Raw genomic sequence first — 144,179 nt, 5'->3', positions numbered from 1 at the left:
CTACAGATGGAATTTCCTCACACTGGTAGAGAAGACTAGAACCATTTAACCACAACTCTCGAAATTCTTTCTTTGTAATAAGATTTGGCCTTGTGCCAACATCAGCTGGGTTCATATCGGTAGGGCAAAAACGCCAATCCTGGGCTCCAGACAACAATAAAATATGCTCAACTCGACGCGTAATAAACTTATTCAAACGTAAATCAGGGTTTTTAACCCACTGCAACACAGTACGAGAATCACACCAAAAATACTTAAGGCAGTCTGGCATCTTCAATGCCTCGTAGGCCTGCTTCACGAGTCTGGCTGTATTCAAAGCGGCAACAAGCTCTTTCCTAGCTATCGGCCAAGAAAACTGATTTTTTACAACAATGGTAGATTTACCCAGAACGAAAGACACACTCGGAACTCCGTTAACCAGTCTACGTAAGTAAACAACAGAAGAGAAAGCTTGATTCGAAGCATCACTAAACCCATGCAATTGATATGAAACAATATCATCCGGACTGCACGCACCAGAGTTTGCAAAATACCATCTCGGTAACGAAAAATCCTTAAGCAGGTCCAAAGAGCGAAGCCACGACTCCCACTCTTTAACAAAGCTATCAGGGACCTCGGTGTCCCAATCAAACTTGTCTATCGCCAATTGCTGAAGTATAAGGCGTGCTTTTAGAAAAAATGGCGCTCCAAAGCCTAGCGGATCAAAATTTTGTCCAAGCTGACTGAGCATACTTCGGCGCGTGTGTTTAGCTAAGGGCTTTAAGGAACATGCGATACGCATCTCGTCAGACTCGGTTTGCCACACACAACCCAATGTCTTCGCTGATGGCAAAGTCATATTTTCAGTCTGAAAGTCAATGTCACGAATCAAAGGTGAAAGCATCTCATTATCCAAATTTGACAAGACAATCATAGCCTCCTTGTTAGCACTCCACTTACCAAGTTTAAACCCACGGCTATCAAACAAAGCAATTGATTCATGAGTGATTTGCTGAGCTTCCTCTAAGCTATCAGCCGAAAATATAAAATCATCCATGTACATATTATTTGCAATATTGCAGAGAGTCAATTCACCAGCACTGCTGGGATTCTGCTCGATCATTTTCTTTATAGCCAAGCAAGCGATATACGGGCTACTCTTTATTCCCCAAGGGTGTACACAAAAACGAAATGGTACCATCCTACCATTTTCAAGGTCATCATCTTCAAACCACAATATACGAAACAAATCCCTTTGCGACTCAGGTAACTTTATTTGAAAGAAGCATTTAGTCACATCAGCCATGAGACCAAATCTACCAAGCCGAAATCTAGCCAAGACATCTACCAGAGGGTTTAACAAGTCAGGACCCGAAAACATTACATCATTAACACAAGTTCCTCGGAATTCAGACTTGCCATCGTAAACAATGCGCTTTTTTAATTGTGACGTAACAAAGTACGGTAAATACCATTCAAATCCCTTGACATTTCCTGCTTCACCAGTACGCTCAATATAGCCATTTGATTTAAGATCTTTCATGGTGTCAGTAAGGAAATCACGAAGTTCAGGTTGTTTTAAAGCTTTCTTTCTTAAAGCAGCAGCTCTATCTGACGCCAACACAAAATTGTTAGGTAGATCAATATCTTCCTTCAACGGAACAGGTATCTCAAATCGACCATCTTTCAACTCAATATTCGGTTCGACAAGTTCTCTAGCCAAAATATCATTGCGAGACAATTCACAGGTTTCATTTTGCAAAGTCAAATCCTGAATGACTTTATTCAGGTCTGCTATTTCCATATCACGAGACTCAATTTTACGCTGAAAGCCAGAGATGACATCCGACTCTGAAGACGTCTGCACTCTGCACACTTTAGCAACGCTTTCATCTAAGGGTGACTTACCACCACAAGCCAACCAACCGAGAGGAGTGAGTAAAGCATGCGGTTCACTACGATTTTCACCAACACGTTCTTCTTTTGCCCACATCAAATAAGCGTTGTCGTTGCCAATCAGTACATCTACAGTACTACAATCATTCAAATGAAACATATTCACGTCATGAAAATGACGGAAACCATTTAAATCTTGTTTATGCGGTAAAGTTTTAACATCATCAGCCCAAGCTGGGTTAACCACCGAAGTTATATCACAAAACAGTTCATCTGTCTCTAACGACTGGATGTTGAGTTTGACAAGGTCAGCACAAGTAGCTTTCTGACCAGCCAGGGTATCCATTTTAAACGACGCTTTATCGTACGGTTTAAGGTCAAGTTTACACACCAAGTCACTCGAAACAAACGTCAACTGCGAACCAGGATCATGCTGACAATACACCAACTTCGATTTGCCAGTCATTGGATTCAAAACACGAGCAGCAGTAACGCGGTTAAAGGCTGCTTTAACATTTCCAATCTTAACATTACGCACCGGAACTCTGGCACGAGCATCATCTTTCCCAACAGAATCCAGAGAATCACGTGACGTCACATAAAAATCATGCAGAAGAAAATAGTGTTTCCTATCGTTGTTAGGCCCACACTTACGACAGTTATTTGCATGAACGCAATCCCTAACCATATGCTGGCGCAAACAATTCAAGCATTTGCCAGCTTTCACAATGACATCTCTCCGATCTTTAGGTGTCAAGCGCAAAAATTCTTTACAATTAGACAAAAAATGATATTCAACTTGACCACGTGACGAACAACAAATGCACGCCGGTAGGTTTTTACGTCTGGCTTCACCACCGCGCGGTGCGCCAACAACAGTCGAGTACTGCGAACTCCCTGACATCACATCATCATGGGGTTTTACGGACGTCTGCCTAACCGGACATGAAGGCAATTTTCCTTTGCCAAACTTTTTAAATTGCTGCGACTCACCAGAATCGCCCATTAGCATAATGCTAAAATCAGTCGACTTACGCGTTTCCTCCCGTACTACAAATTCAAACAAGCTCTGAAAAGTAGGCTCATCTGTGCCACCATACTGATCACCTAAAAAGTCAAGATAACGCTGCTTAGCGTCAAACGGGAGTCGCTTAGCCAAATCCAAAACAAAACGTCCTTCCAATTTATCACGCTGACCATAAGCTTGCGCGTAAAGCAAACACTGCGATAATTCATCTTTAAACTCTTTCAGATCACTGGAAGAGGTCGAAGTCAATTTGCTACCATAGCGATACTTTCTAATTTCTGGTTCTGCGAAAAGACCTCCACGAACCCCAAAACGCTGGGACAAGCGAGCTAACGACATTTCTATCCTGTCTTCCTCTGACAAGCCAGGGGTGTCAGAAACCAAATTAGCAATCGTTTGCGCAGCTGTTCTAACACAAGCTGCTTGTAACAAAGTCAAACAAGTCCCCTTAAAGGGCGAAGCTGCCATTAAGGCCGTAACACGATTTTTAAAGAAGATAAATGGCATATTATTACCATCGTAACCAATCAAGGCCGCCTTATCGAAAAACGTCCTACTATTTTGGTATTCAAAAAAGCAATCCTGCTGTTGAGAACTCGATTTAGCGGGAGAAGACAAGCTATATCCCTTAAGGGGCTGAGTGGGCTCAATCACATGCACAGCCCGATCAGACGCGATACGCCTCTCACAACCACCCAAATTACGTGTAGCTGGGCGATCAAAACCTAGCGGCGCAGAGAACTGTGAAGGGGGCAAAGCATTACTACTAATGGTGGCCCCGTGACCTGTACGCTCTGGGGGAGAAGTTCGGTTGTAATTCGCAGACCTTGGCTCTACAGCATTCGGAAGACCCTTAGCCACGGCCCCAAGACCTCCTGAAACAGCTGGAAAACGTGTGGATTGCCCTGGTCCACTCACAGGTTGAACGGGCGTTTGGAAAAGGTTATGTAAATTAAACTGCGATTGATGTTCATTTCTGGAATGCCTAGAAGAGCTCTTCCTAGAGCTACGCCGGGAGCCCGCCTCTGATCGATATTCAGCTAAAACTACCTCTTTACGTTGTTCAGCCCTCAACTGAGCGTCTTTGAGTGCGAACTCAGCAGCTCTAGCTTCGGCTCTCGCGGCGGCCTCAGCTGCTCTCGCTTCGGCCTCAGCTCTCGCGGCAGCCTCAGCTCGAATGGCCTCAGCCGCTCTCGCTTCGGCCTCAGCTCTCGCGGCAGCCTCAGCAGCTCTCACGGCAGCCTCAGCTCGTATGGCCTCAGCTCTCGCGATGGCCTCAGCAGCTCTTGCTTCGGCCTCAGCTTGGATCTGGAGCTCCTCTCGTCTTAGCTGTAGGTTAATTTGTGCAACTATCCGAGACGAACTCTTAGACATCCTAGTGCTTACATTTGAGGCGCTATCCTCAGGATGTATGTCAGCATCCAACATATCTGAGAACTCACTTTCTTTTTGTTCAAAGTTATTTTTTAACGAGTTAAATTCGGGATCTACCCTATCACGAAGTTCTGCCAAGATTGCAGAGTTAAAGATTGTAGTCAAAAGAGCATGGAAATGCCGTAATTCCTCTTCTAAAGTAGATAAGTTAGATCGAAAAATTAACAGTTCCTGCTTATCACTCAAAGAACCTAGGGCTACAGAAAGTTCCCCAATTTGAGTCAAAATATCCCGTCTAAGATGCCGGGCCTCTCGAACTGACTTAGCCTCATCGTTAATGGGTCCCTCCCCAGAATGGCCTGCCCGACCGCAAAGAACATCATCAGGCTTAAACTCAGTCGAGTCTACGGCGGTCGAGTCCTTGTCGCCACCGAGTGTAGACATATTAAATGTTGGGGCTAAATTTACAATTAAAAAAAATTAAGTTACACAAACACACAAAATTATTAGGCTACAGTAGTTATAAAAAACTTAACTGCAAAGACCGTAAAAATACAAAAAAGAATTTAAATGCACGATACCGTAGCTGTACGAGTATGAAGTCCTAAAGTCCACAAACTTGCTTGGATTCTTCCACTTGAATCTACAAGCACAGATGGATTGTCTTTTAATCTTCTTTCTTGCCAATGATTGTCAAAGTTATTTTTCTTCTGTACCAAACTGAGAAGAAATGTCTTTACTTTTCTTTGCTTCTGTAAGAGTGTAGACTACCAACCAACAAATCTTCTTTTATTATTTCTTGTACTTCTAATTAGTTCTTCTGCACTAGCTGACAACAAACACGTCGTTTATTTTTATGCCTTCAAGTGCTTCTTGGCCTACCAGCTGACAAGAACTCGTCTTTTATTTTTTATTTTTTGCTTTAATTTCTTCTTGACCTACCAACTGACAAGAACTCGTCTTTTATTTTTATTTTTTGCTTTAATTTCTTCTTGACCTACCAACTGACAAGAACTCGTCTTTTATTTTTTATGGTCACAGCGGTAAACCATAATCTCTTCGTGGGAAAATTTTAACATAAAGTTCCCGAATCCGTTCGTCTGTATATAATGACCGAAGAAACACACACTTGAACTTCTTTTCAAACAGTGTATTTCTGTAAAATTAGCCCGCGGCTATCGAAATGACTGGTGCAACGCCTTACACCTCAAAACTGTCACTACGATACAGATTACTTGGATAAAAGACGGAGAATTTGTCCAGCTAGCAAGCACCAAATAAACCAGTTAAATGTGCGACCGACTTCCAACAAACAACTTCGAGAATGAATCAGAAAAATTTGTGATAACTCAAAGGCACGAGAGCAGTTCGTGACGCAATATTTCATGTCCAAACAGGTCTCAAACTGAAACAGGTTTAAACCGGTCTGACACGAGTCTTACGGACGATGGTGCAATTTTGGCTCATGTTTTAGGAATTTCCATGACGTAATATTCAGTAGACCCGAACGGTTTCTACATGACGTTTGACCAGGCGAACAACCGTCTGTAACACAAGCCTAGTAGATGTTTAACTGAAAAAAATTGTTCAACCGGCATATGAAAATTGGCTGGCATACCCCTGAAAAAAGATCCCACTCTTAGAACCTGGGCTCTGACGTGTGGCAAGAAAATAGATAGTAGGCTATTTGAACTAAATTTCCGTGTTTATCTTTAAAAGTTTAAAAAGTAGGAATATCACGCCTTCTCACCGATTCAACGGCGGTAAGCCACATGGTGCTCAGAACAATCAGGATTCCAGGTATGGCAAGACTTCTATACATCATAGGCATGATCACAAATGCAACTGTAAAAAACGGATTGACACTAAGTAGTGGGCTAAATGTTGCGTTCTACATTACTTAATGGAGCTTCGGTAGAGAGTTTGTCTTGTTGAATCATAGGCATACGAAGCCGAGTAACGTGATCAAGTTTAACATCTTCAAGTTTATTACATATAGAAACACAAAACTACGCAACAAATTAAGTATCGAACGTTTTCGACATCACAAGATGTCCTCTTCAGGAATAATATACATATAACTTAACTACATCTGAACAAAATACAATGGTTAACTAAATCTATAAACAGGAAAAGACAAAAACTGCACAGTACTTCTAACTAGCTCAAACTCAACGATAGGCTTCACGAGAATCAAAGGTAACTGCATCAAAAGGTGTTAAACAGATCACATGATATGGTAGAAAGGCAAGGTGCGAAAAAACTAATTTTAAAATACAGAGAGCAATTCTGTACAGAAAAGCGCAATTGAAGATCACATTTTCTCATGTACAGAATGCCAAAATAACGTTTCTATCAAGCAATTTGAGATCATGTCCAGAGGCAGGTCTGAGTATCAAACTAAGATCTTGGAAGCCTTGTACATGAAACGTCACAATCCACTTTTGAACAGACAATTGTATGCTTGCGGCTCGTCTTTCTTGCTCTCTGTATTTTAAAATTAGTTTTTTCGCACCTTGCCTTTCTACCATATCATGTGATCTGTTTAACACCTTTTGATGCAGTTACCTTTGATTCTCGTGGTCGTGGAGCCTATCGTTGAGTTTGAGCTAGTCAGAAGTAGGCCTACTGTGCAGTTTTTGTCTTTTCCTGTTTATAGATTTAGTTAACCATTGTATTTTATTCAGATGTAGTTAAGTTATATGTATATTATTCCTGAAGAGGACATCTTGTGATGTCGAAAACGTTCGATACTTAATTTGTTGCGTAGTTTTGTGTTTTTATATGTAATAAACTTGAAGATGTTAAACTTGATCACGTTACTCGGCTTTTTTTTTTTTTTTTTTTATTATTACACAACAATAACAACACAGATAACAAACACAAAGATATTGTACTCATCAGCACATCAGCAAGATGCATGCAAGTTCTAGCTCACAAACTATCTATGTCATGTGGTTCCATTTCAATTGGTGTTTTTTCAAATTCTTAGACTTTACGGCGATCACTCGCTCTGATTGCTGAGTTTCTTTTACCGTTTGAATAAACTGGGAAATTGTCGGGTTAGCTTCGGCATATTTGCATCGATAAACAACATATCGTGCGCATAAAAGTAAACAATTCAACAAATTAGAATTCACAGTTCCAAACAGAATCAACTGGTCATTAGCCATAACAGGGTATCTCAGTTTTGCAGATATCCAAGAAAAGACATCTTCCCAATAATTCTTTACAACATGACATTTACAAAACAAATGAAAGGTATTCTCCGTAGCAATTTTGCAAAATGTACAGAGGTTGCTCTCCTTCAGACCAAACGCAAACAACGCGACATTGGTCACAATTGCTCTGAGGTTCAACTTTATTTGGAACGTTACTCGGCTTCGTATGCCTATGGTTCAACAATACTTAATAGCGCCACCACACGGATTTCTTAAAACTATTAGAGTTGAGAGCAACGCGTATCAGCAATCGTTACTATAGGCAGGTTTTTTTTTAAGGTTTGGTTTGGGTGACCGCTAAGTAGTTTTAAGAAACCGCAAGTGTTTCATTTAAATACCAAAAAATAACCATAACTACATACAATCAACGCAACATAAAATGAATTATTCGACAAGGCACAGCTTAAATGATTGTGACAGCGACCAAACAGCCTGCCCAACACGACCGCCAAACAAGTTTGCTGCACAATCAAACAACGTGTGCTTGTTGGTAGGCACTTTAACAAGCAGATTTCTAATAATCCACGCGCGTATCCAATCCAACCACGAACCAATGAGATGCTACGTTATCTGCTATTGTGACCATTCCAGCATTCAGCCAGAGAATTAATAATTACTTTGAACTTTGTTTGGTAATTACAGAAGAAAAAAGAGCTATAGCAGAGGTGGGAATCAAACCCACGTCATTGTAATGACTACTACCGCCCTAACCCAATGCGCCAAGCCAACCGATGGCAAAGCGATGATTTAATTTAGCTAGAATTTGCGTTTTTCCTTTATTCTTCCTAAACGCAATCTTGATGACGTCATGAAAAGCGTAGCTTCTGATTGGTTCGTGCTGGATTGGATATCTGCATGTTAAAGTGCCTACCGTGCTTGTTGGCTTCGGTAGCCACTTTAACAAGTCGAAATTCTGCCACTGCGAATGAATACATTGCAAACGCCAACCTATCAGAACATGTTATAAGAGGCTTCCGTCCAATTGTGACCCTTCTTGCACTCATCCAGAGAGTTAATGCTTGTTTTGAACTTTATTTGATAATTACAGAAGAAAAAGAGCAATAGCAGTGGTTGGAATCGAACCCGCGTCAATGAAATGGCTACTTTTTAGCCCTAACCCTAACCCCTAAGCCAACCAGCTGACAAATAATCCATCTCTTAATTTGCTTTCTATGATCTTCTTTTCGCCATTTTTTACGTCACTTAAACCGTAGCTTATGATTGGTTGGCGGTTTCATTCTAATCAAGTTTAGTGGCAGAATTTCGACTTGTTAAAGTGTCTACCGTTGGCTTCTGCTTGTCATGTTTCCACACGTAAAAACTGATCATTATGCGCCATAAATTAGAAATAAACATTGACGAGTATCGAAGGTGCACTTCTTTTGTGAATAACTCTTTGATTCAGCTGTTAGCTGTACCTCCACTTATTATTTTTTCCGGACATGAACTATTGATCGTAGGCTATCTTCGTATTATCGACAAGACATAGCGAGAAACAACCATTACTTTTCTACTGTAGTTGCAAGTCCAAATTTTGGGAAACCGCTGGAGAAATTTGGGGGACCGTTTCGGTCCCCCAAAACACCTTAAAAAAAAACACTGACTATAGGTATGGCGCAGCCGTGCGAATAAGGCGCTCGCTTTCCAATCATGCAATCCTGGTTTGACTCGCGGCTTATGCTGTTGAAAAACACCGCTCATCTCTACCCAGGGTAAGTATGGCACTCACCTTCACCTTTACCAGGTAAAAACTTCGATTTTTTTTTTTTTTTCGTTACTATTGGTAAAGCTAGTACAAAGTTTTTGCATTTACTTACTGTAGCCAAAGGTGCACATGCATTCAGAATGATCATATTCCTTCGGTAGATAAGAGCAGTCTCGGGCAGTCGTGTTGATTACAATAACTGCGCAGGAAAAATAATAATAAAATGATAACTAAGCCTAGTAGATGTGATTGATAACCAAGCCTACTTATTTGCCGTGTATATGGATGATCTATCGACTGTGTTAAGCAAAACCAAGGCAGGCTGTTACATAGGTAATACACTTGTCAATCATCTCATGTTTGCTGATGATATTTGTTGTATCTCTCCAAGTGTTCATGGTCTGCAGAGTATCTTGAATGTGTGTGAAGATTATGCGCTTTCTAACGATGTCACTTTTAACTGCAAAAAGTCATTTGCTATGTACTTCCAAACCAATCACTTAAAGTTAAATTTGAATCCAATTGTACGGCTCAATGGAAGTGAGATCAAATTCGTAGACAGTGTCAAATATTTAGGTGTTTTTCTTGACACGGCAATGTGTGACGACAAGGATATAAATCGACAAGTGCGATCAATCTACTGTTCTGCCAACAAATTAAAATCAAAATTTTACAAGTGCTCCAGTGATATTAAAAATGTTCTATTCCGTTCATATTGTACTCCAATGTATGCATGTCATCTGTGGGAAGATTATCATCAACGTGACATTAATCGCCTGCGTGTTGCCTTCAATAATGCATTTAGAATTATACACAATTTGCCTAAACATTATAGCATACGTGAACATCAAGTCTTGTGCAACATCGTAACATTTGATGCATTACTTCGGAAATATGTTTTTTCTTTTGTTGGAAGATGCAAAGTATCGTCTAACTCTATTAGTCCAGTCAAAATAGGGTTTGACCCACCACTAATTGCAAATGTTTCGACCATACATTTTCTGAAAGCTTACATCATACAGAATAACATACTAAAAATCTGCCACGAAAAATTTAGTGGAACCCACGTTTTAGGGGTAAAAACAAAATGGCCGCCATGTGTCCTAAAAATCTTCATTTTTCCATATTTTTTTACCTAATTCATATAATTTAGGTCTGTAAAAGAGCTCTTTCTATATTTCTGGTACAGGAATCCAAAAACAGACATTGGAAAGTTGCAATATGAGACAAAAACGTGTCTTTTTAGAATTTATAACAATTTAAAAATAAAATGGCCTCCACAAGTCCTACAAGTTACTGTCTGGCCGAATGAAGTCGTTCAGCCACATCACACTCAAAGGCACTCCACAAGTTATGGAACATTTCATGGAATGGGCATTATTTCTATGATGACACCGGCAGCAAAGCACTCATTAGTTATACCAATAGTCAAAGTGACAGCAGATGACATTATTAACGTTGGCAGAATTTCTATTAAGTACTTCCACCAAGACAAAGAGAATTTACATCAAATGCAGTATGGAAACTTGAATGATCCTGGTGTAGAAGAACCATACGCAATGGCACATCTATTATGGGAATCGTCTTTGGTTCTTAAGGTACCATATCCTCAATGGTCTGGCTTCATGCAACTTATCCACCAAGGAGAACATCAAGGCAAAACTTCCGTCTTGTTTCTGCCCATGATTGCCATGGACTCCAGTGATCTCTCATGCATCTATTCTACCCTGAAATTCATTTCGTCTCATGCAACCAGATACAAAGTGTGTCCTGTCATCACACTTAATCAACCATTGTGGCTAAAGGCATTTAGCATGGTTGAAAGTCAGCCAGAACTTCAACCATCTGTGATAAGACTCGGAGGATTTCACACTATGATGAGGTACGTAGGCAGCATTGGACATTTGATGAACGGAACTGGACTTCAACAACTCTTGGAAATAGTTTATGCATCTAATTCAGTGGTCCACATGCTGTCCGGAAAAGCAGTGAGTCGCGCAGTCAGAGGACATCTTTTGGTGGATGCAGCCCTTAATGCACTGTTAACCTCGTCAGCATTAGATATCAACTTGTCTCATATTCCTGAATCCGATGGGTGCTTTTCAAATGACCACGAACAGGACAACCACTTGATTCTTCAGTTGAGACATCTAATGAAACGACTACTATTAGGCGCGGTGTCTTCATCAGATTTAGATCAGAATGAAGTGCTTCAGTGCTTAGAACAGAAAGTACAGCAAACTAAAGACACCCTAAAAGAATTTAGAACAGCACGACTTTGGCTACAATACATTTCGATGGTCACAATCCTCTGCAGATTCATTAAAGCAGAGCGACTAGGCTTATGGCCATTGCATCTGCAGTCCATGTATGAAATGCTTCCGTACTTGGCAGCATCAGGTCACAATCACTATGTGAAAAGTATTTACTTGTACCTAGCCAAGATGTCCAAACTTCAGAGTGAGATGCCTCTTGTCCACAAGCACTTCATGGAAAGACATCATGTTGTTCGTCGCACAGACAGATGCTGGGCTGGTCTCTGGACTGACCCGACAATCGAACAATGTCTAATGAGGAGCCTGAAGTCAAGGGGTGCACTTACAAGGGGGCGTGGATTGACAGAGACACAACGACTCATCTGGGTTCTATCTGCACCAGCATGCGCCCAAGTAAATGAAACCATGCAAGAGTTCACAGAGGTGAAAGTTCTCACCAGTGAGCAACACAAAGAGAGTACCCCAGCAAGGATGAGCAGAGATATGAAAGATCTTCAAGATCTAATTCAGTATTTGACAGTGAGAAATCCATTTTGAAAGGATGGCCCACCAAGCCTGAGAAGCATAGTGACAGGCATTGCAGCTCATGACAGTGTCAACTGAGACTCAGCATGGGATGTAGGACAGGTATGAAAATCCTTGCACTAATGCCTGGAGTAAAGGTGACTGAGCATTCCTTCTGAAAGAAACACCAAGCCATCACCATGGGTGCAAAAGAATCGGTCAAAGTCAAGAACAGGGAAGTGAGTGTTGATCCCATCCTCCTATTTCAACGTTTAGTCTGTGCTGGCACAACAACGAATCAGCTACCAGAGGTATTCCAGTATGAACTTTGTCAATTTCCATCAGCTTTGTTTGAATCAAAGTCCATCATTAGACCAGCCAACAAGGCCTCCTTGGCTGACTTCTTGTGGTCTTCATCAATTGAGTCTGCTCCAAAACCATCTAAGCCCTTAGTCCAGCATGTACTAGATGGAGGTGCCCTGCTCCATAAACTTCCTTGGACAAAAGAAGCTGCATGGGATGAAATCATGCAGATGTACACTGATTATGTGATGTCCAAAAATGGAGCTTGTATTGTTGTGTTTGATGGTTACACAGATTCGCCTTCCACAAAAGATGGTGCTCACTTCCGAAGAACTGTTGGTAGGATTGGGGCTGAAGTAATCTTCGATCCAACCATGAAGCTCCAAACCAAAAAGGAAGACTTTCTTGCTAACCATAAAAATAAACAGCGACTAATCCATATGATAGGGGACAGACTCGAAAGAGCAGGATGTGTTGTTCACCATGCCAGAGGAGATGCAGATGTCCTGATAGTAGAAACCGCGATGTCATCTGCACAGCAACAAGACACTGTAGTTTTAGCAAGTGATACTGACATTCTGATTTTGCTCATACATTACAAGAAGAGTAATACCACACACAACATTTGGTTGCAAACAGCATCTAAAAAGGGCACTAAAAAACCATCAAAGTGCTGGAATATTTCAGTCACCAGAAAACTTCTTGGAGACACTGTGTCAAATAATCTTCTCTTTGCTCATGCACTGTTGGGATGTGATACCACTTCAAGGGTATTTGGAATAGGCAAACAGAAAGCTGTTACAAAACTAAGAACTGATGAAAACTTCAGAACAGCTGCAGCAACTTTCATGTCATTCTCTGCAAATGCAAATGATGTTGTAAAAGCAGGGAAGTCGGCTCTAATTGCCATGTACAATGAAAGGCAAGATGACAATCTTGACGATCTAAGATATCAAATTTTCTGTGGAAAGACAGCAAGAAGTACGACTGCAGTAGACCCATGTTTTCTTCCTCCAACGTCATCAGCAGCGAGGTTTCACAGTCTCAGGGTATATCATCAAGTGCATGTGTGGCTGGGTCATAAGACAGATGTGCCACCGGAAGAGTGGGGTTGGCGCTTTAGTGAAGGCAGTCTGGTGCCTGTGATGACAGACAAACCTCCAGCTCCATCTCAGTTCCTGGAAATGATTGTCTGCAACTGCAAGACCAGCTGTTCTACACTTCGATGCACATGCCAAAAATCTGGTTTAGAATGTACAGTTGCATGTGGTGAATGTCATGGGTCATGTTGAAATTCGTCATTAGGCCTAATGGAAGACATTGACTCTGATGATGATGCCTTGGTTTGAACTATTAATTGTTTGATAAAATTAGGTCTTTTACAGAACTAAATTGTGCAAATTAGGTTAAACGATAAGGAAAAACGAAGATTTTTGAGACTTATGGCGGCCATTTTATTTTTAAATTTTGTTATAAAATTTTACTAAGACAAATTTTTATCTCATTTTTCAACTTTCCAGTGTCTGCTTATAAATTCCTTGTACCAGAAATATAGAACGAACTCTTTTACAGAACTAAATTACATGAATTAGGGGAAAAGATAGGCCTACGTTAAAATGAAGATTTTTGGGACACATGGCGGCCATTTTGTTTTTACCCCCAAAAAAGGGTGTTCCACTAAATTTTTCGCAGCACATTTTCAGTATGTTATTCTGTATGATGTAAGCTTTCAGAAAATGTGTGGGTCAAAACATTTGCAATTAGTGGTGGGTCAAGCCCTATTTTGAGCCGGGTTGAATGGACTATATAGTTGCCTCCCTGATGAGGTCTGATTGCCATCGTATATCAAATTACCGTCTTCATTATAATAATTCAATGTATGCTGTTATCTAGTTTTGATGGCTGTCATGTAATCTGATTGTTTTTATCGTTCTGAATACTTTCAGTTCTTCTAAATTGTAACACTACCGTACTATTGTCTGTAAACTTGTAACAATAGATAGCCTATTTAGTGAGATTTTGTGCATTTGCAGTTTGTGTATTATGTCGTTGTTTTGGATATGGACAGCTTTGTCTGATGCGAATAAATATTATTATAATGATGTGAATGATGTTGGAAAACACTATAATTTTATAGCATTGAGAAATGATACGTGAAATAGAAACGTTTATGCAAACAAATTTCTTTGTGGTAAAACATTTTGAAAGGGAACGTGTGGTTTAGACGCTTGTTTCAGTGAAAAGACACGCTTTTAATAATAACTCTACAATTCTATATAAAAGTGCAATAGTGGATGGAATTGCTTACCAACTTTGGCTTCACAAAGGCAGTTGCTTAGCGTCAGATCATTATTGCCTAAATCGTTTTTGCAAAGGTCCAACAGTGGTATCGTGATTTTACCTGGAAAGACAACACAAACTCTTACATTGGCAAAACGCAGTTTCTGCTGAAACAAGCCAAATTATGATCGTCATTAAAGTGGTGTCATATCTGAATAGAGCATGTTTGAAACTAACAGAAGTCTTAAACGAATTCAAGCATTATTTCCAAGCATTTTTTTTTTCTGTTTTAATTTTTTGTTTTTAAGAAAAGTTTCTAGTAAGCTGCTTTCATCACAAAACAAATTGAATATACCCAACCCAACTTAACACCCATCACTGCAATCATACTAAAACGTACATACCTTCATTTACGCTTTTGTTATGCAAGTCAGAAATCTGCAACTAAGCAATAACTCAATTAATATGCCTGAGTTGAATCAGTTAGCTTAAATAGGCTATGAGCCTAATAGTCTTATATAGTAAATGGTCAAGTAAAAACTCCAAAATTTCTTTGCATTTGAAAGATAACTAGAAAAATTCAAAATTATACCGGTAGTCAGAATTCCTACAAGAATAAGCTGTTGATTTAAAATTTTAAACTAAATATTACATTGCAATCCTCAGCAAGTAGCCTGGAAGTTTAGATAATAATGGGGTGACAATGATGCCACAAATTGCAGTAGTTTAGGCTACATTAACACTATTTTGCATGCACAGGTAATCTTGTAATAAGGTCTTGCAAGAAACCAAGTGTTGTTAAAAAAATAACTGAGAAAACGGCCTTAATAATAATAAGAAAAAAAATATAGAGAAAAGATTTCTATTTTGTTTATTTTGTTTCACAATACGCAAAGGTAACAAATCAAACAACCCCAATTTAATTTTGAAATTTATTCTTTTCTATAATGGTTTTCTCTCTGAAAGACGCTTAAAGAGATTGAGACTTAGCCTACCGTAAAGTTCTCTGGTCCTTGCATGTTTTTCAGTGATGTACTGCAATAAAAGTTATAACAAAAATTTAAAAAAAAATCGTGGCAACGTTTAGCATTTTCGTACCACTTCAATTGTAGTTTTGTGAAGGATCGACTTTGGCTCCAGCCAAGGCAAAGCTCTTTCGACTCTATATCCCAGTAGCGGATCCAGGGGGTCGATTGAGTTTATCTCACCTTCCACAGTCCTGATATCTATCATTGAGTTAAACTTGCTCATAAAATACTTTGTCGTTGACACCTTCTTCGAATCATAATAATTTTTCAGATAACTACTTAATCAATACAATCTTCAGATGGGAAACCTTTCAACATATTTCAGATTTTCCAAATACTGCTGCACATTTTCCAATATATATTATAAAAAAGGTGCCATTTGAAAGCCTTCGTTCAGCTGTTAAATTGTGTTTTCTTTTTTGGTCATCTGCAGTATTGCGTTGGTAGTCTGTTGCACAGAAAAACTAAGATGGCGTTTACACATTGTGGCTGTATCTGGCCACGTTAATACTGTGTCTTTCATTGCCAAGGATATCAAGCTCGTTGGGTGTTGTGGGCAATGTTTAGAGTTAGACACTTTCAATTTACTCAGCCAGACAATTCTTCAAATAAAGATCGATATCTTCATTTAGTGTTCATTACCAGATGCTTTATTCAATGCGCCACAAGACAGGTCATGACGGGCCGGATTTGGCTCGAATACGCCAATTTGACATCCCTGATTCTTTACACACACGCAAAAGCTTACTTTTTCATCTCCGTCACGTACGATTCGACATGCTCCTTTGCCCGAGCCAGTGCGAACACCATCATGCCAACGTAGAGGGAATTAATCAGCTAAACATAATCAAAATGTTAAAAATGACATTGAACTAATGTATAGTAATCGTATCAGTCTAAAGAAGCCAAATTTGAATGTCTTGCAGTAAAGATTAAATTTTCTTTGATAGTTGACTATAGCCTACTTATATTTCAATGCTTTTACAGACTAGTATGTCTACAGATATTAAAAAAATATTTTCAACGATTTCATTGCAAAAAATTTACATCGCGAACGCTAAGTCATAACAGAATAAGCCTAATCATAATAAAATTATAATAAATAGGCGCTGATACCGTGAGGGTAACACCGATACTCTGAATATTGTTAAAATGTGACTATAATTAGGCGTTTTACCTGCAAAACATTTTACATTGTAGTAAATCACTCAACTTACAAAATTAAACCACCCGACAATTGAAGCCCCAGTTCTGATGGTTAAACAGCAACAGAAAGATCTCTGTTCGGGGCATCTGATCCACGCTGGTTTTGGAGGGCTACCAAAAACTTGTCTGATTCCTTTTGAAAGCGGTGACATTTTGTATAATTAAATTGGTAGTTTTAGATAAACAAGCATTTTACAAAAATAAATTGACAAAGCTACCTTTGTGTGAAAGCTTAAGTTTAGCTGCAATACTAGTAGCCTAAGAATAATTCCAGCCACCTAAACAAAGTATTTTCTCCAAAATGTTGCTTTCCAATACTGACAGAGCGGATACCAACTTTGTTTACAGAAGATGTTTCGATAATAACTATAACTAAAATAAATAAACGCTTGTGTTTTATAATGGAAAGAATGTAAGTTTTCAATCTTTCCGTTTCAGCAAGAAAACGATCTTAACTCAGCAGTAGCTGAAGCCTAATTGTGGGTAGGCCTAAATGTTCATAATCTTTTTTCAATGAGAAATTAATGACATTTTTGTCAGTAACCTATACAAAACAATTAACACATCAATATGACTGTAAAAAAGGACATAATAGGCTACAGTGCATATTTTGTACAACTTTTAACTGATGCAATATTACGGCTATTTGCTTAGCAACGTTGCTCAAATATATAGTCATACTTTTTTGCCCAAACTTTCCTACGTTTTTGCAACAGGAAGGCAACCGCTCTCTTAGTTTGTTCGTCTATGTTTGAAGGAGTGGTGGTGCTGAAATTGAGACATTTTGTAGAAACATCGAATGGCGGGTAATACTGCTTCAATCTAGAGTAGACATTAATCAGACTTATTCCTGTTTTCTGGGACTTGGCTCCCTGAGCCCCCACAAAAAAGCAATTTTTCCTACGCGAAGTTGTGGTGAGCTTGTTTTTCGGCTGACATGTAGCTTCGAGCTGCACTTTTAGCCTTTTGTTGATTTAGTAATTTAATTACAAACTTAATTTGTTGAAACTGAATGTTTTTCATTTTCACGCTTACCACATGGGCTACATCAGTTTTGCATTTATCTAAATGTTGACGAACTGACTGGCGATGCAATAGAAGACTAGACTAGTGCTGTTAGCAGGGCCGTTGAGAGAATATTTTGGGCTCAGTACCATTGAAGTGCTCTGGACCAAAATCAAGGCACTTTTTAAAAAAACTGAGTATAGGCCCCATCCAAAGAATACCCGGTGGTTTCTCACGTTTCCGGGCCTCTTGGAGAGATTCCGGGCCCCTAAAATTATCTCGGGCCCAAGTCCAAAAGTACCCTTTGGATTCCCCTGTCAACCCTGCTGGCTGTTAGCTTAAAGCTTCATAGGCTAATTATTTAAAAAAGCTAAAATCCATTCAATCCATAGACTTTTTATGATAAAAGGTAGGCTATAGCTTTTTAATTTGCAAGGGTCTAAGCTACTTTACTGCTTTACACAATAATTTGCTCACAACGTATAGCATCATAATTAAAAATACCTGTGCTGACACTTCTCAGCTAAAGCTAAACCAATTCAAATTGTTTTTAACATGTTTCTTCATTTCTGAAATTTCTTTCGTGAATTTAAACGCCGCAGGCATTTCAACCAGAAATTACCAAGAGAGGTTACTAGAAGCTACTGCTATCATTAGGTTGTTTATTTGAATTTTATGTAAGCTCTCAGGATGTTAGCCTTGTTGTTTGGTGCATGTCTCGCACTGGTGGATTTAGGGGGCACTTGGTCACCCCTTTAAAAACAAAACAAGCACGAATTTGTTCCGCTTTTTCAAAATTCCTCGGCTTGCTTCGTTCGCTCAGTCACACTTCATTGACCTAACCAGCAGACAGCGCTTTAGAATTAGATCTTTGCATGCACGTCATAAGCTTAAACCATTAAGACTACGGTTTTACCACCTTTCCCTTTTGTTGGTTAGCCTATGTTACTGCATTTATCTTCACAGCATCATTTCTTCTGCATTCCTACAAAAAAAAATAAGTTGAATTGAATCGCGTGTTTCAGCAGTAGGGGTAGAGCTGTTTGAAACAAACTTTTTCAAGTCGAAACGAAACAAATCCTTCTAAAAGATTTTTACTCCGAAACGAAATCAAGATAAATAATTTTAGGTCGAAACGAAGCGAAATATTTCGTAATTACGAAACAAAACGAAATATTTCACAACTAGCAGGCCATTGCTTTATTAGAAGTCAACAGAAAATTTTAAACATTCTTTTTTGCAAACAAAAGTGTAGCAAAGAAAAGAGGTCGACAGCCAACGTCCTTTCTCCGCCAAACAGAATAAAACACTGTTTACAGAAACGGAAGCAACCAAATTTGGCAAAAACCCGGGATGTTTGAAACGACTCTGTTAATGATGTCTGGGTAAGCAGGTATCAGGTTTTGGTAAGTTTTTTTAAATTAAACGAAACTTCTACTCAATACAAAAACAATGCAGTAGCCTATACAAACAAGAAAAATAATGGGCACAAGCAGTGGCGTAGCCAAGGGGAGGGTTTTGGGGGTTACAACCCCCCCTTTTGGCACGCATGTGACGTCATGATATTGAGAATGATGCTTTCAGTCTCTATGTCTCTAAAACAAAGTTTGCCTCATTTTAAACGAAACTGCATTAAAAAAGCAAGTTTTTCCAATACCAAACATTCAAATAACTCAGCCAAGAATTATCAACAAGAAAACATAGAAACTTAGCTTTATTTCCGAAAAATGCCCAAGAAAACATGATCTTATCCTTTTGCCATGCCACCGGACAGCACCATTTTACAGGAATATTTATACCCACAATGTTGTTGAAAATGCTCTCAGAATGCACCAAATTCAAAGTAATTTTTCAAAAATTTCTGGCAGAGGCCCCCCAGACCCCCCGCCGCTGGGTGTCGCCTTTGGCGAAAACGCCGTCGGGCTTCGCCCGCCGGCAACTGCAACCCCCCCCCCCTTTCACAATTCCTGGCTACGCTACTGGGCACAAGACAACGGAGGTTATAAAAACGTGCGAAGAAGGCACGTGCCCAATGGAGTTCCTGATCGTTGCTCTGAGAAAGAGCAGGTCACAAAGCCTTGATGTGTTCAAACTTCAACGATGCTCGTTACCAGCAGCAGACCACAAACGCTCGCTTGTGGTGGAAGTGGCTGGTATAGCCATTAAAATCTGTGCCAATTTAGTCACCATTGGAAAGTAGGCTAAGTTTGATAAACTTTTCACCGTTGCAATGGACACTAATTGTTTGTTGCTAGCCTATTCATTCACGTTTCCAAAAGCGTTGCAATTTGATTTCGAAATCGCCTGCTGGCACTTTTTCTGAACAAGTCTTTTCATTTCTTTTCTCTTCTAAAATCCCCAATATTCGTCCGATAGATGTCTTTCCGGTTTGTGATGCAGTTCTAAAAGTGTACTGTATTTTAGACACGTTGGTGAACCTCTTTATCAAACAAAATCAGCTTGAATCATTGTGGATCGACAACAGTGACAGCTTGATAGAAATTTTTTGTGCTTATATTTCATTTGGCATATCGGTAAAAGTGTAATTTTGACTGCAATTTGGCCTAACTCCAAATTCAATAGCATCTTCATGAAACGACCGACTTTTAAGAACTTCCTTAATCCCTTGCTCTGCTTTCTGTAGGCCTATTGTTGGCGGTTGGCGCCCTTGCAGATAATGTTGGGTATAGTTGGCCTGTCCCTAATTTGGCCACTCATACTCTTTGTCAACTGTTCGATTAGCTTGAGAATTCCCACACACTGCTTTGCAATTGCCCATCCTGCACTACTTCGTGTGAGCAACTGGACATGTCCTCACCTTCAGCCCTCATTAAAATAATTGCTCGTCTTAGTTGTTGTAGACACGCTTCTTGATGCAAATACGAATTCCAACGGGTCGAAACGTGTTGAGTGACATTCAATGGCTCCATTCTGGTTTCACAATTCAAAATGTTTCTTCCCAATGACCTTAAAGTTCTTCCAAATTTTGCTAACTTGGGGATAACATTCCTTATTTAGCAACGCTAATGGAAAATGTCGCATTATCATTAGGGCGATTTTTTTGTAACCTAAAAACTCAAACATGTGACTTTAATTTTGCGAAAAAGTAACCAAAAAGTAACTTTATTCAACAAAAACAAGAAAGTGAAAGAAATAGCAGCAATTCAACGTAAAAATGTATCTAAATTAGATTCAATTTGCGCCCAAATTAAAATTACACATTGAAAATGTTTTTCTGGCGCGAACATGTAGAAAACGATAAAGTGAATAGCAATAGCCTATACAAATTTTGCACCAACAAAAAAAACAGATGACAAAACCGAAAGGTTTAAAATATGCAAACACTATTTTAAAAATGTACAGCCACCAAACCTAGAAAAGAGAAATAAAACATAGTAACTTTAGCGGGTTTAACATACTTTATTTTACACAAAATATAACATAATTAAATAAAATGAACTCAAACGTTTTCGACACGTACGTGTGTCCTCATCAGGAATTAAATCTGCAATACATAAAATAAAAAATCGTAAGATAAATTTGACTATGCACTGTAAGTGCAACGACACTCTGGACTGAAAGCACAAACTGAACAAATGATACGAGAATGATTGCGAGTAAATTATGGGGTGGGAAACAGATCACGTGAGGTGTAGACTACAGGCATTGGACAAAACAATTAGAACACACACAAAAGGAACGATGAGCCACAGGCGAATAACTGCCGGTTGAGAGATGGATTGTTACGTTTGATTCTTAAGGCTTCCATGATCTTGGTCTGAAAATCAGATCTGCCTTGAGAGATGATTTTAAATTGGTCGATCGAGACATTGTCAGTGCACGTATCATTTGTTCAGTTTGTGCTTTCAGTCCAGAGTGTCGTTACAGTTACAGTGCATAGTCAAATTTATCTTACGATTTTTTATTTTATGTATTGCAGATTTAATTCCTGATGAGGACACACGTACGTGTCGAAAACGTTTGAGTTCATTTTATTTAATTATGTTATATTTTGTGTAAAATAAAGTATGTTAAACCTGCTAAAGTTACTATGTTTTATTTCTCTATGGTTCAACAAAGCAAACTCTCTACCAAAGCTTTATCAAACCTAGAAAAAAAAAAGAAAAAAAAAACTTTTATTTTGTCGGTTGTAATTTGTAAAAATAGGCCTACAATCAACACTTGCAAGCAGGCGCGAATCTAAGAGTTTTTTCGGGGGGGGCAGAAAATTTGAAAATCAATTAAAAAGAAAGAAAAAGCTAAACAGATATGAACAATGATACTACGACATATACGATATGCTAGAAAATAGACATTAAAACAACCATTTTGATTAATTGTGATGCCGAGGGACTAACATCAGCTGTTTAGAAGCATATCAAACCATTTGATGCGGAAACATACAATTTTTCACAAAATTTCGGGGGGGGGCCGGGCCCCCTGGGCCCCCCCATAAATCCGCGCCTGCTTACAAGTGTAACAAGGGCAATTTAAATTTTACAATATAACCTACAAAAGAAATTCAAAAAGTGACAAGTTTCCTGAAGTTTTTACCTTGAGTTTCGAATTCCAAAACTTAGTTGTGATATCCAGGGGTGGTGATATCATAAAAGACTCAGCAAGGTAAAAATTACAGGAAATGGCCTCAGCAGTGTGACAGTGACTGCAGAGGTTCTATTTTTTTTAAATGTTTATGGGCCTAATCTTGGCACCAAATAGATTTATTTTGAATTTGGAAATAAAATAATGTGTAGCCTATAAAACTTGTTTGTGTGGAGCAGGCCTGGATTAAGGTCAAATGGGGCCCCTGTGCTAATGAATTTTATGGGGGCCCTTACCAGCTTACGTGGAACGTAATGAAAGTAAGCTGGTTTTGCTTGCAGAGGAAACCGAGCCTTGCTTAGGTAAGTTAGATAGCTTTGAAATAGCACGTGATCGATGATTAAATAAGCATGTGCAAATTAAGTCAACAATGTTTACGTTATAATGGATGCAAAATCACACACATTAAATCAACGAAACCGTGCAAAGGAAAACATTGTAGCAAGGGACCACTGTTAGTACTGCACACTACACTGCAAATTGCAATAAAAGGTTATTTTGAATTTCTATTCTAAACTGCTCTTCCATTCACTACTAACTACCAATAGGATTTAGAAAACTAACATGAAATTCAGTCGAACGACTTTTTTCTGGCTTTCTTTGCTGCAAAGTCTGTAAGGATAGCATCAAAATTGAGAAGTAGCAGTTTATCATACTCTATGCTGAGAAAGCTCAGATTAGCCAACCGCTCTTGTTTCATTGTAGACCGAAGTACGTATTTGATTCTTTTCAGCTTAGAGAATGATCTTTCTCCAGAAGAGTTAGTGACCATCATACAAAGAAACAATCTAAGAATTGTTTCTACCTTAGGGAAAGCAGCTTCAACTTTGTCATTCTTTATTATCTGCAGGGGCGGATCCAGAGGGGGGCGATTGGGGCGATCGCCCCCCCTAAAACCCAAGAAAGTAGCTTTATTCTTCATTTATATGTATACGATTTGGAAAACAACATATCGAAAGCAATGCTGAATAAGTCTTTCGCCATGTTCAAAGATTAGGTTAGGCTAGGGTAGGCCATAATAATAACATAGTATAAGGCTATTATTTCGTCGCAGGGTCTAATTACCGAACGAAATTACTAAAATTTAAAAAGTTTCTAAACTTTTTGCCGGCACTGTAGTGTAGAGCATAGCGATAAATCCCTTAGCCTAGATAAGTTGGTTGACAGAGCAGGTTATTGGCAACTTTGACGGTCAGACGTGGAACTAAAACCATTGAAATTCTACCTTGAAATTGCATCTAGAAACAGCAAAGCTCAATTTTTTTCAATGAGACTTTAGCATCTTGACACCTAACATCATTGCTACCACGAAATTGCTCAAGTACCGACCCGATAGCATTGACAAAAGTCATTTACAATGTCTACAACGGCTTGTTACGTCATATGTATAGTGTGGAATCTGCTCTATATTCAGAGATCCAACTATGGAAGGAGAAGTGGGAAAATAAAACTGTTCCGGCGACTGCTGCAGTCTTACCGATGACTGCGGAAGAAGCTTTACAACCGTGTAATGAAAATGTGTACACAATCGTAGACTCTCTTTTAAAAATACTATTAACCTTGCCAGTCAGCGTAGCATCAGCCGAAAGAAGCTTTTCATCTTTTCGGTCGTTGAAAACCTGGCTGAGGAACAACATCGGCGAGGAAAGACTGAATGGATTGGCCGTACTATACCCAGGCCCGGATTTAGGGGGGGGGGCAGAGGGGGCAGTTGCCCCGGGCCCCCGACTTTTGAAGGGCCCTCTATGTGGAAAAAATGTGATTTTGTGTTATTTTATTCCTTTTGACCTTTAAAGTTTCTGCAAAATGCTGTGCAGTACTGGACTGATGCTACTGTAGACGTAGAGGTGGTTTTTACACGCCGTAGGCGCAAAACATTTTTTTGCCCGGGGGGCCCCCCGATCTAAAAGTGCCCCGGGCCCTCCATCAGCTAAATCCGGCCCTGACTATACCAGCATCGGGACATTTTAATTGACACAGGCTCCGTGATAAATCGATTTGCAAACAGTAGAAACCGTAAACTTGACTTAGTGTTGTAGTCAAAGGTACGACACCTGTTAGTAGGCTATTACCCGTACCGGCAAGGTAGCTTTTTATTTTCGTTTTATTTGTGAAGTCCACAGAAATAGTTGTTTCTGTTATTGTTAGTTTCTTTTTTTGTCTGGTGCAGCGACAGTGCATGACACGTTTTAAGGAGGACTATATCTTTTGGTCGTCATTTAACTATGTTTAACTGCCATTCTATTGTACAAATTTGTAGCGTTTCGCTGGTCCAAAATAAAAATTTACAATCGATACCTAGCCAATAGTGGCGATTCTACGGGGTGGAGCATGACCCAGTGTTTTGACCTGGCTCCCACTTTTGTTACTCATTATGTTGAGTGTATGCATAACCTTTCCTCATTGTTCTTTATAACAATTCAAAACTTGTCAGAGGAATAAAATTTCAAAGTTATAGCCCACATTAAGTCTATAACAACCTCAATGTCTGTAGCCTATCAATATTTTGCTGTGATATTGGGAAGACAGAATTACCTGTTATCTTTCCGTGATCAATTTTCAATTTGCTGTGAAACAATCAAGGTGAAACCTTCAGTCTCAGCTATAAATGCGGCTAAATTGTTCAGGCTTCAACTTGACATGGCAAGGGCATAGGCCTATCAGCTCTTCATCCCTCCCTTTTGTTAAACAACAGCATTGTTGAAGATTTTTTAAGTTATAGAATTTCAATTTGTTTGTTTGTTTTTCATATCTTTACCCTGCATTGTGGGAAAGCGGACTTGAGCGCTATGCATCGGTGTACGCCTTCCGACGTGCACCTGACCCACGCTGCAGCCGACGGCAATGACTGTTTTCGGTTGTCTACTCTACTTATGACTTAAATTTGGTACTACCCATTACTCGAAATCGATCACTGGGTAGAGGCAATTATCGTAAAGTTTCTTGCCTAGAGAAACAACAGCAAGGTGGCTGGAGTCGAACATGGAGGCTCTCGACTGCGAGCCAAACGCGCTAACCACTCGGCCACTGCTGCCGACAATTTCTGCCACTGTTGCCGACAATTTCTCATAATTTGTGTTCGAAATGCTCTCAACGCATCAAATTCGATCTAAATTTTCTAGGGGAGACCCCCGTCTTTGTTTGTGCCTGTCTGATCACTTGCCTGAATGTCAATGACATCGCCCCCCCTAACGTGAATACCTGGATCCGCCCCTGATTATCTGGTACATGTTTTCATGACTAAAACTTGCTTTATTTCCATAAGTCTTTCTAAGATACAGGTAGAATTCAAAAGTTCATCAACAAGACAGAGATCAACATCAGTAGGAAATTCTTTCGCTAAATTCATGACACTCTGTAAAATCTGTTCCTTTGATGCATGAAGATCAATTAAAAACGAGAAATTCTTAGCAACTCTTTTGTAAATTATTGTTATTTGTTATTCAAAATTTGTTATTTTATTTATTTCATTTTTAGAAAAAGTGGGGCCCTCTGTCTGCGGGGCCCCTGTGCTTTAGCACACCCTAGCACAATGGTTAATCCAGGCCTGTGTGGAGGTAGCCTATATAAAGCACTTTTAGATTAAAAGAAAAGGCAAGTAGGCTAATTATTAGGGTGTTTCATTTTTTCACCATTTTTGAAATTCAAAATGCCTGGGGTCCCATCTGGTGGTATTTGGGGAAAAAAGTTTACACCCCAAATTTTTTTCAATTATGACGTCATATTGAGGTGGTCCACGAGGTTTGAAATTTTTGGGCCTCAAAATCTCGAAATTTGGGCGTATCTCCGGAACCACACATCATAGATCGACAAAATTAGTATCAAAATGCGCAGAAGGGTCGGTTTCCTATACCTGATGTAGAGAATATTAAGGTCTATCTGCTTGAGAAAAAAAGTTATTTCAAAAAATTTGATTTTCGGTCTATTTTCTCCTGATGAACAGAGATCAGGTGATCAAGATAATAAGTTTTTCTGTATTTTTCCACTCTTGGAAGCTGCTATTGCGTAATAATAGTCCTTGTTCGTTTTGCAAGAGACGAAAGGGTAATAATTGAAGGTAATGCTATTATAATGATGATGATGGCTATTCCTCGTCGAGGATATTATAATGTAACCGTTGAGGAAGAGGTATGTATGCTCACCTGCTTTAGATTTTGATTAAGTGTCATTATGGCATTAAGGCCAAGTATTAGTAAGTCGATGCAAAACTTCAAGGAATCGGAGAAAAATGTGCTTCCCCTTAATTCAGATATAATCATCACTATTTTTACTTGAGGAAGAGAGTACGGTAGCCGAAACTAATCCCAAGTTTTTGAAGAAAATACGGTACTCTATTTCAAAGATTTGAAAGATGAACTGCTGAAAGATGTAGTTGGCATATGGAACAAAACTGGTCTTCCAGTGCTTAGCAAACAGAGAATTGAAGCCAAGTTAAAAGACGTGATAGAGAAGTACAATGCAGCAAGAAAAAAAGAAATGAAACGCAGAGGTAATGAGGTTAATCAAGAATGGTTACAGAACTTGTTCGATATATGTGCATGTAAGTGAAGTGTTCGATCTCCGAAAATCTGGTTGTTTTTCAAAAGAAACTCTCTTGCACCTGTGAACTCGAAAACCGAGTCCAGGAGAAAGAAATCGCTTTCTTGAAAGAGCAGCAAAAAGATTGAAAAATGCTTATCAGTGGCGTAGATGTCAACCATGTAGAAAAGGCTTTAGAACGGGAAAATCATAAAAGGAGGTGGGAAACGAGCAGTGAAGTTGAACAACCGAGCACTTCTGGCATACAATCTGCCAAAGCATCGGCATTACTATGTTCGAAACAAAGAAAAAGAAATGAAGCAGTTAGATGTCTACACAGTAGCGAAAGCGACTCTGATGGGGATATGAATTAGGAAGATGATAGGGAATACGAGCCTCTGAAACCAGCTATTGGGGGAAAAGTGTACAAGAAAGTACATTCTTTTTCAATAAATGATAGAAGTTGTTTACTTGCTGATCGTAGGATGACTTCGGTACGCCAACAGTCAGATCTTATGAGGTCGGTTCTTGGAAAAGATCAAATAGCTGCAGCACCTTCGACAGTATACCGCCAACGACAAAAAACAAGAGAAAAATCTCTGATGGAAAGTGAGAACCTTCTCAACTCAGCTTCTGCCATGCAGTTATGTTATGATGGGCGCGTTGTCGATAAAATAGATCGATACGTTTTCTTGGGTCAACTTGTTGATGATAATGGCATGAAGCACGAAAGTGTGCTTGCTGTTAAATATTTTCCCAAAATTGTGTCGGTCACTGCAGCACTGATTTTTGACACCATCATCCAGGAGGCTTGCAGAGTTCACCTATCCCAAGTATATTCAGTCATGGCTGATACGACTGCTCTCAATACAGGAAAAAAGTCCGGAGTCAATACTCGACTGGTCAATTATTATAATGATGAAGTTGGTCATGATATTCATACCCTTAAATGTATGTCCCACATAAACGAAATATATCTTTCCCACGTCATTTCTTTTGTGGACGGCGCCAAGAAGGGACCCGGAGCAATGCAAGATGGGGCTTTGCTTAACCAGATAGCAAGACTAGACAAGCCCAGTACTGAAACCTTAACACCAACTATTACTACGCAATAACAGCTTCCAAGAGTGGAAAAATACAGAAAAACTTATTATCTTGATCACCTGATCTCTGTTCATCAGGAGAAAATAGACCGAAAATCAGATTTTTTGAAATAACTTTTTTTCTCAAGCAGATAGACCTTAATATTCTCTACATCAGGTATAGGAAACCGACCCTTCTGCGCATTTTGATACTAATTTTGTCGATCTATGATGTGTGGTTCCGGAGATACGCCCAAATTTCGAGATTTTGAGGCCCAAAAATTTCAAACCTCGTGGACCACCTCAATATGACGTCATAATTGAAAAAAAATTGGGGTGTAAACTTTTTTCCCCAAATACCACCAGATGGGACCCCAGGCATTTTGAATTTCAAAAGTGGTGAAAAAATGAAACACCCTACTAATTATGGTACGTAATTTAAAATTGGTAAATTTCAACAATATGTTTACGATAGTAAAACAACAAGGGTGAACTCATGGTAAGATTTCGTCATTAGGTGAGTTGTGGAGATATTATTGAATAGTTGCTACTTCACAGCAACTTGAAACTGACCCTATTTCTTAAAAGTTATTGTTGATGAAATCAACGATTTGTTGTCATTATAATGTAACGTTTTGCTAAAACGGAGAAAATTGAAAGCCATCAATCGTTATTGAACAGAATCACTGGTGAAGGCTGCAGTGGGTTATTGGGTGGAAAACGATTTATTAATTATTTTTGTTTGAAACACGTGAGTTTTTTAAGAAACGCAAATGTTATAGGAAAAAACGTTTTGCACAATGTTGAAAACAGGATATTCATCACGGGTCATTGGTCAATGGTCATGGACCAGGCGGATTCACAAAAAAAAGTAAGCCAACTTCAATAAAAATAGAGATAGGCCTATAACTAAGTTAGATATAATAAAATACAGACATAGCCTACTGCTTCTGTTCAAATAAACATTGTTCTGTACAATCATTTCCAGTTTCAATTTCCAAAGATTTTACAAAATTTAAAAGTGAAATAAATTGTTGGCGATTTGAATGCAATTATTGTTTCACCGAAAAGGTCGTCAAAGTGATAAAAATGCAAAAAATTGTATTTAAACACAAATTAAGCAGAAAGATTATAATGCCAACAATTTATATCAAACATTTAAGCTAAAGAAGTGAAGTATGCTGGTTTTGGTAATGCGAATTTTAATACAAAAATAAAAAAAGGTCTGCCAGCACTGCTTCTAAAAATAGTTAGGCTAATAGTCAAATCAAATTTCTTCCCAGACTACAAAATTTGTCACTTTTAGATTATCATTTACGCCAGTGAGTTCATGGAATCATGACTTCAGTGGAATCATGACTTTCGGAAAAGACTTCTCACTTTTGTTTGGAACAATAAAGATTAACTAATAAAAAAATCAAGCCACTAGTGAGAATCGAACTCACGACCCCTGGTTTACAAGACCAGTGCTCTAACCCCTGAGCTATAGCGGCTCGCGTCGTCGCTATTCTCGAAAATGAGTTTATATAGGCACGCTTTGCAACTTTCATGCTTAGTTTATCTCTTCTCAAGTGGTGATAGTAACTCATGTTTTTGGCTTTAGAAAGTTTAGATATTGCAATAGTAGAGCTGCATTAGAAGACTGCATACATGATATTTTGTACCAATCAAAGCACACAAAGTTATTCATAACAATGTAATCCAAGGTTAAACAAACACTACAATCAATCAAACAAACAATATATTCAATCAATCATTTTATTTTTCGTCATTAACGCGTCCGGGACGAAAAAGATACTAACTAGTAACTACAAAAATCGATATAAACCTACCAGCACGTTAACGAACGGGAAAAGATGGCAAAACCTTGAAAGGTTTAAAACGTGCCTGAATGAAAAATTATTTAGTAGGCTATATATCAGTAGGCTAGTTAGCACGGCCACAAAACCCAAAAAAACAAATAGCAAAAAATAAAACAAAAACAGAGAAGCACACATGTAGTATTGAATGACAGCCTAATGAAAAGTGTTGTGGATTGAATTTGCCAGTTCCAATATTGATGTGGATGAGCACATAGGCGTAGCCAGGGGGGGGCGAACGGGGCCATGGCCCCCCCCAAATTTTCAAAGTTTGGATTCCGAAGTTGAACCCTTTGTTGAAAATATAATATAAGTTGTATAAATTTATATTGTTTTCCAAGATAGGCTATCTGGCTATTAACACCCCCCAGGACTTGTTTTAGACACACAAAAAGACACCAATAAATTTTGCAAATCGTAAATCGCGCAAAGTTTACGCGATTTACGCTTCTTTTAACTAATCTGTGGAAGCAATTTCAGAATCGCTTACTCTGTAGGGTTTTTGTGTAGCTGAGTTTTTTGTGTTCTCTAATTTTAGCCGCAGTTTTTGCCCGTTTGTGTGTAGATAAGAGCTACCTTTAATAAGTTAATAGCTGTTTATCTGCTAATAAGTTTCATACAAATATTACCCTGAAAGTGTTTCCAGAAAGCGTTATAATCCATTATTTAAGTGTAATTTTGCAAAAATTTTCCGGGGGAGCATGCCCCCGGACCCCCTAGAATACGCGTGCCTTCGGCACGCTCTAACCCCCACCAGCTTTATTGCTTCCCTTGATTAACCCACCAGGATGCGCCACTGCACATCAGGTGGTGATGTCTTAAATCAAACATTTTGTCGTTCTCTTCAATTCATCAAATATTTGGCCCCCCCCAAAAATTTTTTCTGGCTACGCCACTGGATGAGCAGTCATAATAATAATAATAGGATGGAGAAAGAAAACCGGACATAAAAGAAACCCATCCTCAGGCAAAAGCCCGTTTCAATGTGGCCCGGGAGAGCAGGTGTTGAGCTCTTTCTATGGTTAGACTGCACATCACATAGTAGCCTAAGACGATTGAGTTTGCTATCCAGTGTAAGTTATTGTTTCTTGTCCTGGTGGGTGATGGAATGGATGAGCTGGTAGCCCAGCAATCCTAGCTAATGTGATGGATGAGATTAGAAGTTATGGAAAGAATATCCTTATACTTAATCTAATGTACCCCTTGAAAAGTCGAAATGTACCCCTATAACCGTATGGTCGTCTCGTTGTCTCCCTGTCGGTATGGGAACTTGTGTAACTTTTGTACTGTGTATATTGCATATTTCAAACATGTACTGTACCTATGTTCCTGTTACTGACAAATAAAACATTGATTGATTGATTGATTGATATAAGCAGGCGCGGATCTAGGAGTTTTTTTTAGGGGGGAGCCAGAAAATTTGAAAATGAATTAAAAAGTAAGAAAAAGATAAAACAGATATGAACAATCAGTGGCGTAGCCAGGAATTTGGGGGGTTTTGAGGCCGGGCGAAGCCGACGGCGTGTTCGCCAAAGGCGACACCCAGCGGCGGGGGGTCTGGGGGGCCTCTCCCATAAATTTTTGAAAAATTACTTTGAATTTGGTGCATTCTGAGAGCATTTTCAACAAAAATATGGGTATAAATATTCCTGCAAAATGGTGCTGTCCGGTGGCATAGCAAAAGGATAAGATCATGTTTTCTTCGGCATTTTTTCGGTAATAGCCTAAACTAATTAAGCTAAGTCTCTATGTTTTCTTGTTGCTAATTCCTGGTGAGATGTTTGAATGTTTGGTATTGGCAAAACTCGCTCTTTTAATGCACTTTTGCTTAAAATTAGGCAAACTTTGTTTTAGAGACACGGAGACTGAAAGCATCATTCTCAATATCATGACGTCACACGCGTGCCAAAGGGGGGGTTGTAAGTCCGCTGTGGGACTACTATCAGCTGTTTAGAAGCATATCAAACCATTTAACAATTTCTCACAAAATTTGGGGGGGGGGGCGAGCCCCTTGGGCCCCCCATAGATCCGCGCCTGCCCCTAGGGGTACATGTACCCCAGTTTGGGAACCCCTGCTATAACCAATTAACCATAGAGCAGTGCTTCCCAACCGGTGGGTCGCGACCCATTGGTGGCTGGTGGGTCGCAAAGCATTTCTAAATGTTACTGAATGTTAAAATTTTCTAAAAAACATACCAACATTACTATGAATCTCACAAGCCGCAGCTTGGTCTTGAACAGTAGCCTACTGCGCCTTCGCCATCGCTACTCTTATCTTCACTTCATTTGTTGACTTTCCATTTTCATGAATTGTGCACCCTTTTTTCTATTAGATCGGGAAATTATTGCATTATCATTAGGCTACGTAACGGTAACAATTATGCCAGGCCCGTAATTGCCGGGGGGGCTTGGGGGGCAATGCCCCCCTCAAGCTCAAAGTAAGAGATACATTATTGTAGACTGAGCTAAAACGTTTACTTTAATTCTTCCCTTTATAAAATCACTCAACAACAATTATTTTGAGTAGCCCTCCCCATAGGCGTAGCCAGGGGGGGGCGAACGGGGCCATGGCCCCCCCCAAATTTTCAAAGTTTGGATTCCGAAGTTGAACCCTTTGTTGAAAATATAATATAATTTGTATAAATTTATATTGTTTTCCAAGATAGGCTATCTGGCTATTAACACCCCCCAGGACTTGTTTTAGACACACAAAAAGACACCAATAAATTTTGCAAATCGTAAATCGCGCAAAGTTTACGCGATTTACGCTTCTTTTAACTAATCTGTGGAAGCAATTTCAGAATCGCTTACTCTGTAGGGTTTTTGTGTAGCTGAGTTTTTTGTGTTCTCTAATTTTAGCCGCAGTTTTTGCCCGTTTGTGTGTAGATAAGAGCTACCTTTAATAAGTTAATAGCTGTTTATCTGCTAATAAGTTTCATACAAATATTACCCTGAAAGTGTTTCCAGAAAGCGCTATAATCCATTATTTAAGTGTAATTTTGCAAAAATTTTCCGGGGGAGCATGCCCCCGGACCCCCCTAGAATACGCGTGCCTTCGGCACACTCTAACGCCCCCGCCAGCTTTATTGCTTCCCTTGATTAACCCACCAGGATGCGCCACTGCACATCAGGTGGTGATGTCTTAAATCAAACATTTTGTCGTTCTCTTCAATTCATCAAATAATTGGCCCCCCCAAAAATTTTTTCTGGCTACGCCACTGGCCCTCCCCTTTTAAACTTAGATATTGAGCATACTAAACTGTCGGACATATTGGCATTTCTAAAAACTAGCCAAACTTCAAGCTCTTCAAATCTGTTGGGAAAAGTCAAAAAACTGGTGAAAATGATTCTGTTAGCACCATCAACTAATGCTTGCAGGCTTGCAGCGAGCGTTCATTTTCAATCAATCAATCATTTATTTTTCGTCATTAACGCGTCCGGGACGAAAAAGATACTAACTACAAAATCGATATAAACCTACCAGCACGTTAACGAACGGGAAAAGGTGGCAAAACCTTGAAAGGTTTAAAACGTGCCTGAATGAAAGATTATGTAGTAGGCTATATCAGTAGTTAGCACGGCCACAAAACCCAAAAAAACAAATAGCAAAAAATAAAACAAAAACAGAGAGAAGCACACATGTACAGCACTTGTGCACAATCCAAGTGTGCGCAGCATTGATTGTACTGAACTCTGTTAAAACGAAGCGCTGTTGAAACCAAACTGAATGCCTCGCCTATCCAGCATCTCGATACGAAAAAAGCAACAGCAAAGCGACAAAGCTACTGAAAAAGGACAAGGTCGTTTGCTGCCATTGCTGTACAAAAAGTTTAACTGTGTACTGTAAATGATTGAACTATTATATTATTGAGACAGTTGCTTGATTCAGAATGTTGGAACAGCGTAAGCTTGTAGGCAATTCTTTCTAAGCTATGATTCGTTGGGTTTATCAGTTAGTATCTATCATATCAAGACAAGGCAGATAAAAGTTTAAGCATAACAGGAAGATAGTGGTTATGTTGTGTGAAGTACAGCAGCACAGAAAATAAGTATAATTTGGATTTGGATAAATAGTGCAGCAGTAGCTTGTAGCCTACAAGTCGATATTGTAACCTACATCGATCAACTGCTGGATAAAATGGTAGTGATCAGTAGCGCACCCAGAAAAAAATTTAGGGGGGGACTAATCAGGCTTCAGAAATGCAGGCCGAGTGATTTGTGACAATAGGTCCATACCCATCCCTTTGATTAATACGGTATTTAAAAGCACTTACAATCCACCGGTTGCCGATACATCAGGATGCGTTCTCTCAATCAGAATAGAAGTTGGCCTAGTGAACCCCATGCTCAGGCGCGGATCTAGGAGTTTTTTTCGTATGAACAATGATACTACGACACAGCTATTTTCATCAATTGTGAATGTTTAAAAAATAAATTTTGCTTGAATAAAAATTGCTAAGCATACAAAGTAAACTTGAAATCTGGTTTAAAACCCTGTATACAGTGTCCATGATCAATTGGATATTTGTATGTTTGCAGGCTTATATGGTAATTGATTGAAATTATAATGAAGACTAAAAACTATAAAACAGCCATTCAAGGTTTCAGATTGTTTCAACTCTTCTTCATCGTGTGTCACACGGCCGTAGCCCAGAGCATCACGCAGGCTCTTGCTCTATCGTTGAACTCGGCCAAATCCTGTGCAGAGCACCTTGCTTTTAGGTCAGGGCATTCGAGTAGATGTTGCATCGTTTGCTCCTGTCCGCATTTGCAGCTTGTGCTCCCCATGGAATACCCCCAGTGTCTCATCAAGGTTTTACACCTGCCAATACCAGTTCTTAAGCGGTTGAGGCATCGCCAATACTTCCACGGTTCACGTTTTCCGGGAGGAAGGCTCTCCATGGGTGTGAGCTCCATATTGGCCAATGTCGGTCCGGCTGCCAGTCTCTCTTGCCATAGTTGAACCCGCACATTGGCGGCGACATCGTCATGACCTAATGGGACAACTGAAGCAAGGAAACTTTTTCTTGACTTCAGACGCCTGTGTGCTGGAGTTTGGCCATACAGTGGGTGTCTCAAATCTATGTCCTGACAAGATCTTTCCTTTCTGCTGGTCACGCTTCTTCTGATGTTGGGGGGAGCAATTCCAGACAGAATGTTCAGCGACGTGATGTTGGTTGGTTTGAGACAACCTGTAATCAGACGGCAGCTTTGGTTCAATATGGGGTCAATTTTCTTGGCATGTGCTGAGCGTTCCCACACTGGGCAAGCATATTCTGCAACCGAATAGCATAAGGCTAAAGCAGTTGACCGTATTGTGTCAGGGAGGGCACCCCAATCAGAGTTTCCGAGTTTCTGCAAAATATTATTTCTAGAAGCCACCTTAGCTCTTACTTTTTCGATATGGGATTTGTATGTGAGGGACCTATCTAATTTGACACCGAGGTATGTGGGATTGATACAGTGTGCCAGTTTGGTTCCATTCCAGGAAATGTTTAGTTGGCGTGATGCATCCCGGGATCTAAGGTGGAATGCGCAGACTTGGGTTTTATTGGGGTTGGCACGCAGGTGGTTGTCCGTGTAGTATGTTGTCATCCCATCCAGAGCATCGCTGAGTACTCTCTCCGCGGAAGTGAAGTGTTTGTGTTGTGTTGTTATACACAAATCGTCAGCGTATATGAAGCTTCTTGTACCAGGATGGATTGGTTGGTCGTTTGTATAAATGTTGTACAAGATGGGGGCTAAAACACTCCCTTGTGGTAGACCATTTTTCTGCTGTCTCCATCTGCTATTTTTGCCACAAAAATAAACATAAACTAAAATAAAATTGTTTCAACTGACGTCATTTGGTTCAACGTTGGTAGCTGAGTCAGCTCCAACAAATGTTGCCATTAAAATGTATTTGAAGTTGTATGAAAGAAAATAACGGAGTCTGATCGATGGATAATTTCAACCATAATAATAACAAAAAATTATCCCCCCCCCCTCCCCCCCGGGATAAGTTAAGTCCGCCGTGGGACTAAGATCAGCTGTTTAGAAGCATATCAAACCATTTGATGCGGAAACATACAATTTCAACAATTCCTTACAAAATTTCGGGAGAGGGCCTTGGGCCCCCTCCATGAATCCACGCCTGTCCATGCTACTAGCACCATCAGCATCCTCATCCCTACGTCCATTCTCGCAATCTTCTATAGATAGGCTTTGGAAAAATTCGGCCCGCAATTTTTGTAAGGTTGATAGTAATATAGATCCAGTAGGCCTACCAGTAGCCTACAGTACAATTTTTGCTTAAAAACGAATGACTGGGTTGAGTCAATACATATGAAGAGTTCGTTTCCAAAACCACGTAGGCGCCACTTTTACCGAAATTGAGTTTTAGCGCAGGGCTTTTCAACCTGGGGGTCTCGAGCCGTTTTTCGGAGGTTCGCAAGGCGCTTGAAATTCCAGTGTATTGTTTTCAATCCCTTTTTGCCAGAAAAGAGTGTTTTTTTCGCAATCGCCCATTTCTCTACTTGAGGTTATTATATAATATCGTTGAAGGTTTCAGACGTTGCAAAGGCTTTAACTATAGGAAAGCATTCGATATTTTTCACCAAGTTTTTGTACCGTAGGCCTACGTTGTTTTGTGCTGACTAAAGTTAACCAGTAACAACGCTATGGTAAAAAAGCAAAATTATATAGAATCCTATGCGAAATATAGATTTCTCAGTATCGTTTTCAATGGCATTGAAAAAAAATAGTGTCGGCTATTTTGTTTGAAAGTTCTTTCAGCAACAGGTGCAGTGGTGCACGCGTTGACAAACTTGATAGTTAAAATATGCAGCACCAACCATCTCACTGAAATTGGTTTAAATAAATCCGTAAAAGATTGCAATAATTCAACCGGTGACAGTGCGAAAACGTAGATTATTCTCACTATTTTTTCTCCTATTTTATCTAGCCAAGCTTGATAGAAAATGGAAATAACAATCGGAGGAAATGTAATAAAAGCCGTGATAACTTCGCAAAAAAAAGTTTTTCGTTTCGGAAGTTTACGTTGGAACAGCAAAACTAAACATAACTGGATGTCGGCATGAATTAAATTTGGTTAAATTTTGCATTAGCCTAAATATGCTTTTGTTGAATACTTTTATGGGGGGGGGGCGAGACTACATTGATTGCTCTGAGGGGGTCGCGGTGGATAAAAGGTTGAAAACCCCTGGTTTAGAGTGTCATTAGGTAAAGTATTACCATAGGTACCTACTATCCATTTCTTTCTTTCCAAAATCTTTTCCATCTGCTTCAAATTTGACACTAAAAATTGTGTTTGTTTCCAAAACCAAGTAGGCTATGCCCCAATTTTCTGTTATGTTTATGTTTTTTTTTGCAGTAAATAATTTCAGTTTTTTATGTATGTATGTTTATTACTTTTTGTAGCTAGGTTTGCAAAATTAGGTCCTTCTCTAGTAAACAGCCTTAGGCCTAACAGTACCCTTAATCCGGCCCTGTACGGGAGCATCTGAACTTTAGAGAGTTAAAGAAAAGTGCCATCAAAGACCATCATGGAGTGTTCTTTTTGCACTGATCGAAAATTCTCTGCTGACTCATTTAAAATTTTACGCAAAAGCAAATCCCAATTTGACACCAAAATTCACTGTTATGATAGGAAGCACTGTTAATCAAACGCTACAACCCAAATTTAAACAAACAATTATTTGCTGGAGGCGCGTCCATTCTCTTCAACATTTACTTGATGTATCACGTTTCCTGTGGTGCAAATTTTTTGTAGTTATTTATGTAGTTGCTTTTTCCTAATGTAATTTTACCTTCAAAAAGTTGAAATTTATTGCATTTTTATAAATATTTTCAGATTTTTGATGAGGGCTTAAGTTAAACCGAAAACGTTCGACTGTTAAAACTATTTGTAAATATGTAAAATATATTGTTATAATGCTCAGCCCTGTTGTATTGTTGTGTCCTATTCATATCTAACCTGTAAGCAAAAGGTATAAATGGAAAACATGCAAAAAATCATTTTTGGTGGTGGGTTTGGGGGGGGGCTTGAGCCCCTTAGCCCCATGCTTGGTGCGCTACAGGTAGTGATAGACTGATTGTAAGTTAATATATAAATGTATCTTACTCTTATTCCTGTTGATTTTCATATTTCTTACAAATTTTTTTGGCTAATCAAACAATAACAAAAATTGGCTAATACAAATACTGACACAATCATATTCTGAAATGAACTCTGTCTTATATAGGCTACTTTTGTTGCTGGTGTTGACAATGTATGTTGCTATCTTTGTTGCAATTTTGATTCTAGTTGCATTGAGCGTTGCATATCGAAGAAAGATTATCAGTTTTATCAAGTTCCGAAGTAAACTTTCAAAGCTTCCAGAAGCTCTCCAAACGGCTTATCCCTTAATTGGCCATAGCTACCTTTTTGTTGGACAACCGTCCGAATTTTTCCATTACATAGCCACTCAAACTAATGAAATAGTTGAACAAACAAACACCAAACTTGTCCTTTCGTGGCTCGGACCAATTCCACTCGTAACTGTATTGCACCCTGAAACTGTCCAAGTAATTTTGAAAAGTTCTAAGCACATGAAAAAGTCATACGTATACAGCTTTCTTCATCCATGGCTGGGAACCGGACTCCTCACGTCGGAAGGGGAGAAATGGAAGCAAAGAAGAAGATTGATAACTCCATCATTTCACTTTAATATCTTGCAAGATTTTCTTGGAGTGATCAATGAGCAATCAAGTGCCATGATAAGCAAAATTACCAAGCAATATGATTCGGGAAAATCTGTAGACATTGGGAAGTGCGTAACAATGTGTGCACTCGACATAATTTGTGAAACAGCAATGGGGCAATCAGTCAACGCCCAAAACGATGAAGATTCGTCTTACGTGAAAGCTATATACAGGTTCGTTAGCTAAGTTGTGTTTATCATAAAGCTTGTGACGTACCGTAGTCTACATGGAAAAATATTTAGTGGAGGCCGATAGCGAATAATTAATATAGGCCCAAGATGATACAAGTAGGCTAGGCCTAAATAAATCAGCCAGGTTCGAAAACTTGTATGCTTTATTGATAAAGCTTTCGCCACCGTAAGTGCGTCTTCTTTAGTATTATATTCAAATGGAATGTGTCATCTTTTTAAATAAAGCTAATTTTTGACAAACAAAGTATAAATCAGTAGTTGCTTTAGTTAAAAATTAATCTATTTTACGAAATACAAGCAATAGTTTACTAAATGTCAAACCTGAGTCTTACACGCTGTACATTGTATTGTAGAATGTCTGATTTGATCCAACTACGGCAAAAAACTCCGTTGTTGTGGTGGGACATTGCTTTTAAGAGAACTAGACTCGGCAAAGAACATGATCAAGCTCTGCGTACTCTTCACAGCTTCACACGCAAAGTTATTGCAGAAAAATTTACAACAACAAATCAAAATAAAAAAAACACCAAGAGAATGGCATTTCTTGATATGTTAATGCACGCTGCAACAGAAGACGGAGTTAAGTTGTCATTGGAAGACATTCAAGAAGAAGTAGATACCTTCATGTTTGAGGGCCACGACACTACAGCTGCTGCAATGACATGGGCCATATACTTAATAGGAAGATATCCGGATGTTCAAAAACGCATTCAAAACGAGCTTGTTGAAGTGTTTAGCAACGACATTCATCGTCAAGCAACGATGGATGATTTGAAAAAGCTTGTTTACTTGGAACAAGTTATAAAAGAGGCACTGCGTCTTTTTCCGTCTGTTCCTCTTTTCGCACGTGTTACAACAGAAGATTGTGAAATCGATGGGTACATTGTTCCTGCCGGTGTGCAAGTGATTGTGTTTGCCTACTGCATTCATCACAATCCACATGTATGGAAAGATCCGTATACGTTTGATCCCGAAAGGTTTTCGATGAAAAACTCTGCTCTGCGTCACCCGTTTGCATACATACCTTTCTCTGCGGGACCAAGGAATTGCATCGGGCAACGCTTTGCCATGTTAGAAGAAAAGGTCATTCTTTCCAGTTTGTTAAGACAATATAGTGTAACTTCTCATGACAAACGAAAAGACGTCAAAATGGCTGGAGAACTCATACTTCGCCCAGCAGAGCCGCTGAACATCAGTCTCAGTAAACTGGAGCTTTTAAAAATGCAATCGGATTAACTTGTGCTTTTAGCCGTAGCCTACATCATTTTTATAGAAAAAAATTCAATTGCAGTGAAACATGAAAATCTTATTGAGATCCTTGTCAAAAATAATCATCTAAAAGTAAATGCAACTTATTGATTGCATATTTAACCTACTGCCCACGAAATTATTGCCCAGCAATTAGGGTTGCCAGAGGTTAATATAAAAAAGAGCCCAAGCTTATGCAAAAAGTAGCCCAATTTTTTTGGGGGTTCTAAAATGGAGCCCAAGCAAATGAATAGGCTATTATACAAAATTCTTCCAGAGCGCTTGACCATCAGTCCCAAATTATAAGTGTTTTTCCAGTTTTTCACATGTTTCAGACAGATTAGCAACCATGCATTCACTCAACTGTCTGTTAAAATAACTACAAACAAGTAGCCTACCTAAACACAAAAAATGGTTTAATTGCTTTTCGTGATGAGCTAACACATCAAGAGTGTTCCCTTCAAGACCATCAACAGTTTTGATCACACACCAAGGTCGATCAACGTAGAAACTATCTTTTTGTCTTGTTTAGTTTTTTTACACATAGCCTATAAATTGTTAAAAAAAATTTACTGGCTTTTTTTTCTCCTTTTTACATTTGTAAAAACTTTATTAAAAGGTGTTGCGACCATGCCATAACTGATTGTCCTGCTTTGGCGTATTGAGTGGCGTAGCGGTCAGCAGGGTGGTATCTCACTCTACCGGCCCTCGTTCAATTCTCGGTGCGTCACGGGAAGCCTCACTTAACTCTTCAATATTTTTTGATGTTACAATGAAACCACAGGAACCCACTTTTTTGTTTACATTTTTGCGAAAATTATGCTTATCTTGTTTGCAACGTAATGCCGATGCTTTACATTTGTCACATTAAAAACACGGGAAGCAGCTGACTCGATGACTAATAGGCTAGTCTTTCGCTGCTTCCTGTCTGTTGTTGAATATATTTGTACCGGTTTATAGCCTATTTGTACCGTATACTATTTCGCAGCAGACAAAATAAAAGGTTTCTCTCTCTCTCTCTTTGGCATCATGTACGTTATAGCGGCCGTGTTTTGTCGCTTCTACCTTTTCTAGACCTCTGCTATGTTTGACATACTGTATATTGTTTTTCGTTGTGATGGTCAGAAATAAAAACAAACTCAACTGATGTCCACTGGCACTGCATTTTCATAAAAACTTAGATCACTTAAGTTGCCAGATTAAAGCATAAACATGCACATTTTTTAAAATTGGCATTTTTATACCAAATTGGTAACCCTGCCTGACCGAGGCCTCCAAAAACGCTGCTCCTCACTGAGATTACTACGAATTAGGTAAAATTTTTAAACATGATACAATTTTTACATGAAAAGTTATATTATATTTTAAAAAAAAGTAGCCTAATTGGGCGCCAGCCAAAAAACGGGCCCAACGCGAATTTTTGGCGCTTGGAGAAATCAAAAGTAGCCCAATTGGGCGTAAAAGCGCCCAATCTGGCAACCCTACCAGCTATTTATCCCCGTATTGTAACAGATTGTAACGCAATCGTGACGTCATCATTACGATGCACTGTCACGCTTGAGCGACAATCTCTCATTATTTTTTCTCTACTGCATTTACTAACTTGTGTTTTTGCTACGTGGCGAAAACATGGTTCGGTCTTTTTACGATGTGCGAATCTATCGGACGGACGTCCCTTATTAGAGTGTGCAGTGAGCCAGTAGCGTATTTAGGGGGGAGGATAAAGGGCGATGGCCTCCCCCTAATAATCAGGTAAAAAAAATAAAAAATATTACAAAATTTGCAAAAAAAAAAAAAGTTGTAGCGCAATAATTGCTTGGATGATTCATCCTAGCGCGGGGGCGGGGAATACTTTTTGCAATGTAATTTGTCAACAATTTTTCTTCTTTTTCTTGACAATTGCATGGCACAAATTCACGAGAGATTCAATGAGCACTGCTGCTCGCTAGCTTTTAAAGTCAGTACATTTCTGCCTTCATTGATTCATGAAGATGAGAACTGCCCGATCGACGAGATTTTCGACTTCTACCATGAAAACTCCAGTTTACAAAACTTACTCGACATAGTCATTAAGCAAAGCGAAAACCTTGGACTTAATTTGAATGCAACGACAACCTTCTGCATGACTATCTCGTCAAAGGAAATAACTCCAGTATGCACAATCAAAATACAGAATACAACAGTCTCACAAGTAAATAGTTTCAACTATCTATGGGTTCTATGGTCACTTCGAATGGTCGATGCTGGAGCGATGTAAAATCACGAATTGCACAATCCAAACAAGCGTTCATCAAAATGGCCAAAATACTTAAATCTAACTCAATCTCTCTAAACACCAAAATAAGAATTTTACATGTGTAGCCTACATTCGAAGACTGATGGGAATTAACTGGATGAATAAGATCACTAACGAAGAAGTGTGGAGACGCTCTGGGTGCACCCCTGGCGTCCTCATCACAACTATCAAAAAAAGACAAATGACATTTATCGGGCATGTCTACCGCAAACGCAGAATTGAACACTCGGCAATGATGAGGCGACTTCCTGGTCAGAAGCACCGAGGGCATCCACGTTTAGAAATCTTCAAAAATCTTACAACATGGACAAACCAAAATTTTGAAAACCTGATTAGAACTATGGACAATCGATCGTTGTGGAGACTCACGGTAGCCGACGCTTTATTCAGGCATGGCCGATGATGATGATGATAATGACCATGAAATGCTTGATGTTGAACCAAGCAATTGCTTTGCAGCTAGTTGCGAAGATTGAGAGCGAATTGACTTGCAGTTTCTGTGGATATACGACCTGCGACTCTTGTGGATGCGTGTCAAGCGGCTGAACAACTCGGCACTTATCCGATTATCCATAAATTACTTCGAATCTTTGCTACGCTTCCAGTTACAACTGCCTCCAACGAGCGATGTTTCAGTTCACTAAAGTAGGCCACCTGAAAAAATATTACCGCACGACCATGACCTAGCCACGTTTGGATGGTCTAGCTCAGATGTATTAAAACAAGGATGTTGTACTCGAGTTTGATGCAGTCATTGATATATTTGCCAAGCGCAACCATCGCATAAACTGTAAATTGTCATTGCGAATCGCCGAGAATGTTCTAAAGGTATTCGAGGTCGGAAGGACTAACTTAGTGTTTATGTTCTGAAGTGTTTGATATCTTTTGTTGGTTCATTGATTGGAACAGTAACTTACTTCTACGGATTCGCTTTTGGACCCCCTCCCCCCGTTCTGACGCATCATATGACATTTTGGTATAGCCTAACCCACCCTTATTTAAAGAGTCAAACAAGTCTAATTTTAACCCAAGTAGAAAAAATTTGAACCAATGAAGAGCCATTTTCATCAAATTTGAGCTTTCTGTGTAGCCTACTACCGTTGACTACCCCGTGTGTATCCCTATTGGCCTCCAATGACACAATGTCTTGGCCTCCCCCTAACAAACTTTCTAAATACGCCACTGGCAGTGACTATTCCACATCACAATTGAACCCGTCTCTTGTTGACAATATTATAATCTTCACTCAACACTTGAGTCAAAAGTTAGGAAGAAACAGGTTGGGTAGCGGTTAATACTGTACATAGCTGCTACCAGTGGCGTAGCCAGGAAAAAAATTTGGGGGGGGCCAAATATTTGATGATCTGAAGAGAACAACAAAGTGTTTGGTTTAAGCCATCGCCACTTGATGTGCAGTGGCGTATCCTGGTGGGTTGAGCAAGGGAAGCAATGAAAGTGGTGGGGGTTAGAGTGTGCCGAAGGCACGCGTAATCTAGGGGGGTCCGGGGGCATGCTCCCCCGGAAAATTTTTGAAAAATTACACTCAAATAATGGATTATAGCGCTTTCTAGAAACACTTTTAGGGTAATATTTGTATGAAATTTATTAGCAGATAAACAGCTATTAACTTATTAAAGGTAGCTCTTACACACCAACGGGCAAACACTGCGGCTAAAATTAGAGAACACCAAAAACTCAGCTACACAAAAACTCAATAACTACACAAAAACCCAACAGAGTAAGCCTTTCTGAAATTGCTTTCACAAATTAGTACAAAGAAACGTAAATCGCGTAAATTTTGCGCGATTTACGATTTGCAAAATTTATTGGTGTCTTTCTGTGTGTCTAAAACAAGTCCTTGGAGGTGTTAATAGCCAGATGTCTTGGAAAACGTTACAAATTTCTACAAATTTTATTACATTTTCAACAAAGGGCTCAAGTTCAGAATCCAAACTTGGAAAATTTGGGGGGGGCCGTGGCCCCTTTCGCCCCCCCCTGGCTACGCCTATGGCTGCTACCAGGAAAATAGAACACCTGCGGTACCGGTCAGCCCAATTATTCTTTCTATTAAAAACAATAGGCTACCAGGGTAGGCGTATTGCAGGGATATTCTTTATTTAATCTTTTATTTCAATATCCGTGGCCTATTGAAATAAAGACTGGTAGATTTTACCTCAAAATGAAACCACTAATTTTTTTCAAATCCAAGTCCAGTCTCGTTAAAAGTGTAATTTACATTGAAACAAATCACTATGCAACTATTTTATACTATCTTTGTCTTTAAATTCAATCATAGATTAATGATCACGCCAATGTCACAAAGCCAGATGAGAGCATTGTTGATGGCTTTAGTTTTGAAGTGATTATCTTCACAAGGACAAACTGAAACTGACAGTTGAAGCGGATGTGTTAGGTTTTAGATGACTTGTAATTTTCCAACCATTAGTCCACTGGAAACTGATGTTTTTAATCGGTATTAATTCTGACTTAATTCGTATTTTTTAATGGCGATGACTTGTGCAATCTCGTATGAGCTCCTACATTTCATGAATAAAACTTTGTGTCACATTTGGACTTGACTACAATTGACTATTGAGTTTCTACAATAAGTCCAATGCCCTGAATGCTATTAACTTATGATTTATTTGCGTCAGAAAAAGCTGTCCATATCCACAACAACGAAATACTACACAAACTGCAAATGCACAAAGGTCACAGAGAGCCACTTTGGATGTCGTCAGTTTAAGAGCTCACTAAATATCTACTGTTACAAATTTACATACAATGAGCGTTAAAAGAGTTGAAAGTATTCAGAACGATAAAAACAATTAGATGACATCAGATCTGATATAAAGCGATTTGAGGAGTGAATGCAACGGTTGATAAACGAAAACATGTTTTCCCTCAATAAAGCATCAAACGTTGTTATATTATTCAGTACTTGATATTCACGGGCACTGACCACGATGCAAATTGTGCAATATTCTGAAAGAATCATTGTAAGCAACACGTGGCCTAATCGTTTTATAAGGAAGATCTAAAATTGTTACACAACTGGGATGCGTAAAACGACATAGGCCTACAATAAGAGCGAAATACAATGTTTGTTTTTTTTACAGCGGGTGAGCATTTAGCAAAATGAGATTTTGCATTGTTTGCAGCACAGTAATGAATCTGAGAGTCTGGAAAAAACAGAACTAAATAATAAACAAGTTAGTTTCTAGCACTAGTTGCTACGTTCATCTGATGAAATTGAAAGTAAAATTAACAACAAACAAGATGCGATCTGTTAATTTTACTTTCAATTTCATCAGATGAACGTAGCAACTAGTGCTAGAAACAATAATTGTCCTGATGAACACCCAAACTTTTCAGTATTCAAACAAGTTGGTGATGGTTTAAATTTAAACTCTGCCAAACAGGATAGGGAAATTTATTTGACAAACTCCCTAAACTCAGCAAGCGTCTTTAGACGACCTAGAGGGTTGCTCTAACTGAGAGCCATGTTTAATATTAATTATGTATCATACCCGAACAGAAATAAAAGGCTCGATAACCCATGCAGGTCTTGCAACACATGATGAAAACTATTCAAACAAAAATTTACGGCTGCAGAAAGCAAGCGCAAGAAAGTTTAATCATTTCTGGAATGAAGAAGCTTCAAGATCAAGCAGCGCTGGCTCGACTCTCGGGGTGTGCGCTTTGAGCAACGCACGTTAAGGATTGCTCTCCATTCAGCGGCATCTAATGGATGGAATAATTCCCCGGCAACAAGACTTCACAATCGGAAACTCCACTCTGTCAATCTCGGTGACCGGGCCTGCGTCAGTGATTCAAAGCCCCTACAAGTATACGAAACTGCCAGAATTAAGCTCTGCAAGAAGCTTTCCCAGTCCGAGGATAAAGATTCAATCAAATCAAAAAATTTCTCTCCAGAAGTAGGCCTACAGAAGCGATGATTTAAACAATCTGTGAAATATATCACTGTCGATAGTCATGTCACTTATACCATTTTTAGATTAGAGATTGTGAAACTAAATCCACTTTTGCTTGATTCACCACACAAGGGTGACTTTTTGATCAGATGAATGTTTTGATTTTTAATGGGCCATGTAGGAGAACCGTACAAAAGAGTGTAACGACGATTACAGATTTCTTGTTGACCGTTCTGGTGTAGAACAGCAGAAATTCGCATTCTGTAACGCAATGCCGCCAGTGTTTAAATCGTTGGGATCGTAAACCCAAGTAAATGATCAGCAAATATTGATCAACAAACTCAATGGAACTATCACTTGAAAAAATGCTGGTATAAGTCACGCCATCATGCCACAAAACATTTAGAAAAAACGTTGAAAACCAGAAATAATTGCAGCACCTCCGGCTAGCATTAAAAGTTAAACATTTGTGAGTGAAAAACACATATACGTTATATCCGTGCAAGACAGGTCATCATAACGTTTGCTGACATTTAAACGCGAACGCAGAACATCCGTTTTAATGGAACGCATTCAAAGCACATCTTACATTGATGAGGCATAGAAAATTGATGAAAGGAACACTCTACTACAGCGATCCGAGTGAAAGAAGACTGGAATGATCCGATCTGGCACTCAAAGTCCGAGCGGATGTTGGGATGGTTATGTCTTCAGGGTCATCATCATCATCATCCGGGGCAAGAGAAAAAGAGACAGTGCTTCGTTGCAGCGCATCTTTGTGGAAAGGATCCATATTCCGGTCGACCGCTTGGAGGACGGCTTCCAGAGCTTTGGCAAATGCTGTTTCGAGTTTTTCAAAAGTTTGTTGAAAAAATAATGTAGTAACGGCATAGTTTGGACAACTTTTGTACATATAAACAGAAAACATTGTTTGAAGCATCTAATTTTGCAGTTTTTTCAAATAAAAAAAAATAAATTTGGTATTAATTCAGAAAACAACACTGATGTTATAGAACAATTTATATTAATGGGTTGTTTCTCAAAATTATAACAACCCAAACTGCCTGGTTGTACATCACAAACTTAAGGACAACTCTGCTAAGCGCACGAGCTACTGATACACTAATAACCTCCCATGATACTACATGATTGTCCGGCAGCAAACGTCACTTAAATGTTACCTTTCGGGTTCCGGTAGAATATACAGTTGTTAGCGCAAGAGTTAGGATTCGTGTCCCAGAAAGTGTTGCCGCACATGCACAGGGGAGGTAGCTCTATCTTGTTCTGCTTCAATCTGTCCTTGAGCTGGGCGCGCAAGGCTGACACAAATCTGCGGCAAATACAGGCTTTAAGTTTTGCAATCAGAAAAATAGTTTCTTTCCACAGCGTTGAACGTTCCTTTGGTTTGACAGACTTAACTTTGCGTTGATGATTCAAGCGGTTGTAAAATTAATAAATCTTACAAAAAAATATTTTAGTTAAACGATGTTGAATTAGTGTTCTGATGACGTTAAATCAGCATTTAACTCACAAAGCAAACTACACATTTTTTAGTGTTTCAATGGCGTTAATCAATACAAAAAAGAACCCACACAGCAAATCAATCGATTTTTACATTGATTTATATTTGCTTGGAACTGATTTGCCCGCTGAGAAAAAAAGAAATCTTCTTACAATCAAATTTCCTATTACCTTTCTATTTTCTGCTGCTGTTTTTTCTCTTTGGTTTTCTTTTGTTTTATTTTTCTCTCTTGCCTTTCCGCTTGCTTTATCAGTTTCTCGTTAGCCAATGAGACGGCTTGCACTTGTTCACGTGACTTCTCTTCTATTTCCCAACGTATTTTTTCCTTCTCCGCTCGCAATCTAAAACAATATCGGACACATCAGGGTTTAGTCAAATATAAAAGCTCATGTCATGAACCTTTTAATATCGAATGGTATAAAAACCTCCCAGAGACGTGGAGAGGAGGTAGTTTTACGGCTGAAAAGTCGAAAACTTTGACCTGCCCAGAGTCGGTTGAGTCATAGAATTGCCAAAAACTTCGGTTTTAGATGAACCATCAATTTTGCTCACTAAAGAACGCAAAGAATTAATCTTGCTGTTTAAAAAACATAAAGAAGAAAAAGTCAACCTTTCAACTCTCAAGCGATGTTCTTTCAAGCGTTTGTGTTCTCTCGATCTTTCGCGTTCCGCATCAGCAAACACGCGACGAGACAACCATCTCGCCTTCTCGACCGCCATCTTCTGGTTACGTGCCACCACGCCAGGATGGACAACAGGTGGCGCTGTAAAATTAAGTAATACGTAATAAAAAGCAATTGGTCAACTTGAAGCATAAATCAATATCGTCCATCTTCAAATTCGCACCTAATGATCTTAGTACGTTAAAGAAAGCGTCAAACATTGCTGCAACAACCCTCAAGAAGTTGCGATTCAAGAAAGATATTGGCAGATAAAGCTCTCTCATGTGTCGACAAATTACAGCATTGCGTAACTAAAAACTGCACTTGTAATTACAAAAAGACTTTTTCAACACGCTGTTGAAATTTGCATCAAACGTTAAAATGCTTCATTTAACGTTATGGCTTACCGGAAAGAGCGCTTGCGGGTTTAGAACTGCTTGACTTGAGCTTCGGATATGCAACCAAGTCATAATTGCCATCAGGCTCAGAACATGCAGGTATAGACCTTGTTACATTTGATTTTTGAGCGAACTCTTCAGACAAGTCATCGTCTTCGCTGTTCAAAAATGTAAAAAAAATTAACGCAAAATTTGATTTTAGATTTGAAACCAGCGAATTGATAGTATCTCTTATACCCAAAATGTAGAAAATCGGAGGCAAGAATGCAAGTGAAGATTCAGGCATCTTTCTGTGAAATTTAATTGACCAAAGAACATCGTTGTAACTTGTAACATGTTACAGCTCAACATCACAAAGCCTACAATCGTTTCCCTATTTTGTAGAAACACGTTTAACTGCACCAAGTTGTTATTAATCTCCACTGCCCACAAGGTTTCAGACAGCAAATCAATCGTTTCTTTACATTGATCCAACGTATGCAGGCGTTGAATCAATGTAAAAACGACTGGTTTGCTGTCGGGATTAGTTTCCCAAAGATGCACACTGCACAGCGACATGAGCTCAAAGAAATCTCTTTCCGCTGAACCAGATTAAATTGAACCACAAAAATTGATAGGAAGCCAATGCACTCACTCGAGTATCTCATCTGGTAATTTAAAATGAACGTTGCTGGCCACATAAGGATGTGAAGGGTCCTGAGGAAAGAAATCCTTTTCCCCCTTGCCACTTCGTTTTAAAGTTTCTTTTTCTATTCTATGATTTGAAACCAGTTCTGTAATAAATTGTTGATCAAAAAATAGACAAAAAACGGTAACCTACACAATACACATATGAGGTGGTGTCGATGAATCGTCACCTAAGATCTCCCTTTTGAATGTCGTCAAAATACAATATGACAAAAGTTCTCTAGAAACATAAAACATAATTGTGGTTTTAACCTTAGTCTCGTTAAAGGTCGCTGGTAGTTTTTCAAAAATGAATCCAAATGTGGTGGCACCTCTCTGCTTCTCTCCATTTCGTTGTAAAGAAGCCTTGGTCTTCATCTTGAATCGCCAGGGTCCACCAGTTGTCTCCAGCGAGTCCTCCATATCTCTCTATGTTGGCAGCTCCAACTTTTGAGTTTCTTTTTCTCAAATCATCCTTTACGGTGTCTTCCCATGTTTTTTGGTCTCCTTTTTGTCTTCTCATTATTACCTTCTTCCAAACTATCTTTGTTAATCTATTCTCATCCATTCGTTTAGGATGTTCAAGCCATTCAGACGGCAAACATAGGAATGAATGAACATTATTTCTTCTTTTTTTATATCCAAGTATATGCCGGTGACTGAAGATTTAGATTAAGTGGAAGGCAAGGTAGCCAAGGTTCATGCCCAGTGTCCACCGTATGTATGTTAAGTGTCTTGCAAGACACAGCTGCTCACTCTCATTAGGTGTAGGCCTGTTGTGCGACCATATGACAAGTGGTGAGGGGGCCAGCATGAGACTGAGAAGGGCGTGGATTCGGGGTCTGCTACGATTCGGTGAGTTCCTAACCTCTATAACCCGAAACCCTAAAATGACAATGATAATTACATTAATTAGGCTACGGTACCCGATAATTTAAAAGAAATAATTGAAAAAATCACCGAATAGGGATCGGACTCACCGAAACGGGCCATTCCGGTGGATTCGACACCATCACTCGAAAGCACACGAATGTGTATCAGCAAGAGACTTAACTATAGACAAGGTCTGCAGACGTTGAGTCAATGTAAAAATGACGAATATTTGCTGTCTGGGTAGACACATCGTTGGGTCTTTGCAAAACCAGTAAAAATCTGCTCGACTTACCAGCAGAAATTCCTTCCTGCAGGGAAGCTAAAGTAACATCTTCTAAGGATGGTGCAGCGGGAACAGTATCCACATCATCTTCAACATTATGTGGTTTTACAGTGTGGTGGGTCGTATCCAAGTCCTTGTTGTCATTGCTAAGTCTAGCTTTAGATTTCTGCGCCAGACAACAAGATTTTATTGAAAAAACAACTACTAATTTCAATACAATATATTACAAATTAGGTTATTGGGCAACTATTTTGGAATTGATGGCTTGGATGAGTATCTGCACTGCCATATGTTCCATGGTGCTTGTGATACGTTTGAAAAACAGTAAGTTATACATATACGTACATTATTCTCGATATTTCTACAGTCACAGGTCTATCTAAGTGTAGTGTGTAGACCTTATGGCAACCAGGCTTCCTGCCTTGTTGTTTTATGTAGATTCACTAACAAATAATAATGACCTCTCTTGTTGCTCCAACTCCCCAAAATCCACCTGGTAAAGGAACGTCATCATTCTCACACTCAAGGTCTGCCTTTCTTGGCACAATAGATCGTTCGGCAAGTTTCTGTCGAGCACCTGTGGTGAGGCTTTCTAACCGCTGGCTGCAAATCTGTAGCACTGGATCAACCTGACAAAACAATGCTTTGAAATGGCGTTCTGCGTAAAAACGCATTGCACAGTTTTAACATTTGGTATAGCTTCAAACTTTCTGAAAAAAAAAGCTAAAAAAGGTGCTTGAAGCAAAGCTACACGAAATATTTTTATGACAGTGAAGAAATAAGCTATAAGCTTTAAGAAATAAACCTTCTGCCAGCAGTGTGAAGCAAAGAACATTGTATAAACTGCACACTGCACAAATTATAAAAAATGATTATAAATAACTATTCGGATATTTTGCTCAAACTCCTTTCAACATTCAATGGAGTGTTTAAATTTTTGAAACTGGTTGCCCACTCTTTCAAAATATATACTTTAGTTCAAAGTTTATAGCATTAAACAGCTTTAGGCTTAGTGCATTCACCTTTGAAAGCTCAGCGGGATCAACCAATTTTGGAGTGGCAGTAAGTTTACCAGTGGAATCAATAGTGATAGGGTTCACGTTATAAGTACAGCGATTTTTCTTGGGAGTAGATCGTTCCGCAGCAGACGCACTACGATATAAAAGTTCTCTTTCTTTCTCCATCTGCATTAAATTCATGATTTATTAATTAAAGACAGTTAAATTCAACAGAAAATGCATAAAATGCTTGTTGAGAACAGTGAATGAAAATGTGTTGCTAGACAGCTAGACACATTAACACAAGAAAGACGGTACGCGTCAATTGATGTATTTTCAACATTTGTGCATCCATAACACATAAACGTTGCACAATATAGCGGCGAAATTTTGTGACTTCTTATATTAGTCTCATGTAACTAACCTACAAATTTCAAGCTTCTATGTTATTTATCTAAAGTTAGAATGGTCACTACCTACAAGGACGGCTTGTGTCAATAGACGTATTTTGACATTTCTGCAGAAAACCATTTTCCCATAAAAACGAAGGGGAATTTTGTTTCATTCTACAGCTAATTGCACGTTATCAATTTAGGTTACCCAAAAAGAGGAATTCTGTTTCTTTTTATCGAAATAGGTCACCCAAAGTAATCAACATAAGGTAAACAGCTGCTGCCTGCACTTAGCTGTGCGAGATAATCTCAGTTTCCAGCTGAGAAAGATGAACGTTTTTATTCGACATTTGGGCAAACAGAGAACGCATGGACTCAACGCTGGAGATCTGCAACTGCCGTCAGTGAGAAAAACGCAATTCAACAGTCTGTTATAGACTTATCATGCATTGGTCGAATAGTTTAAGATAATTGTGGTGCAATGCATAGCTTAGCATTGTCTGTGACAGCAGTTTAGCAGAAAGGATACTAAAGGGAAGTGTCTGAAATTGATCTGAATTATCTTGTGATTTTTCCTGACTCAATAATCCCATAAGCTACCGTGAAAAGTTCAGTTTATTTATTTTTATATATTTGTTGAAAAGAAAAATTCACGGTAAAATATCCAGCCAGAGATTTGCAGCAAGGCCGGCATTAGAATTGTTGCAAAATCTTCCTTCAGATTGCTCTGATGACGGTGGATCTGACAGTGAAATCGATACAAGCTTCGAGCAAAGACGAGTCTGATTCACCCGGCCCAGCTGCATATTCTATTGCAGAAGCAGGAACACACTTGAATGACGGAAGAGATGGACCAAGATGGCAAAATATTGCTGTATCACCCGCTACTCAAGGCCGTTTACAATATAGTATTCTTCGTCTTCAACCTGGGCCAACATGTAATTCAACCAATCACATAATTTCTGGTAGCCCAGTTTCATCATTCCGAATACTGTTTGACGAACCAATGTTGACGAACATAAGAAAATGAACAGTTGAAGAAGGACAAAGAAAAATTGGAGATCAGGCTTGGGATGTAACTTTACTTGGACTAGATAAATTCATTGGCTTGGTGGTTGCTCGTGGCGTGATAGGCAACTTCCCTGTTTAGAGTAAGAGTAAGATGTTATTGGTTATTTCAAACTGACAGCTGAATTTGAGTGTGTATGTGTTCACTGTTCAATTTATTAACTAAAAATACATTAAACATTTAATAATAGCAGATTTTAAAATCAAAAGTACAGTTATGTGAACTTAATGCTTTAAGTCTGAGCTGTCCACTGTCCAGCATTTTCCATCAATTGACGCATCCTGTCCTTCTAAGTATGTCAAAATCGCCGTCTTTATAGTATTAACAGTCAAACTGCACAGGAACAGACAAACGGGAGGACCAGCCTACAAACTGATTTTTGATACATACAAAAGAATTGAACTTAATCGTCAAATGACTTAATCCTTGAAACATCTGTTCAAAATGAAAAATGGTAGTCAGTGGGGTCTGCTACTATTCGGTGAGTCCGATTCGGTAAGTTCCTAACCTATAACCTCTAACCCTAAAACGGCAATGACAATTAGGCTACGGTACCCGATAATTTAAAAAAAAAAATCAAAAAATCACTGAATAGGGATCGGACTCACCGAATCAGACTCACCGAAACGGGCCATTCCGTCTCTAGTCTGCTATGAATAGCAATCACATGTTTAAATATGGTATAATAAGGTATTAAATTATTATCAGTTTATCACTATAGTCGGCTTTCTAACAGATCCAATGTTTTTGCTCCATATATATACAAGAGTTAAGTCTACAATAACCCAGGTATGAAAAACAATTACGGTACCGTAGCTGAAATAAAATACAAACGCATTGACAGGTTATATGATAAAATAGCTGTTTTAGAATGCTTATTTAATGTTCCAGAGCATGTCTCAAAAAAGTAAACGATAGTTAAAAAATCAGGATTCATACCTTAGCACTTTGTGTTTCATTAATAATCTTTTTATTGGCAATAGCTGCTTGTGTGACACGCTTTCGCACATCTTTTTGAAATTTTTTAAGTACGGCATTCTTTTGTTCATGTGTCTGCTTCATTCGTTCTTCTTCACATTGTGCATCATGCTGAAATGTTGACGTCAACATTATAAAACCTTCATACTTTTACAATACAGAAACTTACCTTTTAATTTAAGATACAGTCAATCCCACTTAATTGGACAACGTTAGGACCAAGCCAAACTCGTTCGATTAAACTTGGGGAAATAATCTCCAGAAAATTGGTATAATATTTGGGTAACTTTGGTAGCCTAATAATCTAAGCTAAGTTCCTTCCTGACGTTTCCAAAAGGCTGACTTGTGTTTGATCTATAGGACTTTTTGCAGGCATTTTTATTTAAGGGCAAAAAGCATAATTATCCAATCTGTTTCACCGTGCAGCATTCAATAATGCATTTAAGCTACAGTACTAAATTCTGTTAGATGACAATTGACTTTGTGGTGTGAAAAGCATACTTTGTCTACTGGCTTGAACTGCACCCTGAAATAATCAATTAAGCAGAGAAAGTAATAGAGAAAGAGTAAGTACTGGCAGGGCCCATAAAAATGGTCCAATTAAACTTGTTCCGATTAAGCGAGTTGACTGCATATAGACACTTCAACAACAAAAACCAATAATTAGAAAGAGCTTATAAACATGTTTTAATCCAGATAATCACAACCTAGCTATGAGTTATCCATATACATGATTAAGAAATCACATTAGTAATTAAGTAACTATTTTAGTTAATGAGACAACGACATTCGTTAATTATTGTCTGTATTACATGATTATTGTCTGTATTATAGGTACTGTACCAGTACCTATATATGTTTCTTTGAAATCTCTGTTTTTAACAATAGGGAGTTCTAAATGATGATACATCGCTATGAGTGACTATGAATCATACAGTGAGAAGAGGAAACATTAGTTAAGCTTACTTTAAAGCAAACCACAGTATGTGAAAAAAGCAATGCTCCTTGCTAAAATCCCGTGCTTTAAAATATGTCACAGGTGCTGACTGCTGATATATAATTATATATACTAGGAAAAATAGTTTAAATATTTATTTACTAAATCTGAAAGGGTCGCCTACTAAGGTTTAATAAATGTATTTGGTGTTGTAAGCACTGAGGTGCTTTGTTACCATTCTAATACACATAATGCAGTTGCTGTTTACTTAGGTTAACAGCTACACTGTGGTGCAGAGAAACAGTCCACAGACCCTATATTCTACCACTGCCCGATTTTTACTTTAGCAAGAGTGGTTGGTCCATTAATGCTGGAGGACTCTATAACCAAGTGGCTGCTCGAAGAATGCCTAGACATTTGACCCCAATGAAATGTAGTCTAAAATCAACTTCTCATATGAAAGAAAAACAGCTATATTTTCATAAAAATTAATTTTCTGATGATAATACCTGATAATAAATATTATAAAAATAAAACCTTAGAAGAAATAATATAGATATATGAAAAAATACCGTACATAGCGCAATAGTATCATCACTCAATATAATACATCACAAGATAATTTAAGGTAAATTTTAATTGGTCACTGCTCCAGTGATCAGTACAGTAAGCCTTACGTTGAATGCATTCAAGCTATGTGCAATTGTGCATTTATGACTGTGAGATAAATTATTTCAGGCATTTATTATACAAAGAAAAAGTTACTTTTTATGTTCGGTTTGACATAGTGTGTGGCATATAATTTTAATTATTGCACATTTATTACGAAATGGAGGTGATTAGTTTTCATATAACTTATAAGCGAATCAAAAAATTATTCAAATTCTGACACCAAACAAAAGACAATGCTTATGCAAAATGTGTCATAGTATTTAAAATAATCATAGTATACAAAAACACTAACCATTGCTTCATTGTTGAGAATCTTTCCTTGTACTTCAACCCATACACCATCAGGAACTACTGGTTCAGGTCTTGTACCAATCATTTCAAGGTTTGCCAATGGAATCTTTTTGCTTGGTGTCAATAAATCCATTATTTTACATTTCAATCGTATCCATCAAAATTCAATCGTATATCTATTTTAAAAAATCAACAGAAAAAGTACAGTAACGCAACTAAGCGTTCAATCAATTCGTTGACCTAACTTAACCGCAGAAGTCAAAACCTCTTTTTCGAAAACCGAAACAAAAATTTCGTTTTCAAATGTTTTCATGAAAGCAACTAGAAATTTACGCGTGACTAACTCTGCCACGGAAGACTTATTTCATTTTTTGAAACACTTTTTATTATTTTAGTGACAACTGATTGATCATTTCTAAACAGTAATAAAATTAAAACTTAAAAAAAAATTAAATATATTTTTTATTCACTCATTTTATTTTTCATCATTAACGAGTCCAGGAAAAAAAACTATTACTAACTACATTAGTTGATATAGGCCTACCAGCACGTTAATGAACGGAAAAAGGTGGAAAAACTTTGAAAGGTATAAAACGTGCCTGAATAGTAAATCATGTAGTAGGCTATATGTCTGTAGTTATCACAGCCACAAAACCCAATACAGGTAGTTTTATTTATCAATATGACAATGAATTGTTTCAAACAGATCAGCCGAGTTCATTGCTCAACGAACCGTGTCCACAAAAGGTGGTGGCGCCTTCTTTGAATTGCTTGCAGGATTTGTTTTTTTGCTTGATTTGGAAATGGAATTGAAATATCAGAACACCAGACTTGGAAGTTTTTCAAATAGGTTGGCCTCGGACCATTTCCTTAGAGCATTTTGTACGCATTCTTTAACTACAGCTTGCTTTGATTTTAGCCTACCGTAGGTGTAATGCTCGGTTTTTTGGTAAATAAACTATTGATTGATTGGTAGCAGGCCTATCTTTTTTGCTGTTTACTTTAAGTACGGTACCCGTACCTTATTCTTTCAATAATAATGCAGATAGTTGTATTGCCCTAAGTCATGCTTTGAAGGAATTCTGGTTGCATACTTTTTTACAGACATAGGCTTATGCCTTTTGATTGCTAAATTGATTTTCTAAAAAAATGGCAGAACAGAATGAAGATTTATCAGAGTCATTCTTGTTTTCGGTGAGTGCAGTTTTAGTTTATGTTTGTGTTTCATTTACATACCTTCAGCTTCATGTATAAAATGGGTTTCTTTTTTGCATGCAGGACAAAATAGTCAGTTCATTACATTTCATATGGTTTTGGTTAGGCTACCACATTTGGTAAAAACACTTGGTATAATTGTAATTTGTCTAATATGCATACCGGTATGTGCCAAATTTTTTTTTTGTGAAGCAATCCATAATGTTTTTGGCTTAAGATTATGTTATGTAAAAAGTAATCTTTTCAACTAGCATTTTATAACTTACCTGAGGGACTGTAGACCTTTCAAAATATATATATACATGATTTCAGTTATTTTTGTTTATTAAAGTTTTTTTTAGTTGTTATTTGGTTTGGTTTTGAATCTTTATCCTTGGACTGACAAAGCCTTGGTAAGTTGTTTCTGGTAGTTTTGCATACTTGTAGAGGCTTTTGATGCAGAGCCGGTTATCGAGATTGACAGAGTGAATTTTTTCCGATTGATCAAATGTTGTTGCCAGGGAATTATTCCATCCATTAGAGGTTGCTGAATGGATACTGGATAGCAGTCCTTAGTATGCGTTGCTCTAGCGCACAACGCCGCACATCCCGAGAGTAAACTAAACTAACAAATTGTGTGTTAGTTTTTGATGGAAAATAGTTAGTAATTATCTTGCAGAACAATGATAGAAATACCATCCATGAAAGTGTCCAGTCATCCACACCTCTACCTGTCCCACTAACTCCAGTGACACGAATTTTAATGGCTCGTCAGGTGAGAAAATCAATTGTTTTAAATAATATCTCTTGCTTAAAATATTATATTTAGGCTTGATATGTAGATCTATAAAAATAGATAGGTCCATCTAATTTTATTTATTAAACTGTCTAATCTAAAGGCTCAAGGCAAATAACACAGCTGAAATTCTTGTTAGTACTGATAAGCAACAGTTCCACAACTTTTGATGTTTTAGAATTTTAGCTTGTTTTCAAATTGCTTTCTCGGATTTCTTCAAAAATGTTAGAACTATGTCAGCTTCATTGGTGTGATTGGTATCTGAGAATAGAATACAATAGACATAAAATCAGCTGTGTATGTCACTATATGTCATGCTACAATGTGCTTTCAGTAGGAATATGTTACTTTCAAAGTTTCACTAACATGACTGTTTTCAAAATCTTAAAAATACCAAAGTTTTTGTCCCATCAACATGTTTTTACCACATAAAGCTTTTAATTGATTGTTTGGATTAATGCCAACCCAGTCAGTGAATCATTTATTTTGCAAGAGACTTCTTACAAGATGTATTAAGCTGCTGCTCTTTTCCATAAAATTATTACCTTTTAATTGCTTTTAGATTGAGAACATTTATGAAGCAAATGGTTCTTCATTTCTGGCTCCATTCAGTCCGATTAGCGTGGTACGTATTAACTTAATTCATAGTCATCTATGCAACATGGGAGTGGGGAAAGATTATTCAACAAGCTGTCATACTGCATATGACTCAAATTTGTTTTCAATGCAGTATTTAGTTTTATTATCGCTTGTAGCCTACACAGAAGTTATTTTGCATAAAAACTTGTTTGTATCAAAATCATATTTTAAGCAGTTTCAGCTAACGGGCTATGGCCCAGACAGCAAATCGGTCGTTTGTTACATTACATTGGTTCTACAACTATTTGAAAATCAACTGATTTTCTGTCAGGAAGACTTCCATTTAAAATATTTCTTAAAAACTGCTGCAATTCAATTTGTACAGAATCAGTTTCCTTATACGGCTGCATACTTGTTTATTGTGTTTACACAATGTCGAAGAAACTGTTAGATATATGATATTAAATGTTGAGTTTAAAACATTTTTATTGAAATTTGTTGCAGGAAAAGGTTAATGATCTTGAGCAAAAGTTGGATACGTTAAAGAAAGATAACTCTCTGCTTCGAGCTGAGGTCATGTCAGAACAAGAAGAAAAGTTTAAACTTGAAAAAACCAATGAAGAGAATCAAAACAAGCTTTTCATGTTACGTAAGTAAATCCATTTAGTAATAAATCAGGTGTCTCAATATTTTTATGCTTGACTTCAATCAAATAGACTACACTGCTTTATTTATCAATACTTTCTCAATGCTCATCACTTTATTCCCAATCGTGCTTTCTCAAAGGATGTCAGTCGGACTTTTGTTGAGAACATATGACTGTGTAAGTGTGTATTAACAAGGCATTTAATGCCATGCCCGAATGAGGACAAGATGATCGATGTATTTCTTCAACTTTCGGACATTACGGTACCACTTGGATGTAGCATATAAAAACACATATATTTTACATTACAAGCTTTCCAAAACGTACATTTTGCTTGTTAACATAAGTGAATGCAGTAGGCTAGAATTCGGTTTTAAAATTAATCCACTTAAGTTGAAAGATACGATTGATTGAATAACCATAGCAGCTCACCTGAGACCAACAATGCAATGTAAAAGTTCCTTTATATGAGAATTAGATTTAATAACCGATGAACATCATAACTTTGAAGTCTTAACAAAGTGGACAATTAAACCGAGGTTTTTAGTTGTGAAATAATTCATTCAGGGCAATCGTTGAACAAATACAAGGAAGACATTTCAAAGCTGAGAGTGGAATGCGATGAAAAGTGCGATTTTGAAAACGAAGTTGTGGAACTTCGACAGAAAAACAAAGAGTGAGTTAAATCAAGCTACATGAGTAGTGGGAGCTTGGCTAACGAAATGGTTTCGACATCTCATATAAATTGTTAGAGGAGAATGGCTGCAACTTTTTGATTTTAAATAAATGTTAAACTATTTAAGCATTTCAATCTACAGCTTAAAATAGATAAGGCTTTAAGTGTAAAGACGCCTGAATGTAGTAGATTGAGGCTTTCTCGCTTGTACCAAGACTCTATAACATGTGAGTCTTGTGAGATCTATCCTTTGTATTCAAAAGCATACGTTTTCCTATAGTAACCGTAGTAATTATTTCTGCCAGTTTACAAACACGCTTCGATGCAATCTTGCTGAAGCTTAACGAGACAAAGATGGAGATAACAACCAGGAAAGAAGAAACTCAAGATCTTAAAGGCCAGGTATATCTAGTGATTGTTTCACTTGCCTACATTTGGGTTTTCACTGACTGCAAATCTTTATTATAATCCAATGCTTGAGTTGTATCATTTCGTATTATCTATTGAATTTTACTCATCGAAGAAATGCCTTTCGTAATCACTTGCCCAAACTCTAGATCCGTCAGTTCAGAGTAGAACAGTCACGGAGCAAGTGCGAGATTGATTCCTTACAAAGAAACTTGGAGGACCTGCAAGCTCTTTTCTCTCAACAGGTGCGGAGCTCGTCAGAAACGCTTGTTATTAGTTTGCATCGTCGTGTTAAAGTGGGATAACGTCCTTTGAAAACACTCATCAGAGTTTTGATATAAATTATAATTTAATATCTTTAGGATTGTGTGTTTTTGCTTTGTTGTTGGATTTTAAACCACAGCATTTCCTAGAAGGTAAACTATTGACATCTTTGGTTGAAATTTCTGCTGAGGAGTAATTAAAGATTTTTCTCATAACTGCAATGCGAATTTGTTGGAATGCAAAGCTCTCATAAAAAATTTTAACAGAGTCAAGATGCTGCCACTGCAACTGAAAAACTGCTCACAATCACTGAAGAAATGAAGTGTCTGAAAGATGAGAACGACATTCTTCGAGAAGCTTCAAGGAAAACGATGTGCCACAAAGAACATGTTGGTCTGTAGTTTGAAAAAAAAGGACTATTGTCACCTAAGTCGAAAAATTTTCAAACTCTTATTTTGAAACAGCAATTCGATCAAACTCAATCGTTGGTTTTCTTTCATGTCTTGCTTTTCATGATGGCTGTGCACATAGGCGTCGATTTTTTCTTAGAAGAGAGGAATTCTGGGTGGGCGAGAGTTTTCAAACAGATTTCATTGAATGTGTATGTTTGCAAATTCGCAATGGTTCAGTCTTCGAAATGAGCATATTTTTACTTCGGCAAAAACGTTGCCGAGGCCAAACGGCAAAATTTGAAATTGCCTCGGCAATTACTGTGAATATTTATTAGGAAAAGATTGTACTAAAACATGTAAAACGAGAAGCGAAAAATATACTAGAGTAGTCTATTACGAACGCATTGTTTGATTTGTTGTGATGTAATAATACCAAAAGTAGTGATAAAGCGAGCAACGCGATACGCACGCTGTTACGGTAATTCACGTTAAAAAACTCACCGGGAGGGGAAAGTAAGTTAATTTTGGGTTGATTCAACGTTCGAGTCAGCACAAATCGATTTAATTTTTCCGGCAGGTTATATTGCGTAACAACAATGCCCAGTAAGAAATTTACGTTTGTTTTACATTAATTCGACATCTAGCGATGTTGAATTATCATAAAATAACGTTAATTACTCAAACCAGGTACAGGTAACATATTAATAGCTCCCTGCGAGAAGATCGCCTCGATTTACGTAAGCTTTTAAGCCAACATAATTTCGGCACAATTGGGACACTGCGAGCAACCCAAAGTTTGTTTGATGAACTAGTCAGAATCGGTATCATCAGATGCTATATCAGCTGGACGAGATAACGGAAAGCGAGGCGCAACAAGGAGTAGATGCTTACAATAATTTGACGTCTACTGGAGTTAAATCAATACAAATAGCAGGCCTTGATACAACTTTTTTTTTTCCGGCGGCCAAACGTGTCCGACTGAAGCAAGCTGTTCGGCGGCCAATCACAAGCACATGGCGGCCATCGGAACTTCGACACGCATCAACATACAGTCTTCGAAATTAGCACATTTTTACTTCGGCAGAAGCGAAAAATATACTAGAGTAGTCTATCACGACCGCACTGTTTGGTTTGTTGTGATGTAATAATGCCAAAAGTAGCGATAAAGCGAGCTACAAGATACCCACGTGGCACGCTGTTGCAGGAATTCACGTTAAATAACTCACGGGGAAAAGTAAGTTAATTTTGGGTTGATTCAACGTTCGAGTCAGCACAAATCGATTTAATTTTTCCGCTCGGTTATATTGCGTAACAACAATGCTCAATAAGAAAGTTACGTTTGTTTTACATTAATTCGACATCTAGCAACGTTGAATTATCATAAAATAACGTCAATTGCTCAACCAGGTACAGGTAACAAATTAATAGCTCCCTGCGAGAAGATTGCCTCGATTTACGTATACACTAACATAATTTCGGCACAATTGGGATACTGCGAACAACACAAAGTCTGTTTGATAAAGAACTAGCTGTCAGAATCGGAATCATCAGATGCTGTATCGGAGCACGAGGTTGTCGCGTCATCACTGGAATCAGACACATCAAGAGGCTCATCGCTTGGCTGTAAATCTATATCATCTTTGCCGTTCGCAATGAAGCGTCCACGTTTTGCGGCTTTCGGGCTTTGATACCACTCCACAGGCCTCTTTTTCATAAAGATCCATCAGGGTGTTGACTAGGAAACAAATCTATGCTGTGCCATAACGACTGGGAGGAATGTTTAACCCTAACGTTACAAGCGCTCGTGTGGCCTCGGCATTTTTATTGCCGACGCTAATGCGCCATTTGCCGACGCTAATTTCGAAGACTGAATTTATCGCATTAATAAGATGTATTGTGGTGTCACTTGCATCCAGCTTATCGTGAGACATCAGCTGCTTGATCACTCAATAAGGTTAACAATTCAAGCATACACAGGGTGTATTGTGATTTATCGAGTGCTTTAACTCTTTTCTAGTCCTTTGTGATTATAAGTGGCAAAGTACTACTACTTTAATTTACAAGGCCGCTTGTGTAAAATTTTCTCGGAACTTCATGGCGGACAAATGCGGCCGACGGAAGGGCGAGACCCGGCGGACAAAATGTCGGTTTTTGTAGGTTAATCGCGGCGATGGCCGCCTTCAGTTTCGAGGCCTGAATTATAGGGTGATATTTTTATAAAAGATTCTCCCAGCTGGGCAGTGGGCACGTGTCTAAGCGCCGGTGAAGTAGGAAGTAACCCAAATAAAACATCCAGCAATAGTAAGATTGAATCAACATTCTAGTCTGGTGTAGTTTAAGAAAACTATTTTTTTCTTGTAATCTTGTTGTCCTTACAATCACCTCGGCAATTGCCGACGCTAATTTCGAAAAGTGTGGTTAGTCTTTCTCGCAAAGACTGCGTTTAGCGTCGCTGCGGCAATTAAGCTTTAATAGGTTGGATGTTTTCTTTCTTGCATCTTGCGATCTTATGAGCGCTGCTCAACTAAACAAACTTCTTTTTCCTTTGCGACCTAAAAAGCGCGTGACTCGTGACCTGTTATCTTTAAAGTGGCGCCTTCGGATTTGCCGCATTTGTAAAAGCGATTGTTTTTAGTACGTCTTTAGTTTGTGTCGGTTATTTTATTGTCATGTTCATTATGATGTCATATTCACATTCCCTTACGCTGACCGGGAACTGAAGTTTGATTGTGACGTAACGAAGGTGAGACCATTCGGAGAAAAGATCAAATTGCCGACGCAAATTTGGAGAAAAGATCAAACGTGGCTTTCTCTCACCAGGAATTGCCAACTGTGGCAGTTGCTGTAGCAACAACAATGCAGTGCGTATCGCCGTTTTTCCACGCAGCGTTGTTACGGAATTGCTTTGTTCTGTCGGATACCTAGCGAGAGACATAGCGTAAAACAAGAAGTTGCGCTGCAGTTGGTTGGATAGTCCAGCGTTTAAGAAAAACGAAAATAATTGTAACGAACACTTCATAAGTGGCATGAAAACAGGGTGGGCGAAACATATTTTGCCCACCTTCGTTTCACGGCAGGGTGGGCGTCGCCCACCCTGCCCACCCTATTTCGACGCCTATGGCTGTGCAGTTATGCAGCTCGGCTTGCAGCGTAAGCAATCAAAGTACAGTATTGAAAGTAACGTGCTTTAACAGCATAAAGAGTTAAGTCGATCGTAAAATCAAGCACAGCATTAGCAGCAATTTCTAAAAATAACAACCAAATTGAACCAACTCACTATGATGTGAGCCAGACAACAATTGAAAGATACAAAACTGTATTTTCAGCCCCCACCCATGTCAATCAAGTTCAAGGGGAATCGATGTCGGTGGTAACTGAGTTTAAGGTATTACCGTACGTGTTTGTGTGATGTTCTTGTGTAGATTATATATATTTTTATAAACAATTGTTTCACTTGCAAGATTAAAACATTTGTGAACTGATGTTAATAAATTTTCTTTTATGGGACTTACTGGGTTTTATTTTTGTTCTTTTTATTGAGGTTGATTGAATTAAATGGAGTGTACAAACAGTTAAAATTTTGTCACTTATTTCATATAAGTCAATTACAGCAGTGTTTGACATTGATACGGCTTGCAACGAAATAAATGAAGGGTGAATGATGTATAATGCAGGTGAGGGAATTAAGCGACGAAGTTTACGACCTCAAGTCTACATGGACCAGTCCCACAAGTTCTCGAGCACTGCAAGTCCAGTACAAACGCTTGGTAGAAGACTTTCACAAAAATAAAGTATGGATGAAACTTGTATTTTGGTTTCAAATTTCTTTCTAATTGTTGTGATGTGCCTACGTTGGCTTACGTGCTTTGCATAGCGAAATGTTAAACGAAAATGTGTTAAACTTTGCAGCAATTTTCATTTATGAGAACAATGATGTAATGAAGTGGTCCCATTTTTTTTCTTTGTTACATTTATGTGAGCAACGACTTTGATTGTGGGTCTTGTTAGTCCCTGGCCTGTGATTTTGCTCCATAGGTCGACTTACTATGAAGTCGTTTTAGAATTTGTTTAAATCCTGAATAACTTGCCACTGCAGAAAAATTATGCGCAGCATTTTTCGCAAACCCAGACAGCAAATCCATTGTTTTTACATTGATTCTGCGTATACAGACATTACACACTAACTGAAACACCTAGGACTACTTCTCAGACAGCAAATCAGTCGTTTTTTACATTGATTTAACGTTTTGACGTTGAATCGTGTTGGCGTTAAATCAATGAAAAAAAAAGATTGATTTGCTGTCTGGGAAGCAGTCCTAGGTGTTCAAGTACGTGTGTAAAATATTAGGAACTATGCTTACAGAAAAGTCTGGAATCCTTTCGACGAGATGTGAAGCAACTGAATCAAGGTCTACTGGAAGAGAAACAGAAAACGGCCAACAGCCAGAAAGACCTTGAAATTGCTGAAAGGAAAATAAGCAAGCTTGAAAAGCAAGCGAAACAGTGTTCTCTTGTGCAAAAAGAAAACTCGGAATTGACGGAAAAACTAAAATCCAACGTTGAGAAACGTAAAAAGATCAATGATGAGTTGTCGATGCTCCAGAAATTGAATGAAAGCCTCGAGTCACAAAAATCAGAGGTTATGAACAAACTAGACAAGTCACTTCAAGAACTGGCAACTAAAGAAAAGAAAATTCAATTTCTCTTGGAGCAACTAGGTAATGTTGAGATTGAGTTTGTATTTGTATTTTGAGTTTGTAAATCGGTCATTTTGCTGTCTTGGTACTTTCGTGTGAAACAGATTGACTTTTGAATGATAGTTTGATAAAATTCCTACGTTTTTCTTTCAGAATCTCACAAGTCAGAGTTGAGCCAAGTGGCGTCAGAAATAGCAGGCTTCAGTTCCAAGCTTGACGTTGCAGCATCAACACTGGCCCATCTACAAGATGAAAACAGCATCTTAAACACCCGGAAAGGTTTCACAGCTTCAACGATAATAAAATATCGGATCGTGTTACATTACTTCATACAGCGCTAAGTTGCTGAAGTGATGGTGGCAAGCCGATTTTTGCTTAAGACCTTGATATTATAGTTCGACTTCCCTCCATGCGTTTCTGGTACGTTTTGATTGGTGGTGTTTCGGTTGAGCAGTGGGTACAACGTTGCATATGAGACACAGTTAAAAAAAAACTATAATTACTATCCACCTTGGGAGTTGTGGAGAGATGATAAATAAACAAGCTATACAGTACTATGCTATTGGCTTTATCATACAATACACTGCACAACGTTTGACTTTGTGTCAGTTAGAATTTGTTACTTTAACGCTAACAAAGCATCAACGCATTGGTTTGTAGATGATTTGGAAGAGAAACTCTCGAGAACGACTGGAGAATTGAAACAGCAAGAACTCGCGAAGGAACAGATTGAACTGGAATTAACAACAAGCCAGAAGAAAATGAAGGAACTTGAAAATGAAAGTGAAGTTTTAAAGACACAAATTGGTACGCCGTAACTGTTGATGTTTCTGATTTATTAGTTATTAGACAGGATCAAGCTTTCAATGAGGATTTCTCAGTCCGACGATAAAGATTCTTACGATCCGTGTAGATAAACATTTCATTGTTTTATTTTGAGCTTCACTGAAATTTGATTTCCTCTTCAACTAAACAAAGAATACAGAGGATGATTTCTAAGCTTTTTATAAATAGCAAATACTCAGTGGAGTTTTGTCTTTGTGAACAGTTTTAAATATACTCCGCATTTGTACTGATATTGCATTTGCGTTGACATTAGGATACTGTCTTTAGACTTTTCCATTGTTTGTATCTAGATCGTTAGACGTATAGAGACGCAAGATATAGAGACGGTATAGAGACGTACGGTATGTTAGACGTATGGAATAAATGAAACTTTGTCGGTAGAATACTTTTATGTGAATTATTTTCGTAAAACTTAGATTTGACAATGTTAATTTTGGTCATCATACATCTCATAAAGAGTTTGTGAAAGTTAAGCTACTTTAATATTCTTATTGGTGAAAGTCTGGTTGACAAGGCGCTATCGGTCTCACGAATAAGCAGTCGTATAATTTGGATCGGAGTTTTAAAATTGCGTCCAACCCTCGCAATATGTGGAACCGTGTGCTGACAAACTCCAGCGTTGCGTTCTATTCACTCTGTCAATTATCTGCAGTGAAAACCAGGAAAGAAATGACGGACTTGCAAAACGAAAACGGGAATCTCCTTCGAAAGTTAAAGGCTTCTGAACTGAACGAAAAAGATCTCCGTGAAATTTTGTCCGTAGTTGAAGCGGAACGAGGTAGAATTGTTATCTCATGTGTGCTTAGTTGAATTTTGTTGCTTTAGGGCTGAGGCAATCATTGTCAACTATATAAAGTGGTCACTCATAACATTTTTGACTCAAAATTTTAATACAAAAAGTTTATTTTCTGAAATTTGATTGGTTGCATTTTTTTTTCACCTAAACAAAATCAGTCCTCACCCGCGCTCCTTCACAGTGTCTACCTTGGTTAAGGGGGACTGGTTGCAATACTGTCAAATCGCAAATATGATAGACAATTGAAAAAACTTATAGTTGCTATCCACATTAGCAGTTTTAAAGCGATAATAATTAAGCTATATTACATAATTTACTGCACAACTTATGTCATTTTGACTTTATCTCTAATAAGGGTACAAGAATACAACCGTGTTGGCTTTTTGTGTATTCAAGTGACATTAAAGTAACAAAGTCTAACAAAGCATCAACGCATTGGTTTGTAGATGATTTAGAAGAGAAACTCTCGAGTGCGACTGGAGAATTGAAACAGCAAGAACTCGCGAAGGAACAGATTGAGCTGAAATTAACAACAGGCCAGAAGAAAATAAAGGAACTTGAAAATGAAAGTGAAGTTTTAAAGACACAAATTGGTACGCCGCAACTGTTAATGTTTCTGATTTATTAGTAATTAGACAGGATCAAGCTTTCAATGAGGATTTCTCAGTCCGACAATAAAGATTCTAACAATCCATGTAGATAAACATTTCATTGTTTTATTTTGAGCTTCACTGAAAGTTGATTTCCTTTTCAACCATTCAACTAAACAAAGAATACAGAGGATGATTTCTAAGCTTTTTATGAAAAGCAATAATTTTATAAATAGTTTGTCTTTGTGAACAGTTTTAAATATACACCGCATTTGTACTGATATTGAATTTGCGTTGACACTAGAATACTGTCTTTAGACTTTTTCATTGTTTGCGTCCTAAATTTGATCAATTGACGTATGGCATAAATGAAACTTCATCGGTAGAATACTTTTATGTGAATTATTTTCTTAAATCTTAGATATAATAATTGTATTAATTTTGTTATCATACATCTGATAGAGAGTTTGTGAAAGTGTAGCTGCGTTGGTATTTTTATTGCTGAAAATCTGGTTGACAAGGCGCTATCGGTCTCTCGAATATGCAGTGGTATAATTTAGCTCATAGTTTTAAAATTACCTCCAACCCTCGCAATACGGGGAATCATCATCACGTGCCGTCTCCGATCCAAAGGTTGGCTGTCATTTTCTTCCACATGTCATGTTCTTCGCTGCTCTTTTTGCTTCTCCAATTTTTGCATAAATACGGGGTATAAAAGATTTAAAACCGTGCACTGACAAACTCCAGCGTTGCGTTCTATATTCACCTTGTTAATTATCTGCAGTGAAAACCAGGAAAGAAATGGCGGACTTGCAAAACGAAAACGGAAATCTCCTTCAAAATTTAAAGACTTCTGAACTGACCGAAAAAGGTCTCCGTAAAATTTTGTCCATCGTTGAAGCGGAGCGAGGTAGGATTGTCTGTTATTACACGTGCTTAGTTAAATTTTATTGGTTTAGTGTTGGGGCATGGATGGGGTATTGGGGTAATCATTGTTTACTTAAAATTAAGTTTAAAGTGGTCACTAATAACATAACATTCTTGATTTAAAATTTCAATTTAAATGTACATTTTTTGAAATTTTATTGGATGCAGTTTTATTCTACCTAAAGAAATTAATTATCCACCCGCGCTCCTCCACAGCGTCCTCCCTGTTGCAGAGAGACTGTTTCCTTTATTCCCAAGTCATTCCCTTCCGCAGATCATGCCCTTTCATTCGAACTAAACTCTGGTTTTCTTCTGCCAATATCTAAAAATCACATGATTCAATCTTGCTCTTACCACTCTTTCGTAGCACAATCGTTCTTTCGCACTGCACGAGTCATCAAGTGGGTGCAAATCTGAGACAATTCCTTCGCCATTTATGCTGTTCGTGTAATATTTAAATAATTTGTAGACTCGCTTCGAGAAGACATCAACGCAAAGATAGTGAAAATAGCCAACATAGACGCAGAAGCAAAGAAGTCTGCGGAAACACTCGGTCAGTTGCGCAGTGCACTGGACACTCAGCAAGGTCAGGTCGTATTGACAATGCTTTGAGGTCATGCTTAATTGGCGAAATCAGTCCTGTCTGCGTTGATTTTCACGTCAGCAGACGTTGAAATCACACCAAAAGGTTCATTCTTGCTGAAGGCTACTGCGCCACAGTTAGTAAATATTTTGCTGCAGTTCTTCAAAGTTAAGCATTCCTAAATATGCATCTTTGTTTTGGACGAACTGCTTATTACAAACCTTTTAAATGCATTTTGTTTGCAGACAAGTTTGATAAAGAGCTATTGCAAGCAAAGGAAGAACAGAAGCAAGGAAATGACGTCATAGAAAGTTTGGAAACCCAATTAAAAACGCACCGGAAAGAAACAGAAGCTTTGAAGGAACAATGCAGTGCATTGGAATGCAGAATAGGTGCCGGTTTGAAATTAAATTTGAATTTTTGAATTTGAAATTTGAATTAGACTGAGTCGAGATTCATCCTTAACCCATTAGTGCCCGGTCATCGTTCTAGTTGGAATATTTTTACAAAATTTTTTTTGTAAGGTCCTTATAGGTTGAATATGAATATTCAAAAAAAAAAAATCTGATATCTGTATCAGGAATGCAGAAAATGGTACGTCCCTGTATGGACGCTTGGGCACTCGTACGAAGGCTTGATGTAAAATAAAAGAAATTAGCATTTTCCGGTAATGGATATTTTTGAAGTCGTAAAAAGCAACAGTAGGCCTACTGCTCTAAGATGCGTTAAAAACTAATTTCTAATAAAAATACATCGCTTTTCCATTAGATTTATTAAGAAACGAACAAACGAAACTGGATCTAAACAAATAATATTACAAATTTCTTTCACTCATGATACATTTCGAAGCAATCTGGGTGCAGTCCAACATCACACCGACGGCATCAGCATGACGTACGTTTGTGACAGTGTTTGCAGACACCTTTTTTGTCCGTCTTGATGATCAGGTGATTGCCCTGATCCCTTCTGATCTCTTCGCCGTTGGCAAGGGCATGTGTCGATGGTAAGAGAGAAAATGTATTGTTCCCATGGATCATAATTGTCATTTCTGCACATGATCGGATAAAGTCAAGGAGGCTAATCTTTTTCATATCTCTCTCTTCTGTGATTGCTCCAATTTTTCTATAAAACCTCCAAGCTTGCACCATACTGACATTTAGAAACCAATTGTACACACCCCAGTACCATTTGCAGTTTCTTGAGCGGATGGAATAACAGGAACTGAGATTGTCCAACAGATCCACACCTCCCATGTTGTTATTGTAGACCTTGAGCAAGTAAGGCTGATCCACGTCCAGTTTCTTTTTTGCATCACGAGAGTATCTAAAATTTGGTAAAATGATTACCGACTATAACTGAAAGACAGTACCGTTTTGGGGCTCCATACCCACGATCTAAGGAAACCCATCAGGCCAAGGGGCCATACGATAAAGAAATATGCATACTACCATCAGGTTCTTACTGGTGTGTTGCCTTGCGGTCGCACAAACCAGCAGTTTGAGTCAGCTTCAAGTTAAGTAAACGTGCCACTGCTGAATAATAACATGTGTCATATATTCTACCAGCCAGCAATCCCACTGTTCTATATTACAACGAAATAACTCCACCGCCTTTGTTAGATGTTTTTTACTCACCTAGCACATTTTCCCAAAGGTTCCTTGTCCACAAAGTTAGATGCAACGTATACTGGTCCAGAATCTTTCCACACAACAATGGTTTGATCATCTCCAAGGTACAGTTGCTTCATATCTCCCCTCTTCATATTATTGGTCTCTTTTTTTGACGGTAAAGATAGATTGTTCATTCGATTTTGCCTCATTGTCCCCAAAACACGTATCCCTTTCTTAGACAAATGATCTATCAAATCCAGGCTCCTGAAAAGATTGTCGCACACAACCTTCGATCCAGGAATCAGTCGAGCACTTTCCACAAGGCCATAAACAACGTCAGGCCCCTGACTCAATCCATACTTGAAGATGTTTGTTTTTGCTCTAGCGTAGGGAGACAGTGGATTAGCTCTCCAGAGGGAGTGCACATAGACCAAATTTTAAACCCGAATCTTGTTGGCTTGCTCTTTATAAATTGCTTCGGAGGGTGGGGGCCAAAATAACGGATCATTGATTCGTCTACAGCTACGTACTCAGTTTTTTCAACAAATTTGGCTGCTGTCTCATTCAAAGTCTCAAAAAGAAGGGCAACTTTCCAAAATGGGTCGTCTTTCGGGTGGTTTGAGTTGGCGAAATGGGTATAGCGCATTACCTCATCAAACAGATTCCTTGACATGGCTCTTCTTGCCATCACATTGTTTGTATCATCTCTCCTCTCCCAATACATCCTGCGTGTGGAAGGGGTGATGTATCCTGTCATAAACATTATTGCATGACTTGCTCTTATTAAAGAATTATCCACCTTTGACTGGAAGGCCAATTTGTTTTGTTGCGCTGCATACCTCTTGGTCTCTTTCACTACTTTGTTCACAAAATCATCAGAGATGAAGAGTTTCATAACATCATACGGCGTTTTCACATTATCAGGATCAATGGGTAACTTATCATGGTTGAATTTCTCAGCTTCAGGAAAAGGAGGAATGTTTTTCCCTAGTTGATTTTGGGCGGTAGACTGGATCCTATCTATGTTTCTGACGCGTACAAGTGGTATCTTTTCTTCTGTTAACTCTTCTTCACTTGATGATGAGATTGATGAGCCAGGAAACACAATTTTTTGTGGACGGCCCTTTCTTGTTTTAGTTACAAGTGTTACTTTTCCAGTTAATTTGGGTGATTCTGCAAACTTTCTCTTGGCAGGTTTGTTGTACGATACGGTAGTTCTTCTTCCAGGTCATTTAACGCAACGGGCGTTGACCCAATTTCTTGTGCTGCCAGTAGGCCTACTTTCTTTACATTTCTTCTTGGGTTCCAAGGCAATGGGTTGACTTTAGATGGTCCCGGTAGCGACTCTGTCTCATCGTTATCAAATGTAGGCCTCTCCTTATCTTCAACAAGATCCATGTCCTGAGTGTCTTCATTGTGATGAATCACTAATTCGCCTTTCTGGTTCAGGATTCCTTTTCCAACATTGTTAGCGTTTTTGACACCCTCATCTTCATTTGCACTGTCCTCATCGCTCACGTTGCCGGATTCATCAGGAGGAAAAATTACAATGTCTGTGGGCTCCTTGGGTGGATCCTCTTCTAAAATTCCCAAAATTTCTTGAACAGTGAAATGAATTTTCCTATAAAGAGTACAAAAGATAAATTAAAGATACATGAACATTTACAGCAAGACCTCAATTTACAGTGCAATAATAGTGAAAGCGCCCAGAATAGATTCTGAAGCACCACCGTCTGCACACGAAAATGATGACCTAACCTATTAGGCCTACCCCAACTAAAAGGCATGGTTTTGAAAATTAAATATCAGCGAGTTACAAATAACGTTCGTTTTTGCACCAAACATGAAAACGTACGAATTTCTATAGCATTAATTTTTTTCCACGAACTTTTTGTCTCATCTGCATATTTCTGTAAGTGTAGCCATTACTGGTTACCGCGCGGCGCGCGTAACTGTTTTTACCGATTTTCGCCCTCCAGGTCCAAATCTAAACATTGAACTTGAAAAAAACGTAGCCTGGAGACACACCTAAGTTAGTTTAAAAAAGTTGAGAAAAGAAATTGATTGTGGTCACTAGTCTAAAAGTAAGTTTTTACGAATTGATTAAGAATTAACCCTAACCCTACATTTTTGAAAAGCTTTTGTGCACCGCAAAAAAATAATGTAAAAAAAAATTGACTTCGATGGGCGTCGAACCGGTGTCCTCACGAATATAAGGCAAAAACAAAACCACTGAACCAAACACGTCAACGAAAAAAACGTTTACATTCACACGCTATAGCCACAAACTCTATGCGAAGTAACAAAAAGTTTGTGAGAAAAAACATCTCGCGTCCGGGCGAGTGCCCAAGCGTCCCTACAAGGACTCACCTAACTTCTAACTTATATTCAGAAAAAAGTATAAGAAAAAAATAATATATTTCGCTTTGGGCACGTAGCTAAACATATTTATAGATTTATCAAAACACACAGTTGATAAAAACACAATGTTACATACCTCGATTTGTAGGTCACAGTTTGTGTACCATGTGCTGGCTCCATATCTCACAAAAGGTCTACCTTGAACGTTGCAGAGTGAAAACTAAAATTTGTTTAAGAAAATACTCTTGCGCTGCTTCAATAGCTATAATGTTATTCTAACTTCAGCCAAAAAAAAAACGTTATTATCAGCAATCTGAAGAAAGCAATTCAGAATCTAAAATACCCAATTTTCACGTCCTTGTAGGGACGCGCGGGCACTAATGGGTTAACTTTGTAAAAAGTTAAAAACGACGAACAAGGCTACTTGACTATGAGGAACTACCCAGACAGCAAAATCTATCATTTTTACATTGATTCAACGTCTACAAACGTTGAATGAAGGATTTTGTAAAACTGTTGTAATGTGAACATGACGGGTTTTGGTGTCTGGGTAGTGGGTAGCCATTGGTCAATATTGACAATATCATATCGACATTTTTCAGCATCAGCAAACGTTGAAAAAGAAGATTTACTGCAAAAAGGCAATGATTTGTCGGTTCAAATCAAAGTATTGGAAGGTAATCTGCAAGAACAGCAGGCGGAAGCTGCTAGTTTGAAGTATGAACGAGGTGATTAAGCATTTCTCTTTGCCTTATTTTTAGAACCATAAGTACAGTAATATGTTCGTAATATATCCAAGATGGAGTTGCGTAAATTATTTCAGTGAAAAATTAATCAATCTTTTTGACTTTACGTCGGCTGAACTCTCATGCTATTTTATAACTTTGGATCTATAAAATTGCCTTTGTTACGCTTTCAGTTAAGATTAAAGTTGATAACTTTTGTTTGTCACAGACGATGCTGTGCTCAAGGTGGAAGCTGCAACGTTGCATCACGATGAAGAAAAGGCGACCACCCAAGCTCAGTGTTCAACTCTGAGCGACAGTCTTAATCAACTAACCGAAGAAAATAAACAACTCAAAGACAAGGCCACCGCTTTGCAAGCCGATTATGGTGGGAAGCGCACATATTTGAGCGAGAAATTTTGTAAACTTTCTCGATTATGTCTTGGTATGCTTCAACATTTTGTGGCGAGAATTGTGCTTTAAAAATAATTGTTTGCTCAATCTTGCTCTTGCTACGCTGTGCTTGCGGAATGGCCCGTTTCGGCGAGTTCCCTATTCGGCGATTTTTTGAAAATCCAAAGTAAATACGAACTGACAAGTGAATAAATAAAAAAAAAAAAACATAAATAAAAATACGAACATAAATAAACATATAAAAAATAAACACAAATAAAAATAGTAAATACGAACTGTTAGACTAATTAGGTTCTTTAATTGGGTTCAACCTATACCTGGCCAGCAAAAGTTCTCTTCTGTGCACTATTTCAACGCGACGTTAAAACGATGTAATTGCCTTTACATTAGATTCAAAAGTTTTGTTGTCATCAAAAATTTTTTGACTGTTTTGAGTTACAGTATTTACATTGATTCAATGTCTGAATATTGAATAATATTCAATCATTGGATTTACAGAAGGCGTCGCTGGATTTTCAAAAAAATCGCCGAATAGTAGCAGACCCCTGTGGTTGCTACCATATCCACTATGTAGCAAGCAGTAACAAACTTTATGTTTTGCTACTGGCACAATTCCAAATGGATCCGTTAAATTGACTATATTTTGGTTTTAGATCAGTTGAGATCCGACTTTGACAGAGTTCTATCAGAACTGATGCAGCAGATATCCAGTGAGACATCCAGCGTGAAAGGTTCTAGCAGCATTCTGGACGAACAGTTGCAACAAAATCTTGGTAAGAACTAACACTTAGTGTGGTGAGTTAAGGCTGTGGTGAGTGAGGTGACAACTGACTTCAACTTCGGTTACCTGAGGAATTGTGCTTTAGCTGTCATGCTTTTTTTTTCTCTTTTAGCTGACGTGATGGAAGCTATTTCGAACTTGAAACAATCTTCCGTTGCACTTGTGTCAGAAAACAAACAGATGCAAGAAAGTGTTACACGCGATAGTGACTCGGCTCTAGAACTGCGCAGCAAGATTGATATTTTGCAAAGTGGGCTTACTACCTTTTTGCGAATTTTCTTTTAAAGTGAACTTGTGTTAAAATTTTACACAGTCTCTTACTTTGATACTTCAAATAATCGCTGCTGTTTGTTGGAGCAATTTGGGCTCCTTCCCAGGATCTAACATTGAGAGCTTTTGTATTGCAATCAACTGCTTGTTTTTTTGAAGCAGTCCTTGTATGAACGCAATTGGCTCAGCCCATAGGGTAGATCGTCCATCCCCCGACGCCGAGAGCAGAGTTCTCAGTGGTTGCGAACGACGTCGGGGAAGTACCCAAACCCACTCTTTTGCTGAGTGCCATGCAGGAGTAAAGTTTAGTACCATTTTTAAAAGGTCTTTGGTATGACCTGGTGGAAAATCAAACCCACATCTACCGACGCAGAGGCAAGCACTCAAACCACTAGGCCAAACCACTTGTGTCGCTGCTGTGAAGAAACTTTTCATTCTCTGACTCTGTATTTCACCTCAGCAACATCTTCTTTACTAACATTAATAGAAAAAAACTTTTACCTTGTACCATCAGAAAGTTCTTGATTTTGTTAAATTTGTGTCGTTTCCTTGGCCTAGGAAGGTTGATTTCTTGGCTTCGAAAATTAAGGACCAAAGCCAGGCAGCAGATCTTTAATTTTAAATGCTGTGTTTATTTAGCTTTGTACATTTTAATCCTTCGTTTACCTGATTTAAAGTTGTCTGTCGCAATCTTATGGTTGTGTATGTTTTGAGAGCATAGCACTTAACACAGTTTAACAAAAACTAAAATAATCGTTCAGGCGCAGCCGATGCCGAGTTGAAAATTCGGAGTGCCAACTTATCTGAGATAGCCGACTTAAAGGAGAGAAACTTGGAGCTTTTATCGCAACTGAAGTTAACAAATGAGAAGACTTCTGAGCTCGAATCAAATCTCGTACAACTGAATGCTACTCGAAGTATCTGCCTTCACTGTTGAAACCGAAATGAGATTAACGTCGATTTGCGCACAAATCAACGATAAACTTCCTCGATTTTGATTTAACTTTTAAACAACTATGCCCCCGGCTTGCAAAATCCGTTGGTTTTACAATGATTCAGCAATTGCTGACGGATTAACGCAACAATGGCAGATTTTGCTGGCCGAGCCTTTATATTCACATCTTGTTGTATTAGCCGCTCTACTGTAACCCTACTAAGGCCGATCTAGGTCGGCCATCAGTGCAGATTCCAAGCAGCTAAAAGACAACTTTATTGCTTTTTAACACTTGTCTTGGCTTATAGTCTATTGTTGTTTGATGCTGCCTACTAAAATGTGTTCATCAATCGAGACTACGTAGTTCCAAACGTCATTTTGTGAATAGTAGAGAGACAGAATTTTGTGTGTTCAGAAGGACTTGAATATTCTGGACTTAACCACCTACTTATTATTTGGATTGGAAATTTTGAAAAACAACTCCAAATAAATATTTGTTTTAGCAGAAGTTGAAGTGGCCAAATCGAGCAGGGAATCGGATCAAATCGAAACACTATCTGCAGATGTCATTCGGTTGAACGCCGACCGCAAAGACTACCTAATTAAGCTGCAAGATACAGAACAGGCTATGTTACTACTGAAGGAAAAATACGGTAAAAATACTTTTAACGCTTATATACAGTAATTCAATGTAACCTTGTGTTTAGTACTGTAAAGGCTAAAGAAATCTTTCCTGCTTCACAATTGAGAAACATTGTATGTTTGATGGCAGCTAATTGTGAGCTGCAATTTGCATTCATGCGCTCGATTATCAAACTAAAATATGGCTCATATGCGGGTATCTACCATTCTCTCCTTGCAGGACAACTAGAAGTTGAATCCAATGGTTTCAAGACTGATTTAACTACGAAGCAAACAGAATGCGAACGAATAAAAACAGAACTTCAGTCTGAGCGTCACGAAATATCCGAAATGAAAGGAGACATCGAAGCATTGCAGAGTCAATTGGGTGAGGTGTCGTGATAAGATCTTTGTGGCGTTGTCGTGATAAGATCTTCGTGAGAATCTTCGTGATTTTTTTGTCACCGTAGCTTTGTCCAAACAAAATTTGCAACGATGATAATGATTCAGTAATTTATTAACACTCATCAAACCCGCCATAGAATTATAATTTCTGTTTCCTACAGATTTTTCTGCCAATCAGTTGAAAACCAAGTCCGATAAAATTGAAATCCTATCCACCGAAAACGAGGCGATTTCAGAAAGCGTAGCTGTTTCTCAAACAAAATTGATGGAAACCGAACAAAAGTGTCTGATGTTGAAGGAAGATTTAGGTATTTGTTTTAATATAAAAGTTTTTCTTAAAGGCATTTCGATATTTTTTTTTTTCGTTCATGAATTGCACGTTGATGATTAATACCATTGAACATATGGGAGATGTTTTCTCAATCTCATAATTGCATTGCTTATTCAACGTAGCCTCATGAAATAAAAAAATCTTTTGCTTCATCTTTATGATCTCTATCTAGAATCCAAATGCTGATAATCTTAATACTTCCAGCATGTGCAGGTCCAACAAGCAGTTTTTGTCGTTTATATTATATATCGTTTTGACGCTAATAATCTCAGAGACGATGTAAAGAAGGCAATTTTCGTTGCATAGACATGTCACGTTTACATTGTACAGATAATATCCGCTTGTAAAAGTCCTTTTACATTTGAAACGTTGAAACAGTAGGTACTTTGAAACGATGTAGAATGCCAAGACTTTCTATCTGGAACTGAGATATTCTGTCAGCTATGTGGCTGAGTAAAAGTGTTCCCGGGGTTCTCGGTTCAATACCTGCTTTTAGCACTGCCCTGTGGCTGCAGTCTCTACCGTTATTTTGAAAAGCAGAGTATATACAATGTTTTTGATTGGATTATTTCTGCGTTACCTGTATTCGTATTGTAAGAACTTAGCAGATCACAACAAACACATTAACACAATTTGTGATTTCAGACAAATCGGTTAAAGACTTGGCTTCAAAATCTGAAGAATACGAAGAGCTATCTGTAAAGCACAAACAACTAGAGTTACAATTTACTGCATCTGAGGCGAAAGTGTCAGAAACTGATGAAAGGCATAACAAGCTATTGATTGAACAAGGTATGTGATGTATGGTCATTGGTCACTCTGATTGGTTCGAATGCATAAACCGCTTCAAAATCAAGGATTTGTTGTCACTGAGTCATGCAATTTTTATACAGTGTCTTGTAATTTGAAGATGCGGCTATAAAAAAAATGCTCGCAGCGTTTACAAGCCATTTGGCTTGCTTGTTGTTACACTTTAAATGATGAAAAAATGTGTTTTTGTATTGGAGTTACCCGTGGCAGAGTTTTAATTGGTTCCTTTCTGTTGTCATTTTCATTTAAGAACGTTTGGAATCTGAGCACAAATCCATAAAATTGGAACTTTCAAAGAAAAATAAGGAAGTCGAAAAAATGGAACAAGAAATTCGATTGGAACGTGAGCAAAAGGCAAAATTGAAAACTAACACGGCCTTGCTTCAAGAACGTCTTGGTAAGTGGATTCGAATACAACATATATAATTGGTTTGAGGAATCTGCCTTCTCTTGCGGAAGCAGCCTAAGTGAGCACACTGCATGCCACCGTGCACAATGGAACCGACGTTAAATACAATTTTTAAACAATTTGTCGTTTTTTATATAGCAAAACTCGCGAACAGGCGATTTTGCACTTTCTGGAGATTAAACAAACATATTCGTTATTTCAGGCAAATCGGTTAAAGACTTGGATTCAAAATCTAAAGACTATGAAGAGCTATCTGTAAAGCACAAACAATTAGAGTTACAAGTTACTGCATCTGAGGCGAAAGTGTCAGAAACTGATGAAAGGCATAACAAGCTATTGATTGAACAAGGTATGTGATGTATGGTCATTGGTCACTCTGATTGGTTCGAATGCATAAACCGCTTCAAAATCAAGAGTTAGTTGCAAATGAACAATGCAAACCTACATGGCACCCTATGCTGTGCCAATGCATGTAGCAGCTGACACATGTAGTAATTACTTGTGCAGGTTGGAACCAATGACACATGGGTAGTAGAAAACTTTGATTAAAGAAACATACATTTTCTTCTGTTTTTTTTTCTTTGTACTTTATTTCTTCATATTCCTTGTTTCAAAGCAAAGCCTTGCATGTCATGCCTGAAGTTTCACAACACAACTGAGTTCAGCTATTTCATCACTAACGTTTTGTTCGTTAGATAAACACACTTCCGCAAAATTCAAAGTTTGTTTGGATATACCTTAGGCTCTAAAATGGCAGCTGTAAGAAAATGCCTGGAAAGTTTACGAACCACCGGGCTTTTGAATGCAGTTACACTCCAAATTATTGTGTAAATAAAAACTTGTGTTTGGAGTCACCCCGGGCAGAGTTTTAATTTCTTTTATTCTGTTCATTTAAGAACGTTTGGAATCTGAGCACAAATCTATAAAATTGGAACTTTCAAAGAAAATTAAGAAAGTCGAAAAAATGGAACAAGAAATTCGATTGGAACGTGAGCAAAAGGCAAAATTGAAAACTAACACGGCCTTGCTCCAAGAACGTCTTGGTAAGTGGATTCGAATACTTGGTTTAAGGAATATGCCTTGATTGTCTTCCCTTGTGAAAGTGAATGACCCACTGAATGCCACTGTGCAATGGGCTTGACAGAATCTATGTTAAATACGATTTTAAAACAATTATAACAGGTCAATTTTGCACTTTATGAAGAGTCATGTTCCTTGTATTAATTGCCTAAAAGACTAAATGCCGATTGGACAAATTTGCGAAATTATAGAATTCGGCAATTAGTCTTGTCGGCAAAATGTCTTTCGGCAAAACGTTTTTCGTCAAAATGTCCGCGCACGGTTTATTCACTTAAAAGCACTCCCCAAACAGCAAAAATCCATTATTTTTACATTGATTCAACGTCTGCAGACGTTGAATCAATGTAAAATAATGGATTTTTACTGTCTGGGTCGGGCAAACTAAGTTAATTTGAAAAACCAGAAGTCTTCTAATTTCTCACTCTTGATATCAGATGCTTTGAGAGATGATCACAAGCAGTTGTCTTCGGATTTTCAAAACACCATCAACACCATTGATGAGTCAGCCGTGGAAAAACAACAAATTGTCGCAGAAAAGGACGCAAAGGTTTCTTTTCACTTTCAAAAATTTATCCTAACATTGAAAAAATTCTTCGACTTTAAAACAACGTTGTTTGATATGATAATTGCAACTACACTTTGCATGACATGAAATTCTGCCTTGCTATGCTGCAGATCCTTGACTTGACTATCAAGTACGAAGAACTTCAGACCAGCTGGAAGGATCAGACAAAATCTTACATGGAGCAGTTGGCTGACGAAAAGGTGAAGTATATTCTTGCTGTGACCCAGACAGCAAAATCTGTCATTTTTACATGGATTCAACGTTTGCACACTTCGAATCAATGTAAAAATGATAGATTTTGTTGACTGGGGAACTCACGTCATCGCTTAATGTAGCATTTAGAAACGGGATGGGACTATTAGGCACGGTTTTTCATAGAGATACGTTGAACATTGCTTGTTTAAGAAAATATTCAGCCTCCCCAACCGAAGAGGTTTTTTCTTGGTATACTCGAAGTAACATCGCACAGTTGTGGAGGCTTTAAACCATTGTCTTTTATGTAAAAGCCGAAATTAACAGTGTGAAATCTTATAATGTATGTTTTAACGATTCTTCTGTGTTTGTCCAACAAAACAAACCTATTTCACCTCCTTTTTGAGTGTCATTTCTGACCAATATTATTCTGCTGCTCACGGAAATTTTCTTTTGAATTCAAGGAAAAGTATTCGAATTTAACAACGCAACACAACGAGCTAATGAAACAAGCAAAAGATTTATACAATGAGAAAAGAAGAACAGATCAACAATTACTGCGAGACCACCATCAGGATGAGATCACAAGCAAACTTATACGATCCAAGGAAAAAGAACTACGTTAGTATCACTTAATTACTGGCTCAATTTACAATCTAAATACTTGTAGACAAATGTCTTTCATGGTCTAACTAGAATTGGAATTATTATCACAGACGATAGACGGCAAAATAAGGCAAAATTTGGTTAAGCAACAAAATTCAAACGTTTTCGCCGCAGCACTGCGCCCTCGACAAAAACAATTTAACTTACAGTTTTTGGTTCAAAGCTTACGTCCTGTAGACGTTGTATATTATATAATGCAACGTATTTCAGACAGGGCATACATAATTACATATGTATGTCTTTTGCCGTTTTTTTTTATCACAACACTTTTTTTTATAAAATTTTGAAGTAAATATGTCGCAGAGAAGTTCTGTTTATTTTATCGAAATACGAATTTTGTTACTGTTGAAACTTTTTTAACACCAATACAAAAAGTATGCTACTTTTGTATTAAATCTAGTCGTTTGACCGGAAAGTTAGGTCATCCATGGTGAGTTTCCGTATATTGACAGTGTGATTAGCGCATTATAAAAAGCCGACATCATGTTACTCATGATCGTGCACTTTGCTGTATAACCAGCATCCAGGAACTCGAGGAATACCAAAGATACCCGCTACGCTATTGTCCAGTCGCAATTAGTTTAATGTGTGTGTTGCAGAATTGTGCAAAGCTGAGTTAATTAAAGCACAAATGGAGCTCAAATCTCGGATTTGGATAAATGACTCTGATGCCACCCCGAAATACAACAGTCCGTTGCTGAGGTCCAAGTCGCAGGTGAGTTGTCAAGCGGAAGTTACATAGAAGTTGTGTCTTTTTCCGATGGCACAGCTTTATTATGCAAATTCTAATTTATGTCAGTGAATTGAAGCCATTACATTCTCGTGATAAACTGAAAGAAAATGAGCAATAGAAAAATGACTACCGGTACCACATTTTTCACCCTTACACAACCAAGCAATCATCAATGGCGTTTTCATGTGCAATCGTTTCAAAAAAGCAACACTTTTGCCCTTATCAAATCCTAACCTTTGTAAGACGATTTTTTCACTATTATTTTAAATCAACTCGGCTTTCTGATTTCAGGAACTGTTTAAAAGCCCACTGCCAAGGTACAACGATAGCTTGAACGATTCCATGGTGAGTATTTGTAGTTATTTTCGATTCAAACCAGTTGATGGTGAAGCGAGTCTACCTGGAAACTGCCTCTAAAACTAAATTCTCATAGCATGCAAAATTACTTGCGGCATTGTACCTTCGGCCAGCAGTCGCAGCATTTCAGCGATTGTAGACTTCAGGCTATCTCGAAGTATCCACGCTGCCAAAAATCGACTCGCGCTCGCATTGATGACTGCATCCGCTGCAGTTGCATGCAGCAGCAGCAACAAACGACAGCAAAGTCATCCCACATGCCTTTTAAAACTAAACAGCAGTTTGAAACTTAGCATTAGGACCAATCTGAAAAAAATTATAGCGTTTAATTGCTTCAACTAAGTATTGGCACGCAGTGGCTTCAACTCCCCATTTTCTTCTAACTTATGCTTTCAGGATTTTTCTGGAAGGTTTTCAGAAAGTGAGAGCTTTGGAAGTAACACAACAATTACAGCAGGTTAGACAACTTTCTTTGTGTTTATATGTACATTGTACAATGCTGCTTTTAACCGGCTTTATATGGTTGCGTTCTAAAACAACAATTTTCTTTATATTTGAAGGTTCCTCGGCTGCTAGCTTTCAAGCCAGTGCTCACCTGAGCAAAAGTTGCGCCAGTGTGGAAAGCAGCATGCTGAGTCATCTTTCTAATCGCAATACGCTGAGTCAGCAATCTGATCACAATGATGGCTCACATTTTTTCAGTGAGTTTTTTTTCACCATCAACTCGACCAAATTTTACATCATCAGGCATTAAAAGCGATAGTGCTAGATTCCGTTTACGGTTGCAATCTTTTGCACATTTGTAATTAACTCACTTTAAAGCTGAATCTAGCCCGCAAATCAGCCACTGTTGCATTTATTCAAAGTCTGCAGACGTTGAATTATTGTCAAAGTGTGACTAGTTTGCTGGCTGAGGATTCAGTGTGAAGCCACGACAACAGAAAAGATGTTTTGATGACCAAGAAGTATGGTGCACTCTACACTATATCACAATTCAAGCTTACGCATTAACCATTTCACCTCAATTTTACATTGTTTAAATGCAAAATTACAGCGTTTTATTGCGAACCAGGTACTGGCGATTTATCTCACAACGCTGATAAATTATTCGGGAAAAGCGTGGAGGATGTCGATGATATGACTAGAAGGGCCACCATGGGATCGAATGAGGTCAAGTCGAACCGCGCATTCCACACCCGACCCAGTCTCTTTGGTATGTGCTTCGATTGCTTATCTGATGGAAAAGTATTTCAGCAGAGCTTTTCTGCTCTAAAAGGAACACAGTTGCGTTTGCGCAACGAAGATCTCAACGTGACGGTGGATTTTCGGATAATTTTTTAGCTTGTAGCACATTTAGTTGATTGCTGGTTGCTGTGACTGTCAATCTGAAACTATGAAAACAGAATTTTGTGTTTGACCCCCCCCCCCCCCCCCCAAATAAAAGGCATTTATGTTCTTAATTGAAGCTACCTCTGTACTTTCACTTTCTTGCATTAATATTTTCTAACCAAGGATTCGTGGAGGACCGTGTTAAATAGCTCGCGAAGAGTTTCTAACTTATTTTAATCGTGATTATTTTTGCACAAAACAACTTCTTTTTTTAATTATTCCAGCAATGCTTGCGTTAACTTTTCAAAGTTGTTCTCAATGACTATATCCCCATGTATTCTCTTCAAACAACATTCAAACATTTGCTGTTTGAGAATTTTGAGCAGTTGTTCTCGTAGAGGAGCTGGAGATCTCCGGTTCCCATTTGCGCCAGGGGATCGTTTAAAGACACAATGTATAGCACAATCCTCATTATAATAACAGCCATTGTCATGTTACAACAGCGAGAGCCACAAAAAAGCTACTGCTTCAGACATTTTGTGTCGGAGCTTTTCCATTTCCACCGAATTTATAGCTGACAGAAACGTTCTCACCTGACGTTAGGTCATGACGTTTGTTTCAGGATACTGTCGTCGTTCTTCTTTTCAAAATGAACGCGAACTGTGGCAAGAGGTTTCACAGTTGCAGTCTCACCGCCATCGATCCGACATGAGTAGGTCTTCCCGCATGTCATTAATATCTTTTTCAAGCAATTTTGCACTAACGCCAAATCCTTCAAACCACAAATCTGGTGCATTTCAATCTGAAAACCGATCTACGATTTCGTCCGGTCGCTTTTTGCTTCTCTCTTTGCTACTACTGTTGCGGCACTTTCTGAGGGTTTTTCGGAGAAAATATGGCATGATATAGACAAAAATAAAACCTTTGTTGACTCGATAAGTTTAACAGTCCCCGTCAAGAAAATCTATTTCAAAATCATTTTGCAGCATGTTTATTTGGAGCAACTTGTGTGTGGGCTTCTGCTCAGTGGAGCATCGCTTGGTTTGCGATATCTCATCCCCAATGCCACATATTTCAAATTTCTGTAGTCTTCTGATGTGTTTGAAAATGCATCTAATCTAGGAACGATGAGATGCTAACGTTTTGCACGTGAGACCGGAATGCATCTTTAGAGTGAATGTGTTACGTAACTGTTATGCTTACCATTACTTCACATTGCACTCTTAACCCAGCGATGGATTGGCCTGATGGTGCAAACAAAACTTTACGGTTCAATTTCAGACTTTTATGCATCTCTGATCGCAGTGTACTGTATGTTGTCACAATGGGCGCTAATAAAAGCATTATTTTACAATTGAAAGCGTTAACGGTGGCTTTTCTCACTCATGCTTGACGTGCAGTTGGTGTTGTTCAGTGTAAAGATTTGCTTTGAATCGCCATTCCCGAAATGTCCGAAACGATTGTTATATATGACCGCTTTTTCTATTTGTACAGAATTTGGTTAAGCTGTCTGTAGAAAGAGCTGATTTTCCTAATAAAGACGTTGAAACACAACATTTCAGTGTATGTTTCACCAACAGACTTCCGTCGAGTCATGGAGGAACCTGATGATCCCAATTACGACCATACCTTACACAGGGTTGCCGAGTTGCAGAGGCGCAATTCAAAGCAACTCGCCCACATGAAGTCTTCGTACCCCATCGAAACTCAGGTTTGATTTTTACTGTAGCATAGTGCTAATTTGCATTCGTCACGATTGAAATATTGCCAATTTTAACAGCATTCTAATGTATCAATGTGTTAAGAACCGACTTGGAACATTTCTTGGCGGTTTCAGGTGCCAACGAAGCTTGAAATGTGATCTACCACAGTGTGGTATTTTCGTATAGCCAACAGCGTGATTAGTCTTCTTGTTTTAAGAAACACGCAACGTCTCTGACGCTACAATCAACCTTTTCTTTCAACTGCTTTGCCAGATCGTCGCAGTTGTATGATTGCAACTGTGTTATAAGTTTGTGTTGAACCATGTTACCTGTCGCCAAAAGTTTATCGTTCTTTTTTATTATGTTACATTCCAGTGAATAAAAGCCTCAGCTAGGTGATTCTTCTGTTTATCACACACAGATCATATAATTGTGCTCTACAGCAAGGGTCTAAAAGAGGGCTAGGACTAAAAACGTGCTGCAATTTGAAAAAAAAACTGTTGATTAGTCAAGTTATACCAGAAACACGCAGATGGATCACAATTACGTTACACTGGCACCAGTATTTTGTACTTTGATTTGCCATCGCTTGATGTGTTGGTGTAACAAAAGTGGGTACTGGGCAGTAACAAACATTTTTTTAGGGTCGAACACCGAGCAAGTGTGACGAGGCGGTACGCATGGGTGACTCCACAAGAACCCTTCGACGAATCAGCGAGCTTCACGAGTCCTCACATGCCCCGCCCCTCGACAGCGACCAACGCAGCACAAGTAACACCTTCAAGTCCTTCATATGATCAAATCAATTTTTTAAGTTGCTTTTTTTCCTGAAGCATGGTTAAGATTGTGCAGTGCAAATAGCAACACACGCATGCAATGTATACTGTACACATGTCCATTCACACGAGATCAATTCGGCATTTTAAGCGGCTATAAATTTTCAGTATGAAGTCTTCATAATACAGTACTTTAAAGCAGTTGATCATATCAATATGCTTTAAAACGTTTAGTAATTTTAAATAATGAAACTTCTTGAACCGTGGTGAACTCGTTTCTTCGTTCTTCCCACGAGTAAAATTGCTGTTTGTTAATTCTAAATAAACTCGAAATCTGTAATCCCCTCTTTGATAATTTTATATTGCATCACTTTCTCCGTCAATACTTCTTGACTGGGTCTTCAGAAAATCATTCAAAAATTAATTAAATGTTAAAAATGCTCAACATGTATGTTGTAATACCATCAGACCTGCTGTTTGTCAAAAGTTCGAAATGCTTTTAGTTCGGACTCTTCCTGGATACCGCTCTGCATCTCACTTGGATCCTGAGTTGCAACATCATGGAATTAAACGAAGCCATCTTCCAACCTCCAGCCAAGATGTTCATCGTAGCGCAAAGGTGCAGTTTGTTTGAAGAAATTGACATTTTTGCCTTAACGTCGCAGCTCCTGATAATGTGGATTTTTTTTATCAATTGCAGTATGTTTGCTTTGAAAAATCCTTTACAAGCGTGGAATGTGCTAGTTTCCGTCTACCTGAGTTCTGCTACTGTTTTTATATCCGGTTGTCTCAAGCCATCGATGTTAAATATAATTTCATTATTTACCGTAGATTCCTAGCAAGAAAGTTTTGTTTTTTTTATTAGTGGTGTCAGAAAGACAGTTAGTATCATTGGAATGGTTTCATCGCTTCTGCACACTAGCTGATATTATTGCAGATTTTTGATTTAGCGTCATTTGTAACACCAAGCAGATTTTTTATACATCGTGGCGTCATGGTCACGTTCGACTTAGCAATTCCCACCAACTGGTTTCAATTATAATCTTCAGAGCCGTCGAGAAACCATATGCGGATTGCCATACACTTCCGGCGCCAACGCAACCTCACTAGAGTGCAATAAAGTAAGTCCAATGTTTGATGATGGAAATTATTTATTTTGAATCTAATCATAGCACGAAAATTGAATAGGTGTTTGATTCTATTATAAAGTTTTGTGTTTTCTGGGAAATTACCCCTACCCGGATTTTCTTCAAAAATTGCTTTTTTCGGCTAAGTTACATTCATTGTTCAGAAAAGTTTAAATTGTAAATCGTATTAATTGAGTTTAACTTTTCACACCACTTCACATTTATCATAAAATCAAATTAACACCGAAAAACTTCTCAAAACAGGAAAACTCTATTAAAAAAGGCACGATGTTCGATATCCCATTCACTCCGCCTGCCTTCAAACGGAACAAGACCAGTAAAGCCAAACAACTCTCCGGCAACAGTGAGTGCATTAACCAGCTGCTTTTTACTTTGGAATTGTGCTCTTAAACTTTACTCACTCGGTCATTTACTAACTATTCTGTCAGCAGTTCTTAATAGCGTTTCAATATCGTCACTTGCTGGTGCGATGTGAAACGAAGAATCTTTTTCCTGCTTAGCAGTTTGCATTGACTTAGTGGAGCAAGTACAACATGTTTTTACCGAATTGTCGTTTTTTGAGGAAACTTGTCGTTTAAAGCGCTTAAAGCTTGCAACGGTGGTTTACCGTCAAACGAATGACTGACTGCCAAGAACCAACTCGAGGAAGACTTTTCGTAATTGGTGATGAATACTTCCATTTAGCAACGAAAGCAAAAGAAACTTTGTTAATTAAAAATGAGCCAACTTTAAATATTACTTCAACTTCAAAAACGTATTGTGCTGTTCAATCAATGTCGATGCAAGGAACTTATTTAGTTCTCATACCAGTTACCACCCGTTCAAGATCGAAAGTATCAACTGAAGCTGAGAATGAGCCCGGGTCGTCTTCTCGTCCCAGTAGCTCTGCGAAAAAGACGCCAAGTTTGGTGAGCTTCTTCGATGCTTTTTTGATGTAGCTTGTGTCAAATGTGCGGCTTTTACTTGTAAGTAAAGGCTGACAGAATTATACAGCAACTGGTGGAAGGCCTAATCATTGAGTTAAGTTGTGGCATTGCATCGCTGGGTTCAATTACAGTTACACAGTGTGGATGGAGTAGTACGCTACCAAGTATTGAGGTAGTATATTTTGTTAGTCTACCAACTATTGCAACTATTGTTATTCTCAGTCTTAATAGATAACTTCACATTAGTTGTTCAAATGCAAAACTGCCTGGATTAACTTCTACAATTTAAAGTCAAACATGATTTTCAAGCTCACAGAATGTCAAAGAGCATGACGGATTTTGAACTTAATTTCAACAGAAACTTTGTCTCAAACAACTCGAGGTTGACTGATGTTCTGACATCATCGTTTTTTTTTTTAATTGTTAACCTCGCATTACAATGTTCAGATAAATCGCATGAGAAAACCACTTGGGAAACTGAATTTGAAGAAGTGATGGAAGTTGGTATCCACAACTCTCAAGTTTATTTTACAAAGATTTCACATCGCTATTGTGACGCGTTTGATTTTTAGTTGATTGTGCTATTGCCGAACCGATGTGACGACTGCCCTTTGCTGTTAGCTTATGAACTGCTGTTAGATCTTTACTGTTAGCCCTTTGCTGTTTGCACTATGAACTAACTAACGAGGGAGAAATATATCCTCTTCCCTTTGTTAAGCCCTTCCCTGAATTTGTAACTCACCCCATTTATGTCGACATGCCATTACCGTTTGAGCCATTGCAATAAGACAACATGTCAAAGTGCACAACTGCACATATTTTCATTTGCTGTCGTGCCAGCCGCTCCCTATAAACCGCCATTCTTTTTTTGTAATTAAATAGCTTCTTCTAATGAGGGAGGAATTCAAAATCGAATGACAAACGTGTGTAAGTGTATATTTGTAAGACGTTTTTCGGCTTGTGGTTTTGTGTACATAACTTCCGTTTTAACTTGCACATGTATTTGCTTGAAGTAGCTTTTTTAGTCCGTCGATTCTGTGTTTTTGTCAATCATTGTGCTAACATTTCCTGCTCTTGCTAAATTGCTATGATCAGCTTACTTACCATTCGAATAACCCCCTACACGATGTAAGTTACAAAAGCGAAGCTGTGAAACTTTAACGTTACAAGAATTTTGTAATTAACTGTAAGCGATGAACTAAAGCGTATAAAAGCAATTATATTCATCACAACTATCACAAGAACTCGTAAATTTGTTGTGTAACCCTATTTTTCTGTGTAGCATACTTCCCAGCGAAACAACACTAAGTGTTGGTTATTATAGCGGAATGATGTTTCTGGCGATTGCAGTTTCGCAAAGTTTCATTAAATGATCGCTTCTGTTACCACATAGTTGTGATGACGTGTGATATTCCAGATGTCCTACATAGCCATAAACTTTCCCAGAAGTCTTTAATACTACAATAACCTATCATGCAAATTATTAGAAATCTCTTAACAAACCAAGACCAATTTGGTCTGAACTCCGGTATCATTCGCAAAATATTAATTTTTTATAATTTCAACACACTTATCAGTGTCCTGATGGTTGATATATCTATTGGCGATTTTTTTCTCTGCAAGCACCATTAGACACACCAACGAAGAACACTCCCCCTCGTCAGTTAGCCCCTGTAGGTTACACAGGAATAGCAAGTTGTCATAGATTGCAGCCTGTCTTGTTTGAATTCTTAGGTAATGTACTCAACGATTTTCAGCGATTGCTGTGGCCTGCCTACGTGCTTAAACCTTTGCAATGACAGCATCAGCTGGAACAATTTTAATTATTGAGGTCCTTCAAAATGTTTTAGTAGTTCAGCTTGATTGACAGCCGGAATTTCTGCTAGGAAAGAATTAAGTGTGGTAAATTAGCCACGTTCTGTGTGTATAAAAAGTTAGGTAGCCTATTTCGGGAATACGAAGAAATAACCAAATACGTTGTTGGTCAAGCCGCATCTACGTATAGTCTAAGAAATCGATGAAGTTTGTCAAGTGCAAATGTTGTTTACACTATAATTTGCGCGGTTGCCTTTGCACCGCTTTACAAATAGATGGAAGCAACACTTATCTACTGTAATACAGAGGCAAAAAACGTTATACGACATTTGTGAATGGAACATCGAATTATTCCACCATCAGTTATTCTCAACCAAGTGCATATAGCAAAGCCGTCCAATTTCAAAGATATTTTTCAGACACAAATGAACTTAGTCACACGTTTCTCCAAAGTGTTTGAAATCACTACATGACTTGAATAAACTTTGGGTTCAGTGAATGTACAGGTGCACATGAAGTTGGATTCAAGTCGTTTATTGTTGGCATTTTGACTGCACTTGATTTTGGCCTCACTTTGTTTATCCTCACAAGCATTGGAAAAGTAGAAGGCATTTCCAGACTGCGAAAGTTCTGTTCTGCCCACTGGGCGCAGTGAATTTTCTACAAAAATAAAGAATACGTGTAAGTTTTACTAATTTCGGATAGAGTCTTCTCAATTGGGCTAGGGGAGAGTGGGGTTAGTTGGAAGGCGGGGTTAGTTGAAAAATAATCATTTTTTTAACTCTCGATAACTTTTTTAAATATTTACTGCCAACATGTGAAGTAGTTTATAAAAACACATAATCCATGTTAGTTTCGATTTGTTGAGTCAAGGTCTACCTGTTTGGCTGACAATTTTGTATTTTCCTACTTTCGAAGTAAAATTTTTGGCGTATTAAAAAACATCTTATGCGTCGATATCGTTAAAGATAGGCAGAAGTTTTTTGGTGTGTGTCATCTGTAGGTGTTCAGCAACACTAAGACATAAACAAATTTTAGTCCAATGCGCCATGCTTGAATATTTTAGGAAAATAGTTTGTCATATGCTAATGGGGCTAGTTGGAAAATAGTGGGTGGGCTTAGTTGGAAAGTGGTTTGATAACGGTATGACTATGTAGTACGATACGAGTATATCGTCGTGGTATGATAATAAGTAGTATAAGCTCCAATGTATTTGTTTTAAGCAGACATACATTGTAAAATTTTAATTTGAATAACTTGGAAAGTGCTATATATACGACATCACAAGTTTTAACAATGCGTTTAATAAAAAATGGTTTTACGATGATTAGGTGTAGACTTCATTGCATTTTGATTTTAAAGCAGGTAAACATATTTGCTTACAATCCCATGTAATTGTTTGTTGGTTGAAAAAAGAGTATCCAGTTCATTAGTGGGCATTAAACTGACGTTTTTCAACTAACCCCAGGCATGGGGTTAGTTGAAAAATCAATTGTATGTTTGTTTATTTTAAATTTTCATTAAAAGCTGAATTGACTCAATACTTATTTTTGGTTGTATGATAGAGGACACCATAGATGATAATTTAAGCCTCTTCAAGTTGTCAGGTTATACACCAATTGTTTTAAATTTCAATTTAAAAAAAAATCTTTCCGACTAACCCCACTCTCCCCTATATGGTGAGACCGAACCGTCCAACTAAATTGTGTAGCCCAAAACATGAAATTAAAGAGGGTAAACCTTGGCCTTTTTGTACAGTAAAAATATTTTCAATCACCGTTTATTTTATCTTAAGATTTAGAAAGCGCAGTTCGACTTAGATTAATATGATTTAAAAATCTTTCCGACTCGACAGCCCTTAAAACAGTAGACTACCGTATTCCTCAACGTTTTATCGGTAGGCCATTCACCAAGCAGGCTTACCTGCCCTAAATCTTTTCTTCCGGAAAGATCTAACGCAGATTCAAAACTTCTCAATCTTTTGTGATCTTCTTTATGTTTGTCCAACCACAACAAAAGCATCTAAAAACACGTTTGGCTTCGTATAAAAATATTACATTAGCGCTACATTTACTTCATGAACAAACAATCAATGGTTTGTTTGTCAGAAACAAAAAGGAAAGTGTGGGACCCATGGAACGTTTTTTTTTTTTTATTAATTGGCTACCATGTCTACAAATTAAATTAAAATTTCCTAATTTTTTTCTCTACATTATCGTTGGACTAACCTACCTCCACAACTAATTCATTTTTTATTTTAATAGTGTATGATAAGAAACTTTTAAAAGTTTGTCAAATTGTTCCAAAGGTCCCATCCATGCGTCACCAATGGGACCTTTGAAACAGTATTTAACCACTCCTGTCAAACAATCTGAAAATTTTAAATTTCTGTATCATTTGCAAAACGTATTTAACAAACAAAACAGGAGAGCCATAGCAGGCTATACCAACTCTTTTCTTTTGAGTATTTTAAATAACAAGAAATGAACAAACGCACAACGCAGACTTAGGTTCATTATTGTATTTAAAATTCATCACTTACAGTTTTCTGCAGTTGTTATTCAGAAAATAGACCTTTTTTGATTAATTTGGCTTAAAAGTAGGCAAAACCTAAAAGACGAGGGTCTAATAAAACGCTTTGGGATAGTCTGTTCGATTGGTCCCTTATAGTCACAAAATGTAAAAACGACTTTTTAACTTGTGTAAGCTCAGCTTGGGTAGGCTAAACCTATATTCGCATTTAAGCTTAATACTTTTACTTGTCAATGGGCTACAACTTATAGGTAGCTATAGGCTATGCTTATTTGGACTAAAGAAAAGAGAGCGAAAAGCTTGTTTCACCTATGAAATTACACAAAACGCTATTTACAGTCAAAAACGCAACAAATCTCCACTTTTCTGGTTTTGATTTGAAATAGTTATACAGTGTAATTGGTGTTTCCCAAACGAAAAAAAAAATCTTTACATTTTACAGGGGACTAAGTAATCCGATGTTCCATTGGTCCCACTTTATCCGTAGGTCTCACATCTCCCCAACATAGTAGGCTACAAGTTTGAAATATGCAAGTACAGTAATATACACCATGCACAAGTTCCCGTAGGCTAATGACAAGGAGACAACAAGACTATAATTCATTAGACTTAAGATTTAAGCATCTTAAATCATATCTTAAGAAATGTTTAGAATTTCATTGCCATGTTTTCCTCCACACCACTCGCCAGCAGATCATTTCTGAATCTCGGATAAAAGATAAGTCGGCAAAGCCGAATATCTAATAAAACCTCAAAGCAAGCGTCCCAACATTTTCTCATTTTGCCTTCTTAGGCCCATGTGAATAAAATGATGAATGCAATTACCCAGGTTAGCCGACTTTGAAGATTGAATGAACACTGTAGAATGGATAATAAAATTGTTCAACCTTTACAAGTAGAAGTAGGCTAAGGCTAATCTAAAATAGACCTATCAATGAATTTAACGTGCAAGTTTTTCAGCTTAAAACTTAGCAGACGCCCATTACTTTACCTGACAAACTTTCGTTTTTTGTTCTTTGTGTTTATTTTCTAATTGCGCGATGTCTTCTCGAGTTAATCCAAGGTTGTATGCAAGCAGCGCCCACTCATACCCGATGTATTTGCTGAGGTACTCCATCACAGATGGAGTAAGAATATCGTTCACTTTAACATTCTACGGCACATCAATTTTTATGTAAAAATTCTTTGCTTTTTTGTTGACCTGACTGGCCACTAGCCGAAAGTCAAGTTTTCGATACACGAATTTTGCTGTCAGGAGCGTGCCGCAGTTTACCCACGCCTGGTCTAAAGGCTATTTGTTTACAGTGTTTGGATGTAGGCCTATGATGTAGGGTAGTCTTCTCCGTCCTCCAAAAGTCGAACTCTTTAGTTGGCTTCTAGAATCTGAATTCTAGGGTTAGACAGTTAAATGTAGCCAAGCAAACATTTTTCCGTTTAAACGACGTAGGCCTAATGCATAATATTGTTTTTCAGGTGCAGGCCTGAGCATTGAGCTTTATGTTACGTCTGATTATTATCTTACATTTACAATAGTTTTGACATGTCTTGCTATAATAAGAGGTACCGGTATCCCAAATATGAGTTGAGGACTCAGGTAAGTTTTGGTTTTGACTTAAATTACTGGACTGTCATGAATAACTTGTTATAGGCCTAAAGTTATTACAGAACTTGAATAGGTAAACGTCAACCGATAATGAACTTACAGTTTTAGATTGTTCTTTATTTACAACGTCTTCCTTTGGAGGAATTGCTTCTTGTTCGATTCCTTTTTGTGCCATTTTTCTTTTTTTGAGAAAAGTAAACGGCCTTCCTGAAAACATTAAAAAAACGATATTATTTTAGGTTTATTCAAAATCAAATAAAAATAACCTACACCTAAACCAAAAGCCAAGCCTGCATTATTTTTTAATGTGTTTTCTTTAAAAAATGTCGTCATATTCAACCACACCACAGTAGTAGACCTAATAGCTACTTTTAAGTTTATAAGTAGGCTAATGCATGTCTTTTTCTACACAAGATTTGTAAATGCAGTAATAACTCGCATTACAGGTAGTCAGGGAGGGCAATTGCCCCCTCCCTCATCGAAATGTTTTTATTTAACATTTCACTTTCTGTTACAGCATCATTCAACAAAGTTTTACTATGGATTTAGGCTGAAAGTACTCTCTGAATGCGCAATTGTAAGTTATTTTTCAACATTTTCTGGGAAGAGGCCTCCCAGAGCTCTTTCCGGGTGCTTCACTTCCGCCAACTCATTGCCAAGCTTAACTACATCCCTGCTTACATATTAAGCCTGAGCTGGAAGGGTTTAGGCTACTCACCTATGCAGCACCATATTGTTTCTGGCATGATCACCTTATTAGTAGCCTACTATTTACATTGATGGAGTTTTTTTATGTTTCCCAAAATGTAGTTGCAAAATCACAATCGTTTTGGTCTGTAGGCTATGGTAATGTATCGTATTTCACAAAAATCGCAATGGGCAACCTGCATCTTTTTTGTTGATTGAACCCTTGTTGAAGACCCCTGATTTAGGACAGCGTTATAGAATAAAAATGAAGTTGTCGTTGTAAATGAATAGACATAGATAACCTGTTTAGTCCACACAAAAAAATGCATATAACAAATGACACATTGTTTTGAAAAATGGGCTGTTTATTTTCCTTAAAGCTACATTTAAATGCTTTTTGAGTAAGAGCTGACAAGTCAATGAATGATTCTACAGCGCTTTATCCCACATGTTTCAATTTGCCACAGCTTCTTTTCCTTATTTATTTGGTGCAAATATAAGCTATCGTGCTCTGAATTATAAATTAACTTTCTATAAGTATACCGACAATCTCTAGGTAGGCTTCATTTACACTTACCTTGCTTATAGAAAGATATCAATAAGGTCAAAATCTTCAATCTGAAGCTATGATAATTTCCAACAGATTTGAGCAGAATTGATTAAATCTTTAGGTTGTCAGTGAACCGGACGACCCTTGCCGAGAGTACTTTCAAAATATTGTTGCCTTTTGTATTGATCTTGTCATCAATACTAAGTGAAATTGGACACCACTGTCAGCACGACATATTCAACAAGTTTTGAAATGATTTCGTACATTTGTAAGTTCGACAGCAACGTGTAATATTCTCATGATCATTGAATTGATTTTTTATGTTTAATGTAATCTGACACTACCGCGTCAAGAAATCAATGGCTATAGGGTTGATTTGTTGACAAAATTTTCGTTTTGAGTAACGTTTTCTGAATTTACAATGTCAAATGTTGTTTGCAAACTATAACTATTTCTTATAAGGCGTTGCGACCGTGCCCTATTTTAAACTGATTGTCCTGCTTTTGTATCATGCACGCTATAAAGTCCGCGTTTTGTCGCTTCTACCTTTTTCTGGAACTCTGCTATATGTTTGTCATATAGCCTATTGTTTTTTTTCGTTGTGATGGTCAGAAATAAAAACAAGCTAAACTATCGCGAATTTAATAATGATTAAAACCGACCAGCCAAAAGAAGTTGCAAATTGCAAGGCCTGAAAGTTTCACATAGGCAATTAGGCATACTTGTGGAAGCTTTGAAACATTGACGCAGGCCTGGTTAACGAGATTAACAGTAGTTTCCGCCTCTTGCGCAAGTTCTATTTGCATGTGAATTAACACCAAAAACATGGCCGCCGTGTAATCAAAGGACACATCTTCGACCCAGAAGACTCATTTAAGAATTCCATTTAAGCGACTAGATGCAAGAGACACAAATATGACACTTAGCCCAAATGAAGTGCGCTGTTGCTTAATATCGCCGTTTCTTTGTTTATAAAGTCAGCAGCTTCAACAGAGCTATCGATGCAAGCTAGATGACACTTAGCGTATGCAACGTTTGTTAAGAATCAACCGACTGCTTTGTAGAGAAAACTGTCGTAGATCCTGTGAGAGGGGTTGACCTTCAAGGGACACAAACAAGTAAAGCTTCCCTTAAAAAAAAATATCTTAGAGACTTAGACAATGAGAATTTTTAAGCCATATGATCAATTATTGATCATACTATCTTTCGTACGAGTTTTTTCTTCCCGTGTTTTAAATGCTACAAATTCAAGTAATATTATAGCTCATAATAATAATCCGACAAATGAGGTTCTTGGAAACTTGTTTATTTACTTTCAAAGCAACATAGTTGTCACTGTGGAAGATTCGGATGCAGGTTGACGTCATCACGGTGTCAGAGTGACGCCACAGCGGAACAAATTTGTACAAAAACATGAAATGTACCAACAAGAGTAAACCACACAATCTGCGGTACCAGTAAGCCAATAGTACCTACGGACTGCTATATTAGTTGAACACTTTGGGTACAAAGCAATCGACAACCCAGACAGCAAAGTTCTTCATTTTCACATTGATTCAACCTCTGCAATGTAAATGTTGAATCAATGTAAAAATAAAGACCTGCACAGTGCACACTGAATGGAAATGGATTGCACACTGAATCTGAAGCAAGACCATTTGAGGACAGTCATTCACATATTTGGCAATGCTGGATTAATGAAGAGCGGTATGATTTTACAACTTGCAAAGCCCTGGAAAAGGGTAACAACAGCTTTTAGGGTGGAAACTGCCAAAATTCCACGCTAAACGCATGTGCTTTAAAAAAGGAAAGCGTTCAGTTGCATTATATTTTTCACAATGCATAGAACCAAGAGAACGCCTTGCTACTGCATGTTGGTAAAAAAGGCAAAGAGAAGCATAAAACTGCCTTTATATACTGGCTGGCTATATATTAGAACGAAGCATGACAGCAAAACATAATAATTATTAATAGACGCATGATTGATTGGAAGTTTGCAATAAAAGTACTATAGACGGAATTTCAAGACAAAATCTCGATGGAATGAATAAAACCAGTTATTTTTGTTAAAACAAGGTTAAAAACGTTAAAAGTGAAATTTTATAACTTAGAAATAAAACGTCGAATGACACACTCGACGCAAAAGGCAACGTGAACCTAACGCTTGGCTTCCAATCACGTAAACGTGGTTCGACAACCGGTTAAGACGCATGCTGTGGACCACGAGGAAAAAAGACAGGTAAAGCTATTGGCCAACTGACTCTTTCAGTCTGCAAATTAGTCATTTTTACAGTGACTGAACATCCGCAAACGTTGAATCAATGCAAAAATTAAGTAATTAGCTGACTGGACTAAATTATACCTAAAGCATTAAATATTAAAGGGAACTGCATTTTACCATACAGGATCAGTCAACACGTATTAAAAGTAGTGCGTCGGCGTTACGCCATAGGCTGATGAACTCATTCCAATGAACATCAAGCAGTTGAAAAACATTAAGCAACCAAGTCAAAATAGTCACAGAGAAAAGATATTGAAAAAACGACTGCTTAAACAAAAATCGATAGGCTGGACTTCAGTCAGTTCTATAACGTTCTCACAACGTTCCTATACGTAAGGACACGTAAAAATGTTTCATGTAAAAACTTGGATTGTAAACATGCGCTACGAGACAAAAATTCGATTTGGCAAAAAGTTTCGGACGACACAAAGGAATAGGTTACGTCATAATCGCGTCATTATTTTATAGTACGTCATAAATGGCAATGCAGAAAAAAAGAAATAACAAGAATCTAAATCTTCTACACTTCAACAAAACAATTTTTAACGATTGGTCATGGCCAAAAAAACAAAAAACAATTCAGTGGTCACAAAGTTATTGGTTACTTGGAAGGGAAACATTGTAAACCAAAGAAAGGTTTCCAAAATAAACTTTAGGTCACCACGTTGACGTTGCAACGTCATCGACGTCGTTACGTGGACGCGTCATGTAGCGCAAGGTCGACTGGTCATGAAAAGACGCGATTGACGTATTCTCTAATTCCACAAAGCTACAACGATCGATTGAGCAGCTCATTGACGTCAATGTTAGCGGTGAAGCAATCCAAACCGTCATCGTATTCCATCCCTCCGCTCACCTCTGTTGCTGCATTCGCCATGTTTCCAACGTTCTGGCTCATGTCGGGCCTGTAAGAAAGTCGCTGTCAATATGATACGTCACGACTGCATATTTCACGCGAAACTTCACGTTCATAGAAAGAGAGTTTGAAACAATACGAAAAAGTGAGTAAAAAAAATCAAAGAAAACATGGGAAGACACAGTGAAGGATGATCTGACAAAAAGGAACTTAAAAGTTGAATATGCTGATGGAGAACAATGGAGGAGTCGCCGCAAACAACCGTTCGGGATGAAGACCAGGCTTCTTTGAAGCAATATTTAATGACCTACTACACACTAGATGTCTCCCACTATGTGGCCTTCAAGGAACATTGCCTTGTTCATGCCCTGGTCTAATGCTATGAACTCAAGCCAAAGAGAAAAACATCTTTTGGCTTTTCAATATATGCATGATTACACGTGACTTGTGAGATAACTTACACGTCATATGACAGGCCAGGGTGATGCAGGACTGGTGTTGGACTCTGCATCGACAGCTGTTGTTCGAAGGCACTGGATGGAGTGTTGGGAGCGCTGTGGTCGAGAGAAAATGGCGGAGGGCTAAAATTGTTGAATTTCAGTTAAACAACGATAAATGAACGCAAATGATTCACTGAAATGACAATTGGCAAATTAAAAATAAGATTAACAAGAAGATCTTTTTCATTTTACACAAACCTACGATAAAGAACTTAAAAATTGATGATGCCAACGATAGAAAGAACTAGAAAAGTCACCGCTGAAAACTGGTCGACCCTCATGTTACGGGATAATGACCAAGCTTATCTGATGCAAAATGAAGAGAGTAAATCAATGCGTAGAGTTAGCCCCAAAAAAGTCGTTACTAGGCCAAAGTCTGACTGTCTTGGCAGTAGTGTTCCAGCCATACATGAGCAAAGGTTAGAAAGACGTTAGCCGAAAAGTTTCTTTTTCTTACCCAGAGCCAGGAATGTGGAGGCGAATTTCCGCACGAATATATCCGTCGCCTTGAGCTGAAGGTGGAATGAGGTGGTTAGTGATGAAGCGTATCAACGTATGATGGTCAGGTTATAAACTCGCCATTTCTTAGGCTTTATAAACCGTAACAACTACTCAGATAAGAATAAATTTTCTGTTAATACGTTGCCACATCCCAGACAACAAAATCTGTCATTTTTACATTGGTCGAACGCCAGCAAATGTTAAATCAATAAAAAAATGACGGATTTTGTCTGAAATGAAGCTTGTTCTAGTGTTTTTCTATAAAACCTAATCAAAACAAGCACTAAAAACTTCGTTCTAGCGTTTTACAACTAATCAATTCACTTACGAGTTCCGCTGACAGGCTTGCTATAGTATTGTTCAAAGACTTCTGCTTTCGTCTGAGCAGTGTCGTCGATCTTGCACACGTACATGAGCTGGTTCAAGTCCTTGATGCGGTCAGCCAAGGAGCGAATACCGTAATCGCGCAAGGTCTGTGGCTGCAGGTTCCATACTTTGGGAACGCCTAGAAGATGAACACAGTTGGTTAGCGTCTTAGCGAGACATAAAACGCTCAGACTCTGGCGAGACTGCAATAAAAGTAAGTGAAAAGAAGCCTCGACTTGATAGACATTTTCTGAAACTTAAATGTAATGTAAAACGTGTTTTATGACGATTGGCGACACATGCGCTCATTCTCAATATCGCAGAAGAGACTCTAAATGTATTTTTAAGATTTGAGAGTTTCATCATCATCCAAACTCGGTTTTGTTCCCACTGGTGGGGGGTGACTGATTCTTTCCTTGCAGCGATTGTCTTAACTCCAATTCTCCATCCACCGTTCCTGAACACGCTCCCGAACCCATCTCCGCCCAAAACCGTAAAGTAACTCAGCCGCTAACCTACAAGTGACAAGTGCTAGCACAACTAATACTTATTCCAAGTAACCTGCATCCGACTCAGCGACCCAGGCAATAGTCAGGCCTGCTATTTCAGAATCGGAGTAACGAAGAAGGAAAGTAGCCGATGGCTTCGACAACAGTTTGTCTTGGGATTCGGCTTTTCCAATGAAGCCTATGATCGCCCTGGGAGTAGAAACTAACGTCAGAATAGGTTGAAACGACGTTTTTGCATTCAAAACTTGCTTCTCGATCACATGCTTAGAAACATTACGCAATATTGGAGCATCAAAAATTCATCAAATGCATAGATTCTACCAAAAATATCCGAATTGGAAACTATAAAATCAAATCGTAACATATCTTTAACTAAATACCCCATACTTTTATTAGAGTGCATGCGGGAAAAATATGAAATAAAAATTTGCAGTCTGTTTGTCCAACTCCTTACCCGTCGTTCCAATGCTGCTGCAAGTGTTTGCTCTTCGTCAGTTCCATGACTCCATTGAACCACTGCCAGAAAGTGAAGTTGCGATTGAGCAACGGCTCCCTGTTGAACTGCGCCCATGATATTTGCTTGTCTGAGTTGCTAGGCACGATTTGTCCTGAAAAAAGAGACGATGCCGAAAGAGACGTAGTTGGGATTTCATGTTAATTCTACGTACGGGTTTAGATAAAGTAACGTTATGATAAGTGCAACTTTTTTTTATCCAAGATTAAGAAACTGCGTAAACAGAATTAAAAGTTTTGAAGTTGCAAAATTCGATATTTTGCAATACTCCTGCTTTTCTTAGGTTAACCAGCTGGTGCAGCTGTGGTCAAATAGAACAGGCAAAAATTCATACTTTTTACGATGTAATACAAAACAAAATATATGTTTTATTCAAAAGACCAGAAGTGTTCATCGCGACGGCAGTGGGAAATGAGCACGTTCTCTGCATAGAGACCAACCACACTGTAACAAGGATGGCAAGCCAAACAGTGGAAGACGAAAAAGGAGTAGGACTTCCATGCAGGTGTGGATGCACGAACACTAAACTGACGGAGTTTAACGTTGAAATGGCGCAAAGTGAAAACAAGACCAACACTATTTTCAGTTCCCTTTTCTTAAAATCTGCACAGGTCTTGCTGCAGACGGTAACAAAATGTTGTGGTCAAAATATTTGAATAACAGTCTGCGATAATTTCCATACAATCTAACGTCCAATGTTGCAGCCACACATTACGCCGCATCTCTTTTATCCCACGAATATATTGAGACTGCAGTTACGTGTTGGCACTTTTTTATTTCTGAGCCATGGCCTACTGTAACTTGGCATGTTTTGAACATGTCTTTGCAACGATAAGACAAGGCCTCAACACAAAAAAAGTGAAATTTTAAGACTTGTTAATACGAGCGTTTGGTTCTCAAAAAGTAATTACGAAATACTCTGCTTGCAAAATAGCAAGCTGGTGAGATTGTAGATTCTTTTTTCAACACAGCTCCGGATAAGTCACAAATTTATACAGATTATGGTGAGATGCTGAACGTGGTGCTGGCACTGAGACGGAAGCGAAAGACCACAGGGCCAAAAAAGTCAGCTGCCACCCTCGTCCCTCATGTAGCAAGTAAATAAACAATATTCAATAAAATGATATGACCGTACGGCACATTAAAATCAATTGAGGGGACACACAAAAGGCACTTTTTACAAAACATTGTATATATCAAACGAAAACACAAGCCAACACACTTTTTGTGTCAGCATAGTAAATACCATTCTAGGGTATATTTTGGGTGCTGAATTGAAAAATCACATCAGATTTTTTGTATCACATCAGGATTTTATGATATCTGAATGCTGTTTTTGGTAAAAATTGGTAAAATCGACTCCTGATCTATATTGGTAGACTATGGCGTTTCAAGGAATTTGAGCCCTTTTTTGTCAACAAAGTCTGCGATAAAGTCTAAATTCATGACGATAAAGTCTAAAGTCTACACAAGCGATACAAACATAATATTAATGAAAACATTGAGGTATTTCAAGACCTGTTTTTTTTAATTTTTAATTTTATTGAAGTGTGGTAACTTGAACCCAATTCTTCAAAGTTTATCTGCTTACACTAAACGTTCAACGTCCTTTTTTTACAAGAGTACATTGTTATTTTTTTCGTGTTAAGAAGTACAGGTTTGGTGGCTGTGCAAGTGTGCATTGTGCAAATCTCCAATGCATATTTTAAACCTTTTTGTTTTCCCATCTTTTTCTTTTGTTGGTGCTACAGTTATGTGTTTGTAATGTCATTCGTTACATGCTTGCGCTAGCAAAAAAATAAAATTGAAGAAATTAAATATAAAAATACGTTCAATTCTACAAAAAAAAGGAAATTCACATGCACATTTGGGAAACGTTACTCTGGGACAAACTTTCGCTTGCATGATTTTCTTGAATGTTCTAAGTGGATTTAGGATTTCCATTGATGCATTATCTTAGGTTTCCACACAAGCTTTACATGCAGTATGTGGAGCCCATGACTTATCTTTCGTCATTTTTTTTACAAGAGTAGGCTACATTGTTATTTTTTTCGTGTTAAGCAGTAGGTTTGATGGCTGTGCAAATCCCCAATACATATTTTAAACCTTTTGGTTTTGCCATCTTTTCCTTTTGTTGGTGCTACAGTTGTGTGTTTGTAATGTCATTCGTTATTATGTTTGCGCCAGCAAAGAAAAATAAAATTGAAGAAATTGAATAGAATAGACACTTAAAAATAGGTTCAATTCTACAGAAAAAAGAAAATTCACATGCACATTTGGGAAACGTTACTCCGGACAAACTTTCGCTTGCATGATTTTTGTGAATGTTATAAGTGGATTTAAGATTTCCATTGATCTATCGTCTTAGGTTTTCCACACAAGCTTTACATGCAGCATGTGTGGAGCCCATGATTTGTCTTGATCACCCAGGCGAATTTTAAAGTATGCAAGATATGCTTGTTTCACAAAACTTGTTATGGTGTGCCTTTGGTTAGGAATAGTATAACTGCCACATATGTAACAAAAAACATCAGGGTCATTTTCACACTTTCTCCTTGAAGATGCCATCCTGATACTTATTCACACCACAAACAGAATTAACACCTTGCTAATATGAAAAAATCTGAATATATGAAAATTCAAATAAGAATGAGTTATAGTCAAGTTTCACATAGGCTTAAATCTCCACGTTCAGCGGTAGCTATGGCGAACTCTTCACAAAACGACAAATATCAAAAAGTGGAGTGGTACTAAACATTCAGGGGAAAATGAATGTAACCCTGCCTGTAAGGGGTGGTTTATGGTCAGTTCTCAGAAGGTACATAAGTTGAATGGTCTACCATAGACAGATGGTCCACTAGCCAGATGATCTAAGTGACCTTTTTGACCAGTGGACCATCTAGCTAGGGGGGTTTCTGACTAGTGTACCTTCTGAGCATAGGTCGGTCACTCCAATGGTCATGGTGTCATCATACATCTCCAAATGTTACAAAATAAAATTATTTCCATGATTATGACAAATTTTCAAACACTACTGGCTCATAAGGTCTGTATAAAACGGTAACAGTAAAAGAAAATTCGGCCAAAAAGCAAATATTATGAAAAAATATATCATGCAAAAATCTCAAAAACCTGATGTGATGGGTAAAATCTGATGTGATTTTTGAAATCAACAGCCTCAATATACCCCAAATCACATCTTACATTGCAGACACAAAATTTTTTATCTTTTTTGTTGGCCTGTGAAATAGATCTAAAAAAAACGTTAGTGAACTTACTAAACACTTTATAGGCAAGATACTGTTTAGCTTGAGGGGTTAAACCAAGCTGGCTGTGGCATTCCTGCTTCCATTTGTAATCCAACGTCTCTATCAACTTGCACCAAGGTACTTTGTCGGGGACTTGGAAAGGTATACGACCCTGAGCAAGAACGTTCACAGTTTCAATGGTTTGGAGACAATACTAATCCGAACTTTGTAAAAAGCGTTTATGGTTATGACAAAAAATAAAATCGTCAATCAGTCTAAATCTGATCATAGCTAGTACAGTGCGCCACATCACACTTGAGTCGTAGTAACGTGTCTCAACTATAAGCTACAAGTACTTGATTACACAGGTATTAACTTTAGAATTGAAGTTAATAGCCTAAGCAACTTTTTAACTTAAGGAAAAATTCGTTAAATTGCATAAACAGAATTACCCTCGATTCATGAAATCAAGATTATCTGTTGGAAAATTAAATTTCAGGATACGAAACCACATAGCAACAATACATGCAGAATTACAGAAGATATGAGAGTGAAATTATATTATATTGACGTACAATTGAACATTTATATAGAACGTACAATATTTGGGCAAAAAAAGAAAACCATTCAGAAATTATGTTAACGTTGCTGTTTAAGAAAAAGAAAAGGCGAACAAAACGTTAACCCTACTAGAACCATAATACAAACTGATGGCTCTTGTCTCTTATACCGATCTGATGGAGAAACTTTGTTACTTTAGCAAACAGTGCAACACAGCACAAAGTACTGTGGTACCGCATGGTCGCAGTACTGGAAGCCATTTTGTGGGACACAAAGTGGTTGAGAAAACCAACCAACGCTGAGCAACGTACAGCAATAAAATCACGGTTTTGAACGTTATTTGGGAAGAGCTAAGGTCTTTTTACATTTAACTGACGTATAAGAAGATAAACTAAAATGAAAGTGTTAGGAGTGGAGCAAAATGTGTTTCGTTGATGCTGATTGAAGCAGAAACTCTAAAGACAGCAACTAAAGAATTAAACAGGCATCATTTTGTAACTGATTTCTCGCTTGATTTGTCAGCAGCACAAGTTAGTAATTAATTACTTCGTCGCGAGCAAAGTGCTATCCCAATTATTGGTTTGTTGTAAACATCTGATTAACTAAACGAAGCAAAAAGGTAGCAAAAACATTAAAATTTACCAGGCATGCCAGCTGCAATTACCAGCACTGCAAAACCTGTCGATACCTTCTGTGAAAACGCGTTATCCCATAAAACCGTTCCCCTAGCGTTACATTCCTGGCTGACATTGACTATCACCACCACGGGCAGGGAATAAACAAAAGGCTGGAACAAAAATAACAAAGTGAAAGTCATTTTACCTGCTCTGCAAACGCGTTATCCCACAATATGCTTGCGGCTGCGTTCGCCTCCTGATTACCGTGCACTATTACGACAACAGGTAAGGACAGAGTCTATTTAGAAAAACGTAGGTTAGTATAGACCATGGTACAGACAATAAGGTTACACATGACTAAAAGTTGAGTGAAGTGCATTTCCTGAAACCGATTTCAATTGCACCGTAGAGAAGAGACCATTTCCAGTTGAAAAAATGTCAGTACGTATTGTATTGTAATTAGCTTTACTTTACTATGATCAACTACATTAGTTTACGGCGGTAACATAAAATGAATGGAAAAACACAAAACGCTGTAACAAATACAATGAACTAAACTAAAACAACAACTACAGTGGTTTACATTCCATTGAGGAGGAGAATGACTTAATAAGTTAGCAAACTTAAGTTAAATAAAATAGAAAAACAAAAAATTTTTATCCGCAAAAATATTGCTACTGGGATATTGAGCGGAAAACTTCTATGGCGGTAACATACCCGAACTTGGAAAACTAGTTCATTTCCGCCAACGCTGAAGCGAGATTGGAAGAGGATGGTGAATTTTTCTTCCGTTACTGATTCTGCTCCTCTCTTGTCGGATCTCTTGATCCTCCTCAAGGACTAAAAATCGTTGAAAAAAAAAACCCAAAAAACAATTAGACCATGACCTACTAAAGTAGGCCGTGATTTAAGTAGTAGTCCGTGATTAGACAATAGAATAAATCTTTGAGTCGTTTCTGGCTTAACCTTTGAGCTGCCAACATAAACAGTGCAATTGAAATAATTATTATACTTCTGAACGGCCATTTAAGTTAATTTATCATGACGTGTTCCCTCGTGCAAGTTATTTATTCAAGGAATGCAAAGTTGTTTTCTTACCATGTTCCTAAAATTAACGCTGAGGATGCCGGATTGTGGATGGTACTCCATCAGACTCTCCGGGTTCAGTATGTCTCCGCTCATCTCTGTGATGCTGCAATCAACAAGCATTAGTTTTTTTGCACCATGCTGATGTGGAATTGAACAACAGTCGATTTAAATGTCTCGTCGGTTGTTGGGTGAAAAGTTGTGCGAGGTTGACAATTTAAAACGCAGGGCAAGGACAAGTTTATGAAAATGGCGATTAATTTTAGACATTTTGTAGAAGGGTTTTGAAAGACTTTAGCTAAGTGCAGAGTCAGCAAAAAAAAACATACAAACTTTGAAGGCGTGGATTTTTTTTTTCGGATATCATGCAATTACAACATCGAACCAATTTTCTAAATTTATATCTACTTATCAACTAGTGGTACTGGGAAAGAAATCGATACATAATGATGATGTAAACCAGTAGTATTAGAAAGAAACAAACTTATAGCTAGCAGTCGATCAATATATTGCTATGTGTTCCCGAACCTTCGACTGGAGTCATTATTCAGTAAAGCCTTCGCTTGCGTTTCGCTTATGATGCTTGCTTTCACAGTAGGAGGATTCATGTGAACGTTCAACTTCCCGCCAACAAGCAGCCGTATGGTGGCGCCAAACCTCGTTTGTGTTTTCAAAACTTGCGGGGGCTGTTTTTCGATGATGAAAGTACTGATAACATAAAAGGAAGTAAATTGATGCGCCAATGCTTGCGGCTAGGGTAAGATTATTGCATATTCTAAATTGTATCACTTCATTCACATACAAAGCATCACCAATCAAAACTTCATCATCAATAAACTCTCAAATATAAATCACAAAAACAAAGGTTGTATTGTCTATATAATTGTACAGTATCGCAAACAGCAGCTGTTCTTACCACAGTTCATCAGAAAAAAGGCTGACAGCAAGTAATATGATGGATTTTGTCTTGGTTACTAAAAATGCTAAAATTTGCCCATGACTAAACGCACGCATTTAACGACAAAAATACACTCACTTTGTGACTAAAGTTGACAGCAGGGAGGTAATGGTAGCGTTGAGATCAGGCAAGATATCGTGGCCAGAGTTGTCGATCGGGAGTTGCTGGCGCTGAAGTTCAACTCTCTTTATTTGCTGGCGATTCTGCCAGATAATCTCGGCCAGTTGCTCGCACCTGAGACCAACGATTGTCACTTCGCTAACGCGATAATTGAATGCTGCAATCTACCGTCGATTAGCCAGCCAAAATATCAGTCACTTTTTACGTTGATTTCATATAACTGACCCAACGTTTATAGATGCTGCATGAAAAAAAAAGGACTTACTGACTGGCTGAGCAGTGAGCACCTTCACTGGGTGCGGTCGAGCCATACAAGCTCAAATCATAAAGAAAATGAAACTTAAAAAGCTTAGCTGATGGGGTATGTTAAGCCTGCATGCATGTCTTGTATTTTAACAAGCAACCTTATAAAGTGGCAGTCAAGGCTCTTGTGGGTATGAAGGATGCGTGAATTAGTCTGCTTGAAAAATACAAAACTGATGATGAGGACAGCCCAATGGCCAATACACTAATGTCGATTGTTGCCACAGTCGACTGCCGAACATTCACAAAGATGGGTATTGCTTCTAACCTTCTTATAGGTCCACGATTTACGGGCTGGTGAAACCGGTCATACTTTTAAAATTTAAATCGTTGGGTGAACTTTACAAATGTTTTGCTGGGTTGACGGAAAACTATGCGCTGCCAATAGTCACAAGCAGAAAAAATAACACTGACAGCAAACAGTCTAATATTAAAAACGCTAACAAAAGATGTTTTACATGCAATCGTCGTCGTCGTGTGAGCCTCTGGGGCCGAGGGTCTATCCTTTTACCACCCCAGTTTCACGATGTTACCTACTTACATGCAATGATAGTAATATTATGTACACTAATTGGCTGGATGAAGCCAGAACAGAAAAATCGAAGAAAAAAAGTACGACGTTGTCGTGACAGGGAATTTCATTGTTAGTTTTTCTTACTTTAAACAACAAATTCATCAATATTTATTTATAATTTTGTATTTCCGTATTTCCACTATCATGAGCGAAAAACAGAGCTGTTTTTGTATGTTGTCAAACTTAGTTTCGGAAGGATTAAGCAAAGAAATTCAAGCCACGAAAAACCACTTCCTCGGGTTAGAACTAATGTTTGAAATCACAAACAACATTCTGTATTTTATTAATCCTAAACCTTCATAATAAGTGAAACCAAACAGTCACCAGCTCACCATTGCTGCAGCTGATCAAGGTTGTTTTCATGTTGTACGCCATTGTAGGCCAAAGCTTGCGAACGTTTCCACTTCAAGAGCTCTTCGTCTAATATCTGGCTTTGAAGTTGACTTAAAATGGAAAACGTCTCTTCGTGTTTTTGGGAGAGAGCCTGAACATTAGTGGAAATCGATTTATCGTCATGGGTCGCAGCATAAAATTGCAGTAAACATGAGAAACATCAGAGTAGCAAGTAGGCATAACTGGAGGCCTTTTTTACACTTTGGTCAAGTTAAGAATTGTGGCGTGATCGACAATGGAAACATTTACATGGAAGAGCAGGCAGTGCCATGCAGTGGCCGATGTACAGAGGGGAACTTAGTCAAGTGCTCTCTCTAAAATTGAGAAAAGTGATTTTTTGTTATAAAGCAAGTCAAAACTATTAAAGTCTTCTAAAGACTACACCCTCCTCCCCAAAGTAAAGCATGGCCACCAATCTTTTTTTTAGGTCGGCTAACAGCTGTATCCACAAAGCTCAATAACAAAGTATGGGACCACATTTTTACCGGCTGTACCCTTGCATCAACTACACCGAAAAGCATCGAATCCAAGTTTATAACTATACCACTCTAGCAATCAAAGCATATAAAATTATAAATGTTCATTAAAATTCATATTACATATATTATATATGTACAATTTTTTTGCAAAAGAGCCACATAAACCAGGTCTGTAAGCCGTATGTTGGACTTTTGGACCAAAAGTTCTCTAATAATACTAAAAATAAACAAAGTAATTTTGTGGAATTGCAGCAAAACGCCGGCTTTAAAATTTATAACTTTCGCAAAGACTTAAAGATCTGATCCATCGTGTTGCAAGCACAGAAACACGCACTTTCATAACGACTGGTTACAAACTACCGACTGTTATTTGACAGTTTTGACACTTTGCTGCAACTTCACGGCTCAATTTGGCATTGTGATCTCAAATGTCGTGCGGGATATTACGAGTATGTCAAATCACGAATGGCTTGCTCAGTGACGTTTCGCTTTGTAAATTCATCATGACGTTTTCCTGGGGAAATTTCATGACGTTGAAAAATCTCTCGTTTCACTTGTGCATATGAATTGCTTCCAACGTTTAGCGGTATGTCTGACGACACGATCAATCAGTGGAAATGATGGATCGATTATCATAAATCTGCATTACACAGTGACTACCTGGCGATGCGGCCTAATTTGACACAATTTACTAGACTTGTGCCAACTGTTTGCTGACAGCCTGACTGAATGTTTAAACAGCAAGTTCCAGCCAGAGAGAGTTCCAGCCAGCCATTCTTAAAAACTTTCAGTCAGACAGTCAACAACAATCATGTAAATGAGACAATTAAAGTCAAATTTTCCGTTCCGATTTACGAAATTAAAGTATTTTCGAAAAAAAGCATTGGTATATCCACGCTCAACGCTGGGAAACCTACCACTCTCAACTGTTGTAATTTTTGAGCTTCGGCTCGTAAAAGTTTGTCAACTTTTTGTTGGTCTCTGGTGAGTTGAGGTTCCAGTTGTATCCGTCTGGCATCGCTCGTACTCATCTGTTGGACTTGTTGAAGATTAGCTAAAAAAAAGTAGCGGATTGAAAAGATGAAACATAAATTTATTTATGGAATTAAATATCGATTCTTACTTAATAAATAACACTAAAAGGTTAGATTGTTGTGCAAATGCCAGCATTTGATGAATGCAAAATAGCTGTACCCTCTTTAAATGTAAATTGTAAAGAGTTGACAACACACACGCAAGCTGGTTGCTATGTGAACAAATTGGAACGTTTAATTTCTCATTAGCGATGATTTTCCATATCATCTGGCAATTATTGCTTTTTTACATCATTGCAACATCACTGGACATAGAAATGATGCGAAGAGGAAACTTTTGCAAGTTGGGTACATTTTGATGTTTTGGAACCAGAGTGTTTCTCCCTCACGATGGCCAGCACACGTACAATAGCAAGGATTCTGCGCCGGCTTTGTACTGTCATATTTGGGTGAGTAAAATTCTGCTGAAATTGTTTTCAATGCCCTCACTTTCCATAGAAAAAGTTTGAACTTTTTAGAAAAAAGAAAAGTGAAAGCAAATTAGCAAGCACAAGAAAAACTTAACTTGTTGGCGGAAGGAAGTGGCTATTTTCCTCACAATTTTCACACACGGACGTAACCGTCTTCCTGTGACGTAATTTAGATGAGAGAGAACACTTTATTTCGTCAGAGCAACGTTAGAACATAGCGAATTCGTGTAAAAACGGTTAATCTTACTTTGAATCTTGATGCTTTCTTGGTAGTTGATCACAAAGTATTCTTGATTGGATTGGAGCTTGCGAAGGTCTGCCTCGCTGTTCCGAGTCATGATCGCGAGCCTTTCCAGTTCTCGGTTTATGCGAAGTATCTTTTCAGATTGTTGGTTGTTTTGCACGTGGACTCCTTCATCCATGATCTGAGTGAAGAATTTGTTTTTCAAGAGCTAAATGGAGTGAACAGTACACACGGAAAGCAAGGAAGAGTGTGAGATTTGGAATATGTAGCCGTCGGGAAGACAGGAAATCTAATTTCTGTGTTCATGGTCAAGCATGCAATTTAATGTCTTTTAACGCAATTAATGCAATTAAATATCAAGACGCAGCGGTGTGCTCTCATTGGGCATCGAACCGACAACCTTTCGATCGTCAATCTTTTCCTTTTACAGAGCATTTGAACTCTACAAGCTCCTCTTGTTAAAAATTATCACTTCAAGTCGCAAAGAAAAAAAATGAAGAACTGCTTTCCAAAATATTAACAAACAAGTAACATCGGCAAAGAAATGCTTGACAAAACTATATCTCACCGCATTGGCATGCTGTACAAGTCTGGTCTCAATCGATAAGATTCTTTTCACAGTGCGCACCAACTCCAATGGCTGCGGTCCATACAAGGTCTAAATTGAAAAATAAAAAGTAGTAAAAATACAGATGCAGAAAAATAAATAATGGTAAAATAAGCACCGACTGTGAGACGCCATTGTGCGTTTTGTAAAAAAAGAGAAAGAATTATAAAGATTAGTCGGGCTGTCATAGTTTGGGTCTAAGTAGGCTGTACAGTATAGCGTTTCCACTAGCAGTTTACGACGCTGTGATACATTGCTTTTTTGACCGTTGAATGGGGAGCTCTGCATCTGTTGTTAGTTGAACCACTGTCACCAGGTCTTGTAGTTTTTATTGCGCAGAGCTATGCATGAATGCGCTAAGTGGTCGGGTAGACGGAGAAGTAGCCGCTACAGTATAACTCAAAATATATTGCAGCTGGGAATACCAACATTACAATAAAATTTTCTCCCAAGGAAAAAATACAAACTTCTATGAGGTTGAATTAGAACCTGCAAGTCCTCTTTTTCGTTCCAACTACATTTTTAGTTGGATTACCGCTGATGTATATAAACTGTTATCAGACTTAAAAGTATGCACACTCTGATTGATACTGAAATACTAATCCAATTCCAAACACAAAATCAATCCTTTTTTGCATTGAACCAACGTTTGCAGAAGATAAAATAACATAAAGATGGACTAATTTGCAAATTGATATGCACATCTTTTACTTGTTGAAGTTGAAAAATCTTACCTTGAAATGTGAAGCAATCTCGCTAAAATGCAGCCTTTGCAAAAAGTCCTTGCCTTCTGTCAGCTGGTCACACTGCTTCTGGATTTCGCTCAAGAATAAGTCAAGAATGTATTGAGCGTGGGGTTCGTCGTTTGGGATGTTGTCGGGGTCTAACTGATCCCTAAGAAAATGTTACCCAAGGCTAAATGAAGAGTGTGTAACTATTTTACAAACATAGGCCGCATTATTAATTCTAGTAGCCCATGACCATACTAGTAGAGATGACCGGCTATGTCACATTTTGAAGCCTTAAAATACCGGGCCGACTGTTTCGTAGCAGTTCGGCAGACAAAACACATTACTTTTGCCTTAAGAGTATGTAGACATGAATCGCAGGTTTGTAGACGTTGACTCAATGTAAAGAAAGTTTGTAAATTGAGAGCTGAAATATTGCGCAGCTGGACATTTTGCTTGATGGGAGTGAACCATGAAGTAAACTCATACGCAGTTAGTCACAGCATAGGCAAGTCTAGCAGCTAGAGTGAAAAGGAAAGCAATATAGTCGCACAATATGTGCAGTTAGTTTTCATGTGATATTCTCAAGCAACATAGCACAGAAAAGTAGGCTAATGCACGGTACCGAAATTATGCAGCTGATTACTGAGCAAATCAAGCTTCTGATATGCAATGGCTACAGGCCTAGTTGTATCTTCACTTCATCATACTTTTTAATTGCTACTGTAGCCTACTTTAACTTTGTAGTCAGTTGACGAAAGGAAAGCAGGTTAACTTCATGTTTGCAAAACTAAACCAGATAAACCAATCGTTTTCTGTCAGCAAAATATTGTAACTCTTTGATCAATGTATGAATCGTAATGCAAGTCTTGGCATGTAAGATGGCCTACTATACAATAAAACATGACCGCGCAGGCCTCGAAATTCACGGCGGACATGTCCGCCGTCACAGCATGTGATGTCCGCGGGAAGTACCCTCTAGATCGGTCATATTTGTCCGCCGAGAAATAAGGCAGAAACTAGCGATACAAATCGTCATTCATAGCACGAGCACCTGTTGCAAGAATATAATTTGCACTAGGAATGCAAAATTATCGCATTCCCAGCGCGCATCTAGAAAAAGTTAATACTGTATCCCTTAGCTTCCATTCAAGCAGAAAAACTTTCGATTTTTACGTTGCTTCTACGATTGATGACATTGAATCAGCGTAACAAAGGTGAATTCTTCGCTAAGAATCGATGGGAGTACCGGTACTTCTACACTAATCACGCCCAAATTAGTTCAAGTCTTATGTCACAATGTCTGGCTTTGATCTTCGAGTAATATTGATAAGGCAAGGTTGGTTACAAAGTTAGATAATACGAGTAGGCTACTACAGCAAGATGCAGCAAAACTTAAGTTTTGGTATTACAGTAAGAAAAAAAAAGCCCAGGGAAAATTTTAAAAGTGAGAATGAGGGCGATGAACTTACTACTAGGAAATTTAGTGGTGATAGACGCATATAGGCTATTAAAGGAACAACGAATGTAAGGATTAGCTCTGTCAAAGATCACAACACATCGTTACCTCCTATGGCTGCAGCTTCAGCATATCTGGCCGACAATACTCCAAGCCATCAATTTCCGATCATCAAGGCCCTCGACAATATGAGTGACAACGAAAATAATCAAAATTAAGAGGTTGCTTGAAATCGCATATCTTATCGCTAAACAAGAGCACGCATTTACGCTTTTCCCTCAATTAGGCAGTCTGGAGAGAAGACACGGAGTAGATCTCGGTATTACGTATCTTAACGACAAGCAATGATCGCGTGGAGATTGGCGCACGTCTTTGAAGATCGATATTACTGAAGCTCTCATGCGCATATGCCTGGACGGCCCTGACTGCGCTGATTATAACCCCGAGCCTGCCGTGAACTCGTGGAATACTGATACTATGTTGGAGAGGCGACTGCATCACAGAAAGAGCAAAAAATAATTGCGCTTTTTCTAATGTTTTGTTTATTCTTTTTGTCACTTTCGCTCACATGACACGCAAATATAAACTTTAAGAAAAAAGCCTAGTGAAGCTTTGCACAGCAGAAAATAGCGTTAGTGTAGAAGTTTTCCAACTTGTGCCCAGAGCATTGTGACGCAAGAAGCCATACGATCTCGGAGGTGGAAGTTAATCAGTTATGCGGCGTATCATTTTTTTAATATTTATTTGCATCAGACATAAAGTCCATAGAATTCAAAATTTTGACAAACATCATATTATCATCATCATCATATTTAGCAGCTACACGGCGCTTTGACTCTTCAAGCGCACTTCGTTGGTTTGATGACAGCCTTTCAGAGTGACTTCGCTAAAATTTTAAAAAGCCTAAACCGTAACTATGGTTCTCAAATGGAGAAGACTTATCAAGATAAAGTGATTAAACATGACGATCGACGTTAAAACTGGTGTGTCCGCCGTGAGACTTAATTTGTCCGCCGAGATAGCTGCTCAGACCGGACACGTTTGTCCGCCGTCAACAAAAACGAATTTCGAGGCCTGACCGCGAATCGGTCATGATCTGTAGTTCACATGTTCAAGTAGATGACGGACTTGTTGTTTCATTGCATTTTATAGGAATTAAGTGACAAAATGCCTATTAAATGCGTTGCGTTTGATTGCAAATCAGGCTACCTTACTCTGCTGCCAATATTTCTAAGTTTGCTTTTCCTTTGGATATAGTGTAGTGTTGTTGCCGCAATGGATAAAATTTGTGAACCGATCTAACTGGGAGCCTACAAAAAAGTATGTTTTGTGTATGAAACATTTTGAAGAGAAGTTTATAAGTTATGGTAAAAGAAATAACCTCAAGTGGCATCTAAATCCAGTTCCGACAGTTCACCCAATTGAAGCATCAACTCCAGCAGCACCTCCACGAAAAGCACCCAAAATTCGTATAAAACACCCTGATGAACTGGTAGACTTTTCGCAGAAAAACAAAATATCTGATTTTCAGTGACATAACTGAGGCACGCTGCCCAGATGGTTTCCAGTACTGTCGGGAATAAAACTTTTTGATTTTTTACAACATTATTTCTGACAAGTTGTCTGGCTTTCCCAAGGTTGCTGAAACTGCTAAAGTAGATCGAAATTTGCATGTGCAAAAAGATTTGTTGAAAAGGGATATTCAATTTTTGAAAGAGGATCTAGCTGCAAGTGATCCATGCATTTCAAGCTTTGAAAAGTTTCAGGAAGATGTGGATGAAATTGCCATTGAAATGTTTGACGCAACATTATCTTCTAATAGTGCAGAAGTTGGCTTTACAATAGCCGGTTATATGGCAAAAAAACTTGTTAAACGCTCCCAATGTGCAATGTGCAAAAGTTTACTTACAGCTGATTCTGCAGCTAAAGCTTCTTTGTACTTTCAGCTTTTGTCAAGGGGGGCTTCAATGTGCCTTCTCAGCCACTTGCTGATTTTGTTTGTAGTGCTTTTGCTGTTGTAGATGTTGTTGAAGAAAAGGTACGCAAATGTGGATTGCCTTGTCGAAAGGCTATTCAGTAGCCTATGTTTTAAAAAAATATATTTTCTCCGGTGTAAAGTTTACATGTGACACACATGTGGTCTGGGGCAACCACTTTGCATCGAAAATTGTTGTTAATATTGATTATAATAATTACCAAAAGATTATAAATGAGTCAAAAAAAGAGGGTGACATTGTAGCATTTAAGCGAAGGCAAAAGTAGTTTAAGATTCTATTGTAATTATGGGATGTCATTTTTCCGTCACCATGATCACTATCGTCTTTCTAGTTCCCCCCCCACTTCTTGAATAACACATATATCATTATTTTCGTATGTCCTTACACTATTTTTGTTGTTAAAAAAATAGTCTGTGCTGTTTGTTATTGTTTATTTTGAGGTGTTTGTTCACTTTCAAATTATTAATTTGGACCATTCATTATGTAGTTTGGTAATGCAATATGTCTAAATGTAAGGTCAGGCACCTGTTAAATGCATTAAAAACGCCTAACAAGTCTAAAAAATATCTGCTTTGTTGTACCCCATGTCAGTAAGAGCAGTTTCTTTGTTAGTCAAAATTTCAAGTATTTTTCTATCGGCCCGTTGTAAAAAGGCCTTTATATGTGACATAGCTGGCCATATTCTACTAGGTGGCCATGAGTAGCCTAATCAAGAAAGCCATCAAAATTAACGAACGAGCCACAGCAAATCAGTCTTTTTACATTGAAATTACGTAAAGGAGTGTAAAAAGAGCCAATTTTGCTACCTGGGAGTAGACGAGTGTAGGAAACAGACGAGCATTTTGTATCACTGAGCGTTTACAAGACAGCAGCAAAAGCAAGAACAGTGAGCTGAACGCTACAACTTCTGATACAAAAAGCTGCTCTCGCAACGCTACTTCACCCACATTTACAGATTACACATACCTCACTTTCCCATGCAAAAGATAGACTAACAGGCTACAAAAGTTCAAAAATTGTAGCTTAATGAACTGTTTATATAAAGGGGATAAGGGGGGGAGGGGTGTAGAAGGGTTAAATCTTGAGCTGAGGGAATGCAAAAACAGATTATTCTACTTAGTTTGGGCGATGTGAATATATACGACATATGTATTACCGACATTGGAAGCTTGTGATTGGCAAACAAGCGATGCAGACACATTTTGATGCCGCTGCGAATACCAGCCGCAAATTAGTATTCTATGGATTAATTCAACGTCTACATACGTTAAACGAATGTAACAATTCTGTTTTTTCCGGCTGGGTCATCTAACTAACTAAACCAGTTATTCCGCTGAGCCTAACTAGTAACTACATTCAATAATGATTTTAAAGAGATACTTTTTACTTAACCCTTGGTTACTCCATCCATTGGCAAGGCCGCTAAAGTAACAGTCTTAACAAGTAATGGACTAATGGTTGATCACTTTCATAGTCGATTCTTTCTAAAACTTTTTGCTGACATGCTGAGTTTCTCAGCCACTCCGCCTGTAGACTTGTCTTCATCAGTTTAAGTTGTCATTTTTACATTGTTTCAACGTTGCAAGGCGTTATAAAAATTCAAAAATAATAACTTTTTTTAGCTGGGATCGCGTTTTGAACTGTTGATGCGTTCACCTTTACCTCATCTTCATGTGTAAACTCACAAAACAACGTTCCGCCAGAAAATCAGCTCCGTGTGCACTTGCCAAGCCATAGCTTAGCACACGCTGAGTTGACATTGAATGCTGAAAATTTTCCATTGTGCTTAGGGAGTTGTGACCTGATGCAAGAAGCTTATATGCAAATCAACGGAGGTCTGCTGGTAGTATTGGAATGTAGAGAGCGTGGGTAAGTAACATGCAGACGTGGCGATACAAAATCTTGTGTAGCAATTTGACTTTCATCACAATGTTGCTGTACTTTAGTTACCAGTGAGAAAATGGTGGCACAGAAAAACGCAAAGTCAGAGTCAAACAAAAAAATAAACAATTTGAAAACAGCGTTAATCTACTGGACTGGCAGCACGTCTAAAACGGTTAATTTCAGTAGCTTACATTAAACATTCCTTCATAAAATGTATTTTTATTTGTTACGTCATGTCAAGCGTCTCTAAGCATACCATTTTGGGCTTACAAATAAACAAGTAATCACACTAACGCGGAAACGATATATATTAAATAGATGGGCTTGAGCTGCTGTTTGCACTATGCACCCATAGATCTCGTGCAATAAATTTCTTCATGCCAAAAATGACTGAAAATTTAGGAAGCTTCGATTGTAGATAAAATAGCAATGCAAAACAATCGTTTGTCAGTTACCCACACAACTAAGCTGTAACGCAACAAAAAGTCTCGACAAATGCAATAGTAATCTGGCAATGGAGTTCAAAGCGAATGTAACAATAAAAATAACAAGCCTGATGAAAGACCGGGAATGCCTTGACACAAAATGGTGATAACAAAAACAGAATGTGCAAAATGGTTGCTTGCAAGTACTGTACCAAAATCAAAGTGTTTGCTTGTTCTTTGTGTAAAGAAATTTGCATCAAACGAATGTAAACATTAACGTTCAAAACGCTCGGTTGTGTTTGGTTTAGAAAAAGCGATCGCGTGCCGCTACAGACCACTGTGGTATACACGTATCCATGAAGAAAACGTATGACTGCTTTATCGATTTTATCAAGACTATTTGGTGTCTTAGCAACGTGAAACATGCCAGTTTCACTTGAGAAATTTGCTGCTCATTTTTATGTTTTTCGTCCCACATTCATAACGGTGCAGCATGTCCAACGAAAAGAATTCATCCCATAAACGCTGGTAAACAGCAGTGCTGCCCCAGTCGATCGATTGAAGGACTAAGAAATGACCATAAAGTTATCAAACCAAAGAAGACTCATACCATGGTGACAAACCGCTTGTCACTGTGTCAGGGTTTAAATAAACAAAAAATAAGGCTTTGTCAACATTCTATGCTTAGCTCCTCACAAGTATCAACCAAACATTTGCATATGTTCAATGTTTCGTCAATATAGGTAAATCCACCGCATTAAACATAAAACATATACAATAAAAACCTTACCACGACTGTCTTTCGATTATGTCAGCAAAGTAGTGACGGAACTCTATGGGAAAATTTCGTCCATATAGGTTCTGGATTTGCCTCAGCGAGTCTCCCTCAAGTTCACGAACCTTTGCCCACAGCGACATTCTCTGAGGCGACCCGTTCGACGACGAGGCGTGAAGTTGGTCTGAAAGAACCAATCAAATTTGTCATCAGTGATCACAACGTTTCAACATCATTCATCGATGCATTCAACTCCCCGCAAGTGCAAGGTGCTATGGAAATCAGACACTGTAGTGTCAAAGAAATGATAAATGTTAGTTTTAATAAAGAGTATAAAGGTGTTACGGTGTAAAATACAACAGGAAAATGAAGTTGATATCCTTCACGTCATCCTGTATCTCTTATACAGCAGAAGATGAAGAACTCGTCGGTAATGAAATGAAGAACTAATGAACGAATGATGGAAATAGTAAAGATGGACATAAACTAAGATCTCCGATTTTGTTTGCTGATTATTAGAAAAAGGCTTAGACAAATAGTACTAAACTTCATTTCACGTTATCATTTTTCCGCAAATGACATACTTTTGCGTTATCTCAATCAAAAAATAAATAAACGATGAAAACTGAAACCGGGCGCATACAAACCTACGGCAGGGTCTTGATATTCTTGTTTAACGTTTACGCTGTCGTAGTACTGGCCGACTTGGCCCATGGGCATTTGATATTGCAACATTATGATTGGTTGCAATCAATCACTGGCAGACGACACAAAAGGTTGCGCTGGTACAAGTGTCAACTTTCGAAGGTTGTAATAGGAAATCAGTTCTTTGAAAGGCCTTTCAGTTAATACACGTCCGTTAAAATACCCTTTTTAAAGTCTGTCCAAAACAGCAAATAAGTCACTGGTTGAAAAGTAATGACTTCTGAACGGTATTGCGTTGCGGCTAACATAATCCGAAACATCACGAGTTTTCTAATTTACCTGACTCAACTGCACAGTGCACATAAGCACAGTCAAAGACAAACCGGCTAATTTTAATTTTCAAAGAAATATTTCAAAACTTGACATCAGCATGACTTTAGTTTGACTATTATGTGGCACAACAAGAATTGGGGTGCTTATAAACAATACATTAGTGCTCCCTCAGAAAACTGCCTTGCAGCACTTTACTTGCATAACTTACTTTCTGATGCTCTGCCAGTAGCGTACAAAAAATAACGAAAAACGTAGACCGTTGGTGCATTCAAAATGTTTGCCAAGCTAAATATGCCCAACACGCTGCATTGAAAGGAGAATCCAACATGCTCGGAAAGTTAGTCAAAAGAATATTGCAACAAACATGTCAACTTGTTTACTGATTAGTTAATCTTTTTGGGTCTATCTAGCAGACAAAAGAGAGATCTACAGTACTGCTTGTAATGTATAACTGTCTTAGAAACACTATCACAATTAGGAAACACAAGCGCACCATCCTCGCAATGTATTATGAACATTGAACAAGTCATTATTAGCAAAAAAGAAGTGAAAATGACAAACAATTTTTTAATTTAGGGAAGTACTTTTTCTTACAAAAATAATACACTTTAAGACAAGTGATATTTACTATGGTCTTCTACAATGCTGAACCTAAAACAAACACAATCGCAAGATCCTCCCAATGTAGGCTATCATGAACATTGAACAAGTCATTAGCAAAAAAGAAGTGAAAATGACATACAGATTTTTTGAAACACTCAGTTATTTATAAACTTCCAGATAACTAGTTTTTTTTACAAAAATAATGCACTTTAAGACAAGTGATATCTACTATGGTCTTCTACAATGCTGAACCTAAAAGAAACTCGAAAATTGGTAGTGTTTTGAAACACTTTTACTGCCATTGTACACAGTAGCACTACTTTAGTAAGTTTGAACTATGACTGTACTTCTGTGATGCTTCTGACAACACTAAACGTGCCTAAAGAAGGCACATGATCATACAAAATAAACTCAAACAAGAAATAATCAGCCAAAGAAGAGTATAAGATCACGCTTGGTACAAAGCCAATAAAGTAGTCAAGCTTGTTACATGCAAAGAAAACTTCAGAAGGTTTTGATCATAATATACGCTCTTGCTACACAACTAAGTGACGGCTTTCGGAAGGTTTTACGTCGTATTATGTTTAAAATTGTTTGAATAAAAGTAGTAGATCCAAAACGCAGAAACCAAACTGTTGGTCTACATAGCATTTCGAAAACTGTAATATTTTCACTGCCTTTGTTGATTAAGCTCAAGGTCAAGCTTAGATACCGGTAGCCCAAGTTATATTTCATAAAATCGGGTGCATTAAAAAATCTACTACCATCGACTGTTGGTTTACCGTAATAGATGAAACGACACCGCTGCACGGGCGCTGCTACATGCCTCGCTCGGAGTGTTGCACTGCAATCTTATCGGTTTGTGTTAGTCCTGTGACTTATTCGACCACCCTAGCCATCGAAGAAGTAAAGTTTAGGGTTGGATGCACCAGCAGTGGATGTTTTAAGCGGCCCATTTAGTTAGTTGAAAAATTATTCTGGCTCTCACTCAACTCCTGCTGTCACAAACCTAGTTTCTATACGAAAAATATCCTTCCTGGATTAGGGGTTTTCTATGAAATTGGATCTGGCTGTAGTGTGGATGGTTCTCAGCTAGCATGTTACAAACGAGTGGTAGGTTAATGCAGAGTGTTGAAGCCAACTAGTGTGGTGTGAATTCATTGGCACACTCTCATAAGCAACAAAAAGTAAATAACTTCTAAAACAAACTTTGTACCCTAAGTTATGTAAAGTATGCTGTTATTAGCAAACATTCAACCAATACACAGACGTTGTGGTTTACAAAGTAAGTTGAGTCTTTGAAAAGTTGAAAACATGTATGTACTTTTACGTTTCTCACCAGTTTACTTTTAAAAGCGAAAGAAAAACCAACTCTTGGAATTCGCTAGCAAGGGAGTTCGGAAAAAATTAAGGTTTTCATAAAGTTTGTGAACAGATTTTCATACGAGCTGTCTTGAAAACAGGGTCCAATAAGCAAATATTCTTTTAACTAGAGATGTACCGATACCAATATTTTGGCCGATACCGATCCCGATACCGATATCACTTTTTTAGGCCGATACCGATACTGATACCGATATTTTGGCCGATACTTTGGTGTTACAAAAAGAAGCAATTTTGGTATTTGCAAGGAACCATATCAAATGCTAAGTTTTACCTTATTTGCATAAAACTATTGAAAAAAGCTTTCAATTGGCATAATCTATTAAAGATTCAAGAATCCAATCTCAACCGCATTGTTGTGTCACAATAGTAGGTTTTAGTAATGAAAGGCCACCATAATTGAGGACTGGGGTATAAGGGAAGAAACATTACATCATAATTGAGGTTTCTGAAAAATTAATAAAGTGTTTGCGCAAACTCTCCAAATAGGCTATCATAATTGATAATAAGATGTAAAATGTAAACCAAGTGATTTGTGTAGTCGTACAAAAACTATTCGACAAGTAATGTGCAACCAAATGGCGCTTGTCGTTCGGTTGAAAAGCTTTTACCAGGCCAAGACTACCCAGGTAGCAAAAATGTATACTTTTGCATCGTTTTTACGTCGCTAAACGTTTAAAAAACCCGTGTAACTTGGTTGTTTTTAGTAAGCTGGTTCTATCAGTTTCTGATTAAATTTCCACCTTTTGTTGTAATAAACTCACCAAGCTTAAACAATGTCATGGCAGAATAAGTATGCTCAAAATGAAAGCAATGGAACTACGAATCCTCACTAAACCAATCAAAATGGTCTTGTTGCGCATAAAATGACCAAGGCCTATGAGAGGGGGTACGGAGGGTACGGCGTACCCTTGACGGCCCAAGCCTGTGTTTGTTGGGAGGGCCCGAAATTTTGGTTTTATAGTTTACGCGCAAAAGTGTTTGGCTAAAACCATCCTAAACGACTGATTTCAAGCATTAAAATTGTTATTCTTTAGTCCTGGGGGGCCCATAATCTAGCAAAAGGGCCCAGAAAGGTAAGCGAGTGCTTTGCAAGCAAATTATGGGCCCAAAGTGGTAATTTAATGCTTTACGTGCAAAAATGTTCTGTTTAAAGCACCCTAAATTAAATCATAACACTTAGTTATTCTGCTGTCCGGGCGTACACTAGCCATTTCAATTCTTGTCGATGTCAATTCTTGCTACAAAACGGCTGCCGAGAAACATATAGTTGATTTAATGGTCTAAATGGCTAGCGTGGAAGCTACACCGTTATGGTTAGCGAATCGCAACAGCTCGCTGTACTAGTGAGTGCTCAGCCTTGTGCTGATAGCCGGGAAGAACGCTCCTTTCTTCACAATGAGGTTGTCATCTTAGGCGCAACAAGACCACTTATTGATTAGTTTAGTGAGGATTCGTAGTCCCATTGCTATCATTTTAAGCCTACTTACTCTGCCATGACATTGTTGAAGCTTGGTGAGTTTATTACAACGAAATGTGGATATTAAATCACAAACTGATAAAACCAGCTTACTAAAAACAACCAAGTTACATGGTTTTTTAAACGTTTAGCAACGTAAAAACGATGCAAAAGTATACATTTTTGCTACCTGGGTAGTCTTGGCCTGGTTTTATCCTCTGCTGAGAGTAAAAAAGAAACACAAAGAAAAGCATGATAAATATTGGAGAAATTGAGTCTCCTTCACAACTTAAGAATCGAACAACGCAAAACTGCTGAAGAGTGAAAGAATCACTGTAAGCAAACAATGCCAAAAGGTATGCACGTCATCAGTCATGGGAGTGTGAGGTATCAAAAATTTGAACAGGTTGTTATTTTTCTATATCAATGTGGTGTTAGTTACTACTTTAAAAAATTTATGCTGTAATATCTTTGCTACTGCAAAAAATCCGCAGCAAACGCCTTTTTTTACATGTTTAGTATCGGCCACAGTATCGGCCAAATTTTGCCGATACCGATGCCGATACCGATACTCAAAAAATGGCCGATATCACCGATGCCGATACCGATATATCGGTACATCTCTACTTTTAACATAGACAGTAAATTTCGTTTTTCTGCAATTACAACCCACAAAATGGAGTCAAAACAAAAAATAAGCTTTGTGAAAAGATGCCAGTGTAGCGCTACAAACATCAAAAGGGGTGACAAGGCTGTCTTTCACGATAGCGACCAATTGAAGATCAGTAGCATTAGTTTCAACTAGTTTGTGGCAATACGTATACAACCTAAAATGGGTTCAGTGGTGACACTTTCAAGTAAATTTTCGCCTTCATACAATATAATTACATGAGCCACAGTTTTTACATCTTCTTTGCCAATCGAGGGGGCAATTTACCTCGTTTACCCCTTCCGTTATGCACCTGGTTTAATGAAACTCAATGTACCGAAATTGACACATCAGACTTGAAAATGCTAACAGTTTTTAGGGTTTGAAATCTGGGTAACGCATCAAATTCAGCAATGCAGAAAATAGCTAATTGTTCGCATGAGTTTATTTAGAAGTTAAAGGAAGTGAACTCGTAAAGATAAGTCAGTTTCACTACTCTTTTATCTCTGGTTGAAATCACGTCCTTGTTCAACTACCCCCCTCCCGCTAACAAATATGTTAATGTCTACACTACAGATGTTACATCAATACAAATATGATGAATATTGCTTGTTGTAGTTAGAATCTAGCAGCAATTGAGCAAGTGAACCGAGGATGCAACAACCACTGATATGAGCGACAAATGTGAGAAAATAGAACTCGTCGAACAACTGCACTGATACAGTTTGTTATTGATCTGTCATTGGCTCATTTAAAACTATACAGTATGATACACACTTCACTACAGGCTTCGAGTTCGATGGTTGCTAAAACGACACGCATCTGCAAAGTCAACTTGCTAAAAAGAGCTCATTTGCTGAAACTGATAAACTCACAAAGTTGTCAAATTTTGACTTCTAAGCTCAATCATAGCCATTCAGATTTATTCAATGCAGTTGCATGTTATTCAAACCATTCCGGATTCGGAATTCTGACATCCACCTTCTTAGTTCACAACTACCAGTAGTAGCCCACAGGTTGGTTCTGGATTTTAAAAAACAATGAGTGATCTACCTGTCAAAATTTTGGCTGAGTTGATACCTGCCAAGTCATCAGTAAATATTATGTAGGCTTTAGCGATGAACTTACGACCTTAACAAAGGTTAAGTCAGTGCAGTTGGAGCCACAGGCAAAAGCATAAAATTAAAGACGAATTTCTGGTGAAAGTTCAAGTGTGGTTGTATTGAAGCCAATCACTGGCAAAAAATTGAAACTTCAATTTAATCACATTTACATATCGTAAGTAATCGTCAAACTAACGGACTGTAAAGGCTTTCTACATACAAAATATTTCACAACAGCCCGCCAAAAAGATCAGTCAAGTGCTTTAAAAGTAAGTGAATGTCTGTTTAGATATGATTTTGCAATCAATGTAAACTTTCCAAAAACTACTTAATAAAGTTTAATCTGAGCGCATTATTGATTCTTCGGTCTGGTTGAATCTGATGAGAATTAATTGCTGCACTTGGTGGCACATCCACACGGCAAGTACTGTAATTATGCTGCTCAGGAAAATAATAAACCGAAGCACAGCATTACAATAAAGATAATTAAACACGCTATCGGTAAAAACATTGCAACCTCACAAGCACTTATTTGAAAATTTCATGGCGCAAGCATAAGCTTAACAAGAAGTAGTAGTTTACCTACCTTTTTCGTCCTCTGACTGTTCGGCCATTTGCTCCATCAACGCGTTCTTAAAAGAAAGTTACCGTAGTGAGACCTTAAATGGAACAACAGAAGACGCAGTTCTTATTTTCAGTTTCAAAGACACCTCGAGTAACAGCACACGACTTTTTCACACACGATTCCGGCCGAGTTTGAAATTACCCTTGTGAGTAGCGTTTGCCGCCAAGTCAGTTGCTGTATGCCACACTAAAACACACATGTTCTGGCATTTAACCAGAAATTTAAAACAAACAAAGTCACTGACAAAACACACCAGGTGCCGTGCTTTTAACTGCCCAGTCCAAGGACCATATCACGCCATGCTTTTGCTGTAGGCCTATGCTGTGACAACAATGTTACGAGTCCAATCTCATTTAGGTTTGCTTGCATTGTACACACGCTCTGTGTAGTACCTACGCTCAAAATTATAATAATTCGAAAAGCTTCATTTGAAAATACCCAGAATAAGAGCAATGTTTGAAGATAGTTGAGCTCCTAGTTTTCAAAGTTGTGAACTTGCGTAAAAGATAGGCGAGAAATTGCGTTAAATGCACGTCATAATCGCGTAAGGCGGAAATCATTTAGCTGTTCTCCTTCAAGATAATGTTAATATTGAAACTCGTAAAAATGTTCTAAGCTCAAGGATGCGTTCAATACAAATTAATATCATCATCGCAAAATAGCAAGTTACACAAGATATTACATTAGATTTACAGCTGCTGTGATGAAATATCTCTTGTTAGGTGATGTTTGACTATATATAACTTTCTTTTCTTTGCTGTAATAATGAACAAATCAATGAAATCATCCTGTGGAAAATGCTGTAAACGCCGAAACACACAAGACGTGTCAGTTTGAGACTACAGTTCATAGTTCAGTAGACTATGATCAGTTTCAACGTTTTTCGCGTAAAACAGTCTTTTTAACGCAGTGTTAAGCCGCCAAAGATTTTATAAAGATTATGTACCACTTACAATCTCTTTCTGCAAGATTTTCCATAGTTCACTAAAATTGTCAAAAGTTGGAACAGTACTGAAATAAAAAGCGTAATTTTCGTTTCTTCCAAAATCCCAAACATGCCGCAACGGGCACGCATAAAATACTGCCGGACTGATAACTGATCAAATGAACTCCAGTTTAGAATGAAGTTTAGTTAAGAAACTTTGTAGCTATTAAAAAATTCTATGCCGAGGCAATTTTAACATACACTATTCAGTATATCATTACTCTATGCTATTGCTATGTACCATTTTAAATCTACTAAAGCCAGAGGTGTCCCAAACGGCCACCAGGCGCCACATTAGGTCCCAACCTGTTCCACCACACCATGTCAAACAACCAACTTTTGACATGAAAACTTAAAATTTCGATTTTATGATGGACATATTCTGAAGCACAGCATATCTTTTATGACATTTCACAACAGTCTGAAATTTAGCTAGGAAACATTTGGTAAAATTCAGCAAGGTAAAACCTCAGAAGGATTTTTATTTTGATAGCACAACTTTTTAGTTAATTGTTCTACACTGCTGGCATTACCAAAAAATACTTTTCTATCAATCCTACCCGTTGTAACCAGTCCCAACAGTATCACTTGCATCGTCAGCTTTTCGTGGTCAAGTTAGACATAGATTTGGTATGAAACGTTAAGGTAAACGCTTTCACGAATTATTCAAAGTATGTCGTTAGTTGCTGCCACAAGCCATGAAACTGTGCTTCTCTTTTTTAATGAAAAAGAAAAAAAACTTGAGAAAAATTGATATTCAAAGCAGCAAGACCTAAAGTTTTGATCAACAATACATTGCCTTTTTTGCTACTTTATGTATAGCTTAGACCAATTTTATTTTCAGTTTATATGAAAAGGAAATCAAAAGTGTCTTGACTAATTTCAATTAACAGAAAATTGTTTGTCATATTAAATAAACTTAGTCTATTTCAACATATTCACAGTGACTTTCTAGGTAATTTCTACATTGTGTTAGAATCGGTAACATATTTATAACACTAGCCTTACACTTTTACGACTTTCAGCATTTCCATATTTGACTATCAATGCAAGGAACTAAATTTCGTTGCCAACTTTTTTCCATCAACAACCTTTATATAGTTATTAGTCAATCAATACGTTATTAACAATGCCCTGTGTTAAATCGCAGCAAGTCTTCAGCGTACAGCTACATCGCATGCTGCGTTCGGTATGTGTGACACGCCTGTCCTATATTAAGGTTTTCTTCTGTAATGACAAGACAACATGAACAAGTAAAAGAATGGAGAAAATGACATGAACGTGTAAATAAAATCTTCTCGTCAGTAAACAAGCTTGTAGAAGTTAATCCAATGATGATTTCTTTTTTACAAAAAAGGAATAGAGAAACATCGTTTGCACTTCATGACCAGAACTCATCCGAAGTGTGAAGAATAAGAACTAACACAATGAAAACGTTTGAATGAGAAATCATAACAGTTGATATCACAACATGTTGAACAAAAATAGTGTGAGCCTCCTCTGCATTAGCAAAACAGTGAATCTAGGGCAAAGGGACCATAACCCAGCGTTGCCAGGTTATTTTGTAAAAATAAGCAATTCAACAGACAATGGTGGTTTTCTGATGAGTCACAAGTGAAAAAAGTTTCTATCCCCCACCATCGTAATTTTTACAAACGTAAAGTGCTGTAAGGTAATATACACAAATGAAAGAACTTCAGATCTTCGCCGTCAGGGCAAGTTTTTCCTACACCCTGCCTTGCCATTGCAATTTTTTGTGCCCATAACCATAAAGTCACAAGCGACCCGCAAACCTACAAAATGCGCAAAGTCAAAAAAATAGAAGCTCAAACTTGCGGGAAAACTGCAAGGTTGGCAACACTGTATAGCCAGAGAGTTCACACAAGCTTCTTTTTTCAGTTTTTATGAAGCTTTGCTGTTTCACAAGGTGTGCCAACCCGACGGCCAACCGCACTGAAACTGCAACAAGTCTTGCTCAGCCAGCAAAGTTTTTACATTGTTGCAACGTCTGTGCAAGCAATATCACCTGTGGAATCTCCAAGAAAATCATCTTAACAAGACATAAGGCCTACTTATTTCCCAGGTTGGCTGCCTTCAGCAAAACGATATCCAACAATTGAATAGAAACCAATCTAGACTGCTAAACTGGTCATTAAATCGTACATCACACTGCAGACATAAAAGAGACCAGAAATAACGTAATAATAATGAAATGACTTCTATTTAACAAAATCCTAACCTCACTTCATGTAGAAAGTTGGTTCCTTTTGTTGCCTGGTCAGAAAAATCTGCCTTTGATGTATTGCTTGGAAAAAAAGTATCACATAATAATATAACAGACAGTTTGTAAGGTAGTGCGGCTGGCCTGGTTGCACATCAACAATTTTGTGTTATCATTAGTCACGTTTCTACCGAGCAAATGTGTGCGTACATCATGTTAACTCATGTAACGTTTAGCGGCGTTGCATTAACGTAAAATTAAAAAATTGCTGCTGTAGGTTTTTACCACCAAAGCCTGAATGTAAATGAAACTGTTTTTGCCTCACCAGTAACATTTTGATTGGTTATAAAGCATGCTCCCAATCGTGGTACAACAATAGGCGTTTGCGACTACCTTTAAATATTTCCATTCTGTCAATAAGTTTTCATAAATAACAATAATAATGATCCATTGCACACAGCATGGCCATGCGCAGAGTCGGTTGTAAAATAGCGTCCATGAAAAGATTCTACGATTGAGTTTTTCTTATTGCATGCATAGCTTACAAAAACTATCATAAAGAAAAGTAAAGAATATTTCAATAAAACTTTTCTAAAGTAAAAAAAAACTTTAATATCAGCATTCAGCAAGCAAGGTTAGTTATTTAACAGTCAATTAGAATCGAAACTTTCGTTAGCATGACTGTGGTGGCTTCAGTTCCAATTCAAAACCTTCTACTTCCACCTTCTAAACCAGTGGTTCTCAACGGGGGCGGTACCGCCCCCCGGGGGGCGTTTTGATTTTGCAGGGGGCGGTATGATTACCTCGGCTTAAGGGGGGCGTTTTGATTATTAGTATTACTATTTTATTCTTTATACCGGTATTAAATTATTAGCATTCTGGTTTAACCCATCTACCGCCCAGCGTAACGATTCAAAGAGCTCATATCTTCGTGGTAGCATTTCCTACCTCATACCTGGTGGAAAAGGGATTCCGCTGTGTAGTTTTGCTACATACCAAACAGCGAAATCCACTTGACATATCCATAAGAGGTGATCTTCGAATGTTTCTCACTGGCTTTACACCGGATGTGAAGAAAGTGGCACTTTCTCACCCACCAAGCCCAAGGTTCACACTGACTACCAGTAGTAGAATTAGAAGTAGAATTCTATTTGAATAAGGACCTTCTGATGATCCCCCTTTTAGGGTAAAACAGGCTGTAAGCCAAGGGTTTTAGAGACTGGTAACTAGCCTATATTTGATGTAATTATATCGCTCTGCTTGGCTTTTTGCTTGGCATTGAGCACTTTTTGTAGTATTTATTATTTTATATTTGCTTTTTGCAATTAACCGTTTTTGTTCAGGGGCGGTAAAATTTTGCCAGTTCATGAAGGGGGCGTTGAGCCAAAAAAGGTTGAGAAACACTGTTCTAAACAAATGGAGTCCAAAATTGCAGAACTACCATTAAACGACACTTTGTCATATCACACACACAAAAACATATCATTCTAACTAAACCTTTTTATAAAAGATAAACAATAAACATGTCCTGAAATTGCTTTCATCCAACGACAGAAATTTTTCAGTGATTTTCATGCTTATTTCTTTGCTTTGAAAATTTATATACATTTTAGTGGACAGGAAGGCAAGAAAGTCAATCTTCGTGTTCATCTTGAAGCATGTCGTCAAGTGTGTATTTGTTTAAATAAGAAACTGCTTGTCAGTGTAATTGAAATCATAATAGTTTGTTTTATATTCTTTTAAGTTGCATGCTAAACAAGAAAAGCTTAAATTCGTATGCTTTCAACAGAAATGCAATAGCTTCCTTGGCAATTGCTTTGATAAAATTCCAAAGTCACACGTGATAGACAAAGCACTCTGCAATTATTTTACAACAAAAACGTTTAAAACAAATTTAACAAAGGATTAATCCCCAAGCTTCGTCAAGAGCGCCAGACCATCGCCAGAGCTATAAAAATGTGTCAATTTCATAGAGGCTAGCTATTCAAATTTTCCACACAGCTTGTTAATTTGTAACGACAGATTTCGCTAGCTGGATTAAAACGATGTTGAACTTTTGAAAAAAAGTTTCATTCTACTTTTAAACTAATTTGGAAGCAAAAAATACCGGCAACAATATGCGATACGATAGCACACCCAATAGTGTTGCACTGAGTGAGCTGCCTAGCTTCTGTTTGCAAGTAAATTAAGTAATCAGACTAACTTTGACTAACTTTCTGAGTTCTCACATGCCTTCTTTTTACAAAATGCGTTATTGCTTAACCCCTTTCAACCAGCAAACACAACTTCAACCACACCGATGGCGGTTCAAATATCATATGACGTCTTTGAGGAAGGGGGTTGTCAAAACCATCATATTGCGTTATTTAAGTTGGCGACATACATCATACTTGAAGGGGTAAAGAAACGTAAAGTTGTCATGTAGTATTTGACCATCCTCCTAAACAACTTAAACAAAAGGAAGAAAATTTGTGTGCTGAACTGAAAGTGGAGTAGAATCGGTAACAAGGCTAAGTGAAAAAGCTACCTTTTATGTTTAACCAAGCCTGACATAGCCAATTTAATTTGAAACTGCCTCACAGCCTAAGTACACCGGCTGCAGACTAAACGTACAAACTTCAATACAGTATAAATATGTAAAAATTAAACCCCTAAAGTCCCAACGTATTGAGAAAGTCTCCCTAATTGATGATGACAGGATTTCGGAAGATATCTGTTCAACAACGACTTATGTTATCAGACTCACTTCGGGGTTCTGCATGAACAAAGCATGATTAACTTTGTTCAACAAAAGCCATGCTATCACAGCTACAGAATTTCAATTAACTGCTAGACAGAATTGCGACAGACGACAATTTGGCTGATGGATACAAAGAGAATGTTTTTCAATGTCAATAAAATGTCGACCCCGCTTGACACCGAAAGTCGCTATTCCAACACATCTATTCGACATCACGAGTGAGCAGGTTGGTGTAAAAACATAATTCGCTGGAAACTCATTTTACTGAATACAATGAAGTATTAGCTAAAGTGATGTAAATTCCATTTTGAAAAGATATGTTTTCATCTTTTAACTTTTGCGAGTTAAATAATGCTGACTAAGAACCTTGAAACGCTAACGGCCATATTCACATTGCTTCATCATAAAGCAAACTGAAAACCGCAGTGAAAAGATTTTCAAGACATGACTGCACTATTTACACATTTATTTAAGCCGTGCTTTTATACCAATGACATCAGTTGCGCAAAATAAACACAGTTCCTACAGCAAAATAAAATGTAATCTACATTGAAATCAGGTCTGAATTTGTGCGACCAATACAAAAAAATGATTTCATTTGAATGGACTGCATTGCTTTATAATATATCTCCAATAAGAACATCTACTAATTACCCTATTATATATAACAGTGGTTCTCAACCTATGGGTCGCCAGATAAATTTTCTGGATCGCTTGTTTTTTTTTCAAACAAGAAAAATGTTTAGTAAAGTAGCTGTTCTGTTTATATTTCTATGCCGTTTTTACTAGTCCACTGTATCGTTTTTGTTAGTCTTGCAAGGCCTGCTGTGTTGCGTTTTGAAACGGCTTTGCAACCGTGCCATATTTCAAACTGACTGTCCTGTTTCGGTATCAAGCACGTCATCAGGTTCGCGTTTTGTCGCTTCTTCCTTCTTCTAAACCTCTGCTTTGTTTGGCATATATTGCTTTGTTATGACGGTCAGAAATAAAATAAACTGAAACTGATCGCTCTTATTTTGCAAGTGCCTCCTTTTATTGTTACCTATGTTGCGTTTGGACCTAAAACGCTATCAACCAAGTATCCACGTGTAATGTTGCCATCAAAGTAAAAGACCAGCTTATGCTTGATTGGCAGCATTTCTAAATTCTATTTTTTAGAAAATTTGGGAAACACAGCCCTATTAACATTGCCATCCAAAGTAATCAAGGTGGTTATACTGGTCAATTTAGTTTTCAAACCTCTCATAGTTTTTAGTGCAGGAAAGAATGCACATCACGATTGTTCCTTTTAACTACAGAAAATGTGTCATCACTATTAGTATACAATTTGAAAGGATTTATTCACTAGCAAATTGAATAGTAAACAAATAGTACCGGTAATGCGAAAAAAATTTCAATAGCCAATTGGCCAACTGACTGCCAGTTTAGGTAACATTAAGATACAACGCTGTACTTTTACAACACTATCACTTTATGGAAGGTAGCCTGAACACGCAACAAATAAGCTTCGAACAAAAATAGCTGCCAACATCAAGATTCCCTGCAACTTCTAAACCTAGACACTTTAAGCCACTGTCGCGTAGATATTAAGTCCTGAAGACAGTGGAACTCTCGTTCTTCACTCAGTCGTATTTAGAGATTTTAAAAACTTCAAATCGCTTCTGAGGCAAAACTATCGTTTTTCAACATAAACCACGTCTTTTTACTCTGTTTGCACGACCTTGGGCAAAGTTTCAAGACTTTTAAATTTCAACGCAAAGAGGACCGTAACCGATGAGAAACGAAACAAACCGAGAATAACAAAAACATATTTAAAAACGTTTCTCCCTACTCGGATGAGCAGCTCATGAAGACGAACCAGCAACACACAAAACAATCGGATTTCCTTTAAAACAAAGAAACAGTCATCAACAAATTGCATAACAAAATATAACCCAACAACCTGGCCTGTTGCTAACTCGTCATCAGATAAACGATTATTTTTTGCACACAAAAATCAATACCGGCAACACAAGATATTTTCGGACTTGAAAAACTCGTGCAAGCTTCGAAGCTAGTGCGGAAAGTTTGAAACATTTTCATCACAATAAATAGAACAGAGCTTAATCTGCATAAGGCGGCAAAAAACGTGACAATGCACCACTGAACAATGGCCGTTTTGAGATATGGATCATATGGACGTTTCTACTAGCATCAAATTATATTTCTCAAATCCCAAGTTTTTCTTTATTTTGATTGGAAACATTTTGTGAAGTGGAAATGTGGGATAATTTTCTAGCACCGATTTAAAAATGAAGATGCTATTGAACCACAAACAGGTGAACAAGTAGGAATACACTGCCACTCCGCATCAACATGGTCCCACATACAAGTTAACCAAAAAGAGAGTTAATTTTGGAACATAAAACTTACCTTATTCAAAAAATTCGGTGTTTGACATTCTAATTTCCTTGGCAACTTAGTCCAGCTTTGAATTTGGTTTGCATTTTAAAAAATTACTCTACATATGAGAAATTCAATGAATTGATTATACTACAAAACAGGTAAAATAGATCACCTGAAAATCGAGATAAAATGAACACTGTGAAAAAGCTCGGAGCGTATTTCTGCAATGAACAAGACACCGCTCCTCAAACCTTTGGTAGAATATGGAATCACAACTCTGCGTAGGTAGATAATTTTTTTTATGCAGTAATGCAATAATGTAGTTGTGTGGCTGTGCATATTTTTTATGTTCTTTCTGTGACATTGTGTTCTAACATTAAAAAACGACGTGACCAAGAAATGAACTGGCATCCTTGCAGCGCTTGCAGTGTCTTGGCAAATCGATCGGAATGTCTTGACAATCAACAGGGTGCCATTCCGCCACAAATCCAGATACAGTATATGTAAAACTATCTCAATATCGCCCTCTAACGGTATGTGGATAGAGAAAGCAGATACATAATGATGAAGCGACAATAAATATGCCAATTCGGTCGATCATAAAACCCTGTATTGTTGTTTTACATGGCTGCACATGTAATACTTTTTTCTTTGATAAAACACCAAATTCAGGTTCGAAGCAAAAAAATTAAACAGAAGACAAAGCAAAAAGTGGACATGATGGATGCAGCAAACTAGTTACAACGGAGTTCGGCGGTGGTCGAGCGCGGTGTAATGTGGCTAGAATAGCGACGGACACTGCTACAACACTGAACATAAACAACATAAAATACGGAAAATGACCTCATGAGCTATTCGGTCACTTTATACAACACTAAACAGGTCACTTAGAATTCCAGATAATTTCCAGACAATTTTATTCACATGTCATTTGTGAATAAAAGCACTGTTTGCAGAAAATACGTCTAATGCCAGTGCTATATCAAAACATGGACTACACTACTACATGGACTACAGACTACGGGCTACAGACAGTACTACATCAGACTACATTGAAATAATAACTTTTTATCGTGTTTCTACCAAATTCGACTTTGCAATATTTTTGTTAGGTAGGCCTATGACTTACGTTCTTTTCCTCGAAAGCTTTTAATAAATTATAAACTCAACATTTCAACGAAGCAACATAATAAGCATCTCTAAGAACAACTTGAAAGTGTTAATTGGTGATGGAAGTGTTATTTTCGTGAGTTACCCCAAACAAATAAATGCAGCAGTCCCATTCTTTAACAGAAAATCTCTTAATTCATCAGCAGAACAAGGTTTGGTTTCATGCATTTTTTTAAAGCATTTGCGTATTGCACTTTAACAGTTATATTTGCATTTAAGAATGACCAAAAAAATATATTTATTAAAAAACGACACAGCTACCATTTGTTTACAAACATTAATTAACCGTCACCGACTACCAATTGTTGGTTACGATCAGATAGATGTTAAAGCGGTTAGGAGCACCAAACAAATTTTAATCGAAGACGATGTTGAGTTTTTTTGGAAGATAAATCGCTCAAATAAAACTCATAAATACACCACTGCTGGCACAGGTCGAATGACCAGAGTTGGTCATAACCGTAAGCCGACTGCCAAACAATGTGAGGTCATGCGATTCAAAAACAAAAAGAGCAAGGATTACAATTGCTTGTTAAATTATCAAGCTAACAGCACGGTAACAGAAACAACATATACTCTGTATTTAGGCTTAAGCAACTGCGTACCTAAATAAGTTAATGCGTTTTTAAAAGCGCTTTTGTCACCTTTCAAGTTAATTGAAGTGCAAGACTGACCCTGCTCTGCAAAACCCAATAAAGCTTAGTATCAATAAACCTGAGTATCAATAATGAAAGGGTGAGACATAAAAATACAAAAAAGTAACGAAGTCAAATGTCTCACCAAATAAAACCCAATCCCCTCATAATTTATTACGTTTAAAATTAATCTCACCGCATTAAAACCAACTCAAGTACAACATTAAAGTTTACAGCAATCTCACAACTGCGCCTTTGGTAACAAAGTATGAGCACACCAACTATAGCCATGCTATGACAAACTTACAAACGACAGCAAGTTTTGAAAAGACGTTGGAAACCATACACTTTATTTACCGTAATTCTTCTGTTAGTAAAAACGATATGTCTGAATCAAACAAAAACTTCCTGGATCCTCAAATAATGCCTCAAAATCAAGTTCACATCAACCAAACTGATTACAACACAGTTACGGATGGAGTAAGTAAGCTCATTCAGCTTAATCTGTGCGGCAATTTAAATCCAGAGCGGACTGATTTCTTACAAATGCTGCTGCAACCACACTCTCACAAAACATACCTGCAATATTTCTAGCGATACGGCAACACATCGCCGGAGTAGGAAACTAATTTCTCAGAAAGCAACCTTGCACCCGAATAAACTTTCAGACGTGTCTTGCATACATTGACTGTGGATTGATAAGGACGTGTTCTAATTTGCATTTTAAATGTTTCTACTCAATTCTACGTTGAAACAACGCCACTTATATGTTAAACCGGTGTGCAAAGAACGACTTAACGAACTTGGGAGTGTATAGCCAGCGATAGTTTATCTAAAGTAGGCCAGAGTGAAACAAGCCAAGGCGTTTGAAGACCATGTCTATAACAAGGTTCAAGATGCAATTCTTTTCACAGCATCTTGCACGAAGCAGAGTTACATGAAAATAAACTATGCATAAGGTGAAAATGGTCAAATTTAACAAAATTACTCTGAACAATTACAATAGCAGAATTTGCAGTGGCACGCAGTGATGCCTTTCTCGCAGTCTTTATTTAATTAAAAAAAAAAAAAACAATCAACAGGCTACCTCACCAAGTGAGTAGGTAATCAAACACAGCGCCCAACCAAATTTGTCATAAACAATTAAATGATAGCAACAATTTTTGCTCAAGGTGTAGCGGACCCTTTCTCCTCACACCACAAGTAATTCTACGTGCGCAAAGTTGTTTTGAAGCATTGTAATGTCCCTGAGCAACAGATCATGTGTGATGCGTTTCTAGGCGATCAGTTATTTTATTTCTCTCTGCAGCTTGCGTTTTGTGAAGGTATGCAGAATGAGCTAAATTTTCTTCTATTTTTGGGCAAAATGGCATTTCAAACAAGAGCGCATATAACAGTGCTGCAGTGCATTAATTTTTGTCAAAAGCTTGGTAATACTACAGCCAAATTAAACCAAAAGATTCAACGAGTTTTTGTTGATTGAGACCTGCCCAACTCTATTAAAGAAATAATTTAATCACTTTGAAGATGGCACAATGTCTCCAGAGATTAAGCAACCGATCAAGGGTGGGTGTCAACAAACCAAACCAAAACCAGTACCAGAGAAATGTTGTGGTGCCAAAAATGTCACAAATGTGGAATTAAGGATAAGGTTATATAATTCTTAAATTTAGCAAAGCCAACAAACCCTTTGCAACTTTTCCACAAAGCTATTCTATGCAGTGTTTCCACATTAATTTATTATCAATGAAAGCACCAAGGTATTTGATTTGACTTTTTGCTGAATTTGTTTTTACAACATTACATAATAAAAGTATCATTTATTTTGTTACAAATCTATCAGAGATGGATTAATTACAGTTTTCAGTTCAATCAATTACATTACAATTACACGATCAACATTTTTAATTCCATTGTTCTGAAATTCTCAAATTACAATAACTTGAAATTATGTATTAAGTCGCACATTTCAATTACAAAAATTAAATGATTCAATATTTATATTGTTTATTGATAATTTTGTACAATTTGATTTTGTCAAAACCAGTAAAATTGCATTTGATAAATATTGGGTTGCCATGTAAAAGTCTCTTTTGAACCCCAACTAGCGGCTCAACCAAAGTACTGACATCATACGTGCAACATACCAAATGCAATTGTAATTTGAACCAAAATTTGTTGAAATTACAGTTACGCAAGAAAAAGTCTCAATTACATTTACTTCAAATCTGTTGGATCAAACACTTGTGATTTGGGAAATTTTAAAGTCCGGGGGGGGAAAGAAACTCAAACCCTAACCCTGGTAGCACTTGCAATGCAACAAAGCTGTTTGATCCAAACCATAGCAACCAGTGCCGTATATATAACTACTTCATAATAAAATACTTCCATTGATTGATGATTGATTGAATCTCGGACTGAAAAAGCTTCTTTGAGAGATTAATTCTGGCAGTTTCACATATTTCAGAGGCTTTGAACCACTGACATAGGCCAGGTCACCTATGTTTACAGACTAAAGTTTCCACTTGTTGAAGTCAGTGAATTATTTCACCCACCAGGTGCCGCTGAATGGAGAGTTGTCTTCACCCCGATAGTTGAACTAACATGACTTGTTCTTGCAGTTTCTTTGTTTGTAAAGTCAGGCACTAAACCAGAGGTCTCAAACTTAAATTGCTTTAAGGGCCACATGAATACTTCTAAATTAATCCAAAGGCTGCAATATGCAATAAGAATTTGTGCATTGCAATAAGAAGTATTTACAAAATCACACTGTGAGAACGCTATAAAAAGGTAGGCCTAGTACAAATGTACCAAGAAAGTAAGATGGCAATAAACCAAACAGAAATTATAGTAGTAAGAACAAAGAGAGAGAAAAACACTTTATACAGACAAAAAAGCGAACAAAAATTAAAAAACAAAAAAGAAAGCAAATGCAACGACTTAGATATCTGCAGAGCAAAAATTTTGCAACCAACTTTCAATAAGCATAAAAAAAATCAAATTCTTGAAGAGGTATGATATTGCTGTAAATTGTGATACTGATATCTACATCAAATTGCAGCACATGAAGTAAATAGGAAATGTTATGGTGATGTAACATTTCAAGAGTTTTTTGCAATTAAGTTCTGTGAGGTTTGATGGACATTTTCACTCTATAGAAAAAATATGTGACACTTGAACAGTTACCGTATTGTAAAGTTTTGAAAGTTTAAAAATGCATCGCAGGCGACACCAAATAGTTGTCTCGAGCCGCATGCACGCAGCCAGCATGCTTGAGACCCTTATGCTATACCGAGTGAACTACTGGGGCAGATAGCTCATTAGTAAGTCAGTTCCAAATTTTAACTTGTATAATCCACTATAGCCACCAAACCTTGTCATTTACAATGAAATTGCAGTGCATAGCCTACTGCATATAATCAGTTACTCTCACTGGACTTGTGGAAATATAACATATGAGGGTGTGGTGAACTACGGTAATGCTTAGCGAACACTATCCGACCTTGAGAACCCCATTCGCCAAAAGGGTATGGTGCCCTTACGTGATTACTATAACCACAACAACAAAGCAAATTGTTGAGTGTCATATCTACAGACATAAATGAGAGATACCTGTGTAATACTAAAATAATGGCATATTGGTGATACAAGATATTGTGACAGGGTCTAATACTGCCAACCTAAATGACGCATTGCTTTTAAAAATAGTCTGGCAACTTTATAATAAAAAGAGGATGATCTTGAAATAACCATTATTAGGCATTGTATGATATAATAAGTAAATATATAATAATAATCAAGCTTTAGTCTGCCTCGATAGCTCAGTTGGTTAGCAACTGGAACGAATTGTGCTGGTTCGACTCTCGGGGGTGTAAGCTTGAGCAACGCACGTTAAAGACTGCTTTCCATTCAGCAGCACCTAGTGAATAATTCCCCAGCAACCACACTTCAACAATCAAAAACTTCACTCTGTCAATCTCGGTGACCGGGCCTGCGTCAGTGATTCAAAGCCTCTACAAGTATGCAAAACTGCCAGGATTAAGCTCTGCAAGAAGCTTTCCCAGTCCGAGGATAAATATTCAATCAATCAAGCTTGGTAACATAAAATATTTTTAGTGTTATCAGATTGATTGGCATTTATTTTGTTGTGAGTTTAAATACACACATTCATTAAGCAAGGTCAAATAGTACAAACGATCACATGGAATCTGTGGATACTGCAACGGGTGGCTGCGAAGTGACCTGGAAGGTCTTCTAGTCAAGCAGCTACCCTCAACAAAAACCCTTTGCACAACACCATTGCAACCGGATCTTTTTAACTTTTAAGTTATTGAAAATGCTAGTTTCTTAAGGAAAATCAACTCAAAATAAAACGAAACCAAAGAAATGAACCAACAAACCTCCAATAATGACTGGAGGCCGATGTAACTTTGATTTTAAACTCCAGGCTAAATGTGCTTTATATTTCTTTAAAATGATAGCTTTGAAAACCCAGATCTACGTGATTGATTGAATCTTTATCCTCGGACTGAGAAAGCTTCTTTGAAAGTTTAATACTGGCAGTTTCGCATACTTGAATGTAGAGGCTTTGAACCACTGGCACAGGCCTGGTCATCGAAATTGACACAATGAAGTTCCTGATTGTTTTGTTTGTTTATCTTTATCCTGCATTGCGGGAAAGCGGACTTGAGCGCTATGCATCGGTGTACGCCTTCCGACGTACACCTGACCCATGCTGCAGCCGATTGCAATGTCTGTTTCCGGTTGTCTACTCTACTTATGACTTAAATTTGGTACTACCCATTACTCGAAATCGATCACTGGGTAGAGGCAATTATCGTAAAGTTTCTTGCCCAGAGAAACAACAGCAAATGCGGTGGCTGGAGTCGAACATGCAGGCTCTCGACTGCGAGCCCAACGCGCTAACCACTCGGCCACTGCTGCCGTTACCAAGGAATTATTCCATTTATTAGATGCCCCTGGATGGAGAGCAGTCCTTAACGTACGTTGCTCAAGCGCACATCCCAGTAGTCGAACCAGCGCCGTTTGATCTTGAAGCTTCTTCGTTTACGAAGTCACCCGCTAACCATCTGAGCTATCGGGGTGGATGAAATGTGAATGTGATGTTTTCAGATTACTTTTGTAGGTTTCGCTAAGTGGAACATTTATAAGCAGATTCTTCATATTACTTTAAATCTGATTGAATTGTCCAGTTTGGTACAGACAATTGTTTTCTGAAATTAAAAAATAGTGCAATACAAAAATAATGCTTGTCAGCACAATTAAGCCTTATAAAATGCAGCAGTAAAAAAGCACGTAACAGCAGTAACAAAAGGCTTCACAATCGTATTTTTATCTTCTGAACGATAAGCAAGAGAAACAGGCCAACTGCAAAATCTTAAAATACCGCGTGAGAAACCCAGAAATTACAACATCCATTGAAGAAAATGCAGTGCTGTAGCAGCGTAGCAGCTAGCAGCCGCCCGAAGCAAGCTTTTGCTATTCTGAGCAAGGTTGGGTTGCCAGGTAATCTTAAAGGATCTTGGACAATCTTATCTTAAAATTCGAACATTTTGTTCAAATAATAAAACATGTTTTATTTATGATTAAACACTTCACTGATTTCACAGGTAACATAACAATTGTTTGTCAAGTTTTTTTTGTTCATTTTTGGCCTATGACACCAATTCAAAACTTTTTACAATTTCCTTAATTTTTAAATTTCCTAAATGTTGAGACCGTGGCAAATCCTTGCTTTTACCAAATCATTTTTACCTTGAGCACGCTTTAACCTTCGCGTTTTGTTGCTTCCACTTTATTCCAGATTCTTGTTATGTTATGACAAATGATATTGTTTTGTTTTTTTACTTTAATGGTCTAAAATAAAGATAATGATTGATTGAACTATCAGATTACTTCTAGTTCTATCCTTACAGATGGTCAGAAATAAAAACAAACTTTACTAAACTTTTATGATACTAAATTTGTTGCTATTGAACTGAAAATTTAAAAGAAATCTGGCAACACTGGAATTTGGTCTTTTTTTGTGATCTGCACTTCTGCAGATGTAGTTCAGTTTGTTCGGTTGAGCTTGAAATCCTTCAACTGAAATCTGTAGAAAACAAAATGTATGCATTTCGAATAGTGGGCAATGTGTAGGTCACAAAGCAGTCAAATTGATAAGCTTAAATGAAGATGATCCAGCAAATCCAAATCGAATTTTAGTATTGTTCCAACGGACTCCTTAAAGTTTAATTAGTCTGTTTGCTACTAAACATGTTCAGTAGGCTGAGTGAGTTAAATCAAACAAATTGTTATTGATTTGACACTTGTCATAAGTCGGCTGCATAGCCGCGTGGTGAGAACACTGAAACGGCAATCGAAAGGGCGCCGGTTCGACACCACTCAAGAGCATGCGGCTGTGTCTGTGGCGGGACACTTAAAGGCATGCCTGAAGGTGGACACGAAGATTGGCTTCCTTGCCTTCCCATCCACTTAATCTAAATCTTCAACCACCGGGTGTAAGCCTGGATACGACAAACAAAAAAACTTGTCATAAGATACTTATATTTTTTCGAAAACTAAGGTGATCTCCTTGCATCAAAAAAATGCTTTAAAATGTTTTTATATCAAAACAGAAACTGAATAGCTAACGGTATGATGTTATGGGCTATCAATAGGAGTGAAATAAGGAAGTCTACAATTATACTTTATCAATAAGGATATTAGACAAATTTGTAGGCTATGTCTAAAACAGTGTTTGCCTGATTATGAGACGTAGTCATACAGTGTTAACTTTTTCACTTCTTATTTCATTCGTTTATGGAAGAAGACTTTTGCGTGACTCTCTTATTGCGCATGTGTGTAGACTTGCATGCAGTTGCTTTTGTAACTTTGTAGTGTATCGCTTTAAAGTCTAGACAAAAAAAATTGTTTGCATTTTGTTGTGCAACATGTATTATACCATATGCCAGTTTCAGAATAATGTTCTGAGTGTTTTTAGCTGAGTAGGCTAGTTAGAGCAAAAAAATTAAAAACAATTGTTTGATAATAAACTTAACTGCATTTCATTTTGAAGTCTAGGACATTATAAAAATTGGGAGCTTGTAGGTTTTAAGTCGCCCACCATATCATTTTTTCCTCTATCTTTTTTCTTCTCAAACGTGCGTATCTCTTGCTTAACGTTGGCGACTGTCAGATCGTAATCTCTCGCTTTTCAATGGTTTATGCCGCCCTTCCATTCATTACAATTTTAAGTTAATGCTGTACTTTAAAGTTGTGATTGCAAGTTGGTAGAATAGATTTCATGGCAAGCACTATTAATGCTGTGTTTTAAACTTATGTTTGTAAAAGTAAACGCCCGAAATTATATAAGTGTTACGTCCATATGGTCAGCAACATCTCTTGTGACATCAAATCAAAAAAATTAAATCGCAGGAGGCTTAAAACTTACAAGCCCCAAAAATTGTGTAGGCCTAATATACTTATGCTCTGTAATATACCGTACGCTGTTTAAAAAAGCAGTGAAGATTGTTTTGCATAGCCTGAAATGTTTTTATATTCAACTAAATGATGTATATAAATGAAAGGCAGAAAAAATAGGTTCATTTTTGAGAAAAACCACAAAGTGAAATTCTGGGAAACTTTAGGACTAGGCTAATTAAAGATGTACAGTATTATACAACAAGAAATTTTTCCAAAATAAAACAGGCTTCAGAGCAATTTTTGCAAAAAAATTTGTTCCATTATTAAATTTTGTTTGAATGTTTGTTTCAATTTATAAGGTATATACAATAATACATGTTTATCAGCAGTAGCCTAAATCCCTTAAAGTTGTGTGCTTTAAATTTATAGCATCTTTCGCTGTTTTGTGATGTTCTGCAAATAAAAATAATGGTTTTATGCAAGTCAGTGTTACCAGACAAAGTTTCCAAGAATAACTCTTCAACTGAAAAAATTGTTTTTGCTTTTAACTAGACTTTTGTTGTCACATTGCATTTCTGGAAAAA

At 37.9% G+C, this 144,179-nt stretch overlaps 6 protein-coding genes and 1 non-coding gene across 12 annotated transcripts; 3 read left to right on the top strand and 4 right to left on the bottom strand.

Moving 5' to 3' along the window:
• The first annotated feature begins 26,113 nt into the window (after window positions 1–26,113).
• On the top strand, window positions 26,114–28,379 carry LOC145768691 (uncharacterized). The gene is made up of 2 exons (XM_082580259.1): window positions 26,114–26,279; window positions 27,445–28,379. Exon 2 carries the CDS (start codon window positions 27,527–27,529, stop codon window positions 28,037–28,039), a length of 513 nt encoding a protein of 170 aa, XP_082436385.1. The 5' UTR covers window positions 26,114–26,279; window positions 27,445–27,526; the 3' UTR covers window positions 28,040–28,379.
• Window positions 28,380–29,426: 1,047 nt separating this feature from the next.
• Trnat-ugu (transfer RNA threonine (anticodon UGU)) lies at window positions 29,427–29,499 on the bottom strand. Its single transcript has one exon. It is a non-coding gene; the product is annotated as a tRNA-Thr (tRNA).
• Window positions 29,500–38,133: 8,634 nt separating this feature from the next.
• LOC145768809 (cytochrome P450 4V2-like) lies at window positions 38,134–41,185 on the top strand. The gene is made up of 2 exons (XM_082580407.1): window positions 38,134–38,780; window positions 39,152–41,185. Exons 1-2 carry the CDS (start codon window positions 38,134–38,136, stop codon window positions 40,032–40,034), a joined length of 1,530 nt encoding a protein of 509 aa, XP_082436533.1. The 3' UTR covers window positions 40,035–41,185.
• Window positions 41,186–44,996: 3,811 nt separating this feature from the next.
• On the bottom strand, window positions 44,997–56,234 carry LOC145768836 (uncharacterized). Its single transcript, XM_082580440.1, has 11 exons — window positions 56,020–56,234; window positions 54,080–54,229; window positions 51,704–51,865; window positions 51,143–51,310; window positions 50,691–50,847; window positions 49,494–49,632; window positions 48,869–49,017; window positions 48,410–48,563; window positions 47,970–48,140; window positions 47,459–47,607; window positions 44,997–47,117 (listed from the first exon to the last, which is right to left on the bottom strand). Exons 1-11 carry the CDS (start codon window positions 56,149–56,151, stop codon window positions 46,906–46,908), a joined length of 1,743 nt encoding a protein of 580 aa, XP_082436566.1. The 5' UTR covers window positions 56,152–56,234; the 3' UTR covers window positions 44,997–46,905.
• An 886-nt stretch (window positions 56,235–57,120) lies between these two features.
• On the top strand, window positions 57,121–89,970 carry LOC145768447 (uncharacterized). 3 transcript variants are annotated; one of them, XM_082579939.1, is made up of 45 exons: window positions 57,121–57,212; window positions 57,892–57,987; window positions 58,571–58,633; window positions 59,092–59,236; window positions 59,801–59,909; window positions 60,215–60,311; window positions 60,467–60,562; window positions 60,848–60,974; window positions 64,300–64,358; window positions 64,648–64,764; window positions 65,337–65,691; window positions 65,824–65,949; window positions 66,331–66,477; window positions 67,169–67,294; window positions 67,759–67,905; window positions 68,687–68,812; window positions 69,299–69,415; window positions 69,658–69,804; window positions 73,986–74,111; window positions 74,338–74,496; window positions 75,176–75,295; window positions 75,416–75,553; window positions 76,335–76,490; window positions 77,014–77,160; window positions 77,370–77,516; window positions 77,695–77,841; window positions 78,510–78,656; window positions 78,925–79,071; window positions 79,286–79,432; window positions 79,980–80,126; window positions 80,598–80,710; window positions 80,839–80,928; window positions 81,385–81,541; window positions 82,186–82,301; window positions 82,611–82,664; window positions 83,073–83,133; window positions 83,237–83,377; window positions 83,749–83,889; window positions 85,586–85,716; window positions 86,353–86,479; window positions 86,988–87,103; window positions 87,534–87,605; window positions 87,876–87,975; window positions 88,431–88,540; window positions 89,006–89,970. In XM_082579939.1, the coding sequence occupies exons 1-45, from the start codon at window positions 57,168–57,170 to the stop codon at window positions 89,051–89,053; spliced, it is 5,550 nt and encodes a 1,849-aa protein (XP_082436065.1). In that variant the 5' UTR covers window positions 57,121–57,167; the 3' UTR covers window positions 89,054–89,970. The 3 variants fall into 3 exon arrangements, with proteins under 3 accessions (XP_082436065.1, XP_082436066.1, XP_082436064.1); XM_082579940.1 differs by having other exon boundaries at window positions 77,011–77,160; window positions 88,443–88,540; XM_082579938.1 differs by having other exon boundaries at window positions 77,011–77,160.
• A 119-nt stretch (window positions 89,971–90,089) lies between these two features.
• Window positions 90,090–95,902, bottom strand: LOC145768448 (uncharacterized). Of its 2 annotated transcripts, none has more exons than XM_082579942.1 (5): window positions 95,773–95,902; window positions 94,609–94,715; window positions 93,897–94,058; window positions 92,297–92,395; window positions 90,090–91,033 (listed from the first exon to the last, which is right to left on the bottom strand). In XM_082579942.1, the coding sequence occupies exons 2-5, from the start codon at window positions 94,681–94,683 to the stop codon at window positions 90,839–90,841; spliced, it is 531 nt and encodes a 176-aa protein (XP_082436068.1). In that variant the 5' UTR covers window positions 94,684–94,715; window positions 95,773–95,902; the 3' UTR covers window positions 90,090–90,838. The 2 variants fall into 2 exon arrangements, with proteins under 2 accessions (XP_082436068.1, XP_082436067.1); XM_082579941.1 differs by lacking the exon at window positions 95,773–95,902 and adding an exon at window positions 95,227–95,651.
• A 1,139-nt stretch (window positions 95,903–97,041) lies between these two features.
• Window positions 97,042–134,530, bottom strand: LOC145768785 (signal transducer and activator of transcription 5B-like). 3 transcript variants are annotated; one of them, XM_082580378.1, is made up of 19 exons: window positions 134,393–134,530; window positions 119,250–119,418; window positions 112,701–112,860; window positions 111,928–112,017; window positions 111,363–111,540; window positions 110,529–110,665; window positions 109,072–109,223; window positions 107,821–107,976; window positions 107,313–107,492; window positions 106,797–106,890; window positions 106,416–106,538; window positions 105,770–105,868; window positions 104,551–104,692; window positions 101,213–101,366; window positions 100,811–100,947; window positions 100,212–100,388; window positions 99,840–99,894; window positions 99,344–99,463; window positions 97,042–98,931 (listed from the first exon to the last, which is right to left on the bottom strand). In XM_082580378.1, exons 2-19 carry the CDS (start codon window positions 119,375–119,377, stop codon window positions 98,796–98,798), a joined length of 2,418 nt encoding a protein of 805 aa, XP_082436504.1. In that variant the 5' UTR covers window positions 119,378–119,418; window positions 134,393–134,530; the 3' UTR covers window positions 97,042–98,795. The 3 variants fall into 3 exon arrangements, with proteins under 3 accessions (XP_082436504.1, XP_082436503.1, XP_082436502.1); XM_082580377.1 differs by lacking the exons at window positions 105,770–105,868; window positions 134,393–134,530 and adding exons at window positions 105,904–105,996; window positions 125,996–126,109; XM_082580376.1 differs by lacking the exon at window positions 134,393–134,530 and adding an exon at window positions 125,996–126,109.
• Window positions 134,531–144,179: the final 9,649 nt, after the last annotated feature.

The sequence above is a fragment of the Aplidium turbinatum genome, chromosome 4, assembly GCF_918807975.1.
Source record: "Aplidium turbinatum chromosome 4, kaAplTurb1.1, whole genome shotgun sequence".
Taxonomy (NCBI): Eukaryota; Metazoa; Chordata; class Ascidiacea; order Aplousobranchia; family Polyclinidae; genus Aplidium; species Aplidium turbinatum.
Note: the sequence above shows the minus strand (reverse complement) of the source record. Positions and strands in the feature narration are given on the sequence as shown.

Excerpts from the sequence above, each read along its gene's own strand:
- LOC145768809 (XM_082580407.1), top strand. The coding sequence starts at position 38,134 with ATGTATGTTGCTATCTTTGTTGCAATTTTGATTCTAGTTGCATTGAGC. Across the intron at positions 38,781-39,151 it reads TACGTGAAAGCTATATACAG|AATGTCTGATTTGATCCAAC; the intron begins GTTCGTTAGCTA and ends ATTGTATTGTAG.
- LOC145768836 (XM_082580440.1), bottom strand. The coding sequence starts at position 56,151 with ATGGATTTATTGACACCAAGCAAAAAGATTCCATTGGCAAACCTTGAA. Across the intron at positions 54,230-56,019 it reads TTCTCAACAATGAAGCAATG|CATGATGCACAATGTGAAGA; the intron begins GTTAGTGTTTTT and ends TCAACATTTCAG. Across the intron at positions 47,608-47,969 it reads CAGCAGCAGAAAATAGAAAG|ATTTGTGTCAGCCTTGCGCG; the intron begins GTAATAGGAAAT and ends TATTTGCCGCAG.
- LOC145768448 (XM_082579941.1), bottom strand. The coding sequence starts at position 95,254 with ATGCCAGAAACAATATGGTGCTGCATAG. Across the intron at positions 94,716-95,226 it reads AACAATATGGTGCTGCATAG|GAAGGCCGTTTACTTTTCTC; the intron begins GTGAGTAGCCTA and ends TAATGTTTTCAG. Across the intron at positions 91,034-92,296 it reads GAAGAAAAGATTTAGGGCAG|AAAATTCACTGCGCCCAGTG; the intron begins GTAAGCCTGCTT and ends TTATTTTTGTAG.
- LOC145768691 (XM_082580259.1), top strand. The coding sequence starts at position 27,527 with ATGGAAAGTGAGAACCTTCTCAACTCAGCTTCTGCCATGCAGTTATGT.
- LOC145768785 (XM_082580376.1), bottom strand. The coding sequence starts at position 126,032 with ATGGAGCAAATGGCCGAACAGTCAGAGGACGAAAAAG. Across the intron at positions 104,693-105,769 it reads ATAACGCGTTTTCACAGAAG|GGTCGTATACCTTTCCAAGT; the intron begins GTATCGACAGGT and ends GTTCTTGCTCAG. Across the intron at positions 99,464-99,839 it reads CTCCACATTCCTGGCTCTGG|CCCTCCGCCATTTTCTCTCG; the intron begins GTAAGAAAAAGA and ends CAACAATTTTAG.
- LOC145768447 (XM_082579938.1), top strand. The coding sequence starts at position 57,168 with ATGGCAGAACAGAATGAAGATTTATCAGAGTCATTCTTGTTTTCG. Across the intron at positions 64,359-64,647 it reads CGGTGGTAACTGAGTTTAAG|GTGAGGGAATTAAGCGACGA; the intron begins GTATTACCGTAC and ends TGTATAATGCAG. Across the intron at positions 88,541-89,005 it reads CGAAAAAGACGCCAAGTTTG|ATAAATCGCATGAGAAAACC; the intron begins GTGAGCTTCTTC and ends TACAATGTTCAG.